General features: G+C 45.0%; 1 long non-coding RNA gene across 1 annotated transcript; it reads left to right on the forward strand.

Moving 5' to 3' along the window:
• The first annotated feature begins 6252 nt into the window (after positions 1–6252).
• Positions 6253–55313, forward strand: LOC144668650 (uncharacterized). Its single transcript, XR_013573526.1, has 3 exons — positions 6253–6294; positions 45522–45586; positions 54823–55313. It is a non-coding gene; the product is annotated as an uncharacterized LOC144668650 (long non-coding RNA).
• Positions 55314–144179: the final 88866 nt, after the last annotated feature.

The following is a 144179-nucleotide window of genomic DNA, read 5'->3' on the forward strand; positions in this document are numbered from 1 at the left end:
AATGAGGAGAGATTGGACCGACTCGGCTTGTATTCACTGGAGTTTGGAAGAATGTTGTCTGGAACAAGGGGTCACAATCTCAGGATATAGGGTAGGCCATTGAGGACCTAGGAGAGGAGAAACTTCTTCACTCAGAAGGTGATGAACCTGTGGAATTCTCTATCACAGAAGGCTGTGGATGCCAAGTCACAATATATTTAAGAAGGAAAAAGATAAATTTCTGGACCCTAAAGGTGTCAAGGGGTATGGGGAGAGAGTGGGAGTATGGCGATGAGATAGAGGATCAGCTTTGATCATGTTGAATGGTGAAGCAGGTTCGGGGTCCGAATGAACTACTCCTGCTCCTATTTTCTACGTTTCTATAAGAGTGTGAGAGAGAGAGAGAGAGTTGAGTGAGTGAGAGAGAGGGGGAAGAGTAAGCGTGTGTGATAGAGAATGAGAGAGAAGTGAGACTGTGTGTGGAGGGGGGGGGGAAGGAGAGAGGGAGAAAGTGTGTGTGTGGGGTGGGGGAGGGAGTGTGTGTGTGGAGAGGGAGAGAGGGAGCGAGAGTGTGCGCGCGTGCGTGTGCAGGGGGGTGAGGTGGAGAGAGGGACCGAATGTGCGCGCATGCACGTGTGCCTGGCTCACTCCCAGTCTCGTGATCCTCAGTGACCCTCACCCTCACACTCTCACCCAGAGACACACGCACACTCACCCTCTTACAATCTAACGGTCATTTTCATTAATTATTCTTTAAAAAAAAACATCAATTTATTGCTTTAACATTGCTCAGCAAGTTGTTTCTTTTCTTCATTTCACAGCTTTTAAAAAAAATTCATGTATCTTTCCGAAATCTGCTCATCAGCTCCTTGAGTGAGAAAAAAAATGGAGATGTTGCCTCCTTTGCAAAAAGGTCGAACAAGCCCGTCCTAGACTGCCTGATGATCACCCGTTCCCCCTCTGTCTGTACTCTCTCAACCAGTAGTGTGACCACCTTCCTAACATGCTATCCACATAGTTCTCAGCTTCACAGATGTGCCACACTGAGTCCAGGTGTCGCCTGAGCTCAAGTTTCTGCAGCTGGTGATGCTTCCTGTACATGTGGTCATCTAGGCCACAGGAAGCACCCAGGAGTACCCACGTGTTACAGGATGGGCACTCCAGGTGGCCCAGCTGCCCTGCCCTTACTTTACAGGCTATTTATTATAAACCTGAAGACTAGATCCATAGACCCTGCTGCTCCTAATAAGCTTTGATACTGCTAGTAAACCTTACTACTAATAAAAGCTTATAATTACTGCTAAATAATTACAATTACTAAGTAAAGTATTGGAAGGGGTCATCTACATTTCTATCAAGTGGCACTTACTTAGCAATACCCTACTCAGTGAAGCTCAGTTTGGGTTCTGCCAGGGTCCCTCAGCTCCTGACCTCATTACAGCCTTGGTTCAAAGATGGACAAAAGATGTGAACTCCAGAGTTGAGGTGAGAGTGACTGCCCTTGACATCAAGGCAGCATTTGACCGAGTGTGGCATCAAGGAGCCCTAGCAAAACTGGAGTCAATGGGAATTAGGGGGAAAACTCTGCTGATTGGAGTCATACCCCAGCACAAAGGAAGATGGCCGTGGTTGTTGGAGGTTACTCATCTCAGTTCCTGGCCATCACTGTTCCTCAGGGTAGCGTCCTAGGCCCAACCATCCTCAACTGCTTCATCAATGACCTCCCTTGCATCATAAGGTCAGAATTGGGGATGTTTGCTGATGATTGCACAATTTTCAGCACCATTTGTGACTCCTCAGACACTGAAGCAGCCCATGTCCAAATGCAGCAAGAGCTGGACAATATCCAGGCTTGGGCTGACAAGTGGCAAGTAACATTTGTGCCACACATGTGCCAGGCAATTGCCAGGTAATGACCATCCTGCAGTGAGTAACTCCCCAAAGCCTGTCCACCATCTACAAGGCACAAGTCAGGAATGTGATGGAATACTCCCCACTTGTCTGCAGCTCCCTCAACACTCACGAAGCTTGATAATATCCAGAACAAAGCAGCCCTCTTGATTGGCACCCCACCCACAAACATTCACTTACTCCACCACCGACACACAGTAACAGCAGTGTGTACCATCTACAAGATGCAGTGCTCACCAAGGCTCCTTAGACAGCACATTCCAAACTCATGACCACTACCATCTAGAAGGCCAAGGGCAGCAGGCAGATGGGAACACCACCGCCTGGAAGTTCCCCTCCAAGCCAGTCACCAACCGGACTTGGAAATATATCGCCGTTCCTTCACCGTCGCTGGGTCAAAATCCTGGAACTCCCTCCCTTACAGCGCTGTGGGTGTACCTACACCACAGGGACTGCAGCAGTTCAAGAAGACAGCTCACCACCACCTTCTCAAGGGCATTAGGGATGGGCAATAAATGCTGGTTTAGCCAGCGCTGCCCATATCCCATGAACAAATAAAAAAATTTACCTGAGTTTTTAAAGATGAATGAGGGAACCACTCACTTACCTGGTTCCCTGTGATATCGTATTTTGAATATTTCTCAGAATGCGGCTGGTGCACAGACTGAGTTCCCTGGCTCTTTTAAACTGCTCGTCCATTCTCCATGCTTTTTTAAACTCAAAGTTAAGCTAGCTACTTACATGAACAGCACCAAATCCCCTCACTCACCAAATTCCCAAACTCACACTCTGCACCCAGCTGCACTCAGTGACCAGTTCCCGTCTTTGTGCCCACTAACTTTGTGCACTTAGCAAGGTCATCTTTATTTATACCAGCTGAAATTCTAGAGATGAGACAGCACTGCTGCCTGGAGAACCTAGTTCAAACAGGCTACCAAATTAACTATCTACAGCTGCCTCTCCTGCAGGGAGCTTGTTTATCCCTGACTGACTGAAAGAAACTTAACTTTAACTGGTGATTGTATTTAAATTCTAAATGCAAACTAGACTAGATTTTAGAAAAAGATTAACCCTTAAAATTCCCTCTCTCACCAAATTCCCAAGCTCACACACTATGACTAGCTGCAGTTAGTGACCAGCTACTTTCTTTGTGCTTGCTTACTTTGTGCTTTACCCGTCCACCGACAGGTCAGTATCACATCGCTGTTTGTGGGAACCTGCTGTCTGCAAATTAACTGCTGCATTTCCTTTATTGCAACAATGGTCACAGTTCAAGAGTACTTCACTGGCGGTGAAATGCTTTGGGAGGTCATGAAAGGCATTATGAATTCTTTATCTTTGATTCATTCACACTGTGCTGTTTGTGATTAACTCTCACTTAGAATTTCAAGATCAATGGACGAATTGGTTACTGTCCTGAGCACTTCATTAATCAAAGTACACCTTCAATCATTGGCTATTAAGTAACAAGCAATCTCTCCAGATATGAAAAGTTAAGCGTTCTTTTACAGATCATGAAGTAACATTTAAAGTTGGATGCAGGTACAATGAGAGCACACTGATCACTACACAACTTTTTCCTTCTTTATTCTTTCATGGGATGAGGGCATCACTGGTAAGGCCAGAGAGAGGGAATTTTAAGGGTTAATTTTAATGGTTAATCTCGTTCTAAAATCTAGTCTAGTTTGCATTTAGAATTAACTAGGTCCACTCCTTATTGCCCTTGAACTAACCTTGCTCGGCCGTTTCAGAGTTAAGAGCAGTTAAGAGTCAACCACATTGCTGTGGGTCTGGAGTAGGTGAACCAGATGGGTCACCATTACGGAGACTAAGCTTTCAATTCCAGATTTATTAATTGAATTTAAATTCCACCAGCTGCCAAGGTGGGAATTGAACCCCTATCCCCAGAGAATTAGCCTGGGCCTCTGGATTACTAGTCAGGGACATTACCACTTCGCCAACATCTCCATTGACAAAATGACTACTTTCTGCTATATTGTAAATTGTGAAAGCCACAAAGAAACTGAATGCAACTTTAACCCGGGTCCCCTGAGCTGTCACTTACATTAGTATTCACAGCATGGAAATTACTGTGAACCTATTGTGGGCGAATTCAACTTCAAAGGGGTAGTGAATAAGGAACACAATTAGTTTGGATAATTTCTTTGAGAGATTCTATGAGGGATTCAATGAATGAAAGGGAGAGTCCCTCGATTGATCTGCAGTTGTAATGCTGGGTTAGCTGAACTCAGGTTGTCCACGCAGGTCGCAAACTATCTGATTTGGCCTCAGACAGTGACATGGAGTTGGTGGCCGGGATCAAAAACAAGTGACAATCCTCTACTGAAACTGACAGCAACTTCAGATGCCTGCACATGGGCAGAATAACATGGAAATCTACAATTTGCTGTCAGTGACTCTATGCTTCTCCAGAGGGTGCACAGTTGTGGACTCCCCCAGTCAACAATAAATGGGAAATCAACTGAATCGATGAGAACTTCCATTGTAAAACTAAAAATAGTTACATCTTGTTGAATGAGATGTAATTGGGGTTTAATGATGTTCTAACTTCTGAATTACTGTTAAACACCCTCACTGATGCTGAAAAGCTAATTTTATATTTGCAGAATGTCAAAGGTTAAAATACTTCACACTTTTTAAAAAGAGTTTGTTTGTATTGATGTGGAGTATGGATATTTTGGACCGAATGACCTGTTTCTGAGCTGCAAATAGTATATTAATATCTTAATCCAATCATAATTTATTTTACTATCTGAAAACTTAAATTAAAAGTGAAAGGTTTCAGCACTTTTAACTTTATGCTTTGCTGTCTGTGAGAATACTGCAATATGATTGGCTGCATATCTGGTTTACTACCATCACTGCTGCTGCACGTCTGGAGACCCCCTTGACTTGGCACCAGATTCAAACTGCTTTTGGTAAAAGGGGAAATCCACAGCACAGGGATCGCTAGGTCTGAGTGGGCAGCTTTCTTTGAGGTCAGTGGCGAGCACTGCTCCTGACCGCTTTGGTCCTTCCAACACTTAATCAGAGGCAATTTCTGCTCACCCAGTACTGATGGTGGTCAAGCAGTCTGAAGTGTGGAGGGGTTGAGCGAGGTGGAGGTGAGGTAGGGCTGGGTGCTGAGGGGCAACTCGTTGATGAGAAATAAAAGGTGCAAATAAACATTATCAGCTAGAACACTGCACAAACCTTAGTACACAGGGCAGAAAACTGAATGCAAGTGACGGACTGAAATAAATCGCTCTGTTATTTGATTATCACATTGCTGTCTGTGGGAGCTTTCTGTCCATAAATTGATTGCCTTGTTCCCACTGACCTCATGTGGGAGGTCCTGAGTTTTTGGAAAGTTCTCTTTTCCTCGCAGGAAGAGCAATGAACACATGAAAAGGGGCTGGGATCCTGGGATGACATTTCGGAATGGCTGGACAGCGGGGTTTTTTTATCTGGGACAGACCCCCAGGACTCCCATCATCAGTCAGTACAGGTCTGACTCTCGTACCCAGTCAAGGGGATCACATTATCCGACTCCAGCCGCTGAACAAAGCGATTTAATTCAATCAGTAGCTGGCGAGTGTCATCCCGAGTTTTCCATCCCACAATCGGGAGGAGGTTTCGCCAAAGAATGTGAACGTTTGCCCCTTATTAAAGTTTGACTGGAAAGCAAACAGGGGGCAGGTCCCTGTGCCCCTGATCATTGCCCTCTCCTCCCAAGAAGAAATCCGATGTTCTTTACAATGACCCAAATGCCATAGCAACCCCTGTAATAACCTCAACCCCAAAAATAACCAACCCTGAGCACCGCAGCCTCCCTGAGACCGGGACCCCCAGTCAGAGACCATTACATTCACATTCATCGCTGCCCCAATGAAGCTGCCGGACAAACAGAGGCGTAAAATTGTCCAAACAAACATTTCACTGGTTGTTAATTCCAAAACTGAAATTTTGAAACTGCAAAATAAAACACACTAACGTCACATGGAGAATTGCCTTCGGAAATCTCTAATCCTGGGGGGAGATGAAAAATGCAAAACATTTATTAATCCGGTTTAAAAAAAAAGCTGATTTAAATGTCACTTTAAAGGCGGATTTCTTCAAATTTAATCCTTGTTTCACGTTCCAAGATGTGAATAACCGTGAGTCTCCCCCCCACCCTCTTTAGAGTGGGGAGGGGGAAGGAAAAAAAACCCCCTAAATAAGGCAGAGAGTTAATAACTTACCATTTGACCAATGATCCCTGCAGACCAGCGGCTGGAGTGGGGCTGGAGTGAGAAGCTGCAGCGCTGCCCGGACCCTCCCCTCTCTCTCCAGCACAGCACAGTCACTCAACCCAGGACCTGCCCGAGGTGTCAGCTGGAAAGGCCAGTGACAAGGCAGCAACAGGTAAACCCAAAAAACAATTAACAATAATGATCAACCTCCAGTTTAAACAGCCCGATTAGAGATTTAAAGGCATTGGGGGCGGTGAGTTACACAAACTGTACCATCATTATTATTTGCATTGGTGACACTATAACTAGCTGCATTTCCACTAGTTTATTTGCACCATAAGTTTTCTAGCAGTATTTAAGGACACCTAAAGTCGGGTCCTTGCAGTGCTGGAGAGGGGCGGGGCTTTACTCAATGACTGAATCCTTATGTCAACAAGACTCTTGTAACGTGACATTCCCGATTGGAGTGGCCGAGTTTACCTTCAGTCGGATTGTTTTTCTGTCTCTGACGGTCGCTCATCAGTTGAGCGTGTTTTTTATTTTAAATAAATCACGTTTCATGTTGAATGTTGACCCTTATCCCGAGTCCCTGTTATTTTTATACATTGGGGTTTATATTGTAAGAAAAACCCTGGGTGATGCCGGGGAGCTCGGCAGCCGAGGCGAACCTTTAACTATTGAAAAGGAATATTGCGCATTAGCCTGAATATTAGCCTTTACCATGTCGGATTTATTTTAGGAATGTTATGGCACTGATTGTACATTCACATTGTTCTGCACTCTGCACAGAATATGTTTCAGAAGAAATGCACATTATAATGGGTCGTATGGCTCACGTTCCTGTAACAGTTACTAGATAGTTTTATGCGCAATTTACACAATCAATAATCATTAGGACAGAGCGGGCCAGATTAAATTATGTTCTTTGATATTATTTACTGGTTCGCAGTTTTGGAATTGTCATTTAGATTTACACATTTACAAAACTGTTACATAGACAGAATGAGAAACATAATATGAAATCCTGGGGAAGACTGTGATGTAAATACATGGAAATCTATATGTATGTCAGTATATGTAGGTGTATATCAGTAAATATAACCTTTCACCCCCATTGCTGAAACCTGTTTGTTTACTTATGTAGTTTCATAAATGGTTCGTTCAGTTTTTTTCCCGCTGACCAACTCCCCCCAAAATTTAGCAGCTGCTATGTGTACTTGTTGTCAATTGTTCCCAGATGTTGTTAGTAATCGCACTTTAAGCTTGGAAAAAGCAGAACTCTTTATCTTTAACTTGCCATGCTGCCTTGTACACAAGAAAGACCAGCTTGAACTGGTTCTGTTACACAGCACATCAGTCTCTAGCACAGCTGTGAAATGTGGCCTCCTGGAACACTTACACATAACAATTATTGGGAAGCAGTGGCATGGTGGTGTTGTCATTGGGCTGATAATCCAAGATAAGGCTCTGGGGACCCGGGTTTGAATCCCACTGTGGCAGATGGTGGGATTTAAATTCAATAAAAATCTGGAATTAAAAGTCTAATGATGACCATGAAGCCATTGCTGATTGTCGTAAAAACCCATCTGGTTCACTAATGTCCTTTAGGGAAGGAAATCTGCTGTCCTTACCCGGTCTGGCCTACATGTAACTCCAGATCCTACTGTGGTTAATTAGGGATGGGCAATAAATGCTGGCCTAGCCAGTGACGCCCAGATCCCGTGAATGAATGTAATAATACGACAATTTATAACAGCCGCTCAAGTTGACTGCCTGGTTTCCGTTGTGGTTGGTTTAGCAACAAAAGAGAAAGCTAGGAATGCCTCATTTGAATTTATCCTAACAACACTTGCAGATTTACACGGTATTAACTTTAGTCGAAAAGCACTTCATGTCTGTGTATTTACTGAATAATGGCACGTGACCATTATTCAGTGACTAAGGCAGCAAAACACAATCAAACAAACCATTAACTCGCTGTGTTTCTCAACTTGTTAAAAAAAATGCACAAAAAAGTTAAGAAGATTACACGTGGACCCCATTGGAGAACACCGGATCAACCACAGTGACTACTGTCCAGTTTTTGCAACAGCAGAAACAGAAAATGCTGGAAAAGCTCAGCGGTCTGGCGGCACCTGGGGAGAGAGAAACAGAGTTAACGTTTCGAGTCCGCACGACCCTTCTTCGCAGCATCTGCAGTATTTTGCTTTAATATTGGTTGACACATTGGTTTGAGGGAGAGTGCTCTAGAGTGTGTGGTTAAAAGTTCTGCACAGAAGGTAGAAGATGGGAGGGTAAAATTTACAGTGGCCCAGAGACCTAGATGCAGATGGAATGAATGATTTGTAGGTGAGGCTGAGAATTTTGCTGTTGGTGCCCAGTGTAGGAAGGTTTCTATACCAAAAGCAAACACCTGAAGATGCTGGAACCTGCTTAAACCTGAAAGTGTTGGAAACACTCTGGAAAAGAGAGTTAATCTTTCACCAAATTCCTTAGGACTCCAATCTGAGCACTGGAGAGATTTGGAGGCATGCACTGTCTGTGGGGTTGAATGAAGGCTTGTTCACTTTGCCTGTATCCGGTTGGGTCACTGTCACTTTTCTGCATTCGCCATCTGAGAGGTTGCATATTGGAGGGGTAGTTGTATTGAGTGAGACTCCAAGACAAGACTGCAGATAGATTGTGAATGGCTTGGCACAAGCTGACCTGCTTACATTTGCCACACGAGGGCAGTGTTGCCTGATTACTGATTGCTATTGCTTTAAGTCTTGTGAGTTGTTAGAAATTACACTTTAAACATGGTTAACAATGTTTTTTGGACACTTAATTGACTGATTTAGAGCAATGTCCCAATAATAAATAATTCCATGCTCTCCACTTAGTTCAATACTGTTATAAGCACCATCTACAAATCACAAGTCAGGAGTGGTCTGGATGAGTGCAGCTCCAACAACACTCAAGAAGCTCAACACCATCCACGAAAAAGCAGCCTACTTGATTGGCACTCCATCCACAATATTAAACATCCACTCCCCCCACAACTGGTGCACAGTGGCAGCGGTGTGTACCATCTACATTTAGAACTTTTAAAAATGAGATGTTGAAACAAATAAAACTCTTTGAGTGTTTGACAGGGTAGACACTGAGAAGCTGTTTCCCCTGGCTGGGGAATCGAGAACACAGCCTCGGGATAAAGAGTCAGCCATTTTGGACTGATGATGTCATGATAATGAGAGAAAAATGCCGAATTGTGTTCAGAAATATTGGACTTTAAAAAATAAGACCTGTGTTTACACGCCACTGGCTAGAAGGCTGCAGGGTGACTCCCTAAGACATAATGGAACCCCCATCCTGTTGGCAGACAAGGTACTTCTAAAGACATCCAGGCACTAATTGCTCCCCCTGGTAAAGACAATGGGACATAATGGGAGATGAGTATCACCTCATCAAGATTTGTCAATTTGCTTCCCACTTGGAATATACAAAGAAGGGGTTAAGAGTGAACTGCAAAGTGAGTCTGACTGTTGGTGGGTGTTCTGAGAGAGAGCAAGTGCTGGAAGTTTAACTCAGAAGTAACAGCCACACACATTCCCCCTGCAAATCACCATTTTGCAGGTATCCCGATCTCTCTCCCTCTCTACCAAATTCAACTCCACTGGAACCTCAAATCCGACTATTCATCTACTGGAGTCAACTCTACTGGAATCTCGAATTGCAATGGTTCAATCACCTTCTCCCCATGAGTCAAGCACTGTTCCTTCTTAACATATATATATAAATATTCACTTACTTCAAGCTAAATTCTTACTTTTAACCTGTATGGCCGTATATGCATGCGTTTTATCCTTTCTTGCCTTTAGTAGTTAATAAACTTACTCTTACCTTTAACTCAAGAAAGTCTGATCATATTGGCTCCTTCAGAACCAGAATGATTGGGTCTGGGAAAGGGATCCTTTTTAGATTAAATCTTGTTGTGACCAACAGAGGGCGAGGGGGGATGTGGGGGGTGGGGGGGATGTGGGGTGGGGGGGGGTGTGGGATGGGGGGGGTGTGGGGGGTGTGGGGGGTGGGGGTGGAGGGGGTGTGTGGGGTGTGGGGGAGGGGGTGTGGGGTGGAGGGGGTGTGTGGGGGGGTGTGGGGGAGGGGGTGTGGGGTGTGGGGGGTGAGGTGGGGGGGTTGTTGAATAAAGACAAGGAGCCAGTTCACCCCTCCTTACCCGGGCTATAACAATTTGGGGGTACCCCAGCCAGGCAGTGACAAGCTGAGGGGTCTCTCGCCTGGAGCAACAAGTTTAGGGGAACCTCACCTGAGGGTGGGTCATAACAACGAGGAGTAATTTCTTCACCCTGGAGAGCAGTGGATCCTCAGTTGTTGATTCAAAATTGAGACCGATAGATCTTTGGACACTGAAGGAATCAAGGGAAATGGGGTTTGGGATGGAAATGGGGTTTGGGAGGGAAAGTGGACTTGAGGCTGAGGATCATCTGTGATCTTATTGAATGGTGGAGCAGGATTGAGGGGCCGAATGGCCTACTCCTGCTCCTATTTCTTATTTTTCTAAGAGGTAGGGATGGGAGTGCTGAGGGAGGTACAGAGTTCCACAGTCTCAAGTTCCTTGTCTAGAATAGTTTGGAACAGGATTCAGTCTCTTTCTAATGAGGTCACCTTTCCTGTCCCACACAGGCTCTGGCTCGAGAGTTGGAGACCTCCGGACCTTCAGGGCTGCATGGCTCTGGTAGTAGAGAGCAATTCTAGGAGATGTTTGATTGTTTAGGGTGCCTCTCTGCAGGCACAGTCGACAGAATTCCTTTGGCTGTATCCCCACCTCTACATAAGGACCTTGCAGCAGCCAACACCAGCCCTAAGGTGATTGAGACACCTCTACATGTTTCACTGGCTCCTGGTGGGAGGGATTCCTCTGGGTCATTGGACAACTTGTGTGCCTTCATGTGCAGATATGTGGACCAATCAGAAGGCAGCAGCTGCTGGGGTTACAGCCTAGGGGCCAGACAGTGTGTAAGAAGCTGCCCCTCGACTTGAGCCCCTTTGTTGATGGCTCTTTCTGAAAGAGAGGGTGAGGAGGGTCACTGGTCTGCTTCGTCTGTTCTACAAGTTGCCTCCTGCTGGCGGATGCAGGAATTTTAGGGGCAGGTGGTGGGGAAGTGATAATGTCACTGGACCAGTGATCCAGAGGCCTGAGCTAACGTTCTGGGGACAAGGGTTCAAATCCCACCACGACAGCTGGTAAGCTTTAAATTCACTTAATCAATCTGGAATTGAAAGCTAGTCTCAGCAATGGTGAACATGACAACTATCATCGATTGTTGGAAAAACCCATGTCCTATAGGGACGAATGTCCTGAAGGAAATCTGCCATCCTTACACGTGACTCCAGGCCCACAACTGCCCTCTGGAATGGGCAAGCAGGCCACTCAGTTCAAGGGGAATTAGGGATGGGCAACAAATGCTGGCCTTGCCAGTGACGCCCACATCCCATGGAAGAATAAAAATAATTAGGAGGTAGATACAGACCATCCAGCTTAGTAGGTTTCAGGCAGCCAGTAACCGGCTGTGTTGAGGACTGGAGCCAACTTCTTGGCATGGGGGTGGGGGGAGGGCATTCCCAGACTGGGTATATTCAGCTGCTGAATAGCACAGGACAAGCACAGCGATAATGTTCTCAGTTCAGTTCCCTGTTTCGAGTTGACCACCTTCCTTAAGATAAAAGCAAAATACTGCGGATGCTGGAAATCTAGAACTAAAAACAAAAATACCTGGGAAAACTCAGCAGGTCTGACAGCGTCTGCGGGGAGGGATACAGTTACCGCTTCGAATCCGTGTGACTCTTCATCAGAACTAAAAAATATAGAAATGAGATGAAATATAAGCTGGTAGAGGGGGTGGGAGGGACAAGTAGACCTCGATAGCGGGCCAGCGATAGGTGTTTAAGATCCTTAAGATGTTGGGCTGAATCTCTTGCCACTTTGCTCCTATTTACTTACCTTGCTCCGGAGTTCCACATTCCTTACCGGCCTCAGAACCAGGCCTCCTCAGGAATGTGGACTGTACCAGTTCGGGAATCCTTCCCTCGGAGTGTAGGAGTGAGGGTGGGGGGTGGGGGGAACCAAGCTATGCCCCATTTTTACGGCACTAGCTGCCGTATTCCGGGAAGTTTAAATGTCCCAACCACTTCAACAAGCTACGGAGGGATGGTCATTGTGTCAGGTCAGTGAGTGAGGGGGTAGGGTGTCGGGTGAGTGAGGGGGTAGGGTGTCAGTGAGTGAGGGGGTAGGGTGTCAGTGAGTGAGGGGGTAGGGTGTCGGGTCAGTGAGTGAGGGGGTAGGGTGTCGGGTGAGTGAGTGAGGGGGTAGGGTGTCGGGTGAGTGAGTGAGGGGGTAGGGTCAGTGAGTGAGGGGGTAGGGTGTCGGGTCAGTGAGTGAGGGGGTAGGGTGTCGGGTGAGTGAGGGGGTAGGGTGTCAGTGAGTGAGGGGGTAGGGTGTCGGGTCAGTGAGTGAGGGGGTAGGGTGTCAGTGAGTGAGGGGGTAGGGTGTCGGGTGAGTGAGTGAGGGGGTAGGGTGTCAGTGAGTGAGGGGGTAGGGTGTCCGGTCAGTGAGAGAGGGGGTAGGGTGTCGGGACAGTGAGTGAGGGGGTAGGGTGTCAGTGAGTGAGGGGGTAGGGTGTCAGTGAGTGAGGGGGTAGGGTGTCGGGACAGTGAGTGAGGGGGTAGGGTGTCAGTGAGTGAGGGGGTAGGGTGTCGGGACAGTGAGTGAGGGGGTAGGGTGTCGGGACAGTGAGTGAGGGGGTAGGGTCAGTGAGTGAGGGGGTAGGGTCAGTGAGTGAGGGGGTAGGGTGTCGGGACAGTGAGTGAGGGGGTAGGGTGTCGGGTCAGTGAGTGAGGGGGTAGGGTGTCAGTGAGTGAGGGGGTAGGGTGTCGGGACAGTGAGTGAGGGGGTAGGGTGTCAGTGAGTGAGGGGGTAGGGTGTCGGGACAGTGAGTGAGGGGGTAGGGTCAGTGAGTGAGGGGGTAGGGTGTCGGGACAGTGAGTGAGGGGGTAGGGTGTCGGGTCAGTGAGTGAGGGGGTAGGGTGTCAGTGAGTGAGGGGGTAGGGTGTCGGGTCAGTGAGGGAGGGGATTGGGTGGGTCGGTGGGGATTAGGAGGGGGGTCAGTTACCCAGGGGTTGGAATTGGTTTTAATGTTTCTCCTGGGTACCTGTCCTGCTCAGTCAGTCAGAACCACCTGGAGCCTCTGACTCTCACTCGGAGTTTTGGTGGGGTCCAGACTCAGGGGAATCGCCCAGCGGAGGCAGTTCCCGTGCAGTCAGCGCACGGGGGGATTTCCGAGGGGCTCCCCCAGCACGTCTCCCGGGGTACGACCACCCGGAGATCGGAGGAAGACCCTCGGTCTACAGGTTGTTGCCATGAACCCGAGGGTGGGTCAGGAGTCGGTGCGATGGGTCCTGATCTCCGCAAAGTGCAGGTCAGGAAATGCACAAGAGGCAGAGACAGTGGGACCGCGATGGACAGTGTTTTACTGGGAGCATTTCACAGGGACATTGTCATCACTTCTACCCCCCCCACCCCGCCGTGCATCACAGAGTAACTGGGTCTGGAGACTGTGAACCATCTCCCTCTTCACTCAAACTCTTTCGAGTTATCAACAGTCACAGATTGCAACTCTTTCGAGTACAATCACAGTTCTTGGTTTCCGGGAGAGGGACATGAACCCACAACCCTCTGATTCAAAGGCGAGGGTGCTATGAACTGAGCCACAGCTGGGTCTGGAAGCTGTTGTGTGGTCTTAACTTTGAAATACAAACCGGTGATTAGAGTTACCTTGATAGTGAAAATGCAGAACACCTCGCATCCCATCACACTAATTTGCAAATGATGTTTTTTATTTTTTGGCATCTTAATTCCTCCTCCTGCTGCTCCCAGACAGAAACAGCCTTTTACACGAGCTCATCTTTTCGTGTTGGCTAATTTACGATCTCGCTCTTTTGGTAAAGTTGCTGTTGGCTGTTTTCAGGGAGGATCTTCTTGCTCAGAGCACCGTCTGAGTGAAAAGGTGGACGTGAAACTTCTCGGTGTTGGGCCAATAATTTGTAAAGTTGACTTATTCATACATTGTGGTTTTAGACCACAGACTTTAATTAACATACATGACAAAGTTAAAGAGTATAACTTAACACTGCATGCCACTGTTGTACTTACTTTGACCAGCAGATGGCAGGAGAGGCCTACATTGGTGCAAACTGACTTATTATAGAGACTTAAAGCAGAAAGATTGGATTTAATAGCATTAATATTTTAAGCATTAATTTGCATTTATTATGAATTCTCCTTTTTCAATTTCTTGGAAGCAAAACAGCAGTTTAGCAATAAGGTCTTAAGCACACACAATAACTTGCTTGAATGAATTTTCCATTGCCTTGTTTGGCTTAATTTAAATAGCTGTTGCTAATGTGGACATTGCATGTTATTTAACTGAGTTTTCAGTTTTTATTTTAGCAGACTGAGATGAATGCCCTGTTGCTTCAATGCACGGCACCTCAACCCAAAGCTAATGAAGTGCTGGGGAAAGGGTGTTCGCTGAATCTAATCCACAAACCTCCTGCTGCCCTCCTCTTAGCAATAACAGAGAGAGACTCAGAAAAGATTGTGGGTGAAAGGAGAGGTGACCAAGTTTGGGACTGGGTTTGAAAAGGACCTGAAACAGAGAGAGCTGTCATTTTGTACATCTTGCTGTTTCTGCCTGACAGTATTTGTGAAGCCTGTTCTGAAGACGAGGCAGGGAAATGGCGACTGACCAGTTGACCTACAGGGAACTGGCATGGATTCTTTAAAAAATTCATTTACGGGATGTGGGCTTCGCTGGCTAGGCCAGCATTTATTGCCCATCCCTAGTTGCCCTTGAGAAGGTGGTGGTGAGCTGCCTTCTTGAACCGCTGCAGTCCATGTGGTGTAGGTACTACCCACAGTGCTGTTAGGGAGGGAGTCCCAGGATTTTGACCCAGCGACAGTGAAGGAACGGTGATATATTTCCTAGTCAGGATGGTGAGTGGCTTGGAGGGGAACTTCCAGGTGGTGATGTTCCCATCTATCTGTTGCCCTTGTCCTTTTAGACGGTAGTGTTCATGGAATAGGAAGGTGCTGTCGAAGGAACCTTGGTGAATTCCTGCAGTGCATCTTGTAGATGGTACACACTGCTGCTACTGTGCGTCAGTGGCGGAGGGAGTGAATATTTGTCGATGGGGTGCCAATCAAGTGGCTGCTTTATCCTGGATGGTGTCCAGCTTCTTGAGTGTTGTTGGAGCCGCACTCATCCAGGCAAGTGGAGAGTATTCCATCACATTCCTGACTTGTGCCTTATAGATAGTGGACAGGCTTTGGGGAGTCAGGAGACAAGTTACTCACCGCAGGGTTCCCAGCCTCTGACCTGCTCTTGTAGCTACAGTATTTATATGGTTAGTCTAATTCAGTTTCTGGTAAATGGTAACTCCCAGGATGTTGATAGTGGGGGATTCAATGATGGTAATGCCATTGAATGTCAAGGGGCGATGGTTAGATTCTCTCTTGTTGAAGATGGTCATTGCCTGGCACTTGTGTGGTGTGAATGTTACTTGCCACTTGTCAGCCCAAGCCTGGATATTGCCAGGTCTTGCTGCATTTGGACATAGACTGCTTCAGTATCTGAGGAGTCACAAATGGTGTTGAATGTTGTACAATCATCAGCGAACATCCCCACTACTAACCTTATGATGGAAGGAAGATGGTTGATGAAGCAGCTGAAGATGGTTGGGCCGAGGACACTACCCTGAGGAACTTGTGAAGTGATGTCCTGGAGCTGAGATGACTGACCTCCAACAACTACAACCATCTTCCTTTGTGCTAGGTACTGGGCTGAATGGCCTCCTTGGGTCGTAATGAATCTGTAGAAGACAAAGCCATACATTAATAAACAGATTAACAGCTTTACTTAAGAGTGAACAAAAATATTTCACACAAACATGTTAAACACCCGTAACAACGATAAGATAGCATTTTTAAAAATGTTGTAAAATATGCAATGGGGTTATCCTGCCAGCCAAACATTTAACCCTGAGCTGCTGAAAGAGATATGGGACCGGTGGTCAAAGCCTTGGCAGAGAGGTAGGTTTTAGGAAGTGTCTTAAAGGAGGAGGCAGGGATGTTTAGGGAGGGGATTCCAGTGCTCGGGGCACAGGCAGCTGAAGGTTCAGCTGCCAATGGTGGGACGATGGAGATCGGGAGCGTGCGGTAGGCCAGACTCAGAGGGACACAGAGATGTTGGAGGGTCGTTGGGGATGGAGGAGGTTACGGAGATAGGGAAGGGGGTAGGATTCAAATGCTGCGCTGCATAATTTCAGGGCCTTTCTTTTCCTTCAATGTAACTTTGACCTCCTCCGTGCCTGTGATCCACTGTGAAGTTATTTCTGGTCTTTAATTTCTGAAACACTGCAGTTAATTCCAAGTCCTTTTCTTCAGAAAGATGTATCTCACAATATCAAAGAAAAATGACATTCAGAATGTAATTGAATAATATTTTATTGAAGAACTAATGAACAAGTGATCTTGGTGCAAATCCTTAGAGCCATTGATGATCAGAGTACAGAGGGAACCTGCTCATATCTCTCTGCAGTGGAACTTTGCTGAAACAACCCAAAACTGATTCTCTCTCCTCAAATTCCCATATATTTCTCTGTTCCAAATCTTTATCCACTTTCTTCCGCCAGTTCTCTGCCTCACCTGCTCCCCGTGACTAAACATTCCACGCTTCAGGAGCTCCCCGCGCGTCCAACCCCGGGCTATTAACTTGGGAAGAAACCTTGATCTGTCTGAGGGAGGGAACGGGCCCCAGTACAGGAGTGTCCAGGGATTTATACACGGGCCAAGTTAACAATGCTTAGCTGGGCCGAGTGTGCAGCAGTGTATCTTCCAGTAGGATTGTGTCCATTGATTCGTTTACCAAAGCTTCAGATCGAAATTGAAATAAATTGCATTTCCCTAGCGCCCGTCACAACCCCAGGATGCCCCCAAAGCGCAGCCACTGTGGTAATGTAGCGAACGTAGCAGTTAATGTGCGCTCTTCAAAGCACTGCCATTGAGGCCTGTTTGACAAAAATGGACACAACACCAAACAACAACAATTTGTATTTCTATTAACAACGAGATGAGTGGGTGGGTGGTCTTTGGGCTGGAGGCAGCTACAGTCATCGGCAAGGTTGGAGCGGTGAAGGAATATGCCCAGGAAGATTGGTGGGGGAATGGGAGCCGTTGTAGGACAGACAGTGCAGAGGCAAATGGGGAAGAGTGGGAGGCTGGTGAGGGGGAATTGGAATGGCCAAATCTGAAGGTGATGAGGGGTCACTTGAGGGTTTTAGGGAGTCGGGTGTGTGGTGAGATTGGGGTAATCCCATTTCTTGCCCTCTGCCTTTCCATTTTATATTCTTCCTTTTCAAATGCTTATTGAAATGCCCTCCCTTTTAGAAGTTGTTATGGTCAGTAGCATCTCAGTAGCAGATGCTGATAGCTTTTGGTCTCGCTCCTTAGGGTGAAAAACTCACCTCCACGCTACTGAATCACCAAGTATAAACCATCTGTGAAACCTGCCAAATTCCCCATTTCCCAGAATTACAGCAAACTCGGAGGAGCTGCTGGGTCATCAGCAAATAATGAACCAGTTCTCTCACCTTTTGATCCTGACAACAGTTCAGAGGCAGCCAAGTAGAGGTTGAGGTCCAAGTCAGCCATGGACAGTGTAGATGGGCTGAATGGTCTCCCACATATCCTTGAACCCATTCGTTGAGTTGGGAAATGTTGTCCTGGTTAATGACCGACCCTGCTGCATCATTTGAAAGGTTACCAGACTGGAAAGGGTTAGAAGAATTCGGGTTTTTTTTGGTGTAATATTTTTGTGGCTCTTGTGATTTAAAAAAAAAATTTCACCATGTGTAAGCTGTCAGGTGCAATTGTTTCTCTTCATTCCAGTTCTTGTCCTGGTTCAACTATATCTGGGGAGCCGCTCCTCTGAGTCGTATGGTAGTTTGAAGTCTAAATTACATTAAAAACTATAGCTGTCTCGGGCAATATTTCCACCGAGAATATTGATAACCAAGCAGTGATATGAGTCACTATGACACTGTGTTTTCTCCAGGAGTGTACAATGCAGAGGAATCTGTAGCTTAGCAACACACCAGCAATCACTAAAGGTGACTTTCCTTATTTTGAAATTCACTTGTGAACTTTCATTGATTTGTCATTGATATTTTTTGAGGTGGTTTTCTTAATAAACCTCACACCCCCAAGTACAGAAGATTACCTGAAGACTTCTACCGATGGACCACGTTCTGTCATCTCTCTCTGAAAGGCATCAAAGTGCTTCACATGGAATAAATGATGGGCCCAGTTAGCATCGTGGTTATGTCACCGGGCTAGTAATCCGGTGGACTGGAACTGACAATCGCAACAATGTGAGTTTGGGAATTGGAAGGTCACCTTGAAGAAAATATGGAAAAATGGAAGTTGACCTCAAGGAAAGTGGCTATGAAACTACTGGCTTGTGGTAATAAAACATCTGGTTCACCAATGTCCTTTCCGGAAGGAAGGAAATCTGCTGTCCTTATCTGGTCCAACCTACACGTGACTCCAGCCCCATGTTCATGTGTTTGACTCTTAACTCTCCCCTGAAGTGACTGAGCAAGACGCGAGGAGGGATGGGCAATAAACGCCGGACTTTCCTGCAACGCCCACAGAGCGAGAGTGAGTTGAAACGTTCCCTTTGAAGTGCAGTTACCTGGGCAAAGGGAACGGAGATTTTGTGCACAGCAAGATTCCACAAAAGCAATGAGACGGACGTGCGATCTGCTCCTGGGCTGAAGGAGGGATATTTGCTTTAGAAACTGGGAGAATGGATTTGCTGTACTAAGTTGTGCCCTGCGATATTTAATGTCCGTCTGCAAACAGACCGGGGAGGAGGGTGAGCGCTGAAGTCAGCCCGGGCACAGCGGGGAGAGCGGGCAATGAAAGCCCCCTTAAGGCAGAGAGCTCCCTCAGGGAGCTGAAGAATCCAAAAGCAATAAATAAAGATTTTCAAATGGCCATACACATTAGCAGAGCACATGGATGGTGAAAATTCTGTCCAAACATTTTAATTTTTAAACAAATTCAATATCGGAAACCCCATCCCGCCCGTGGATGAGGTTTCCTGAAAAATGCAAAGGCCGCCTGGTTGATTCGCCCGCCCGCCAACTGTAACGTTGGACACGCAGCGAAAAATCTCGGTTAATTTCTACTTTAACCGGCCGCTTAATTGTTGGCGGGCGGGCCTCCGACTCTCCTGTGTGCCCTGCCCACCGAAATACCGCACAAGTGCCCGATGTCATCAGGCGCTATTTCACCCTTGAGTGGGTCGGGCACATGCTCGTGTGGCCGAGTGAAAAATCCTGCCCAGTCTCTTGTGTAATTAAAATAAACCCTAAATATTGTACAAGGGAATACCGGGCAATAAGGAATTATTTGGGAAGCAATATTAGAACCATAGTCTACAGCAATAATGGCCCGTGACTTAGCAGCAGTGCCAGTGTTGTTTCAGAGAAATGTGAAGATCATCATTCACATGGGCTTCTATTCCCTCCAGTCTGCCCAGCAATATGTTAATCTTGGAACCAAAACATTGAAGAAACCAATTGTATTTCCCAAGCCAACTATTGCCTTGGCTTCTCTTTGTGGGATCGCCAGTGGTGGTGAACTGCAAACCCTCTGGAAAGCGGATTGATTAACTCACTACATGTAGGAGCCTCATAGCTCATTTGGGAAGAATTTCAACCTAGAGATGAAAGGACAGTCTGACACCCAATGGACTAAACTAGAAATAAATACATTCATTTTGTCCTTTTTAGCAGGCAGGTGGTAGATGAAATTTAATGCCGAGAGGTGTGAGGTGAACGAGGAGAGAGAATACCAGCTAAACCGGTATAAAGGCAGGTGTTTGTGCACAAAGCTTTAAAGAGGCCAGGACAAGTTAATAAAGCAGATGGAGTTTATAGATAGAGGCATCGAGTATAAAAGCCAAGAAATGATTCCGAACCAGTACAAACACTAGTTCAGCCTCAGCTAAGAGTATTGTGTCCAATTCTAGCACCACATTTCAGGAAGGTTTTGGAGAGGGTAGGGAAGAGATGATTTCAGGGATTACGATTACTTGGAGCAACTGGAGAAGCGGGAGCTGTTCACCTGAGAGCTGCAAAATCTAAGAGGAGCTTTGAGGCATTTAAAATTGTAAAGGGTTTAGATGGAGAAACTAAAGAAACTGTTTCCGATGACTGAAGGATTGATACCCAGAAGGCACAGACTTAAGGATTGGGAAAAGAACCCGTGGGTGACAGGAGGTGATTAGGATTTGGGATACGCTGCCTGAGAGTGTGATGGATACAAGTTAGGACCTTCAAAAGGGAACTGGATGAATGTCGAAGGGGAAATAATTGCAGCGAAATAGGGAACGAGCTGGGACTGGGATCAATTGGATTACTCTAAGACAGACTTGATGGGCTGAATAGCCTCTTTCTGTGTTGTACTGTTCCATGATCTGAACATTGGGGGTGGGGTAGGGATGTATGTTGGGGTAGGTGGGTGAGGTGGATAAGAGGTTAAGTGGGTAAGTGGGTAAGGTGTGTGAGTAGGTAGTTGTGTTGGGGTGGTAGTTGGGTCAGGGGGTAGTTGGTTGGTCGGGGGGGTGTAATTGGGTTGGGTTGAAGAGTAGAAGGGTGGTCAGGGGTGTAATTGGGTCGGAGAGTAGTCGGGTGGTCAGGGGTAATTGAGGTGGATTGGAGCATAGGCGGGGGTTGGCTGGAAGGTCAGGTCTGGTCAGGGGGCATAGTCGGGTCGTGTGGGTTGTCGGGTCGGGAAGGTAGTCAGGTCGTAAGGGTAGTTGGGGGCTGGGGGTTTGAGGGGACAATCAGGTGGTCAGGGAGGGTAGCTGGGGGTCGGGGGTAGTGGGGGGGGTGGTCAGTGGGAGTCAGGTGGTTGGGGGGCGTTGATTGGGGTTAGGGGGAGGGGTCAGTTGTGTAGTTATCCCGGTGTTAGACTAGGTTTTAATCTGACTAACATTTGCTGGGTAACTACCCAGGTAAGCTCAGTAGAACTGGACTTTCCTCAGCTGACAATGATTTCTTGTCCTGATTTAAACATCTCCTCTGTAACGGATGCCTAACTCATTTTTCTGTGTTCTTGTGACCAGTAAGTGGAAGATTGACGTTGGGTTCTGTTAATTATTTCTTGGGATTAATTACAGGGCAGTCATCACATCCTGGGCTGGGATTGTATCCGACTGGGGACCAGGAGCTGCAGAACATGAAGCCAACAAGACCCAAGTTATTCAGTGGCATTGTCGCTGTGCTAAAAGGGATAGATTTCAAACAGATCCAGCAACTCAAGACTAAGCATCCATGAGGCGCTGTGGGCCATCAGCAGCAGCAGAATTGTACTCGAACACAATCTGTAACCTCATGGCCCAGCATATCCCCCACTCTACCATTACCATCAAGCCAGGGGATCAACCCTGGTTCAATGAAGAGTGCAGGAGGGCATGCCAGGAGCAGCCAGGCATATCTTAAAATGAGGTGTCAACCTGGTGAAGCTACAACACAGGACTACTTACATGCCAAACAGCATAAACAACAAGTGATAGACAGAGCTAAGCGATCCCACAACCGATGGATCAGATCTAAGCTCTGCAGTCCTGCCATATCTAGCCTTGAATGGTGGTGGACAATTAAACAACTCACTGGAGGAGGAGGCTCCACAAATATCCCCATCCTCAATGATGGAGGGGCCCAGCACATCTGTGCGAAACATAAGGCTGAAGCATTTGCTACAATCTTCAGCCAGAAGTGCCAAGTGGATGATCCATCTCGGCCTCCTCCGGAGGTCCCCAGCATCACAGATGCCAGCCTCCAGCCAATTCAATTCACATTACCCGATATCAAGAAATGGCTGAAGGCACTGGATACTGCAAAGGCTATGGGCCCTGACAATATTTTGGCAATAGTACTGAAGACATGCTCCCTAGTTAAGCTGTTCCAGGACAACTACAACACTGGCACCTAACTGGCTATGTGGAAAATTGCCCAGGGACGTCCTGTACACAAAAAACAGAACAAATCCAACCCGAACAATTACTGCCCCATTAGTCTACACTTGACCATCAGTGCCATAATGGAATGGGCCATCAACAGTGCTATCAAGCAGCACTTGCTTAGCAATAACCTGCTCACTGGCGCCCAGTTTGGGTTCCGTCAGGGCCACTCAGCTCCTGACCTCATTACAGCCTTGGGTCAAACATGGACAAAAGAGCTGAACCCCTGAGGTGAGGTGAGAGTGACCGCCCTTGACATCAAGGCAGCAATTGACCGAGTGTGGCATCAAGGAGCCCTAGCAAAACTGGAGTCAATGGGAATCAGGGAGAAAACTCTCCACCGGCTGGAGTCATACCTAGCACAAATGAAGATGGTTGGGGTTGTTGGAAGTCAGTCATCTCAGCTCCAGGACATCACTGCATGAGTTCCTCAGGGTAGTGTCCAAGGCCCAACCATCTTCAGCTGATTCATCAATGACCTTCCTCCCATCATAAGGTCAGAAGTGGGGATGTTCGCTGATGATTGCACAATGTTCAGCACCATTCGTGACTCCTCAGATACTGAAGCAATCCATGTCCAAATGCAGCAAGACCTGGACAATATCCAGGCTTGGGCTGACAAGTGGCAAGTAATATTCGCTCCACGAAGTGTCAGGCAATGACCATCTCCAACAAGAGAGAATCTAAGCATCGCCCCTTGACGTACAATTACCATCACTGAATCCCCCACTATCAACATCCTGGGGGTTACCATTGACCAGAAACTGAACTGGACTAGCCATATAAATACTGTGCTACAAGAGCAGGTCAGAGGCTGGGAATAGTGCAACGAGTAACTCACCTCTTGACTTCTCAAAGCCTGTCCACCATCTACAAGGCACAAGCCAGGAGTGTGATGGAATACTCCCCACTTGCCTGGATGAATGTAGCTCCCACAACACTCAGGAAGCTGTACACCGTCCAGGACAAAGCAGCTGCTTGATTGGCACCACATTTAGAAACATTCACTCCTTCCGCCATCGACGCACAGTGGCAGCAGTGTGTACCATCTACAAGATGCACTGCAGGAATTCACCAAGGCTCCTTAGGCAGCACCTTCCAAACCCATGACTGCCACCACCTAGGAGGACAAGGGCAGCAGATAGATGGGAAGTTTCCCTCCGAGCCACACACTATCCTGACTTGGAACTATATCATCGTTCCTTCACTGTCACTGGGTTAAAATCCTGGAACTCCCTCCCTAACAGCACTGTGGGAGTACCTATACCACATGGACTGCAGCGGTTCAAGAAGGCAGCTCACCACCACCTTCTCAAGGGCAACTAGGGATGGGCATTAAATGCTGGCCCAGCCAGAGAAGCCCACATCCCATGAATGAATTTTAAAAAGTTTCACAGGTTGTTCATTGCAAGGCGATGGAGTATAAAAATAAGAAAGTCTTTCTATGACTGTGCAGAACCTTGGTGAGACCACACGTAGGGTACTGCCTACGGATTTGTCTCCTGACGTACTTGCCTCGAAAGCAGAAGGTTCGCTAGGTTGAGATTCCTGGAATTTGTCTTATGAGGAAATGTAGCAGCCAATTTGTGCACAGCAAGCTCCCACGAGCAGCAAGGTGATAATGACCAGATTGCCTGTTTTTGTGATGTTGATCAAGGGGTAAATATTGGCTAGGATGCTGGGGGGAGCTCCCCTGCTCCTCTTCGGAACAGTGCCATGGGATCATTTACATCCACCTGAGAGAGCAAATGGGCCTTGCCTTTATGCCTCACCCAAAGGATAGCAGCTCCGACAGTGCGGACAGTGGGACATGAACCCATAACCTTCTGACTTTGCAGTGAGGCTGTTACTCACTGAGCCACAGCTGGCATTGGAATCCCTATAGGAAGAGTTTTTATTGAGTGACTGCCTTTTGATGCATCCTCCCTGTGGTTGTGGTCTGTGTTTGATGCATGTTGACATCTACACTGAAGCATTTCTCATTCTGACATGATCTCTGCAGGTTTTTTGCGTGATTAATTAAACTTGATTGCTAGGAAGTAATGAAGTCAGTACATATTAAAGTAATTTAAATTGCACACTATCAAGCATCCTTAGAGTACACATGAATAGGTACTTCTAGTGAACTGTTATTTACTCCCGATGTTGGGAGAACCAGTGCTAATAATGGAAATCCTCTGACCTGTAATTTAAATAATTTCAGTAAATGGTTATGACTTCAGCATAGTGGGGTTATCAGGTGAGCTGGGTGGTCATTGTAACATCAGCCCTCGGGCAAGCTGCTTATTGTATTGCAATCTAGACTTCCTCCAAGGTCACTGTAGTGATTGTCACCTGCACTGTAAGAGCTACTTGATTCAATGATATTCCAGATGTAACAGTGTCCACTACATTTATGTGAAATAGGCTGTACTGCTGCAGTCACTGATTCCTGCTGAGAGACAAACGCTCTAAAGGGGACCTTTTTTATTGCAGCATGTTAAAAACTGCTCCAAAATTCGCAGGCAAGACCATCACTTATTGACTGTACCTAGTTGTCCTGTGGCGTTTGTGAGCTTTAGCAGCTGTAATTTCCTTTCGTAGCACTTTGACACAACTGATTGGGCTGCTCAGCCACTCAGAGGGCAACTAAGAGTCATAAGATCATAAGAAATAGGAGCAGGATTAAGCCATTCGGTCCCTCGAGTCATTCAGTAAGATCATGGCTGATCTTCCACCTCAACTCCACCTCCCTGCCCTGTCCCCATACCCCCTGATTACCATAGGGCGGAAATTTGCGCTGAGCGGGTGGGCACATGTCCCACCCGCTCGAGCATAAAATGACGGGCGATGATGTTGGGCGAGCGTCCCGATGTCATTGCGCACTCGCACGATATTTCGATCGGCAGGTGGGTGTGGGAGTGGGCAGCACGCCCGCCGACAATTACCAGGCCAATTAGGGCCATTTAAAGTTCTAATTGAATGAAATTTTTCACAAGCGAAAAGGCCAAGTGGCCTTTGGATCTTTTAGGAAACCTCATCCACGGGCCGGTTGAGGTTTTGAACTGCAATCAAAAGTTAAATAAAAATTTTTAAAAATTAATTCAAAACACGGCCCTGTTCATGTGACAGAGTCACATGAGGGGACATGTTTTTAACATTGCTAACTTTTTTATTTTTAATGTTATAAATCTTCAGCCTCTTGAGGCAGCTCTGTGCATCAGGGAGTTTTCAGTACTTACGCGCATACGCGATCTTCCGCGCTTGCCCTCCTCCCGCCCCCACTCCAGCAGTGCTGAGCGCTGAGCGCGCCTTTCTCGCTGGCTGGCCGTTCATTGGCCAACCAACGTGAAATCAATGTCGGGGCCTGATCACGGGCAGCGGGTGGCTTCACGATCGCTCCCGGACTCGCCCACTGCGCTGGCCCAACGAGGTAAAAATCCGGGCCCTAGAGTCCAAAACTCTATCAATCTCAGACTTGAATATAATCGATGAATGAGCGCCCACTGCTCTCTGGGGTAGAGCATTCCAAAGATTCACGACTCTCTAAGTGAAGAAATTTCTCCCCATCTCAGCCCCTTATCCTGGGACTGTTCCCCCCCCACCGTGGGGCCACAGTCCTAGACTCTCCAGTGGGGGAAACAACCTCTCGGGGTAGACACTGAGAGTGGACGTGACTGAGCCCTCTGAGAATCTTATGTTTCAATGAGATCACCTCTCATTCCTCCAAATGTCAGAGTCCCAGCCATAGAGGTGATATTGTGACTGAGAAAGCACAAAATATGAAATGGAAGAAAATACACCTAAACGAAGAAGATTGTAGAAAAGTAGAAAACTCATTGAGAAAAGTCTTAAGAAGTTCACACTGGGAATGTGTGTGTTGTTTAAGTTCCCTTCTTGGTGCAACATGAAGGGCCATGGTCTCCTGGACCTTGCTTAGTAAGAATTTCTGAAAGATTTCCCTGAAATTGGATAGCGGATTATTTTTTCTCACTTTCCTAACCGATGAGTTGGTACAAGAATTGGGTTTGGTGGAAGATGCAATAGACTTTATTGTTGAGTGGAGAGGGTCTGTGAGCAGTGATGGTCTTGATACTTTTTGTTCACCCATATCTTTCAAACATTCTTACTGGAAAATGAGTTCTGAATTCTCATGACCACGTGCTTATGGAGGAAGTGTGTCCCACTCAGGTTGTTAGCAGTAATGAGCAGAGGTCCTATGAGAACTTTAGCACCATTTTTACATAGGTAATAAGGGAAGCCAGAGAAAGACTAATTTGACCAATAGGCAATGAGTATACCCACTTAGTAGACTGGTACAGCACAGAAGGAGGCCATTGGCCCATTGTGCAAGTTCTGGCTCTTCGAAAGATCTTTCCAATCAGTCCCACTCCCCTGTTCTATCCCCATAGCTCTGCAAATGTTGCTTTTCAAGTACATGTCCAGTTCCCTTTTGAAAGAAACATGGGTTAAAGGTCACAAGAGTTAATGTGATTGGTCAGTTAGCTCACACGGAGGCTGGTGAATGCTTGCCCAGGGAGGCAGGGTTGCCAATCCTCCAGAATTGCTCTGGAGTCTCCAGCAGTGGCATCATGGTATTGTCACTGGACTAGTATTCCAAAGATCCAGGGGAATGCTCTGGCTGCCTGGGTTCGAATCCCACCACTGCAGATAGTGAAATTTGAATTCAATAAAAATGTGGAATTAGAAGTCTGATGATGACCACAATTGTCATTAAAAATCCCCATCTGGTTCACTAAATCTGCCGTCCTTACCTGGTATGGCCTACATGTGACTCCAGATCCACCCTCAAATGCCCTCTGAACAAGGGCAATTAGGGATAGGCAAAAAGTGCTGGTCTAGCCAGTGACACCCACGTCCAATAAATAAAAAAAAAATAAACTCCAGAGCTTGCCAGATGGGTCAAGATAAGACTTTACAAACTTGTATGTTCTTTCATGATAATGGGAAGTGGTGGACTTTGCCTTGACAAGAAAGTTCAATTATAAATTGTTGACTTTTCAATGAATATATTCGGCTGCCAGACATTGAATGACACTCCTGGGTGAGTGTGTCAGGCATGTTAGATTCAAGGCTGTTGTAATAACTGCCAATTTGATCATGTTTATAATACGTTTATGAAGGAAACATTCAGAATAAAATCATTGACGAAAACCTTTAATGCCCTGGCCTATGACTGGAATCCTGAGATTTAGTTCACTGCCCTCAAGTTCTCTGCTGTTATTTAAAATATATTGTTTGCTGATGTCCTGCTCGGTTTTATTTGGTCAGTCCTTGTTTTGCCAAAGCAGTATCTGTCAGTGTGGACAGTGACTGCTGGAGGACTCTGTATCATTGACACTTAATGACATTCAAAGAGACTCTGTTTCTAATTGACCTTCCCTCCGGAAAAAGAGCTGAGTTATGGCCCTTATCCCTGGAGCAGTCCAAATATTCCGACACCAATGAGCGCTCCTGACTTTAATGGAAAAGTGTGGCTCTTCCTATTGCACTGTCAGGTTGGTTATAAACTGCGAATGAGACTGTGTCACCCTGACTAAAAGTAGCAACCCAAAAGCCTCTTAGTCTGTTGCACCAGACGCTGTGATAATGTGAGATATTCTTTATTGGAGACCTGATCTGCTGAGGTTGTGTTTCAAGGCTGTTTTTAAAAAATAATCAAAGCAATGCAATTGACCTTTTTGCTCCTTTAGAATTGCAGAATGCTTTTTATTTTTCAAAGTGACGTTGTTGGCTTTCTGGGAATTCTCGAGTAGGTGTGGTTCCTGGAACAATTCCGAGCCACCAGGGGAAAATTCTCCACAGCCACCTCTCCAGTAAAATTCAAGGTGTAGCAACCCTGCTACAGCCCAGGCACAGCTCTGCATTCCCATTTTAACTCCGGTCTTAAATCCGTCTGTAATGTTAAATGAGCTGTTGTATTTTTTTTTTACAAGAGCCAATTAAAACTCTTCTTTTTTTGAATTTAGATTGAAAACTCCTAATATAGGGTTTGAACATCCAGTATTCTCATTCAGGGGCAAGAGAGAGTCCAACTGAATCAGGTTCCACATTCTATGAGGAGTGTTATAAACCTATTGCTTTGGACTTTGTCTTATTCCATGAAGACCAAAAGTTTCCATTAACATTTAAATTCACAAGGAGGGGAGTCCTGCATGTGAATACACTTTCTGTTTACTCATGATGCAAAGGATATGGCCTTTGAAGGCATCCCACCATCTCTCAATACTTCCTGCCATCAGACAGTCTTTCACAAAGTTATGTCCAAAGAAAGTGAAGGGGGAGAAGGGCCAGGAGAGACGTTGGCATCGGAGAGTTGTCAAAGTTGACGTGTGAAAGGGTGAGAAGGACAAAGCATGGATGAAATGAAGGATGAAATTGAGGACCAGGTGACCAGTGAGTCGATGTAGCTGAAGAGCAAAGTGAAGAGAATGATTATGGTGGCCTTCGGAGAAAGAAGAAAGAAAGAAACTTTCATTTATATTGTGCTTTTCATGGCCTTAGGACATCCAAAAGCTCTTCACAGCCAATGACATGCTAGTGAAGAGTGGTGAAGGAGGACATGCAGCAGCCAATTTGCGCACAGCAAGCTCCCACAAACAGCAATGTGATAATGACCAATTTTTAACTATATTGGTTGAGGATGTAAACTTTGGCCAGAATAATGGGAAGAACTCCCCATCTCATCTCTGAAATATTCATTGGATCTGCCACATCCACCTGAGTTTAACATCTCATCCAAAAGACAGCACCTCCAACAGTGCAGCACTCCCTCAGTACTGCACTGGAGTGTCAGCCTAGTTTGCTGCTCAATTCTCTGGATTGGGACTTAAACCCACAATCTTCTGACTCTGAGGGGAGAGGGCTATCTACTGAGCCATGGCACGATACTTGGGAGTGAGAGAGAGAGGGTGGCTCTGATGAAATCTCCAGAGCAGTGGTTAGAGGAATGTTGTAAATCACTGAGATATATGTCATCAAGGTAGATCCATTCAGAGAGCCGCCTTGTTTTAGTCAAATACATCACGCAGAGACATTGAATTCCATCTGTCACATATCCCCCATCCGATCAAAATCCCCTTTTTGACTGTCTTTGGTTCTTACAGAATGAACTATACCTCCTTTGTTGGCATCATCTACAAAGTTCAACAACACTTCAATAAAACCTCTAGAAATAATTCATACCCAGTGAACAGAGTGGTCCCAGAATGCAACCCTGTGCTTTACTATTACAAACTGGCAACAATTCCAAAAATCTGCCCTCGAATCCTGCTCCCTGCTTTCTTCCTTGTAACTCACTTAACCCAGTTTGTTTTCCACTTTCCAAATCCTTCAATTTTCTGCAATAATCTCCTCTGTGGTACCTTCTGAATTGGAATAAGAATATTAACAGCAAGTTCTTACAAATTCTAACCCTTTCACTTGGTACAATCCACCACCCATAATCCTGGAGCAGGAAACATCGAGACGATTCCGAACTGTGAGACTCAACTGAATAATCAGATAAAGCAGCTGTGCATCTTTTTAATAATTTAAGGATAAATATTTCAGGATAAATTTGCATGATTGTCTAGAAGTGGCTTGGAAATCAAAGCACTTAAATGCATGATTGCATTAGTCTGTCCTGTTGTATTACAAAATTTTGCTTTCAGATTGGCATTGTTGGTTACACTTGATTTTAAGATCGCTGTACTCAGTCATGTTTCACCTTGAAATACTGTATATGTTACATGTACCTTGGTTGCATCTATGCGAACAGTGTAGGTGACTCTGTGCCTTATAAATGTTTCTGGTCCATGTCCGCCCTTCTCTGCACATTGTATTTCCAGTAAGCAATGGAAATATTTTTTATTTAAACAAAGTTAGGAAGGGGTTTGAAAGAGAAGATGTGGAGAAGATGTTTCCACATGTGGGTGACACCAAACTAGGGGTCATAAATATAAGATAATCACTTTATAATTAAGGAATTAAGGAATTCAGAAGAAACATTTTTATCCAGGGAAAGGTTATAATGTGAAACTAGGTGCTACAGGGAATAGAAGATATCTGCACTCCTATAATTCTGGCCTCTTGTGCATCCCCAGTTATAATTGCTTCATTACTGGTGGCTATGCCTTCAGTTGCCTGGGCCCCAAGCTCTGGAAATCCCTTCCCAAACCTCTCCGCCTCTCTACCTCGCTTTCCTCTTTTAAGACGCCTCTTAAAACCTACCTGTTTGATCAAACTTTTAAAGACGTCTGGCCTAATATCTCCTTGGGTGGCTCGGTATCATACTTTGTTTTATAATGCTCCTGTGAAGTGCCTTGGGATGCTTCGTTACATTAAAGGTGCTATATAAATATAAGCTGTTGTTGAGATGACAAGCATAGATGCATTTAAGGGAAAGCTAGGTAAATGCATGATGGAGAAAATAATAGAAGGATATGGCGATTGGGTGAGATGAAGAGGGAATGGGGAGGAGGCTCATTTGGAGTGTAAACACCAGCAAGGAGCAGTTGGGCCGAATGGCCTGTTTCTGTGTTGTAAATTCGCTGTAAATTCAGTATAACTCCATGAACACAAGTTGTCATGTGGTGCCTGATGTAGAGTCTTCAGAGAGCTTGTCTGAAGGCTATTCCACTATAGAAATTCTCACAACTTAAATTTGAACCAGTCGATATCTGATATTCACACACTTGTAATGTTGTTGTCTCGCAGTTGGAAGTGAGAACAGTAATCAGCCTTCCCCCCTTGGACCATAGAGAATCCCTATTCCCAGCCAGCTGAGAACAGCTGACTCAACTTTGGCTGGCTCTGAACATTGTAAAGGTTGCCAACTCTGGGTGTATTCCTGGACGTTTCATCACTTGACCTCCCCCCTGGAGCTGCCCTGACCCCACACTGCCACCATTGGTCCACCTTCTAGCTAGGCTGCCTTCCTAAGACCAGTTGGAAAAGGAACACATTTTTTATCCAATTGGACTCATCTTGAGCTTGTTAGTGAAAATGCCTTTTCGTTTCTGCCCTCTAATACTTTTGTAACTAATACATGAAAAGAAACACATTTTAAAAAATTCCCCTAAGATTTATCTCCTGTCTATTCCTCACAACGGTATCCTGGAGATTAACCTTCAAATCCTGAAGACTCCAGGGCTAAAAAAAGCTTCCACGTGATTCTAGTGCCTTGTCTTCTCTGTCCCTTGAGTGTTGAAGTTAAAATGCAGGGTTAACTATCACCAAACTAGAGTTGCTGGAGCATGCACTTACTGTGGGAAGGTTCAAGCGATTCATAAACCCTCAAAAGTGATTACGCTTAAAACTAAAAAGACAAATAGTAGCATTTGTAACTAAAACCCCGACCGTTACACCCTATAAAAGTTAGTTCTTGTGTTTTGTGCTACTTTGGCCCCATTCCCTGTCCATCTTTAGTTACCCTGGGAAGCTAGTGGTGGGGTTCTTCTGAATATCTTGCTAGACTCTTTCAGAGGGTGTTTGGAGTTGACCACGTCTGAGGTCTCTATGGAAGATAACCTGGCCTGAGGCTCAAGTTTCTCCTGGAACCTGCCATATCACAGGTGTGGGTTGTGATTGGCTGCATCCCGTGTATTGGCGTTGGGTAGTGAGTGGCATCAATGTGACTATTGAACAACCTTGCTCTATCGGGCAGTTTCCAGCCATCTCCACTGGCAAAGACGGTGGGTTGACTTTGCAGGAAGTGATAGTGGAGTGGAAATCGCTTTTGCACTCCTTGCAGATTAACACAGGTTGTGAGGAGCTAAATCCAGCAGAGACATTACTTGTTGAAGAGTTGGAAACCCCATACTGCATATCAAGAGCTATAGAACGACGGCAACCTGTTGTACACACTGAACTGTAAAGATGGCTTTAATTGCTGAATGCATAACCATACCTGTGATGTCTGATAAGTTGGTGTGATAGTGTGCTGGCTACTTTTAACTCAGGCCTTCTGCACATTCCTTTAATACAGCGCGTGATTAGGATTGGGACTGCTCTGCTTGAAAGGGTGGTGGAGGCAAATTGAACTGAGGCTTTCAAAAGGGAATTGGATAATTACCTGGAGAGAGCATATTTTTAGAGCCATGGGGAACAGGGTTGTGGGGGCGGCCGAACTAGCTAAATTGTCCTCGCAGGGAGCCAGCACAGACTTGACTGGCTGAATGGCCTCCCTCTGAGCTGTACTTATTTTATGATTCTCTCTACGGATATGACATGCAAGATAAGGGGAGCGTCTGGTGCGCACAATACATGGAGATCCAGTTCAGAACACAGGGACGTTCATTGTTATGATCCTGAGTCTCTGTACTGATACAACAGTGGGAGGTAACTTCCATTTAAAAAATAGACACTTGATCTGCTTAAGGGAGCAACACTTAACATGAATGTTGAGGAAAAAGCTACATATTGATAACAAAAGGCCAAGTAAAGAACAATGATGATATTAGCATGCCTTGAGGGCCTGAGGTTTTGTTTATTTGGGGTTATAAATTGGGAATATTTTTAGTGCAACTGAACTTCTGAAGATGAAACGGGTGGAGCAGATTTCACATGGTATGTGGAAGGAGCCTTTTCGTATTCTGTGTTCCCTGATACTCCTGCTCCACCTGAGGGATTCCTGAGCATATATGGGATCTTGCTGTGCACAAAGTGCCCGTTGGGCTGGCCTTTGTGACAGCGGGCAGTGCATTCTTAGTAGTTGATTGGCATGTGAAGTGTTCGAGATGTTTCTGAGGTTTTAGAATGGAATTTTGGCCTGTATTGCTAGGGGGTTGGAGTTTAAAAATAGGGAAGTCTGTATAGGGTGTTGGTGAGGCTGCACCTGGAGTACAGTGGACAGTTTTGGTCCCCATGTTTAAGAAAGGATATACTGGCATGGAAGGCAGTTCAAAAGAGATTCATTAGGCTGATTCCTGGAATGAATGGGTTAACTAAACAGAGCTAAATAGGTTAGGCCTTTATTCATTAGAGTTTAGAAGAATGAGCGGTGATCTTATTGAAACATACAAGATTCTGAGGGGGCTTGACAGGGTAGATGTTGAGAAGGTGTTTCCACTGGTGGGGGAATCTCGAACTAGGGGACACAGTTACAGAATAAGGGGGCACTCATTTAAAACTGAGATGCGAAGGTATTTCTTCTCACAGAGGGTAGTGAATGTCTGGAATTCTCTACCCCAGAGAGTTGTGGAGGCTAGATCACTGAAAGTATTTAAAGAGGAGGTAGACAGATCTTTGAAATATCGGGGAGTTGAAGGTTATGAGGAGCTGGCACGAAAGAGGGGTTGAGGCCTGGGGCAGATCAACCATGATATTGTTGAATGGCGGGGCAGGCTTGAGGGGCTGAATGGCCTAACTCCTGCTTCTATTTCTTATGTTCTTATGTTCCTTTGACGGAAAGATTTACAAATACAGATTTCTATTGTTTACTCTTTCTCCATTACTGCCCCCTGTCCTGTGTCTGTACCTCAGTGCCAGTCATTATCATCAGCAAGTGAAAATAACAGAGGGCAAAACCACCATAATCTTCTTAGTCTTTAATGCCAAAGTGCCTCCAATGCACATTTAAAATGTTGACTTTACAGTGATTGCTCTTGGTTTCTTTTTGCATTGTTATAGATTTTAATGAAAATCTGAGATGTCCATTAATGCAAAAATTAAATATTTTCTGGCAAAGTACATCTTGACAGTTGGTGTTCTGCTCTTTTAATGAACAGCATGTTTGAATAATCCAGGACTGGGAGGAAAAATTATTATTATTTCTGTACATTGGGCATTTTTTTTTAAAGTGTTTGATGTACAGGAGTTTGGGTAGTGCCAGTGATGATGAATAATTTCTCTTGATCTGCAACAGATCTTATTTTGCTAATGCCTTACTGATAATGAAATTTAAAGTGTGCTGACCGAATAGAATTCTTAAACAGTGCCATTAGTCTCGAATGATCCAGCGATTTATTACAGTCTGAATGCGGGATACTTAGGAATCATTACTGGAAATTAACCGGTGTGACAATGCGGGGGCAGTCTGACATTACAGATGATACAAAATACAATGACCCAAATCTTCCATTCTCCGGATCGTCGGAGACTGGGCATACAACTGAGTGAGCGTCGGGACCCTGTGGGAGTCCTGACACATGGACCTCAGTGGGAATTGCCTGAAATGGGCAATTCCGATGGGCAATTCCCCTGGTCCCCGGGATCCTGCGTGCCCACCTCCGACTCTGGGTTAGAATTGGAGACTTTGGACAGTTCTGATGTATAGCTTACCTGAATATAGCCTAGGAAATTTTAGGCAGAGTAAAACTGAGTCTAAATCCTGGGTATCTACAGAACTGATACCCCCCAATCGCTCACACTGACTCCCTCCCCCGGACAGACACCCTGACCAGACCCTACTGCCCCCACCCCCCTCCAGCACACCCCAACCCACCAGCCATCTAACCTACCAATCACCTCACCCCACTTATCCATCTTACCCACCTCACCCACTTACCCACTTCACCCACATGCCCACCTCACCGACTTGCCCACCTCACCCACTTGCCCATTCATCCACTCGTCCATTCACTGCCATTAAAACTGGACCTTTAAACTTACATATGGCAGCTGGTGCTGTAAAAAAGGGGAGGCTTGGACAAAATGTTTCTACGTACCTGTGAGAGAAAAAACTAGAGATTATCAATAAACAACAGTCACTGATAAATCCATTGGGAATTCAGAGAAATTTCTTTTCCTAGAGATTTGTCAGAAAGTGAAACTCGCTTTCACAAATAGTCGATGCGAATAACATACATGTTTTTTAGGGGAAGCCAGATAAATCCTTGAGGGAGAAAGGAATAGGATGAGATGAAGTAGGGTTGGAAGAGGCTCGAGTGGAGTAGAAACACTGGCATGGAACGATCGGGTTGTCTGGCCTGTTGCTTTGCTGCAAAAGCTTTGCAAAACTCTTTGTGCCAAGAGTCGGGTTACAATCTCGCCATTGGAACTGACATTGACTTTTCTCATCCATGCCTACGTAACCTCGAGACTCAACTATTCTGATGCACTTCTGGCTTGCCTTCCACATTCTACGCTCTGTAAACTTGAGGTCATCCCAATCTCTGCTGCCCATGTCTTAACTTGCAGTATGTCCCATTCCCCTATCATCCCTGCTCTCGCTGACATACATTGGCTCCTGGTCAAACAACATCTTGATCTAAAAATTCTCATCCTTGTTTTCCAATCCATCCATGGCCTCGCCCCTCCCCAACTCTGTAATCTACTCCAGCCCCACCATCCTTTGAAATATCTCTGATCCTCTAATTCTGGTATCTTGAGCACTCCTGATTTCAATCGCTGCACCGTTGGTGGCAGTGCCTTCCGTTGCCTGGGCCCCAAGCTCTGGGATTCCTTCCCTCAACCCTTTCCACCTTGTTTTCCCTCTTTACGACATTTTTCTTCAAACCTACCTCTTTGATCAAGCTTTTGGTCCATCTGCCCTAACATTATCCACATGTGGCTCTGTGCTTCAATGCTGCGGTGAAGTGCCTTGGGATGTTTCATTATGTTAAAGGTGCTATATAAATATAAGTTGTTGTGCATGATGCTGGTCTGCAGATGGCTCTTCTCTCCTGTTATTGTCTGTCAGAGGCCTGGCATCCCTGCTTATGTCAGCGTACGATAAACAAGGCCGCAACCCCTGGTGCCCCATGTCCGAGAGCATACAACACTGGACCTAATTTCACTTGGTTTTTTTATTAAGATGGGTTGGATGTAAACTGAGCTGATTCACTTTTGCTTGTTTTACCTGAGACCAGTTTCACCCCGTTCCTTATTAAACATCCTAATTATTTTTGGAATCTAAAGCTGTTAATTTGCTGAAGGACAGGCTTACCTTTACGTAGCAATTTCCCTCACCTTCCAGCAATATCCAGGAACACTGTAATGAGCTGCATGCATGTAGGTAATAAGGAATAAACATCCAAAGTCATAAATCTAACCAAAAAATAAACATAGAAACGTAGCTCCAACCCACATCAATTCCTGTTAGCATCATTTGAAATTAAGTATAACACCTTGGGCAGTAAAGTAATCTGCTATGATGAGGCAGGATTCAGCAGTTCAATCCCCTCCTGAGGGTGAATTCCAAATCCTGTCCATGTTTCTGATAGGTGCTACTGAACTCTCACTTGCTCATAAATGTTGGATTTTTAAAAAATAAGGCTGACTTGGAATCTCACTTGTCTGAAGTACAGACTACAGATTGTGCAATGCCCTGGCCTCAATTTATACTTGACTGTTGCAAAAATGGTAACACCGAGTGAGAATCCTTGGACGGTGTGTAACAGGCAGCTCTTGCAAACTCTGTGGAAGTGGATGATAGAATCGTGAGGCAGAGTTCTGCATGAAATGACTCTCTATCCTGTCTCCCCTGGGCAGTTTTCAAGCATGATAAATGGGACTGAGCAATGAGCAGCATCTTTTGGTTATAAAGACACTTTCCATTTTCCTTCCATCTCTCTTAGAAGTCCTAACTCCCTGCTGAATTTCAGTTTGTCAGTCCTGAGTTCCCTTTGGTACCTTGTACCCTCAGTAATCCTAAACTGATTTACCACAATCTCCTGGAAAATTGGCATCAAGAGTCTGGGAGTAATGAAACGGAAGGATGTTGTTAGAATATAATTTCCTTTATTACCTTTATTACTCTTGTAGATTAAGTTCTATTAGCCCTACAGTTTTATCTTTCTCTTAAAAATCAAATTTGGTCATCATGGTGTGTTTACAGATAACTCAGGCAGTCTGTGTTGCTGTGGCAAAGGACATTTTTACATGTGTGTTGTAGTCTGGAGTTATGGATAGTGATGGGAGAGGCTCCAACATTCTTTCCATCTCATGGTTGACCAGGAATCTCTCCCGCTCTTACCGCCTGCTATTGGCGCGTGTTGGAAGGATTTGCAGGTTGATACAACCACGTTATGGACACAGCTTCCTTGGTCATCCCCATCCTGGGTTGGGACTCGAACTGGGAGCTTCTGGCTCAGAAGCAGGGGCGCTACCCCCTGTGTTACAAGACCTCCATAGGATCAGACCTACAAAGCAAAACACCATGTGAGTGTCTTTTGGCATGGAACCTTCCTAATACCTCGAACTGAGCTTACAAAGCACAATGGATGTGGCTGTAGTGTGCAGTTTCACACCAGATAAGAAAAATCAAAGGAAGTGGGGGAGGGTTTAGAGAGAAACCAGTCGAACGACCTTGAACAGCTTTAATGGTAAGGCCTGGGCCCAACCCCATCATCCCAAGCTTGCTTGGGGTGCAGAAACTAAATGAGTCATGCTGCCTGGAGGCATCTACAGTGAGGAGTTTGCTGAGGTTAATTAAAGTGAGTAACCTGCGAAGAAATAGAGAGTCCCCAGACTAGCCACTATTCCCAGAGGGAAGACAAGTAACTCTGTTCTACTTCTGAAAACTGCTGAAATACTAGAATGGATTAAAACTCGAATAAAGGACCGCTTGTTAACCAATTTGGTGCCACTGGCCTGATTCTTAAAATGCCCATATAAATGGATTAGATGCAGAGATAGTGGATGTGCCCGCTATAATTTTCCAAAGTTCCTTAGATTCAGGAATGGTCCCACTAGATTGGGAGTTGACAGATGTTACAAAGGTTTTCAAGAAAGGAGGGAGAGAGAAAACAGTGAACTACAGGCAGTTAGCCTAACATCAGTTGTTGGGAAAATGCCGGAATCTATTGTTAAGGAAGTCTTAACAATGCTAAAGGGAAACCCTGTTTGACAAATTTATTGCAACTTTTTGAGGATGTAACTAGTAGGGTAGATAAAGGGAAGCTGTAGATGTAGTATACCTGGATTTCCAAAAGGCGTTCAATAAGCTGCAGAAAAAAAGTTTAATAGGTAAGATAAGGGCTCATGGAGCTGCGGGTAATATATTAGCATGGATAGAGGATTGGTTAATGGATAGAAAATAGAGAGGCATAAACAGGGTATTTTTAAGTTGGCAGGCGGTGAATAGTGGAGTGTCGCAAGGATCAGTGCTGAGGCTTTAGTTATTTACAATCTATATTAATGGCTTAGATGAAGAGACAGAGCAATAAATCTAAGTTTGCTGATGATACCAAGCTAGGTGGAAAGGTAAGCTGTGGGGAGGACACAGAGGGGCTGCAACGAGATATAGACAGGATCGGTGAGTGGGCAACAAGATGGCAGATGGAGTATAATTTAGGGAAGTGTGAAGTTATTCACTTGGGCCGTAAAAATAAAAAAGCAGAATAGTTTTTCAAAGGTGTGAAACTTATACGTGTTGATGTTCAAAGTGCCTTGGGTGTGCTTATACAAGGAGCAAGTTAGCAAGCAGTTAGGAAGGCAAATAGCAAGTTGGTCTTTATTGCAAAGGGATTGAAGTACAGGATTAAACAAGACTTGCTACAGTTGTACAGGGTTATGATGAGACTCACATCTATGACACTGTGTGCAGTTTTGGCCTCCACATTTAAGAAAGGATATACTTTCATTGGAGGTGGTACAGTGAAGGTTCACTAAATTAGTGCCTGGGATGAGGGAGTTACCCTATGATGAGAAACTAAGTAAATTGGGATTATGTTCACTGGAGTTTAGAAGAATGAGAGGTGATCTCATTGAAACCTACAAAATTCTGAAGGGGCTTGATAGGGTGGACGCTAAGAGATTGTTTCCATTGGTCGGGGAATCTAAAACATGGGGGCACAGTCTCAGGATAAGGGGTCAATCATTTAGGACTGAGATGAGGAGAAATTTCTTCAATCAAAGGAATTTTGTACCCCAAAGGGTTGAGGATGCTCCATCATTGAATACATTTAAGGCTGTGATAGACAGATTTTTGGTCTCAGGGAATTAAGGGATATAGGGAGTGGGCAGGAAAATGGAGTTGAAGCCCAAGATCAGCCATGAACATATCGAATGGCGGAGCAGGCTCAATGGGCCATGTGGTCTACTCCTGCTCCAATTTCTAATGTTCTTATGTTCTTATTAGAAGTATCAATGGGTGGGTTGGATGGATAATATCATGAGGTTGGGGGTATGTAAAAAACTACCTTAAGGGAGAAGGGGCAGAACAGAAGCAAAAACAGAGTTTTAACAGATGGTCACCTGTTCTGCAAAGGATTGAGAGTAATATCCACTCTTTGCACTTACTCTTCTTTGTGTATGTAATCAGTTAGACTGGATGATTTAAATTACTGATTACCACCGCATTGGTTATCTTGTCAAACTGTTTACATCTCTGGTCATTATTCAAGTGTGATTCTTGGCATTGAGTGCCCTCTGAGATCTCTGTGCTTCTCCAATTCTTGTGCATCCCTGATCTTAACCATTCCACCATTGGCGGCCGTGCTTTCAGCTGCTTAGGCCCCAAGGTCTGGAAGTCTCTCCCTAAACCTCTCCACCCCTCTACTTCTTAAGACACTACTTAAGATCTAACTCTTTGGCCAAGCTTTTGGTTACCTGTCCGAATACCTCCTATGCGTCTTTTTGTCAAGTTTTGCTTGATAACACTCCTGTGAAGTACTCTGGGTCATAGCTGATCTTCTACAAATCCACTTTCCAGCCTATCTCCATATCTCCTTTATTCCCTTGGTGTTCAGCTACCTTTGCTGGCAGAGTGGACAAGTGGATGTGAGGGAGTTCAGGAATAATGCCACACTGGCACTATATAGCGCCTCATTGAATGGTGAAGTAGGCTTTAGTGGTCGCATGATCTCCTCCTATTTCTTATGTCTTTTTGATATTGTGCTCGGGAGTGACAAAAACAACGTGGTGATCACACTAGAATCTGGTGCCTTGTGAGAATGGCCCCATTACACGCATATCCTGCGGCAGAAACAATTGGCTTCTCAATTAAATAAGGCCCACAGTTAAGGGGGAGGTAGTAACATAGTGGCATTGTCTCTGGACGGGTTATCCAGGTTATCCTGGAATTAACTTCTAATGATGACCACAGAACCATTGTCGATTGTTGTAAAAAACCCATCTGGTTCACTAATGCCCTTTAGGGAAGGAAATCTGCCATCTTTACCTGGTCTGGCCTACAGCAATATGGTTGACTCTGAAATGGCCTAGCAAGCCTCTCAGTTCTCAACTGCAATTAGGGATGGACAATCAATATTGGCCTAGACAGCAAAGCCCCCATCCAATGAACAAATAAAAAGAAAATTGAAGAAGCCATCTACTTGGCAGAACTAACATATTAGCTTCATTAATTAAACTGGTCCTGCAGCTTAAGCACGATTATGAAGCATAACTGAAAGTAGATTTTAAAGTTTAGTTGGTGCTTATAGTTAGTGTATGTATAATAAGGGTGAGTATGTATGTATGACACAAGTTCAAGGTGAGGGGCAGGAGGTTTAGGGGGGATGTGAGGAAAAACCTTTTTACCCAGAGGGTGGTGACGGTCTGGAGTGCGAATCCTGGGAGGGTGGTGGAGGCGGGTTGCCTCACATCCTTTAAAAAGTACCTGGATGATCACTTGGCACGTCATAACATTCAAGGCTATGGGCCAAGTGCTGGTAAACTTACGTCACATCAACAATTTCCAGTTCCCTGGCCCCAACCGCTTCCTCTTCACCATGGATGTCCAATCCCTCTACACCTCCATCCCCCACCAGGATGGTCTGAGGGCCCTTAGCTTCTTCCTTGAACAGAGGCCCCAACAATCCCCATCCACCACTACTCTCCTCCGTCTGGCTGAACTTGTTCTCACACTGAACAATTTCTCCTTTAACTCCTCTCACTTCCTCCAAATAAAAGGTGTGGCTATGGGTACCCGCATGGGCCCCAGCTATGCCTGTCTCTTTATGGGGTATGTGGAACATTCCTTGTTCCAGTCCTACTCCGGCCCCCTCCCACAACTCTTTCTCCGGTACATCGATGATTACTTCGGTGCTGCTTCATGCTCTCGTCGGGACCTGGAAAAATTTATTAATTTTGCTTCCAATCTCCACCCCTCCATCATCTTCACATGGTCCATCTCTGACACTTCTCTTCCCTTCCTTGACCTCTCTGTCTCAATTTCTGATGATAGACTGTCCACCAATATCCATTACAAGCCTACCGACTCCCACAGCTACCTCGACTACAGCTCCTCACACCCCGCTTCCTGTAAAGACTCCATCCCATTCTCTCAGTTCCTTCGCCTCCGTCGCATCTGTTCTGATGACGCTACCTTCAAAAACAGCTCCTCTGACATGTCCTCCTTCTTCCTTAACCGAGGTTTTCCATCCACGGTCGTTGACAGGGCCCTCAACCGTGTCCGGCCCATATCCCGCGCATCCTCCCTCACGCCTTCTCCTCCTTCCCAGAAACATGATAGGGTCCCCCTTGTCCTCACTTATCACCCCACCAGCCTCCGCATTCAAAGGATCATCCTCCGCCATTTCCGCCAACTCCAGCATGATGCCACCACCAAACACATCTTCCCTTCACCCCCCTTGACAGCATTCCGTAGGGATCGTTCCCTCCGGGACACCCTGGTCCACTCCTCCATCACCCCCTACTCCTCAACCCCCACTTATGGCACCTCCCCATGCCCACGCAGAAGATGCAACACCTGCCCCTTCACTTCCTCTCTCCTCACCGTCCAAGGGCCCAAACACTCCTTTCAAGTGAAGCAGCATTTCACTTGCATTTCCCCTAACTTAGTCTACTGCATTCGTTGCTCCCAATGCGGTCTCCTCTACATTGGAGAGACCAAACGCAAACTGGGCGACCGTTTTGCGGAACACCTGCGGTCTGTCCGCAAGAAAGACCCAAACCTCCCTGTCGCTTGCCATTTTAACACTCCACCCTGTTCTCTTGCCCACATGTCTGTCCTTGGCTTGCTGCATTGTTCCAGTGAAGCCCAACGCAAACTGGAGGAACAGCACCTCATCTTCCGACTAGGCACTTTACAGCCCTCTGGGCTGAATATTGAATTCAACAACTTTAGATCTTAAACTCCCCCTCCCCCCATCCCCACCCCGTTTCTTTCCCCCCCCCACCCGCCTTTTTTTTCAATAATTTATATAGATTCTTCTTTCCCCACCTATTTCCATTATTTTTAAATCTAAAACTAAAACCTTTAGTCTTTCCACCCCACCCCCACTAGAGCTGTACTTTGAATATCCTGTCTTGCATTCTTAATTAGCACTTTTCTCAGACAAAGACCGCCACCTTCAACACCTCTTTGACCCTTTTGTCTCTGACATCTTTTGATTATCTGCTCACACCACACCCTCAATGTGTCTCTTCCCCCCCACCCACCTTAAACCAATTTATATTTCTCCCTTGTTGAAACTATGCTTCAGTTCTGCTGAAGGGCCATGAGGGCTCGAAACATTGACTGATTTCTTCTCCGCCGATGCTGCCAGACTTGCTGAGTTTTTCCAGGTAATTCTGTTTTTATTTTGTTTTGGATTTCCAGCATCCGCAGTAGCTTTTAGCTTTTTGTTTTTATGCTGGTAAATGGGATTAGGTAGGTAGGTCAGGTGTTTCTCACGTGTCGGTGCAGGCTCGATGGGCCGAAGGGCCTCTTCTGCATTCTGTGATTCTGAATGTTAAACCATATTGAATCTCAGCTGAATTAAGTTTTTAAAACATCCCTTTTTCAAACTACCTGCAGCATGACATTCCAAACTTGGTAACTGAGATTTTATAAGCTGTGGTATATTTTTGACTCTATTGCCACTTGGTGATAATTGTGAAAACATTGTAATATTTGGAGCTCCCGTCTTCATGCTCAAATGCCTTCATTGTCACACCCCCTCCCTATCTCTGTAACCTCCTCCAGCTCTACAACCCTCTGAGATCTCTGCACCCCTCCAATTCTGGTCAGTTGCACATCTGTGATTTTTCCTCAATCCACCATTGACAGCTGTGCCTTCAGCTGCCCATGCCTTAAGCTCTGAAATTCTCTCCCTAAACTTCTCCCCTTCTTTCTCCTCCTTTAAAAGGCTCCATAAAACTTACCTCTTCGACCAAGCTTTTGGTCACCTATCCTAGTATCTCCTTATGTAGCTCAATGTCAAATTTCATTTGATCCTGTGAAGTACTTTGGGGTGTCTTACTATGTTAAAGGTGCTATATAAATGGAAGTTGTTATTGATGGGGAAGCAATCCAACTGGAGCTGCTTACCAACACCATTGATTTCCAGATGTGCTGCTCATCTGTCTGAACACTGGTTTGATATTAATCCCCAAGGTGGATTATAACTTCCTGTTGCTGGCTCTCACCAGTGCCTGCCTGCCTCGGACTCTCTGGTTACCTTCGAAGGCTGAATGTAGTGACTCACAAGCATTCTGTTCTATTGAACCCTGAGCTGATCTTTCAACATCAGGTGCTCCAGCACCAAGAAAGGACTGCAGACAGCACCTCCAACAGTGCAGCACTCCCTCGGTAGCTGAGACTGTACCGAATGATCAATTCCTGGATGGTCCTTCAAGTTGATTGGTGAAGCTGAAGACTCTGGTCTCATTTGCGAGACAGAGATGTGGACATATAGGAGGATGTTCCGCATATCCTACACAGACAGAAAGACTAATGAGGAAGTGCTGGAGATGGCTGGAGAAAACAGGAAATTGATGCATAACATCAAAGAGAGAAAGATACAATACTTCAGTCACATCATTAGAGCAAATAGTGCACAGAGACAATCATTGGAGGGAGCAATGGAAAACACAGGAGAGGGAAACAGAGGAGAAAATGGATGAAAGATATTATGGGCTGGAGGCAGTTGACCATGTGAAATGTGTAAGAGCAACACAGGACAGCCAGAAGCGGAGATCCATGGCAGTCAACCTTCTGGGAAGAAGATGGCACCAACAAACAAACGAGGTGTGGTGAGGGGGCTGAATGGCCTTCCTCAAATTTTCTTCCTTGTTTTGCTAGGTAACATAGAATATACAGCACAGAAATAGGCTATTCATCGAGCATTTACTCGAGCCTCCTCCCAATCTTCCTCACCTAACCCTATCAGCATAATCCTCTATTCTCTTCTCCCTCAAATAGATTCAGGGAATGGTGATAGGAGAGAAGGAAGCCATGTTGGCTCTCTGCAACAGCTAGTCCCATTCCCTGGCCCACTCCTGTTAGCCCTGCAAATATCTTTTCCTTCAGGTGCTTATTGAATTCCCTTTTGAAAGCCATGATTGAATCTGCCTTCACCATGCACTCAGGCAGTGCACTCCAGATCCTAACCACTCGCTGCGTAAAACAGTTGTTCTCCATGTCATCTTTAGTTATTTTGCCAATCACTTTAAATCTGTGTCCTCTGATTATCAACCCAATGGGAACAGTTTTTCCCTATCTACTCTGCCTAGACCACTCAATATTTTGAACATCTCTATCAAATCTTCTCTCGATTTTCCCTACTCTGTAAGGAGAATGACCCCAACGCCTCCAGTCTATTCACATAACGGAAGTCCCTTATCCCCAGAACCATTCTTGTAAAATCTTCTCTGCGCCCTCTTTAAAGTGTGTTTCATGTGTTTCCTGAGGTGCAGTGCTCAGAGTTGGACAGAATACTCCAGTTGGTGCTGAACTAGTGTTCTATAAAGGTTCTGCATAACTTCCATGGTTTTGCACTCTATGCCTCTATTTATAAAGCTCAGGGTCCTATGTGCCTTATTAACAACTTTCTCAACCAGTCCTGTCACCTTTAACAATTTGGGCACATATACCCCCAGGAGTCTCCGTTTCAGCACCCCCTTTAGAATTGTATCTAGTTTCCCTTTAAATGCACCAAATTGTTCCCCTGGCTCTGTGGTAGCGAGTTTCAGTTCTCATTATTCTCTGGGCCAAGAAGGTTGTTTTGAATTCCCTATTGGATTTCTCGGTGGCTGTCTTATATTGATGACCTCTAGTTCTGCTCTTCCCCACAAGAGGAAACATTCTCTCTGTATCTACTCGATCAAAACCTTTCAGAATTTTAAAGACCTGTATTATGGCACCCTCAGCCTTCTCTTTTCAGGAGGAAAGAGCCCCAGCCTGTTTGTCCTTTAATGATCCTTGCTCAGGTTATTTTCAATGAATAAAACATCTTTTTACCATCAATAAAACAAAATAAAAAAATGCACATTATAAACCGTAAGCATAAACTATAAGCCTCTGAGAGGTAATTTAATTCTTTTTTTTAACCTAGATATGAAATTCCTTGCAACTGTGTGAAAATTTTACATAAAATACCTCTCTCCTGCTATTGGACTATTTAATGAACATGAAGATTTTAAAATGTATGTATTTCTTTTCAAGGACTGCCTGAAACAGATCTGTTCAGTCCAAGACTGTGCAAGTGCAGCTGGTTACTGAATATACAGGTGAGTAAATGGGTGGCTGTATTCTACACCATTGGATGTGAAACACAAAATGACGAGTGATGGAGGTTGGAAAGGGAAAATGCAGTCCGGTTAATTTGCCCTGTTCTTTTAAATACATGAATGACTCTCTCAGACAAAGAAGGAAAAAGACACAAGCTCGCATCCCATGACCTTGAGGCATCCCAACACGCTTTCTAACCAGTGACATACTTCTGAAGTTTCGTCACTGTTGATACGTAGGAAAGGGGGCAACCGATTTATGCACAGCAAGATCTCACAAATAGCAATAACCAGATCATTTTTTTTTAGTGATGTTTATTAAGGGATAACTATTGGCTAGGGTTCTGTGGAGAACTTCCCTGCTCTTCTTCGAAATAATGACGTGGGATCTTTTACCTCTGCCTGAGATTGCAGATAGGGCCTCTGTTAACATCTCATCCGAAAGAAGGCACCCCTGTCAATGCAGCATTCTCTCAGTACTGCACTGGGTGTGTCAGTTTAGATTTTGTGCTCAAATCTCTGGAGTTGGACTCAAACTGACAACCTTCTGACTCTAAGGCACGAGACTTACCAAGTAAACCGCAGCTGACACCTGCAAGGATTGGTTAAGGTCCATGGCTGTAAACCAGAGGATGATTATAATTTACTTCAGCTGGTCAGAAACCATCAGGCCCTATGAACAAATCCAATAGATGTCATTCATGAGAGGTAATTGCAAGAAATGACTTACATTTGGCCAACGCTTGCATTGCTTTTTAAATGACCAGTAGAAATTAAACAGAAAATTATTTGTAATATGCCTCTTTGAATGCCTGATGATGAATAAAATGTTGACATCCATCAAGGATCATTGATAAAATGGAAAATATCTGATATCCAGTGTCATACAGAGTAAATTTTGCCTTGAAATTAGAATTGAATTAGAATGAAATGGCGCTGTGGTGAAAATATTGCATTAAAGAAGGAAATTTGCAACTTTTAGATATAAACTGTAAATAATGCTAAAAGTTTGCAGTGAATGAAAACTGGAATCCAATCTCCAAGGCTTCCACAATTTAATTCTCATGGTTTATAACACCATTTGAATTCTTCTGTTGAATTGCAGTCTTGAAATTCACTGGGCAGTGTCAGCCTTACACTAAGGCTAACAGTTAAAAATGCACGGAACTGTAGAGCATTAATCAATTCATAATATCTTGATAATTTTAAAACAGTAATACATTCTGACTGTGGTAAATGAACATTATATTATTACTCAATGAATTTGTGGTAATCACTTCATAATTAGCTTCTTTTAATATGGAAGCTATTACACATTGACCCAATGAAGCATGTCACCTGCCAAGCCTCTGAAATGTTCAATGATTTAGCTGCCTATAAATTACTTATTGGTAAACTTTATTTTCTCTTGTAATCTTGGGAGCAAGTTGATTGGCAAACTGTTGAAACCCCAGGATCGAGTTTCATGGAGCAGGAAGCCGAGTATTCCCAGTCTCAGCTGGTACTGTCTGGAGATGCCCATGGAGCCCTGGTGAAGAATGACTCCAAAGGGGAGCAGAGGAAGAATCAGGTGGTGGATTGGTATTGACTGCTCTCGTTCGCAGCCAAGTGGTCAACTTGAACAGCATCAGGAGAAATCCGGGTTCAGAGCATTTGTTTGCCCTCTCAAGTTGTCAGTTGTGCTTTAGTCCTTGAAGCTTCAGTAAGCCCAATTTACAGCATTAGTGGCAGGAACTGACCAGCTTATTATGGCAAAACCGATCTCTACCATTGAGGAGGGCAAGAGGAACAATAGTGTGGAAATACCATTGTATCTAAATGCCATTGAAATACCATTGTATGCATTGTATTCAAGAAGGCAGCCCACCACCACCTTCTCAAGGGCAACTAGGGATGGGCAATAAATGTTGACCCAGCCAGTGAAGCCCACATCCCATGAAGGGATAAAAAAAAATCCAAGGCCCAACCATCATTGCTCCATCAATGACCTTCCCTCCATTAAGAGGTCCTGAGTGGGGTTGTTCGCTGATGATTGCACAATGTTCAGTACCATTCACAACTCCTCAGATACTGAAGCAGTCCGTGTCCAAATGCAGCAAGACCTGGACAATCCTTCCTACTTAGGCAGTCCCTCGGGATCGAGGATGACTTTCTTCCACTCTGAGGTTGTGAGTCCTGAAGTGACTAAAAAGTCCAATGCTGGGTCCGCACACCCTGCCACAGCAGGTAGAGTTTGATGAGGTGGGTGGGTGGGATGCTCAGATCTTGGTAAACTCCTTCCACAGTTTATGTTTGCTCTCCAACTGTGCCTGGTGGAGACGTTCAAAATGGCTGGCACCTTTGCGGATGCTTGTTCTCCAGTTTGAGCAGTCTTGAGCAAGAGATTCCCACGGGTCGGTGGGGGTGTTGCATTTTTTCAAAGAGGCTTTGAGGACATCCCCGAAACCTTTCCTCTGCCCTCCTGGTAACCGCTTGCCATGATGAAGCTCGGAGTAGAGAGCTTGTTTTGGGAGCCTTGTACCAGGCATGTGAACAATATGGCCCACCCAGTGTAGCTGATTAGCCATAACCAGTGCCTCGATACTGGGGATGTTGGCCTGAGAGGGACACTGATATTGGACTGCCTATCCTGCCATGAAATTTGCAGGATTTTGCGGAGGCAATGCTGGTGATATTGCGCCAGGGATTTAAGGTGTCTGCTGTACATTGTCCATGTCTCTGATGCATACAGGAGGGCAGGTTGCATTGCAGTCCTGTAGACCATGAGCTTGGTGCTGGGATACTAACTCCATCAACCTGGCCCAAAAACGGCAGCGGCAGCAGAAGTGTTGCCACAAAAAAATCAATGTCGATGGACTCAAGGACTCTATGAAGAAAGACCTGGACAATATTCAGGCTTAGGCTGATGAGTGGCAAGTGCCAGGCAATGACCTACTTCAGCAAGAGAATCTAACCATCTTCCCATGACATTCAATGGCATTAATATCACTGAATCCCCACTATCAATATCCTGGGGGTTGCCATTGACCAGAAACTGAACTGGACCAATCATATAAACATTGTGACTACAAGAGCAGATCAGAGGCTGGGGATTCTGTGGTGAATAACTCACCCCCTAACTCCCCAAACCCTGTCTACCATCTACAAGGCACAAGTCAGGAGTGTGATGGAATACTCCCGACTTGTCTGGATGAGTGCATCTCCAACACACTCAAGAAGCTTGACACCATCCAGAACAAAGCAGCTCGCTTGATTGGCACCACATCCACAAACATTCACTCCCTCCACCACTAACGCACAGTGGCAGCAGTGTGTACCATCTACAAGATGCACTGCAGCAACTCACCAAGGCTCCTTCGACAGCACCTTCCAAACCCCCAACTTCTGCCACCTAGAAGGACAAGAGCAGCAGATATGTGGGAACACCACCACATGGAAGTTCCCCTTCAAGCCACACACCATCCTGACTTGGAACTACATCGCCGTTCCTTCACTGTCGCTGGGTCAAAATCCTGGAACCCCTTCCCGAAAAGCACTGTGGGTGTACCTACACCACACGGACTGCAGCAGTTTAAGAAGGTGGCTCACTGCCACCTTCTCAAGGGCAATTAGGGATGGTCAATAAATGCTGGCCTTGCCAGTGATGTCCACATCCCGTAAATGAATAAAAAATATCTAAGTTACACACCATTTTGATAAAGTTCCCGGGATAAGTGGCCAATCATTTAGAACTAAGGTGCGGAGGAATTTCTGCACTCCAAGGTTTGTGAATCTTTGGAATTTACTATCCCAGAGGGTGTGTTCCATGATTGATTACATTTAAGGCTGGGATAATCAGACTTTTGGTCTCTCTGGGAATTATGGGATATGGGGAATGGGCGGGAAAGTGGAGTTGAAACCCAAGATCAGCCATGACCGTATTGGACGGCAGAGCAGGCTCGATGGGCTGCTTGGTCTACTCCTACTCCTCTTTCTTATGTTCCTATGTTGGCACTGGGTCAACTATCCTAGAATTCATCACTGTGGGAACACAATCACCTCAACAATTGCAGTTGTTCAAGGAGAAGGTCCCCAACGGCCAACTGACTCTGAGGCGAGACTGTAAGTAGCACGACCAAGAAGACATCTGGAAAATTGAGGAAAGTGAGCTTTGGAAAATTGGAAGCAAAGAGGTCAGATATCGAAACATTTTATCTTTCTTTTAAAAATTGTCTCAAAGTGTTTCTTATTCTAGTGTATTACCATTGTGGAGATGCTCTTTACAGGTGTGTGCACCTTTCCTGTAATGTTAGGGTGTGTTTAGTGTTAGAGTCTTGGAATCCCAAATGCTCCTGAGTTTCCAAAGGGGTATACATTGAAAAGTAGCCTCTTACTGTCGCAATCTCAAGTGGAGAGATTTACACCCCCTCCTTTTCATGAAAAAACAGACTCAAAAATGTTTTTAGAAAGATTGTAGCTGAAATTTATTTCCTCTTAATTGAAGCTCTCTTTGCAATCTATTTAATCTGAGTTCTATGCTTTCTCGAAATAAATTCCAAATGCGAGCCAGTCTTAAAAAAGAACATTTTGATCCGATGTGTATAGTTCAGTGACACTGTCACTGGCCTGAAATCAGCCTGCTTCATTTCAGACCCTGTGAGATGTCAATTTCTCATGCTTAGAAATTTTATGAGTCCAACAGAATTAAATGGGGTCAGGCCAAAGGCAGCTTTATTTAAGCCTTGAGACATTACTGAGATAACACACAGATTGTGGCAGATTTAAAAAATTGCATTTTTTTTTTTACTTTAGGCGGATAGAGTTTAAAAAAAGGTGAGCACAATATTTGATAGCAATAAACAGCAACTTATATTTTTGGAGCTCCTTTAATGTGATAAAACATCCCAAGGCACTTCACAGGAGCACTATAAAACAAAATTTGACACTGAGTCCCATAGGCCAGGATTTTCCCCCCGTTGGCGGGGGCGGGGGGGAAGTTGAAGAGCAGGCGTGCAGAGGTGCGCCCCCAATCAGGGGTGCGCCGCCATTTTAATTGGCCCTGCGCTGTGCGTTCCCTGTGCAGGCAGTGGGGTGGGGAGGGTGGGGGGGTGAATCCCTAAACCCAAGAGTGCACTCTTTCGCCCATTCGCACGAAAAAGCACTGAGGCAAAGTGCTGCCTCGGGGAGATCGGATCAACTGTAAAAAAATATTAGAAATGGAAAAAAAAATTCCCTGACATGTCCCCTCATGTGACACTCACGTGAGTTGGGACATGTCCATAACTTTTAAAAAACTTTAATTAAATTTTTAAAAACCTACATGAAACCTCATCCCGCCGGTGGATGTTTTTTCTAATTCCCGCCAGGGCTCCTGTCCTGCCCGCTAACCTTAAGGTTGGGCGGGCAGGTCCTTTAATTGTATAATTGATCCTGTCAATGGCCTCAGTTGGCCATTGACAGGTCAGCGGGCCCACAGCTGATTCTGCTGAGCCCTCACCTACCTGAAAATTTAAATGGGGCGCGGTGACATCGGGAATTCCGCCCGATGTCACCGCGCGTCACTTTACGCGTCGGCGACCTGTCCCCGCCCCCTGCTCGCCGATGGGAAAATCCGGGTCATGAGGAAATATTAACTGGTCAAATGACTAATAACTTAGATAAAGAGTTAGGTTTTAAGGAATATCTTAAAGAAGAACGTGAGGTAAAGAGGTGGAGAGGTTTAGGGAGGAAATTCCAGAGCTTGGGGCCCAGGCAGTTGAAGGCATGGCCAACAATGGTGGAGGGATTAAAATCGGAGATGCACAAGAGGCCAGAATTAGTGGAGATCAGAGATCTCGGAGAGTTTTGGGGTTGGAGGAGATTACGGAGATAGGGAGGGATGAGACCATGGAAGGATTTGAAAACAAGGATGAGAATTTTAAAAATCAAGACATTGCTTGATTCAGAGCCAGTGTAGATCAGTGAACACAGGAGTGACAGGGGAAGGGGACTTGCTTTGTGTTAGGATACGGGCGGAAGAGTTTTAGATTACCTCAAGTTTATGGAGAGTAGAATGTGGGAAACCTATCAGGAATGGGTTGGAATAGTCAAGTCTAAAGGCATGAAAGAATTTAAGCAGCAGATGAGCTGAGACGGGAGTGAAGTTGGGTGATGTTACAGAGATGAAAATGGATGGTCTTAGTGAAGGCATGAATTTGAGGTCAGAAGCTTGTCTTTTTCTAATTTATTCATTCACGGTCTGTGGGTGTCGCTGGCTAGGCCAGTACTTATTGCCCATCCCTAATTGCCCTTGAGAAGGTGGTGGTGAGCTGCCTTCTTGAACTGCTGCGTCCATGTGGTGTAGGTACACCCACAATGTTGTTAGGGAGGGTGTTTCAGGATTGTGACCCAGTGACAGTGAAGGAACGGCGATATATTTCCAAATCAGGATGGTGTGTGGCTTGGAATCAAACATGACACCAAGGTTGCTAACAGTCTGGCTTAGTTTCAGACTGTTGCCAGGGAGAGGGATGGAGTTGGTAGCTAGGGACTGGGGCTTGGAGCGAAGACCGAAAGCGAAGCTTCAAGTCTTCCCTATATTTAATTGGAGGAAATTTCTGCTCATCCAGTTCTGGATGTCGGATAAGCAGTCTGATAATTTAGCAACAATGGAAGAGTCGTGGGAGATGATGTAGAGCTGGTGTCATCGGTGTACATGTGAAAACAATGTGCCTTGGGATGATGTTGCTGAGGGGCAGCATGTAGATGAGATAGATGAGAAATAGTAGGGGACCAAGGGCCAATCCTTGGGGGACATCAGAGGTAACGATGTGGGAACAGCAAGAGACACCATTGCATGTGATTCTCTGGCTACGATTAGATAGATAGGAATGGAACCAGGCAAGAGCAGTCCCACCCACCTGGGCAACAGTTGAAAGGCATATTGGACATTGTATATATTAACTCAGGCCTCAAGTATAGCTAATAAATGAAATACAGCTCTCAACATAAATTGAACAATGGAAGTTTATTTAATTTTGGATTCGTTCTGTGTCACTTTTGGCATGTATCAGAAACTGAGAGTTTTTTTCATTGCAGCATCAGAATTTAGTCCCCCTCAAGTATCAGGAGGTACAAAATTCAACATTTTGTGTTTGAAAAAGTAATGTAACAAAGAAAGGTGCAGCTAGGCCTCTGGTAGCAGACAGAGAGCGAGAGAGAGAGAGATAGTTGCTGCATTTTACAAGCTGTAGAGATGAAAATCTTCATGCGGAGGGCCATATGGAATGGGTGCTATACCAGGTGGGACTGGTCCAGGCAGTCATTCAGAATCAGGGCTATGAATCAACCAAGTGACAGCTCCCAGCTGTGTTTAATCTGTCACGTATCGCAAGGTGTCCCGTTGCCCATGAATCGTGAACATAAACACGCACACATACACACAAAACTACTTCTGATAGGAACTGTGTAAAGACACGAGAAATGATTTATACCTTCCTCTGTTTGATCTCTCAATTAGCTTTGTAAATGAGCAAGTTTCTGAGGTTAATGAAGAATCAAATTCTTCTTCGCTTCTTCATACTGGGGACTGAGTTTATAATCCTTTCAGTTCTTCATCATTTTAGTTGATATAAGGGGAACTGATCGCTTTTGTCAGAAAGCATGATGTTGTATTTTGTCAGTCACTCTACCCCATGCTCTCTCCTAGCATGATTGACACCTGACAGGTGAACAGCTCTGTGTGTCTCTCTCTCTCTCTCCCTGACAATGCCAACTAAAAGAAAGACATGCATTTATACAACATCTTCCATGATGTCCGAAAGCGTTTTACAAGCAATGACATATTTTGAAGTGTGGCTTTGAAGTAACGTGGCAGCCAATTGCCACACAGCAAGACCTTGCAAACGGCAATGTGATAATGACCATCATGCTGATGGCACATAAAAGTGCAGAAATTAAGAACGTTGATTAATTCTCATATTCTTCTAGAGTCCCTTTTTGAAGAAGTAAAGCCAGTTTTTAATCTTGTGTTTTGATTAAGATCTGTAACTGGCAAGGGTTAAACTAGCACAAATAACTGCAATAATTTACCTAGGTCAAAAGGAGATGAGATGCACATCATAAATAACAATGGCACTGAATCGGGTGATAATCTAATAGTTCTCATGATGTTGGCACTCGTGGGTTTTTTGCGCTTTCCTCATACCTCAGATCAAAAGAAAAAATCTGCCGATGTTGTAAATCTGATACACAAAATGCTTGAAATAACTAGAAGCCCTGCTTGTATTTGCGAAGAGAAAAAGAAGAAGTAAAGACTCAGATTTCAGCCTGAGTAAAATCTGACCTAATACCTGACATTAGTGGGCTGGATGTTGCAGGATGAATAGAGCACGTTCATGATGCACGGAATTGTTAATGCACAAACTGGCCAACAGCAAGTTCAGGGGGATTGAGAGACATGCGGTGAGATATGAATCTTTAGAACTTGCTGCTCGATTTACATTTACTTCACATGAATGCGCTTCTCCTCCTCGTTATTTTTAAGAATTTTCTGGATTTGTGAAATAATTGTCCATTAAACTCACGCAGAAAGCCAGGGCTGGTAATTGAGTACCTTTTTAAAAATGTAATAATTGCTGAAGAGTGACATGTTGCTGAAGCTTCTTATCTTGCACTCATCAGGACAAATGCAAGAATGCCAAATTTCAAATGCTCACAACAATTCGTACTGCAGGAGAAAAAGATGCTGATAATTGATATAATTAATGGAATGACAATTGACCTCTCTGGCTCATAAATTGAACAATTTAAGCCATGGAGTCTCATTTATTCAGGTAGTGAAAAGTTGTTGAGAGATTCTAAAATGTAAAAATTTAAAAAAAATCTTTTGTTTTCCTTCTATTTTTCTCCCTCTTGATTCAGTCTTTTATTCCTTTTCTTTATTTCTCTTTACCCGATTTGACTCTGATTCGCCCCATTTTCTTCCTCTTTTTATTCCTCAATCCCTAATTCTCATTCATTAGACTGTTGGTTCTGACATTCAGTGAGGTCCTGAGTGCCCCATTGCTGCTATTAACTCACACTTCCAGCAAGTTATGTTGCAAAAATGCTTTGCGCTGAAGGTTGCAGGGAAGCCTTTAACTAACGAGACATACCATGTGATGCCCCATTCCAGCAAGGTCCAATACTGTAGCAAAAACAGAAGAAATTGTCATAATTCAGTCTCCCTTTGGACAATAAGTTGTGAAATTACATGGTATTCAAACAATGTTTTTCAGCCAAGCAATCCCAAGATGAAGATGGACATACTATGGTCCCTTCAGAAGGGGCTCAACAAATTTCTGAGCAACCAAGACATTTTGTTATATTTGTGTAAGAGTGTTTAATGTGTCACAGGCAACCAGAGATCTTGGACCTTCCATAGTTGCCTTATGGAATTGGAGAGAAATTTTCCAGAGTGTTTCCTGAAATTGTCTACTAGTTGCTTTCCTCCTCTAAGTGCCAGCCTTAATTGTAGAAGGTTGCACTGTCCAAGGAGCAGATCGACTGTTGATGGACTTGATGGGCTTCCATCACCTTCCTTTTAGTGTGGTGATAAGATCAGATTTAACATGGGTTGGATGTGGAAAGAAGCTCCCTTCAGATTGTCCCAGCAATGCAGCTGAACGTCAAAGAGCACGTCTCCAGTGTTGCAGTAGCACAGTTTTCAATTTCCATACTCATGCCAATCTCTAAGATCATTGACTTACATGAAAATACAGACGGATTTGGGCTATGGACCTGACCCTGCCAGAAACTGGGTTAGGGTTTACTTGTCTTGGTCTTGTTTGAACAATAAACAATTCCGTTTGGATACTGGGGATCCTTTGCATTGAGCTGGTAGAGAAAGAAAACTTAACCCATTTGTTCTAGGCTGCATTCAATCTCAGAGGCTATAGGCCATCACTCTATTCCATTTGACCAAGCATTTAGTCCATGGTTTAAGAGAGTGTTGTTACATAATTAAAACACCATTGCTTTGCATGTCTGGAAGATGAAATTGAGGAGTATATTTTTGAATAATTCAATAGGCACAATCAGAAATATGTGGGAATTCATTTAATTTGTGTTTCACGGATAAATTAATGTTGCTGAAAAAAGAGATTTTCTTTGTCTAAGCTTTTTGTCTTGCACTCATCAGGACAATTCGCAAGAAAATACCAATGTCGGGGGATACAAAAAATTATACTGCATGAGATGAGAGTGCTGATTGGTTGGCAAGTTGACTCTGATTGGTCGAGGCATTGCCATGGAGAATGCACCAGTTGATGGTGACTGACAGTTAACTGCCAAATTGTTTGAAATTTAAACCAGGTAGCTTGACCCAGATTGGTCAAGGCATTGCCCTGCGGAATGAACCAGCGAATGGCTGTCACTTATTTTGTTTCGCTGAACAGGCACAATGTGTGCACATGTTCTTTCTGTCTGCGAAGAACAGGTCCCTGTGTATGAATAAAACTAGCTTTCACTACATGCAAATGTGCCACATTGCGAGCTTGACTGACAATCTTAAATTGGTTGTCAGTGTAATTCTCAGCACACTGAGGATTATTTAGCAAATGTTGTCCAATCGTGGAATCACATCTAATGTTGGGAACTGTGTTTTGAGTTTTGTAAGCATGGGTAGGTTGGGTGTGGTCTGCACCTTGCCCCTTGCGAACAGTGGAAGTGACATAGTTCAGTAAATAAATTAATGACCTTATTTGTAATTATTTATTAAACATTATTAGCACAGCAGAAACGGGAGAATATACCATCAGTGAGTCTGACAACTGGCAGCCATTCCAAAAGTATTGACTTGAGAGGCAACAAAATTCCATCCGTGATTAAGTTATAATTCCCAATGTGTAATTTACCATGTATTGAACCATGAGCAGTTTAATTTAACGTGAGCAAAGCCTAAATTCATTCTGAGCACAGTAGTGTGGTGCAATATGCAGTTTTAACAGTACAGATGGGGGAGTTAATATGCGCACTGAACTGTGACTGATGAGCCAATTACTTTTCTCCTAGTCGAACACAGATGATCTCGACCATGCACGATATGTCTGAACCAGCTGAGCAGGTACTGGCCCAAGTTCTTCTTGTGAATGGCCCATAAACTGTTACTACCCATTAGCTCTTCCTGATTAACCAATAGGGAGTCTGATTTCATTCAGGAAAACTCGCACTGTACGCAACTTTATTTTTGTTAACCTCAGACTTGGACAGTTCCAAAGGAGAGGCCTCCCATCTTCCACCCTCCATAAACTTAAGCCTGTAAAACAACAGGAATTACACTTAAAAACGAATCCACTGGCTGTTTGGATGTTCTGAGGGAATGTAAGGTGCTTTATTGTTAAAAAGTTGTTTCTTTTATGCTTGGCAAATTTATAATCATCATTGATCCATCCATGCACAGAGCCAATGTCGAGGAAAGTGGAGGAGGTTTATCTTCATGTTGCTTTAACATTTTATTGAGAATGTAATGCTCAGTTCTTGGGTAGAAATACTGTTAACATGGCCAGCACTGTACCATAATCCATGTGAAGTCAAGGTGGGTATATGGAGTTCAGTCATGATCCCATATAGAGGAATAAAATTGAGTGGATAAATGGCCTCCTCCTGTTCCTAATAACTGTTGCCTCTGACTCAGAAGTTTGGGGTTCAAGACCCATTTGCCTTAGTGCTGAACTGAAATATCAGCCGAGGTTATATGCGTGAGACGTAATCTAGGCGGACACTCCAGTGCAGTACCGAGGGAGTGCTGCAGTGTTGGAGGTGCTGTTTTTCGGATGTGACGTTAAATTGAAGACCATGGGTGGAATTTTACGGCCCCGTCGCAGCAGGGGTGGGGGCCATAAGATGCGGCGAGGCATTCAAAAGCCCATTGACTTCAGTGGGACCATAAAATCCTGCAGGCGTAAAATTCTCCCCCATGTCTGCCTCCCTCAGGTGGTGCGCTATTCCAAAGACGGGCAGGGGAATTATCCCTGGTGTTCTGGTCAATATTTATCCCTCAATCGACATTACTAGGACAGCTAATCTGCTTATTAGCACATTGCTGTTTGTGGGAGCTTGCTGTGTGTAAATTGGTTGCAGCATTTCCTACACTAAAGCAGTGACTGCACTTCTAAAGTATCTCCTTGGCTGTAAAGTGTTTTGTGTAAGTTGCTATATAAATGAAAATCTTCCTTTCTTGAATAAGTTAAAATGTTATTTAACAGTTGGCAGATTTGACTGTTCCTCACCTGTATAGATTGATTTACCTGGATCTGGGGTATCTGGTGAACAATTCCCTCTGCTCTATTTGTTTGTTATCTCAAGTTGCAGTTGGAAGGTCTATCCTGGTAATCTCAGAGTCAGGATGGGGCAGCTGCCCTTGAATGGTATTTTTTTTTGGAGTCTGTATTCCCGATTCGTGGTTTGTCGTCACGTTGCAGAGACTTGGCCTGATTGTTCCCAGCTCTCTGCTGGCCACTTGAAAGTATTTTTCATCCTCTCAGATGTGAGTGCATCATTGACCATTGATCTCCAAAGTCATTGGAAAGAAAAATCGAGGAGATGTACAATGCACTGCCTCCCATTTCACATTATTGCAAGCACCAACACCTTCATTGTTTCCGTGTCTATGTTGCTAATTACTTCTGCACTGAAATTTTCAATTTAATTCATGACAGCTTAATAAAAAGGTGCAATATTTTTTCAGGTTGGCTTATGAAAAGAACTATAAATATTCCCCAATAATGAAAGTAATATTAAAGCACGTTATGGTAAAGGTGTTGCCGGAGATATTGAATCTCAGACGCTAACAATAAAATGATTCCGCCCAAGAATGTGGAGCTTTGCAAAAAAGTGAATGGAAAACCTGCCTGAAATGTATGGGCAAATACAACAACTTATTTATAATCCAACATTTTGGCTGCATGCATCTTCAACTGTTCCCCATGGGTAATTCAAGAAGTAGCGCAGGGTTAATATTTGCTTGTCTTTTTTGCGCTGATTCTAATATTAAGACAGGAATTGGTGCATAATTATTCCAGCGGTTCAAACATGAACAGTGGATGCAGTATTTTGTAACATTCCCAATAAGGCTGTGTGGGCAATCCCAGTAGAATTATGTAGCAATATATTAAAAATGTCTCGGTATGATAATAACCTTTCAAAAATGAATGCTGACACTGGGAAATATCAGAGATGAAAAGATATAATCTTATATCTTAGATATATAAAGCATCAAGAAGCGTTCCTGCAGAATGGCGACTGGAGTTGTACATAGTAAATAAGGGCAGAACCCGAAAGCAAGACTGAAAGTGTTATTGTCCACAAATCATGGAGGAAAACTGGTGAAGTTCATACAGGATTTTCTAGATCACAGATAATGTGGGTACATTAGTCTAGCAGCTTTGATGTGGGAATAGAAATCCAAGGAGTTCAGAGTTCAAATCCCACCAATTGGCACATTGGGAAATTGAATTCAGTGAGCCAAAATGGAAGCGGTCAGCTGGTCTGGTCCAGTATGCCTACATATTCCAATCTCATCCTTCAGTACGGTACTGAATTGTTACGTACTTTAATTGAATGCAGTAAATCATTAGATTAAATAATCATTTCCCAATGTAACAATTGGTGGGATTTGAACTCCAAACTTCTTGGATTACTCGTCCAGTATTTGTACCATTAAATAACCAAAAAAATCCTGTCAGGACTTTGGGTCTGTTATTCACCATTTTTCCGCTGCTATTTGTGCATAATATCTTCAGTCTGAGGGTTAACCACAGACATTTCCCAGCTTGTTTACTCCATGCAAGAGCCAGACTTTTTGATGCTGGAGCAAAGAGGGGCTGATACTCGGAGATTCCCGTTCACATTGGGTGCCACCAGCACTTGGAGCAGATATCTTCTGGGTGATAGGTGGAACCAGAGAACTTGAAGTAATCTGGGGGATTGTGAATGATGTGATGGGGCCTGTAGGCTTCATGTGATCAGAACAAAAAGACCATCACTGAGTATAGTAACAACTTCTTAACAAAAGTATTTAGTAGAATGGATCCCTGACCTCACAACAAACAGAATAATAGGGGGAAAAAATATTTATTAATTATTGGATGTATTCTCATGACTGTCCATTGATGAGCAGATCCTTTGCAATGAAAAGAGATGGAAAAGGAGAAGCCAAGGGTTTGAATTGATGCTTTTAAGGGGAAGCTAGAAAAGTACGTGAAGGAGAAAGGAATAGAAGGATATGCTGATAGGGTGAGATAAGCTAGGGTGTGGGGAACCTCGTGTGGACCAGCATGCTTCGGTCTGTTTCTGAGCTGTAAACACTATTTTAGATGACAACTTAAAACTGGGGATAAACCTACATATATTTCAGGTCCTTAGTGCCCATGACTTATAATGGAATACAGACACAGAAGGAAAGGCTCAAAGAATTCTTCTGACCATCCTTCTGTATTAATTGATGGTATAGCCTTTCCTACTGCCTATCAGGGGTCACGTGATTGTTCTTGGAGCCTCGAAGGACAATGAGTCGTGTGTAATCCGAGGACCTGGTTCAAGCATCTGAAAAGCTCGCTGTAATTAAGTTACCTGTTTCTAGTTGAAACCTGTCCAGAACGTCAAGTCATTACATTTGGCAATGAGAGTAAAATAGCTCAGACGTGCCACCTCACCTTGTGAAAAAAGCACATCAGATCTGAAGAAAGAAGGAAAGAATACTCACTGGTCATGCCACTCTTTGGCAGAATCGGCCCTTATGAGGTGACTATGGAAGAATGGAGCCAGCATGTAGAGCACCTGGGTCCTTATTTCATAGTGAACAAAATTACCGTGGAGGAGAAGCAGAAAGCAATCCTTTCAAGTGTATGTGGTAGCAAGACTTACAATCTCATCCCCAGCCTGAGGCCCCAAACGGGCCCAATTCTAAGTCCTTTAATGAATTGGTAAACCTGGTGAAAACCCATTACCAGCCTAAGCCACCCATAATAATGCAGAGGTTTAAGTTTCATTCCAGAGTAAGGGTCCCGGGAGAATCCATTGCAGCCTATGGCCGGGATTTTCCGGCCCCATCGCGGGTGGGACCCGCCGTGGGGTGAGGCGGTGCCCCAGCCAGAGGTCCACTTACTCTGCGGGACAGGAAGATCCCGGCGGCGGGCGGGTGCGGGAAATCCCGCCGAATATAGAGAAGTTGAAGCAGCTGACCGAACACTGCGACTCCAACGATACGCTGCGGGACCGATTAGTTTGTGGAGTTCACGATGACAGCATTCAGCACCGTTTACTCGCAGAAGTCAACGTCGATTTGGAGCACGCCCTGAAAATAGCACTAGCCATGGAAAGTGCGGCGAGAGACCCGCAGGCTTTACAGCACGTACAACATGGCGCTGTTCTTCGTGTGGGGCGGGAACCTACTGCCGGGCGTGGCGCAAAGACACGCAGCAAAGCGAGAGTTAATGTCTGCTGTTAGAGAAATGAAAAGGCCTAGTAGAAACATTTCAGCAGCGACTCCAAGGTTAACCTGTAATAAATGTGGGTGTGACCACGTACTGGACACTTGCCGATTCAAGGAGGCAGAATGCCATTACTGCCATAAGAAAGGTCACATGATCCAGTGGAGGGTGAAATCGAAACAGCCCATAGGGCAGCAAACTAATATGATTGAATTGAATAATACCACAGATGCTGAAGCTGCTGATACGGACATCTCCCTGTACAAAGTCACAGTGGTTAAAAACCAAACCTACCACTGTCACAATCCAAGTTAATGAGAAGCCACTAATAATGGAGGTAGATACGGGAGTCTCAATCACAGTGGTGGGAGAGTACACATTTAAATACCTAAATTAAGGTACCCAGGACAAGGGAGAGTCTTTTCCCAGGACTTCCACAAGTAGTAGTATACCTAGATGATGTTCTGATCACAGGGTCAACTGAAACTGAACAATTGGCCAACCTGGAAGAGGAGCTAAGAAGATTCTTGGAAGCTGGTGTATGATTAAAGAAAGAGAAATGTACATTTTAAACGCCAGAAGTGACTTACCCGGGTCACAGGGTGGATGCCATGGGTTTGCATCCAATAGAAGAGAAAGTTAGGGCAATCAAAGATGCGCCCTCTCCATCCAGTGTAACCGAACTCAAGTCTTTTCTGGGCATGAACAACTACTATAGCTGCTTCTTGCCAAACTTGTCAACAGTATTAGCACCAATACACTTGTTAAAAAAGAATCACCATTGGTTGTGAAGTTCACAACAGGAAGAAGCCTTTGTGAAAGTTGAGAAGCTGTTACATTCATCATGTTTGTTGGTACACTATGACCCATGGAAAGAATTGGTATTAACATCTGATGCATCTCCTTTAGAAGGATGAGGGGGGATCTGATTGAAACTTACAGAATAATAAGGCCTGGATAGAGTGGACGTGGGGAAGATGTTTCCATTAGTAGGAGAGACTAGGACCCGAGGGCACAGCCTCAGAGTAAAGGGAGGACCTTTTAGAACAGAGATGAGGGGAAACATCTTTAGCCAGAGAATGGTGAATCTATGGAATTCATTGCCACAGAAGGCTGTGGAGGCCAGGTCATTGAGTCTATTTAAGACCAAGATTGATAGGTTCTTGATTGGTAAGGGGATCAAAGGTTACGGGGAGAAGGCGGGAGAATGGGGTTGAGAAACTTATCAGCCATGATTGAATGGCGGAGCAGGCTCGATGGGCCAAATGGCCTAATTTCTGCTCCTATGTCTTATGATCTTATGGTCTTATGGTGTGGGAGCTGTGTTATCACATAGAATGGAAGATGGATCAGAAAGGCCAATTGGCTATGTCTCCAGAGCCCTCTCCACAGCTGAGAAGGGCTATTTTCCACTAGAAAAGGAACGTTTATCGGTGATATTCGGAGTGAAGAAATTCCACCAGTATCTGCATGGACAACATTTCACCATAGTGTCGGGCCATAGACCATTAATGGGTTTATTCAGTGAGGATAAAGCCATTCTGCCAATAGCACCAACAAGAATTCAACGTTAGGCTTTGATGTTATCTGTGTATGAGTATACCTTTATGCACCGTCCTGGCTTGTATATTGTGAATTCGGATGCGCTCAGTTGTCTCCCGTTACCAGATAGCATTGTATATACTCCAGCGCCACAAGAGGTTGTGCTTGTACTGAATTTCTTGGATTCTTTGCCTGTGTGTGCAAAGCAAATGAAGAATTGGATGAACAGAAATCCATTTTTGTCAAAAGTCAGAAACCTTGGGCTGAATTTTTCCATCGGCGAGAAGGGGGCGGGGCCTGCTCGCCGACGGCAAAATGACGCGGGATGATGTCGGGAGGAACCCCTGATGTCATCCCACCCCATTTAAATATTCAGGAAGGCGGGAGCACAGCGAGATTAGCTGTCCATCTGCCGACCTGTCAATGGCCAATTGACGCCATTGACAGGATAATTAAAACAATTAAAGGACCTGCCCATCCAACCTTAAGGTTGGCGGGTCGGCCAGGAGCCCTGGCGGGCTTCTGAAAAAACATGAAACCTCATCCACTGGTGGGATGAGGTTTCATGTAGGGTTTAAAAAAGTTTATTAAAGTTTGGGTGAAATTTATTAACATGTCCCATCTCGTGGTGACATTGTCACATGAGGGGGACATGTTAAGGATTTTTTTATTTTTCTATTTTTAAAGTTTGAAAAACTTTCAGCGATCTCCCTGAGGCAGCACTTAGCCTCAGGGAGATGTGCGCTCTTTCGTACGCGTGCATGAAAGTGCACACTCTCGCATTTGGGGAATCCACCCCCCCCCCCTGCCCGCACAGGGAGCACATAGCGCTTCCCGCTGGGCGTCACGCTGGGTGGGCCTTAATTGGCCCTCCTACTTAAAATGGTGGCGGGGTCCGCTTCTCCGGCGGGGATCGGCTCCCCGCCCGCCGGAGATTGGGTCAGGCCCGCCCGCCCAATAGGCAGAAAATTCTGCCCCTTGTATTGCAAGGGTGGTCAAATTCACCAGTGTCTGAAGAGATGAGACCGTTTCATGCCCAAAAGAAGAGTTGAGTTGTCAAGATAGAATTTTGTTGTGAGAATCAAGAGTCGTCATCCCTTCACAAGGAAGACAACCACTCTTGACAAGAGCTTCACAGTGCGCATCCAGGCATAGCGAAGATGAAAATGCTTGCACAAAGCTAGGTCTGGTGACCAGGCATTGACAATGACATTGAAAGCATGGTCAAGCACTGTCTCCACTGTCAGCAACAATAGGAGTTGCCCGTTTCAGCTCCACTGCATCCATGTGAGTGGTCTAGTCGTCCCTGGGTGAGGCTACATATTGCTCATGTGGAACCATTCTCAGGTACCATGTTTTTATTGACCGTAGATGTGCATTCTAAATGGATGGATGTGTATAATGTCAGATCACCGACATCGAACGAAACTATCGAAAAGCTGCATCGATGTTTTATTATACATGGCCGGTCGGAAGTCATTGTTTCAGATAACAGTACAGTCTTTACCAGTACAGAATTTCAGAGATTCATGAGTTTAAATGGAATCAGACATATTAAAATGGCACCATATCATCCCGCATCAAATGGTTTAGCTGAGAGAGCTGTGCAAACTTTCAAATCTGGAATGAAGAGATACTCTAGAAACTCGACTTTGCCGTTTTCTTCTCAATTACCGTATGACTACGGGTTCAACAACTTCTGAATTATTGATTAAACGTCGCTTACGTACAAGGTGAAGTTTGGTGTTTCCAAACTTAGAGGGGAAGATGGAGAAGAATCAGAGTTGTCAGAAATTGAATCACGACATTCACAGCAAAGCTCGAAGATTTACTGCAGGAGACACAGTTTTCATGTGGAATTTTGGAAGTGGACCTTGTTGGGTTCCTGGTATAATTGTTTGAGAAACTGGTCCCTTGTCCTTCCAGGTGGAAGTGGAAGACTGAATTGTTCAAAAACGTGTGGATCATCTTAGGAATAGAGAGACATTCCAACAACCAGCTATTCCCCATGTGATTAGCGTCGAACTATTAATCCCTGAGTTAACAGGTTGGCCTAGAATAGACATGCCTGATGTCTCTGTAGAGTTGCCAAACCCTGAACTGCCACTTTCTAATGATGTATCTGATGCTGCAGTTCCTGATCATGTCGATCCAGTGGAAGAACCTCAAGTGGTGGAGCTATGCCGCTCTAACCAAATAAGGAAGCCACCTCAGAGACTCAATCTTTAATCACCTGAGTTGTATATCTGTATATGCCGTGGGTCATTCAAATGTTCTCTTTAAATAGAAACTGTAAAAAAAAAACTGAAGGGGTGAGAAATGTAGTGATTGAAGGTATAGCCTTTCCTATGGCTTATCAGAGGTCACGTGATCTTTCTTGGACGATCTGACCAATGAGCTCTAAGTGTGGGTAATCTGGGGTGGAAAGGAAACGGTACGGAGTTTTCTTGTTGAGGACCTGGCTCAAACATGTAGTATCTGTAAAGCTCTCTGTAATAAAGTTATCTGTTTCTAGTTGAAACATGTCCGGTACGTCAAGTCATTACACCTTCACAAAGAGAGAATCGAATGAGTTTAAGGGGTCTTGGAGCCGCTGCTCCTCTGTGCATCATTCTGTTATTTTGTATAGAGATGGTTTAACTTTGTCTCTTTAATGTAAGGGTCAATTTATTTTGGGCTTTGGGACCCTGATTTCAGGACCAGATGGAGGCCCTGAGCCCACACTTGCCGGCAGTGTGCCCATTGATGGGATCTTCCCAGAGGCAGCCTCCTAATTGGCTGCCCCTTGTGCTCGCTATCCTATTAAGAATGGCAGGTGGGCTCTCGACGCTGGCGGCAGTGATCAGAAAGCCTCTGGAGCCTCAGCAGCTCCATCGGGAGATGTGGGCGCTGGTGAGGCAGGTCGGGAACCGTGAGGCCGTCACCACAGGGAGGTGCCCTCGCCGGGCTACAGAGCAGTGAATAAGTAAACAGGATCTGAGACAGTCGGCCCGTGGAGATGAGGGAAAAGCCCTGAGCTGGACCAGGCAGGGTCATCATTGGGGCATTGAATCTTCTGGCTCCATAGACATCGCCTCCATTGAGCTGGTGGCCTCCACAAGTGGCAGAGGGAACCTCTCTGTTGCTGGCAAGGCCACAGAATTAACTATGTTAATTGCCTGCCACCTCAACGGAGCCAGTTCCTCCTCTGTCCCCCGGAAACCCGCCCAGTGGTGGGAATGTATTGGGGAGCGTAATAAACTTGGAGAGTGAAGGACAGGTTTGTTGTCAGAAACAGTAAACTTTAGTAACAGACTTCAGAGGAGGCTACATGCTTGTTCCCAAGACCAAGGCTAAAAAAGCTCCACCCTTAATATTCCCCGTGCTTAGGGCTGATTGTTCTATACAGTCACATGATCCCCATAACAGGAAGAAATGGTTTAACTTACAATCATTACAGGGTGCCATCCCAGTGTAGCTCCCCTGCGTTCTCCCACCCACCCTCTCGTCTCCAACCCCATCTCCGTGAGGCCAGGAGGACTCAGCTCCTGGTGTTGCCTGGTGTGTCCTGTTTGCCTTCAATTTGACACGGTGTTGATCCCCCCAGCGCTCCGACACAATCTTGCTGCAAGTCTTAATTCATGTGAAGCTGAAGAAACCTGATCACACACAGCAAGACAAACCAAGGGCAGAGTTTTATGTCCCGCGGGCGGGCACCCGATCAGGCGTAAAACCACGTGAGATGCTGTCGGGCGAGCGTCCCGATGTCATTGTGCACTCACGCGATATTTCGCTTGGCAGGCGCATGCATAAGTTGGAAGTGCGCCCGCCAACAAACAAGAGGGCAATTAAGCCCATTAATGGCGCAATTGTCTCGTCTTTTTTGGGGCCCGTCCAACCTTATGGTTGGTGGACGGACAGATTGGCCAGACGGCTTTCACATTTTTCATCAAACCTCAACCAAGCGCGTCATGAAGTAAAGTAAGAATAAATATCTGTGGACAGCATTGTTATGAGGTATGTTTTCAGGTGCTTGGCTGCAGCTTTTTAAACCTTTGTTTGATCATTTTCACGTCTGCAGCCCCCTGAGGCAGCTGCCTACCTTCAGGGAGCTCTCTCGCGGTGCTCACCCATGCCCATGGTGACGTCATCGCCCGCCCTCCTCCCGCCTCCCACCCCAGCAGCGCTGAGCGATTCAGCACGTGTTTCATGCTGGCTGGCTGTTAGTTGGCCAGCCAGTGTGACATCATGGTTGGGGGCCGATCGCTGTCGGGGGTCCGTTTCCCCACTGGTCCTGGACCCGCCAATCGCATGCGCCTGCCAGAAGTAAAATTCAGGCCCAAGTGTTTGAAAAGACCAAAAATACCCATGGCTGAAGCCTTACCCAAGAAATAAACAATGTGCGTGCGCGTGCGTGTGTGTGTGTGTGTGTGTTTGTGCGTGTGCGCATGTGCATGTATTTGTGTGTGTATGCACATGTGCATGCGTGTGTGTATGTGTTTGCGTGTGTGTGTGTGTGCCTTGAGAAGGGGAGGAATCCTGATGAAGGACAAGTACAACCCGAAGGTTATCCTACCTTCAGGAAAGGGAATGCACTGACTGATGTGCTATTAATAGCAGGGATACGCTATTAGCAGCTCCCCGCATTAATTAATCATCTCCCAGTGACACATATTGACCATTAAACAGTTTTCATTAGCATCTAGTGGTTAGGTTGCATGGGTGAGTCCATCTATCTTCATTAGCCAATGCTCTGAGCGATATCATGGGCAGATGAGCTTGGTTGCACTGGTGATACCTTCACCGCTAAAGGTGTGTTTCTGATCATTCTATAAGTACAGAGTGACTTACGTGGGGGGTGGGGAAGAGGCTGGTAATTACCGTGAAGATCCGTCAACAATCTCCCTTCGAGAGAAAGCACCAACTGTATCTAAACTCAAACGGCACAACCACCAATGTCATTTCATCCAGTAACTGGCAAGGTGGAATCTTTGAATGCATATTATCTTCACTCTCCCCCCAGCTTTTATTTTTCACTTGGAATATTTCCTAACTTGTTTTTCTACCTCCTTGAAGCCTCCATTGTGACATCTAGCTCCCATTTGAAAAATGCTGCTTTAGCAAACATTAAGTAGTGAACATAAATTTAGATCGCTGATACAACTGTCTTCTCAAATAGAGGCAGCAGCTATCCTGCCTCAACAATCCAATGATTTGTGTGTGCGTGTGTGTATTGTGTGTGTGAGGACAGATTCCTCGTGGTCTGCCACTTTTCTGTTATTTCCCTTTCCTTTTCCAGCTTCACTGCTGTAAAGTAGGAAGCGCAGCAGCCAATTTGCACACAGCAAGCTCCCACAAACAGCAATGTGACAATGACCAGGTAATCGTGCAGGTTCGACAAGTGCAGGATAATTAAGGAAAGCCAGCATTGATTCATTAAGGCAAAATCATGTTTAACTAACTTGCTGGAGTGTTTTGAGGAGGTAACAGAGAAGGCTGATAAGGGCACAATGCTGTTGATGTGGTGTATATGGATTTTCAAAGGGCATTTGATACAGAGCCACACAACAGACTTGTGAGCAAAATTCTAGCTCGTGGAATAAAAGGGAAAGTGGACATTCAGATAAGAAATTGGCTGGTGACAGGAAACAAAGAGTAGTGGTTAAAGAATATTTTTCAGCTTGGAGGAAGGTTTGTGGAGGAGTTCCTCAGGGGTCAGTGTTGGACCCTTGCTCTTCCTCATATAAATTAATGACCTAGACTGTGGTCTGGGTATGATTTCAAAATACGAAAATTGGAAACGTGTCAACTGTGATGAGGATCGTCTTGAACTTCAGAGACATGTTGGTGCGTTGGGCAGACAAGTGACAGGTGAAGTTCAATGCAGAGAAGTGTGAGGTGATTCATTTTGGCAGGAAGAATATGGAAGGACTGTATAAAATAAAGGGAGAAACTCTAAAGAAGGTGCAGGAACAGAGGGGCCTCAGTGTATATGTACATATGTCATTGAAGATGGCAGGGCATGTTGAGAGAGCAGGTAATAAAGCATATAGTACCTTAGGCTTTATTAATAGGGGCATTGAGTACAAGAGTAAGGAGGTCATGTTGAACTTGTATAAGACACCAGTTAGGCCTCATCTGGAGTACTCCATCCAGTTCTGGGCACCATACTTGAGAAAGAATAGAGTCATAGAGTCATAGAGGTCTGCAGCACAGAAAAAGGCCCTTCGGCCCATCGTGTCTGCGCTGGTCAAACAAGTACCTAACGATTCTAATTCCATTTTCCAGCACTAGGCCCATAGCCTTGTATGCCATGGCATCGCAAATGCACGTCCAAATACTTCTTAAATGTCATGAAAGTTTCTGCCTCCACCACCCTTTCAGGCAGTGAGTTCCAGATTCCCATCACCCTCTGGGTGAAAACATTCTTCCTCACATGCCCTCTAAATCTCCTGCCCCTTACCTTAAGTCTATGCCCCCTGGTTATTGATCCCTCCGCCAAGGGGAAAAGTTCCTTCCTGTCTACCCTATCTATGCCCCTCATAATTTTATACACCTCAATCATGTCCCTCCTCAATCTCCTCTGCTCCTAGGAAAATAACCCCAGTCTATCCAATCTCTCCTCATAACTAAAACTCTCCAGCCCAGGCAACATCCTGGTAAATCTCTTCTGCACTCCGGCCAGTGCAATCACATCCTTCCTATAATGCGGATTCCAGAACTGCACGCAATACTTTAGCTGTGGCCTAACCAGCGTTTTATACAGTTCCAGCATAACCTCCCTGCTCTTATATTCTATGCCTTGGATAATAAAGGCAAGTATCCCATATGCCTTCTTAACCACCTTATCTACCTGTCCCGCTACCTTAAGGGACCAGTGGACATGCACACCAAGGTCCCTCAGATCCTCGGTACTTCCCAGGGTCCTACCATTCATCGTGTATTCCCGTGCCTTGTTTGTCCTGCCCACGTGCATCACCTCACACTTATTCAGATTAAATTCCATTTGCCACTGATCAGCCCATCTGATCAGCCCGTTTATATCCTCCTGTAATCTAAGACTATCCTCCTCACTATTTACCACCCCACCAATTTTCGTGTCATCCGCGAACTTACTGATCAACCCTCCTACATTCAAGTCTAAATCGTTTATATATACCACAAACAGCAAGGGACCCAACACCGATCCCTGTGGAACCCACTGGACACAGGCATCCAGTCACAAAAACCCCCCTAGACCATCACCCTCTGCTTCCTGCCACTCAGCCAATTCTGGGTCCAAATTGCCTGTGAAGGCATTGGAGAGAGTACATCGGAGATTCACACGAACGAGTCCAGGGATGAAGAATTGTAGCTATGAGGATAGATTGGAGAGGCTGGGACTGTTTTCTTTGGAGAAAAGAAGGCTGAGAGGAGACTTGATAGAAGCATTCAAGACCCTGTGGGGTATGGACAGGGTAAATAGTGAGAAACTGTTCCCACTCAAGAGAACATAAAGAACTAGAGGGCACAGATTCAAAATAATTGGCAAAAGGATTAAATGTGATGTGAGGAAAAATGTTTTCAGCCAGAGGGTGGTTGGAGTCTGGAATAAACTTCCTGAGTGGGTGGTGGAGGCAGGTTTGATCGAGGTATTGAAAAGGGAATTGGATTGCTACCTGAAAAGAGAGAATGTGCAAGGTTGCGGGGATAAGGCAGGGGATTGGGGCCAGGTAGAATGGTCTTTCAGAGAACCAGTGCAGACTCGATGGGGAGAATGGCCTCCTTCTGCACTGTAAAGATTCTAGTACTCTGTAATCTGTTTTACTGATAGTGGTTGAGGGATAAATACTGGGGACTCTGAGGAGGACTGCCCTGTTCTTCTTCAAAATAGCTTCTGTGGGATTTGTTATGACCATGGGACCTCAGTTTAAGATCTAATTGGAAAGTTGGCACCTCTGACTCAGCCTGCACTGCATTGCATGGGTCAGCGCCAATTATGTGGTCAAGTCTCTGGAAAGGGAGTTGAACGCACAACCTTCTGACTGAGGGCAAGAGAGTGCTAGAACTGAACACAGTTTATAGATGTCTGAAGTACACAGTTTGACTTTTGTTCATGTTGCCATTGTCTGAGAAAGAATCACACTCCCCTAGCTTTGCCTCCCCAATGCAAATTTGGTATCTCTTCCATTTTGTCATCTCCTCCCATTGACATTTGATTAATCTGTTTAAATACAGTAAGCCAACAGGAACCTAAAGGAATTTACCAGTGAAATTAATCAGTGAGCATGATTGAGTTGACATTTTTTTTCTTAATTAAACATTATATTGAAAAAAGATTAGATCAGCTTTGAATGGGGAGAAGCATTGAAGGTTACTCATTGAAATATGACAATAAAAAGATAAAGTTAAGGAGGAGAATGAGTTCCAAAAAGGAAAATGGAGATGGATGTCAAATTAAAATATATTTTTCAAACAGATCATTTTACATTTTTGCTATTAAAGGTTAATGTGCTTGGTGAAAAGCTGTGATAGTCCAAAGGGTTAAAGATTATAATATAAATTAGAATCCATGCTATTCCAAGCATTTTATAGGCAGAAGGAGACACTAAAGGCTGAAGGATTTAACGTTTTGCAAATGAGTTGAATGACAAGACTGGGTATTTTATTACATTCTTTATCAGTCATCTAGACATTTTTTGACTTATCTCTATTCATCAGTAAATAGCTGCACTTTGGTGAAATGTGTTTCCTTAAGCATATAGCAAAGATTATTGTACAAAGATGCCTATATTGTACCAGCACACATCAAACCTGAAGGAAACATAGTGTTCACACTCAGGGGGCAGAATATTCTGGGGGTGTGGATGGCTGACCCTCTCTATGCCAGCCTGCCCTGCAGCTATAACACACTAAATAGGGGGCGGTGTGGGATTTCCGATCCTCATAGGGGAGGAAGTCCCGCCCGCAGGACCGCCCAATCCGATTGGCCGGTAGCTCCATCAGCCCTGGCAACGGCAAGAGCGTGCCAGTGGGCACTGCCAGGACTACAGCAAGGAAGAGAAAGGTGGCCCATGGATCCTGGAGACAGGTGAATCCGGGGTCTTGAGCATGGAGGGTTTGGCCAGGTTAGGGAGGGGAGCGGGGGTCTGGGCTGGTGGGTTTAAGGCGGCAGGCTTGTAGGAAGAAAGGGAAGGTTCCATCTTGGGAGGGAAGCCCCCTGATCCACAAAGGGCAGCTCCCGAAGATAAACTACCCCTTCCTTCGCACCCTTTGAAATTTTTTTTAAAAAGTGGCCTGCACCATTGCCCACGCCAACTCTTTTATGGCGTGGGCAGCATATTATCAGGGTCAATTGGCTTGTTAACAAGTTCAATTGACCCTTGATTATTTACTTAAATATGGCAGATAGGCTGCCGCTTTTGGCACCTGTCCACCCCTTCCCCACCGCCATATTATGGGCGTGAACTCGAGGGTGAGTGGGAAGGTGGGGAGGTGGACTATTTTGCATGCCCCTCCTCCTTTATTCAGAAATTGGGAAACTACAGGCCAGTTAGCTTAACCTCTGTCATAGGGAAAATGTTAGAAGTTATCATTAAAGACGCTATAGCAAGGCACTTGGAAAAAATCAGGGTAATCAGGCAGAGTCATCATAGTTTTGTGAAAGGGAAATCATTTTTAACCAATTTATTGGAGTTCTTTGAAGGAGTAACATGTGCTGCGGGTAAAGGGGAACCGGTGGATGTACTGTATTTAGATTTCCAGAAGGCATTTGATGAGGTGCCACATCAAAGATTTTTGCGGAAAATAAAAGCTCATAGTTTAGGGAGTGACATATTGGATTGGATAAGAGATTGACTGGCTAACAAGAAGCAGAGAGCAGGCATAAATGGGTCATTTTCTGGTTGGCAAGATGTAATGATTGGTGTGCCCAGGGATCAGTGCTGGGGCCTCAACCTTTTACATTTATATACATGATTTGGATGAAGGGATGAAAGGTATTGCTGCTAAATTTGCTGATGACACAAAGAAAGGAAGGAAAGTAAGTTGTGAAGAGGGCATAAGGAGGCTACAAAGGGATATAGGTTGGTTAAGTGAGTGGGCAAAGATCTGGCAAATGGAGTATAATGTGGGCAAATGTGAAATGGTCCATTTTGGCAGGAAGAATAAAAAAGAAGCATATTATCTAAATATGTGTCCCAAAGGCTGGTGGATTGTATCAAACAACACGTCCCAGCCCCGTTCGCAACAGGCAAACCAACCCACGCTTGCAAATCTCAAAACACAGTGTCCAACATCAGATATGATTGGATAACATTTGCTAAATAACCCTCAGTGTGCTAAGAATTACACTGATAGCCAAGTTAAGATTGTCAGTTGGGCTCACAGTGTGCTGCATTAGTGTGTACTGGAAGCTACATATATTTATACACAGGGCCCTGTTCTTTGCAGACAGAAAGAACATGTACACACATTGCGCCAGTTTCAGCTAAACAAAATAAGTGATAACCATTCGCTGACTCATCCCTCAGGGCAATGGCCTGCCCAATCAGGGTCAAGCTGCCTGGTTTAAATTTCAAACAATGCTTGGCAGTTAACTGTCACTCACCATCACTAGTGAATGCTCCATGGCAACACCTCTACCAATCTGAGTCCACTTGCCAACCAAGACTTTCTTCTCATACAGGAGAAATTGTTATTTTCCCCTTATATTGGTATTCTTGCCAAGTGTCAAGATGAGTGCAAGACAAAAAGCTTTGACGTCTCTGTTTTCAGGAATATCATCTAAATGGAGAGAGATTGCAGAGCTCTGAAATGCAGAGGGATCTGGGTGTCCTAGAGCATCAATTATAAAAGGCTAATATGAAGGTACAGCAAGTAATTAGGAAAGTTCAAAAAATGTTATCATTTATTGTGAGGGGAATTGATTACAAAAGGAGGGAGGTTATGCTTCAGTTATACAGGGCACTGGCGAGAGTATATCTGGAGTACTGTGTACAGTATTGGTCTCCTTACTTCAGGAAGGATATAAATGCATTGGAAGCAGTTCAGAGAAAGTTGACTAAACTAATACCTGGAATGGGTGGGTTGCCTTTTGAGGAAGGGTTGTACAGGCTAGGCTTGTATCTGCTGGAGTTTAGAAGAGTAAGAGGAGACTTGATTGAAACCTTTAAGAACCTGAGGGCTCTTGACAGGGTGGATGTGGAGACGATGTCTTTTGTGGGAGAATCTAGTCCTCCGGGCCACTGTTTGAAAATAAGGGATCACCCATTTAGGACAGAGATGAGGAGAATTTTTTTCTCTCAGAGGGTTGTGAGTCTTTGGAACTCTCTTCCTCAAAAGGCAGTGGAAGCAGAATATTTGAATATTTTTAAGGCAGAGTTAGATAGAGTCTTGATAAGCAAGGGGGTGAAAGGTTACCTGGGGTGGGCGGGAATGTGGAGCTGAGTTTACAATCGGATCAGCCATGAACTTATTGAATGGCGGAGCAGGCTCAAAGGGCCGAGTGGCCTACTCCTGCTCCTAATTCGTATGTTCATATGAAAACACTCTCGGCAGGGGTGTGGAAAATGCAGCTCAGAGTTACAATTGCTGTTAAGGCAACAATTGTCAACCGTCTTGGCTGGTGTGCAACCAATGGTCAGCTGTGAGCTCCACAGCAGCAGATCACAGTTTTGAAAGTGCAAGTCATTGTAATATTAGTTCTGACTGATGAGTCTTTTGTGGTGCTGAGCACGGGGGAGCTGAGACCTGACGGGGCGAAATTCCTCAGAACCCAAAACCCTGTTTACACTCATAAGCGGATTTCTGTTGAAGTGATGGTGGTTGGAGTGGGAGAAGACCTGAGAAACTTCATCCCCCCTCTCAAGTCACAGAGTCACAGAGTCCTACAGCACAGAAAAAGGCCCTTCAGCCCATCGATTCTGTGCTGATCAAACAAGTACCTAACTACTCTGATCCCATTTTCCAGCACTAGGCCCAGAGCCTTGTATGCCATGGCATCGCAAGTGCACATCCAAACACTTTTTAAATGTTATGAGGGTTTCTGCCTCTACCACCCTTTCAGGCAGTGAGTTCCAGATTCCCACCACCCTCTGGGTAAAAAAATTCTTCCTCACATCCCCTCTAAACCTCCTGCCCCTTACCTTAAATCTATGCCCCCTGGTTATTGATCCCCCCACCAAGGGGAAAAGTTCCTTCCTGTCTACCCTATCTATGCCCCTCATAATTTTATACACCTCAATCATGTCCCCCCTCAATCTCCTCAGCTCCAGGGAAAATAACCCCAGTCTATCCAATCTCTCCTCATGACTAAAACTCTCCAGCCCAGGCAACATCCTGGTAAATCTCCTCTGCACTCTGTCCAGTGCAATCACATCTTTCCTATAATGCGGATTCCAGGGCTGCACACAATACTCTAGCTGTGGCCTAACCAGCATTTTATACAGTTCCAGCATAACCTCCCTGCTGTTATATTCTATGCCTCAAGTCATTGAATGTTGTGAAACCATTTCGTTCACAAATGTCCTTTAGGGAAGGAAATCTGCCGTCCTTACCTGGTCTGGCCTACATGTGACTCCTGACTCACATCAATGAGGTTGGCTCTCAACTAATGTTTCAAGGACAATTCAGAATGGACAATGAATGTTGGCCTTGTCAGTGACACCCACTTCCCATAAAAGAATAAAGAGAAAAAGTCTTTAGGTGTACGTTGAGTTGGAGGTAGGAAATACTTAGACCATGGAAAGCAGAGTCTGACACTGCTTTGATTTAAGAAAATTCTCATCCTTGTTTTCAAATCCTTCCATTGTCCTCATCCCTCCCCATCTTTGGAACCTTCTCCAGCCCTACAACCCTCTGAGGTATCTCCACTCCTCGAATTCTAGCCCTTGAGCACTCCCAATTCCCTTCACTCTACCATTGGCGGTCAGACCTTCACCTACCTGGGCTTAAGCTCTGGAATTTTTCCCTTAAACCTCTCTGACTCTCTATCTCTCCCCACTCCTTAAGTTGCTTGTTGAAATCTGCCTCGTGGATCGAGCTTTTGGCCACCTGTCCGAATATCCCCTTAAACAAAAACAGGAAATGCTGGAAATGCTCAGCAGGTCAGACAGCGTCTGTGGGGAGCAAAACAGAGTTAACATTTCAAGCCTGTGACCTTTCACCTTTCTGATAAAAAGTCACAGACCTGAAATGTCAACTCTGTTTCTCTCTCCACAGATGCTGCCTGACCTGCTGAGTGTTTCCAGCATTTCCTGTGTTTCTTTCAGGTTTCCAGTATCCGCAGTGTTTTACTTTTGTTTCTAATATTTCATTTTGTGGCTCTCTGACTGGATAACACTCGTGGGAAGCGCCCTATGTGAATGGTGCTATACAAATGCAAGTTGTTATTATTGCTGTATCCCTCACAGGAATCCTGCCTGTCTTTTTTTTTCCCTTTCGGCCTTGTGTGTTTTACACATAATCCATTTAAAAAGTTGTTTTGCTAAACTTCCTGTCGAAGTCCATCTATTTTGTTTGCTCTTTGCTCCCAGAATATCAGACGTATGTGAAATGGTATTGATTTACAATGAGAAGTAGGCAGTGATACGAACAGCAGTCCAGATTAATGCGAGACTGAGGCTTCATGTGCAGAACCACTCTCCTGTGTCACTGAATAGTTGGGGCGATGTCCTTGAACGTTGATGTACATTCTCCAAGTCTATTTCCACTAAAGACGTAGAGAGAAGGACTTCAGTTTTAACTCACCTACCCACGTCCATCATGAATAGAGGCAAGTGGGGCCTTAAACTAGTGACAGATTACATTGCTACCTGTTTGGCTATACTCCTGCTGGTTTAACTCATGGGTTTGTTACAGGTGATGGAGAGACTTAGACCCATTTCAGAGTTTGACCCTGTCATTTGGACCCCCCAGTTAATCCCCACACCACTGACTGCCCTGGGGAAAGCTGGCTTCGGAGGGATAGAGGACAGAAGAGGCCGAGCAAGGAAAGTATCCATTTTCCAGATTTCTTTGTGGGCTTTGCTGGAGGAGGAATTTAAGGAGCGTGCTCCTCCAGGCTCCACAAGTTACATTTGACCCCACCCCCCACCAGCGAACCTGGACCCTCACCCCGCTTACCTCTCGTCCAGCTCCCAACCTGACGGCTTTACCTTGGATGCCTGAGTAACTCCCCCATCCTGACCTCCAGAAATCCTACTCCCACCTGTCAGCCAGAAACTGAGCCTCCTCGCTGAGGTAATTCGGCTCCAGGATACAGATGATGCTGAGGCCTCAGGGTGTGTGGGATTGTCACTCGCCTCAGCATCCCATACCTCACTCGCATGTCAAAGTCAAGACTAAGCTGCAATTAACTCCTACACAGAATGACCCAGAACTTGCAGCGCAGAAAGAGGCCGCTCGGCCCATCCGCATGAGCCTCCTACTAGTTAACTTCACCTAACCTTTTCAGCAGCGAGAACATCAGTTGGCCTGTCGATTATTGTTTTGATATCAATGCTCATAGCCTGCACCCTGAAGTGTGAGATTTGTTTCCATTCACTGATGGGTCTGATGTTCTGTTAGTGGTGCTCACAGCGCAGATGTTGACTGCTGTTCCTTCTTTCTAGATGTTAAATGTGCCACAGTGAGTAAGGCTCTCACCTCTGAGTCAGGAGATGGTGGGTTCCAGTCTCTCTCTGGGTTATGACGCTCTGGGAGGTTTTGAGTTATGATGAATGTTATATAAACACGAGATCTCGCTCTCTTTAGAAGCGATTCCTTGGTGAAAAACTTTGAGACATTCTGAAGAGTTGAAAGACTTCATATCAATGCAAGTTCTTTCTTTTTTGTCTATAGTTGCTGAGTGAGGACATACCTACACAATACCCTTGCTCAAAATAATTGTCGTCTGCCAGAAAAATTCCAAACTTTGCTCTGTTGAAGAGCTCAATTTAAGTTTATATTTTTTTGCCGCTTCCAGTAATGCTGAGGTTTAATATTCTTGGGATGATCTGCCTCTGAAATAGTTTCACGTACACTGTGCTTTTTTTATGAATGATGCACTGGATTTGACCTCTCCTGATACCCTCACCATTGCCAGGAATTCTGCTTGGAAAGCGATGACTTCACTCTCTATGGAACAGTTGGCATAATCGTTATCCATAGTCATTTGTTCAATAAAATTTCATTTTGCCCCTGCTAACTTTATTTGGTAGAGCCCTGATTTATTGTAGTATTGTTCCATGTATGATAATACGTTGCGATTGTTAGAGGTCAATGCCTGAGTACACTGGGACAGGGTATGGGCTCTTATTTGCTTCAGGAACTTCAACAACCTTCAACAAGACCTCAAAGCACTGGAGAAGTACCCCCAACGGCGCATTCGCAGGACCCTCCAAATTTGGTGGCCAGAAACATGGCCCCACAGCAGCGTCCTCTCTCGAGCCAACTTGCCCAGCATCGAGGCACTAACCTCTCAAAACCAGCTCTGCCGGGAGGGGACATGTCATTCGTATGTACGCCTGACACCAGACTCCTGAAGCAACTGCTCTACTCGGAATTCAGCCAAGGCGGGAGACTGCCAGGAGGACAGCAGAACACTTTACGATGACGTCAAAGCATCCCTGAAGAGGTTAAACATCCCTGCCGACTCATGGGGGACCCTGGCTTGTGACCAACCAAAATGGGGAAGGTTCATTTGGGAAGGCACCGGACACATCGCGAGATGAAGTCAAGGTGCCTGAGAGAGCGCACAAACCTTCAAACAACCCACCCACCCGACCCTTCAAGCACCACTTGGCCTACACGTGGCAGAGTCTGCAGATTGGACTTATCAGCCATCTCAGATTCCATTGAACCGGAGTGGAAGCAAGTCATCCTCGATCCCGAGGAACTGTCTAAGAAGGAGGGGGAGGAGAGGAGGGGTACAGGCGTTCAGGGATTTGAGCTCTGGGTGGGGAACTGTGATACCTCCACCCCCATTGGAGGATTAACAGAAAAATTGCTTTTCTTTCCCCTGGTACCTTTGACCTGTACTCTTGGGATCAATTGGAAGAGCAAAGTTCACTCCTTTATTTGATACATTTCAAGGTTAGGGCGGCTTGCTAACCCAGGCATTGTGTGTTCAGATTCATACCATGACAAGTTAAGAAATTGCATTTCATAAATCTGATCATTTATGGACTGGCACCTGCTTCACAGGAATGATTATCAAACAAAACAGATCACTGAGCCAACAACAGGAGATATCAGGAGAGGTGTGCAAAACTTTGCTTGAGGAGGTAGGTTTTAATGAGCATCTTGAATGAGGACAGAAAGGCAGATAGGTTTAGTGAGGGAATCCTGAGCTTAGAGCCCAGGCAACTGGAGGCACTGCCGCTGTGGTGGAGAGAAGAAAACCTGGGATGCGGAGGAGGCCGGAATGAGCGGAGCACTGAGATCTCAGAGGCTTGTAGGGCTGGAAGAGGTTTTAGAAACGTGTGCGAGCGAGGCCACGGAGGGATCTGAAAACAAGGATGAGAATTTTAGATCCAGGAGCCAGTGTAAGTCAGAGAGCACGGTGGCGATAGGTGAATGGGACTTGGTGTGAGTTAGGATACTGACAGCAGAGCTTTAGATGAGCTTAAGTTTAGAGAAGGTGCAAGGTGGGAGGCCAGCCATGAGTGTATTGGAATAGGCAAGTCTAGAGTTAACAAAGACATGGATTTCTGAGGTATGGTGGGGGCAGAGGGTGGAGGTCAGGGACAGTATTAGGGAGGTAGGAGTAAGGGTTTTGATTACGGGGAGTATTAATTCCTATATGCTTTGGAGATTTGGGCAACCTGCTTGGTTATGAAGGGGTTACGGGCTCATAAGGGGTCATAAGAAATAGGAGCAGGAGTAGGCCATTCGGCCCATCAGGCCTGCTCTGCCATTTGGAAGCTCAGCTCCGCTCAACAAACCCTGCAGGAATTCAACACCAGGAGAGGGAAGATGAACATTAAGTTCAGATTTAACAATTTCACCCAGAAGATGGTGGTGAATGTGTGGAACAGACTGCCCAGGCAGACTGACAGTGCTGGCAAATTCAGGAAGGAGCTGGATAGATTTTTTGCTGGAAGATGTGAGAGAGGCAAAAAGAAAATTGTTCTTTTGTTAACCTGCTGCCCAACAATGGTTATACTCAGACCCGGCGATTGGAATTTGACACTTGTGTGACTCGAAACAGAATTAGAAATTCGCATTGTTGAGTTCAGTGAAAAATATTCTGCTCATTATCTCTGACCTCACTTACACAGTGTAACAGGTCCGACAATCATTTACATTCAGAAAGTCATAAGATTTGTGCTTTCAGCCTATTTAATCAAGTGTCTCCATGAATTATTACTGTAGTTTCCCCTCAAGCATTGCTTAAGAACCAAATGCTTTTCATGGTGTCTCCTGTAATGCGCCATTTTTGATGCAACAAATGTGCAGGTTGAAGCAGGCATTTATTGATTGCTTCAGAGGGAAAAAAACATTCAACGCACACATTCGAGCATTACAGATCACACTGTCAGATTGCAGCCACAGTGTAAGTGATTTATATCTGGATTAATTGGGAACATGATTAAAGTAACATTTCATATCCTCAGTGTAAATAACATTACAAGAAATCATTACGTGATTTAATTTCAGGAATCTATTTGTTCGGACTTATTGAAAATAACTGGGGCAAGATTTCACACTGTCATTAATCCTGCACTAGCTCCATGTTCCTTGTAAATAATAATGGTTGTTGTATGTTGGTAGTGATTGACTAAGGAACAGTTGAGGTGACATAGATACGTCTGAACAATAACTGGTTTATTGTAAGAACATAACTATTAACAGATATACAAGACCAGAGCTGTTAATCAGTCTAAGCTTTCTCCTCCTCGATTCCTAGTCATGTAACTCTCCCTTACATCATCGTGTGGGCAGTGCTGTTTCTCCAGCCCCACATATTGGCCAGAATTTTGAGGTTGGCAGGCGGGTGGGCGAAGAGAGTGGGCCCGGGAGCAGCTGAGAAATGGGCCACCGCCGGCAATCGGGTCCCGGCCGCGATTTCATGCTGGCCAACGAAGGGCTGCCCAACATGAAACGCGGCTCCTCACTGGTCGGGTAGGGTCGGGCGGGGGCGGGTACCTGTTGCCCGCTGGGTCCAATGGCGACCCGGCAGCCGGTTTAAAAACGGCCCAGGCAGCCCCTGGAAGGCTGACACCGGAAGGATGTCTGCTCTGCACCCTCAACATTCCAGTAATGGAGTCCGAGTGCGGCTGGACACAGCGGGAGGGAGGGCAAGTCAGGTGGGGCACTTGGCACCCTGTTATTCGGATGAGCGCCTCGTGGTCCTCCTGGAGGAGGTGGCTGCCGGGAGGGACTCCCTTGTCCCCAGAGGTGGGAGGAGGAGGCCACCGCATCTCACGAAGAGGGCGTGGGAGGAGGTTGCAGCGGTGGTTGGCAGCCATGATGTGGTGTGGCACACATGGGTGCAGGGCCGGAAGAGGTTCAATGACCTGCTGCGCTCAGGAAGGGTGAGTACGGTGTTGGCATGGGTCAGTGTGCAGAAGTGTTAAGGTGTGGCCTTCCCCCCATGGACCCCAGGGGTGTTAGAGTCCGAGTGCCAACTCTCAGTGATGCCGGAGCTGAGGGCCACGTCTCAGATGTGCCCTGCGAGGTGTTCCTCAGCTGGGGTTGGCCAGGCTGCAATGGCGCTAATAATGGGACTAATCAATGCTCCCCTGTCCTTTCAGGAGAAACCGAGCCATAACCAGGCAGAGAGGGCACTTACTGGCAGAGGCCTGCCCAATCTGCTGCTCCTGACCAGGTTTGAGTTGGACACCCTTGAGCGGGAGAGCCAGCACACTCCCCACACAATAGGTCATGGAAAGGCTGGGGTGTCAGACGAAGGTAAGAGTGCAGTGCACAGAGGTGAGACTCTCGGATTGTACAAACATTCTGATGGAGGGGGTGCAGAGGAGATTCACCAGGATGTTGCCTGGGATGAAACATTTAAGTTATGAAGAGAGGTTGGATAGACTTGGGTTGTTTTCATTGGAGCAGAGAAGACTGAGGGGCGACCTGATCGAGGTGTACAAGATTATGAGGGGCATGGACAGGGTGGATAGGGAGCAGCTGTTCCCCTTAGTTGATGGGTCAGTCACAAGGGGGCATAAGTTCAAGGTGAGGGGCAGGAGGTTTAGGGGGGGATGTGAGGAAAAACTTTTTTACCCAGAGGGTGCTGACGGTCTGGAATGCGCTGCCTGGGAGGGTGGTGGAGGCGGGTTGCCTCACATCCTTTAAAAAGTACCTGGATGAGCACTTGGCACATCATAACATTCAAGGCTATGGGCCAAGTGCTGGTAAATGTGATTAGGTAGGTAGGTCAGGTGTTTCTCACGTGTCAGTGCAGACTCGATGGGCAGAAGGGCCTCTTCTGCCCTGTGATTCTGTGATTCTAGTCTCTTCATTGATGGGAGCCTCAAACTTGGAGTCTCCATTGACCATTGAAAGATGATGGCATCATGATGCAGATCTCCATTGTCTCACCAGGGTGCCTGGCATGCACAGTGACAGTGTGATTATTTAAACTAATGGTGTGTCCTTGTTCTCCCTTAGATTCCTCGCACACACTCGCTGTCTGGACACCGAAGGGCCACCCCTGATGCTGGAGGATCACCGGGCTTCATTTGCACCTGCGTCGCAACCTCTCTCTGAACCAGGCACCTGTGTAGATACCAGCACCTTGGTGGGCATTCAATTGGCGACTAGAATGTTGGAGCACATTGGTGAGGGCACTTCACACTTGCTTGAGGTGCAGGTGGAGACAGAGAGTGCCCAAGACTCCGGCTGTTGGAGGATTGCTGGAGACCAGAACGATGCTGAGTCGAAGGCAGATGATGAGCCACTGGAGTAATCCATTAGGCGGCAGCTGCTGGATGTCCAGCGGGATGTGCGGGAGGATCTGGTGGAGATCTATGAGGGTCTGCGTGCCATGGTCTCTGTTGTGGAGGAGTCCATGCAGAGCATCGGTACTGCATTGACCCTCATGGCTGAGCACACTGCCCCCTCCATTGAGAGAATGGCGACTCTCATGGAGAGGCAGATCCAGGGACAGAATCAGGGGTTCCTGAGGTTGCGCTTGGACCTGCAGCCCTCACATAGGCAATGACCTCAGGTGGTCAGTCCCAGTGTGGGAGATGGATGAGGCACCCAGTATCCCAGCTAGGTGCCCATCCATCAATGGTGAGCAGAGAGGTCCAGAGTGACCTCACGTTGGCACATGAGCTGCTTGTCTCTGTGGGCTCCTCTCAGGGTGCTCTGGATGTTGGCAGCAGCTTCTCCACCCCTCTGCTAGTGACCGTGGCATCTGATGAGGCTGTGGTGACTGGGGAGATGCCAGCTGTGGCACTGGCCGCTCCCTCCCAGGCAGGGCCAGCACAGGCTCCACTGGCCAGAGGACGACTGCCAAGTTCATCAAGGCCAACAAGACGCCAGAGTTAGCAGCTGCCTCCAATGCCAGTGCCAGCGAGTGGGAGCACCAGAATGTAGCACTCGGAAACGTAAGTTAAAGGCACCATGAGCACAAGAGGGACAGGTCACGGGTGATTTTCTGTTCACTTAAGTTTGGTTTATATGTCTGCTGGTGTGGACATCAACACCAGTAACGGTAATGTCATTATGCTTTCAATGTGACAATAACATTAAATTTGTTTTGATTCTGATGGCTGAGTATGCCTCACCTTTTTTCTTTCTGGTGCAGGGTACGCCTGTATGTAATGCTGGACGTGAGTGGCTAGATACTTTAGCGCACAGGCATTGAGTGGACTTTGAATGCAAATGGACGGGTCATTTCAGACATCCCGGGATGGAGGGGGCAGCCCTGGCGTGAGGTGGAAGCAGATCTTTGGCAGCCGAGTTGAAGGAGCGTTGGATCAGGGCGTCCCTGGTGTCCCTGCCTCTCTGGAGGTTACCGAGGTCTGCCTCCACGCCCTCAGCATTCTCCTCACCGTGCTCATCTTCAGACTCACTACTGGATTCATCCTCTGTGGCCTGTGGAGCTGTGTCAATATCCTCTTCCTCCAGTGGGTCCCCCCTTTGCCAGTGCCAGATTGTGGAGAGTGCAGCATGTAACCACTGTCAGTGACACCTGCTCTGGGGGTATTGTAGTGCTCCCCCTGAACAGTCCAGGCATCAGAAACGCATCTTGAGAAGCCCTATGATCCTCTCTACCACTGCCCTTGTGGAGCCTTGACTTGCATTGTAACACTGTTCTGCCTCTGTTCTTGGGTGGCGGAGAGGGGTCATGAGCCACCTCTTCAATGGGATAGCCCTCGTCACCCAGCAGTCATACATCCAGTCCGGCTGGAGCACTGAAGAGCCTCGGCACCTGGGAGAGTCTCAGGATGTAAGCGTCATGGGAGCTGCCTGGGTACCTTGCACAGACTTGTAGAATCTGCATCCTGTGGTCACACACTATCTACACGTTCATGGAATGGAATCCCTTCCTGTTGACACAGGCACCCGGCTGACCCACTGGCGCCTTGATGGCCACATGTCGATTGCACCCTGGATGCGGGGGGACCCAGGAATTGCTGCAAAGCCTCTGGCTCGCTCAGCCTGACTGGCCTCCTCCATATGATAAAGAAGAAAGGACAGTACCTGCCTGAACAGAGCGTCTGTCACTAGCTTGACGCAACTGTGGGCAGCTGATTGGGAGACTCCACACAGAACCCCCACTGAGCCCTGGAAAGAGTTGGAGAAATAGAAGTTGAGGGCCACTGTGACCTTCAGAGCCACTGGCATGGGGTGTCCACCCCACACAGTTGGAGCTGATCTCAGGTCCAATCATCTGACAGATGGAGGTCATGGTCTCCCTTGAGAGGCAGGGCTTCCTTCAGACCTATTGACATATTGAGGTAGCTGCTTCACTGCCTGTAAACCCTGGCAGCAGGATAGTGGCGTCTTCTGCAGCTCCTTCCACCTTGGACTTCCTGCTGGCCCTGCACCCCTTGTGCCTGAGCCTCTCCTCCTACAGGTCGCTCCCCTGGAAGCTGCATCGGGATATGTTGCCTCCTCTCTCTTCTGCCCCTCTCTTCCTTCTCAGCGGAGGTACTACCAGTGGAGAACACAATCCCCATTACCAGGGTAATGGAAGGCTGTCTGAAACCTGGAAGGGTCCACATGGTCTGAATCCTCTGGGGGCCTTGCAGACAGCAATGAGCCCTGAAATGAAGCCTGGAAATGTTAATAATGAAGCCCTGAACAGAAATAAAGCTGCCAAGTTCAAATGAGCAACCAGCAGCAAATTATTTACCAAACTCCTCACTACTCACACTGGCAATGCCGCTGACCCTTTTTATCCTGCCTGTGGATGAGGTTTTTGAAACTGTCGGCTGGCTGCCTGCCTGTTTTGCCCGTGTGATGAGCGCGAATCACACAGGCAATGGAAAATCGACGTCAGTTGACTTTTTAATGGCCTTAATTGGCCTGTTCATTAATGGTGGGTGTGGCTCCGGCACCCGCGCATGCCCGCCTGCTGAGTGAAATGTTGCGCGAGTGTGCGATGACATCAGGACTCCCGTCTGACATCATCGTGCACTATTTCACGCGCGAGTGTGTCGGGTACTGCCCACTAACCCTTTCAGCCCTGAACACCCTAATACTACATCCCCCACCAAGTCTCCATCCAAGTATATTTACATTTTTATTTGCTTACTACCCATTCTCCCCCCAAGTTTTTGACTTCATAGGTTTAATCGGTCTGGAGGTTTCCTGACTCTCACTGACTGTGGGTATGTGAGGCTCAGAAGGTCAGTAACCTCCCCTTGAACTTCTTTGCTTCGACTTGGTTGGTCTTCACTCAGAGTTGCAGTACCTGGTGCATTGTCAGTTTGACTTTCAACATCTGGCTCTCCCAAATTATACTGGAAGGTTCTCTTTGAGGAATGAGGATAAGATTTCTCTGTTCCTTCTTATCGTACCTTCTGGAGTATTGTTGATAAGGATATGTTGATCATCATACCTTTGGATGATGATACCTTCTCTGCCTTGGCCTCTGATCCAAACCTCAGCTCCTTTGTTCAGTCTGGGCAGGTTTCAGGCACGGTACCTCCTGTTGTAAGCTTGTTGTTTTCTGTAGGACTGTATTTGGTCCTGAACCCTGTGATAGTCCCGGACTGCTAACCCTGGGATTAATTTCTTGGGCAGCACGGGAAGCTGAGTGAGAAACTTCCTGTCCATCAGCAGTTCAGGTGCTGCCACTCCACAATGCAGTGGAGAGGACCTTTATGTCAAAAATGCCATTGGAAAATCCCCATTCTTCTTCAAGAGGGTTTGAATTGTGCGGACTCCTCTTTCCACCTCACTGTTGGATTGGGGATACATCGGGGAACTGGTGAGGTGTAGGAATCCATCATTCTCAGCGAAATTGGTGAAGCAGTTATTAGCGAATTGTGGGCCATTGTCAGACAACACCTTGTCCAGAATGCCATGTGTTGCAAAGACTTCTTTCAATAACCTAATGACCAACTCTCAGCTTGTTGTGTGAAACCCTTCACCTCGATCCACCTGGAGAAGTAGGCGACAATGATGAAGAAGGATTTGCCATTGTGCATAAATAGATCCATTGCTAGACCTTGCCACGCTCTGAGAGGGAACTGAGCGGGGATAAGGGCCTCTCTTTGGACTTGTTTCAAACCGCAACGTATAAAATCCTGACAGGGATGGACAGACTGGATGCAGGGATGATGTTTCCTCTGGCTGGGGGGTCTAGAACAAGGTGTCAAAGTCTCAGGATACGGGGTAGGCCATTTAGGACTGGGATGAGGAGTATCGTCTTCACTCAGAGGGTGGTGAACCTGTGGAATTCTCTCCCGTGGAAGGCTGTGGAGGCCAATTCACTGAATATATTTAAGAAGGAAATCGATAGATTTCTAGACTCTAAAGGTGTTAAGGGGACTGGGGAGAGAGCAGAAGTATGGCTTTGATCTAGAGGATCAGCCATGATCATATTGAATGATGGAGCAGGCTCGAAGGGCCGAATGACCTCCTCCTGCTTCTATTTCCTATGTTTCTATGTTTAACTATTTGCGGATATACAAGTTTGCAGCTGTTACTCAGTCTAAGCCTTGAGCTTTCTCCTTCTAGACTCCTAGTCTTTCACTTTCCCTTACATTATCATGTGGGTGGAACTGTTTCTCCAGTCCCACATACTAACCCCTTCAGCCTTTGTCAGGGGATTAAGGCCTCACATTATATATTTTTATAACAAGAATATATAGATATCCTCATAGCTAATTTGTAAATTTTAAAAACTAGACAAAAACCTTTTAAAATGGTTGAAGCTATGTCTGCCTGTCTGCCTGTGACCCTTGAATAAAAGGAGATACCGTGGCAGTGTTGTAGAAACTTGCACCTAATTATCTCTGAAGAGACACTAACGAGCCTTTGTGGGCTGCAGAGACCAAATTGAAAGAGAACTCTACAAAGGTGATCTTCATTTCATAAGCCAGGCTTGGCCAAGTGGAATCTGCTAGAACAAAGGACCCCGCAACCTCCCTTTCAAGTCTTAATGGTTGGAACATTTGTCATCTTGAGAACCCATATGGGGATTATACATCCTTGGTCAAAGACACTGTAAAGATATGGGAGTCATGTGACATGAACAACTAGCTGGTGGAATCAGTAATATTGCCTTGCTGTACTGAAAACTCAGTCTGCCATTTTAACATCAACAAGCAACAGCACAGAAAAAAAGACCCTGTCCAGATTGACTACCTAGCCCCCATCTACACTGTTTCTACTGGAACTTCTGTACTATCACCTACAAGACTGATTCATCTCTGCATGCCTATCTCCTTGTGTGAAGTCAACTTTACTGGAAAAGTGAATTATACAGCATTGGTTTTCAACCTGCCATCTTCCATGAAGGAATACCTCATTGGACTTTGATTCTGGACTCTGAACCCACATGAAACAATAATTCCTCACTTGGTGGTCTTTGCCCTGTAAATCTTTCTTTTCTCTATCCTTCTTTTACTGTGTGAGTGCAAAGGAGGCAACATTGTGACTATCCTCCTGTATTTGAGTGTATGCAAATAAACTAACCCTTTGAGTTCATCCTATCTCGAGTTTGCTGTGGGGTTATTAATAGAAAATTGGATCACACCAAAACCAAGGGTTGGGGAAATACGCCACCACTTATATAGGGGGAAGGAAATCAAAATACCTTTCTGTTTACGGATGAATGGTGTGAGGGGAAATTAATGCTGTTTAAATTTACCTCCTTCCTGTCGGTAATAGCCCTGAACACCCTAATACTACAATGGTCAATACAGAGGAGAAAAGGCACTTGTGTTAACTGAAGTAATGTTGCAGTAAGCAGAATAAAGTTAAAACACTGGTGGCGACATTTGGGTATAAACAATTGGTTTAAGTCACTGCTGGCCTCTAGGACATCCCTGATTTTATTCATTCCACCACTGCCATATCTTCAGCTGCCTGGGCCCAAAGCTCTGCAATTCCCTCCCTAAAGCTCCGTGTTCTTATCTCCTGAATTAAGACACTCCTTCACACATACCTCTTTGATCAAACTTTCGGTCAACTGTCCTAATATCTCCTTACTGTGGCTCAGTGCAATATTTTGTTTGAGAATTGCTCCTGTGAGTCACCTTGGGATATTTTACTGCTTTAAAAGTGCTATATAAATGCAAGTTGCTGCTGCAGTTGTTGTTGAAAAGGGGGAACAGCTTTGCTATGTGTAGCCTCCGGCAAGCCCCAAAACTGAAACTGTGACGCAGTTTATGCATGGGCTGGCTTGTCCTGTCACCAGCACCTTACCATCTGTTCTGCCTAGCTATCTGTAATCATGAAACACTCTCTTTTCCAGTCTGTAATTAATCTACTATAAGATTGCTCCTTTACTTCCCTCCCCAACCATTTGCCCACCCACTGACTTCCCTCCAAACAGAGCTCTGAGTTTGACTTTCTTTCCAAACATGCAGTAAAATTAGTAGATGCCTTGAAATCATCGCTGACTATTTTATTAAATGGCTCAGATAGCCAAATAAATGAGTAAAGGAGAATTTGTTTGTAACCACTGTCAGATCCCAAGGTAAGGTTCTGGCAGTGTAATCACTCAAATCACTTTGAGCTAATCCATTATTTTAAGCTAGCCAGTGGTATGATTCACAAATGTGGCAAAAAGTTGATGATTGATGCTGCCAATAGTGAGGAGTTAGGGACTGCAATGTTATTAATTTAATTACATTGAATTATGATCAATAGAAAATAATCTGATAAAAATGTGCAGGAGGGAAGTGCTTACCTTCACCTCGCTCCATATTGGGAATTGGCACCTCTGATTGGACGCATTTCTGGAGGTCACATGACTTCCTGCCTAATCAAACAACCTGAATCCTCCACCTGCAATATTTTAGTCAGTAATAAATCGAAGCCAACTAATGAAACTCTTTTTAAAGCCCCTGTGATGTTTTTCCCTCACTGCAGGTTCCTGGATATTAGCCTTCAATTTGTGGAAACTCCAGGGGATTTCTGGAGGGTTGACAACCCTCCCCATCCCATCCCTCAGAAACATTTCAAAGTGCTTGACATTCAGTGGATGACACTGAAGTGCACTGATTCTGAGGTAGGAGGCTGTTTTGCAAACTGGGTCAAAATCCTGGAGCTTCCTCCCTAACAGCACTGTGGGTGCACCTACACCAGGTGGACTGCAGAGATTCAAGAAGGTATCTCACCACCACCTTCTCAAGGGCAATTAGGGATGAGCAACAACAAATGCTGGTTTGACCAGCGATGTCTACGCCCTGAGAATGAATTAAAAAAAAGACATGCTTCCAATGCTTTTTGTCTCACACTCATCAGGACAAATGCAAGAATGCCAAATTTCAAAGGATCACAATAATTTATACTGCAGCACCCTTTTCTTCTGTAGTATAAATTGTTGTGATCGTTTGAAATTTGATGAAGTTTTCCAGCCTTCTCTTCACAACGTTGGTGGGAACAACATGATGAAAGGTCACTGGCCCCAGTTCACCGGCCCAACTCCCAACCCAGAGCAATGTGAGAGTCAAAACATGAGAAAATAAACAGAAAAGAAAGACATGTTGCTGAAAAGAGAGACATGTGCCGAAGCTTTTCATCTTGCACTCATCAGGACAAAGGCAAGAATTGCTGCTAATTTCCAGGACTGTCATCATGTCAGAGTCATGTTTACTTTGTTACAACGATAAACTCAGTTCAAAAACCTCTCCCAATAACTTGAGTCTGTTCGGGACTTCAGCTCTGATGAGAATAGAGGAGGCTTCCTATTGGCTTTTCCTACCTTCCTATAGGGATAAGGATATCATAGACATGGGAAAAAGGGTGTCAGCCCTAAGTTCACTGACCTATATTGGCTCCCAGTCTGGCAACACATCAATTTTCGAATTCCTCCATGTCCTCCCTCCCGATCTCTGTAATCTCCTCCGGTCCTACAACCCTCTGACCTACTCCGATTCTGGCCTCTCGTGCATCCCCAATGTTAATCGCTCTGTTACTGGCAGCCATACCTTCAGCTGCCTGGACTCTAAGTTCTGGACTTCTCTGCATCTGTCCGTCTCACTACCTCTCCCAATTTTTAGACCACTCTTAAAGTCAGGTGGGATTGTATTCCTTACTTAAGAAGGGTGATAGAATTTAACATTTTTAACACTCCGACATTGAAACTGGGCTGTTAAGCTTAGGACCATTTCACATATTTGAAAAATCTGTGCTCAGTGAAGGAGACATTGGCCTGTTTACTTTGAATGAGTTAATGTCTTTGTTAAGGAAGCACACAGGGGAATTCCAAATGAATGTATTAAATGGTAGAACATTAATATTCAAACAGGTTAAATTCAGGAGTCTCAAAGTCAACAAGCTCACACTCAAATACCTATTGAGAATGAAGGGTGTTCCGGAAAGTTCTGGATGGCCAGGAGTAACATTCGGGGAAATGAATGTTATTTCTTCTCAACTTGCTTGTTACAATTCCTCAGGTTGATTCTTTACAAACATCAGACCAAATAGACAGCAAAGTGGGGAATATCTAAATGGAGCCCTACGCTTTAGCGAGAGGGAGATTTTCTGAAGCCTTGTCCATAGAAAAGAGAACTATTGTTATTTTTATCTACAAATGAAAATGTAAAGTGATGGAAGATTTATTATTGGTCTGAAAGCCTGGGTGAACAGAACCCATCGGACCATTCGTTCCCTGCATTTAGTGTCATCAATCTTTTCAAGCCCAGCAGGTGTGAATCCTGCCAAGATTCCTTTGCTCGTGCATCAGTTGCTGCTTCATTATCCCTCTGCTGGTGCTATTGGAGGAGGCATATCCTTGAACTGCCGAGATAACAGTGCAAGCCTGGAGGTGTGCGTGGTGAACAACAACTTACATTTATATAGCACCTTTAACATAGTAAAACATTCCAAAGTGCTTCACGGGTGCATTATCGAATAAAAAAAGGTGCGCCAGATTGTCCCAAGGATAGCTGAAGGGATGGAATTTGTAACTATTTATTTTGGTGAATGAAATCGCACACACAGCTGAAGCTGACCTATTCAATTTCGAGTAACTTGAGTCTGTTAAGACTTCAGCTCTGATGAGAATAGAGGAGGCTTCCTATTGGCTTTTCCTACCTTCCTATAGGGATAAGGATATCATAGACATGGGGAAAAGGGTGCCAGCCCTAAGCTCACTGATCTATATTGGCTCCCAGTCTGGCAATACATCAATTTTCGAATTCCTCCATGTCCTCCCTCCCGATCTCTGTAATCTCCTCCAGTCCTACAACCCTCTGACCTACTCCGATTCTGGCCTCTCGTGCATCCCCGATGTTAATCGCTCTGTTACTGGCAGCCATACCTTCAGCTGCCTGGACTCTAAGTTCTGGACTTCTCTACCTCTGTCCATCTCACTACCTCTCTCTCCCCATTTTTAGACCGTTCTTAAAACTTATCTCTTTGATCAAGCCTTTGGTCACCAGTTTTGACATCACTTTACCTGGCTCGATGTTAACATTTAGTCAATAACACTTCAGTGAAGCAACTTGGGATATTTTACTATGTTAAAAGGTGCTATACCAATGCAAATGTTTGCTGTTGTTGTAAATGAAGTTGAGGTACAGATCAGCCACAATCTAATAGAATGGTGAAACAGGGCTGAGTTGCCTAGTGTTCTGCCTCCAAGATAGAGTCAACACTAATATACTTTGAGTATTAACGCCTGAACTTTTAATGCAGTCAAATGAAATTATTTTTGTCTGTTTTATTAAGAAAGGCAGTAACCCAATGAGAATAAAAGAGCTGATGGACATAATACAAATCCTGATAGATCAGTGTGGGAACTGTAGGAATGCTCGGATTGTTCCCTGTGGCACTGTCAATCCGAGTATCTTCATCCGGAACACCTTTCCTGAAGACGGTGACTGACACCTAGTCAAAAAGAGAAAAAAAACTGTTAATACTGAGAGACTGAGAAATCCCGCGACACAGCTTCAAAGAAGAGCAAAAGAGTTCTTTGTGATGTCCTGACTAATGCTGAGTTCCACGAGCAAAAGACCTGGTCATTTATCTCATCGCTATTTTCGGGATCTTGCTGTGCACAAGTTGGCTGCTGTGTCTCCTACGTTTAAAACAGTGACTACACATCAGGTGGACTTCATTGGCTGGAAAGGGCTTTGGGATGTCTTGAGGCTGTGAAAGGTGCTACATAAATGCAAGTTCTTTCCACTGCAACCTACTCCCTACCTCATTGACACGGACGAACTTCAGACCATGGATTGAACCTGGGCCCTTCCCGACTTTGAATAACATCATTTGGCGAATTTATTCACTGGCTAGAGGGGGGAGCAGCTCGTATTTTAATTGTAATTCTTTAAGGATAAATTTCTTATTATCTTGTGTTTTTTTTAATTCTTTCAAGGGATATTGGCTTCGCTGGCTAGGCCAACATTTATTGCCCATCCCTAATTGTGCTTCAGAAGGTGGTGCTGAGTCACCTCCTTGAACTACTGCATCCCATGTGGTATAGGGACACCCACAGGGCCGTTACGGAGGATTGCTTCCTATACAGTGATCTAATTAAGAAAGAAAATGTTTACATTTATATAGCACCTCATCACATCCTCTGGATGTTCCAAAACACATTATAATAAATTAATTGCACCTGGAATGCAGTCACTGAATATATGGCAGAGCAAGATCCCACAATCAGCACATGGATGAATGACCAGATTTTGTTTTTGGTGTCATGGTTTGAGGGATGAAGGTTAGCCAAGTCACCTGGAAAATAGTGTCTCAATAGGATCATTTACAACAAATGGAACTGGCACACTGGGCCTCATTTAAACATCTCATCTGAAAGACAGCACCTCAGACAGTGCAGTACTTCCTCAGTACTGCATTAAAGTATCAGTCCGGATCATGTGCTTAATTTTGACAAAGGGGCTTTAACTGTTACGTTCCTCTATTTGAAGCAAACATATCGATCATATGGCAAGGGCTAGTAAAATAATAATGTGGGTTCTTTATTAGAAGATAAGACTGTACACATACAGTGTTAACTGAGGCTGAATAAACATGCCTGACTTCTACATCTGCTACTCTGTTTTGAGTACACAGCCATGGGACTACATGACATCCTGTCTCAGTGGTACTGATTGACAGCAGTTTAAGATATGCTCCTGCAGAGACACATCATATCACAACATCACTGATCTAATAGAATTATACAGCACAGAAGGGGGCCATTCAGCCCACATTCCTCTGCTGGGTCTTTGAAAGAGCGATCCAATTAGTTCCACTCCCTGGTTACTTCCCCACAGCACTGCAAGTTTATACTCTTGAGCCTGCTTCCAGCCCACCTTTTCAGACAGTGTATTCCACATCACGATAATTTACTGGATATAAAAAAAAATTCTGATTCTTTTGGCAATTATCCTAAATCTATATCTTCTGGTTGCTGCCACACACACATCAGTGTGAACGCTGTCTACAGTATAAATTGAAGTCCAGCGCTAGTGTATACATCAGTGTTTCTACCACAAAACAAACATTGCTCCTTTGGCCCAATATTTACATGACTTGTTGCTCATAATTAAATTCTCAAGGAAATAATATTCGCCTCCCCCCCTTTCTCTGTAATCTCTTCAGCCCTACAACCCTCTGAGATCTGTATGCTTCTCCAGTTCCAGCATTCCTGATTTTAATCACTTCAGCATTGATGGCCATGCTGAGGTCCTAAGCTTTGGAATTCATACCCTAAACCTCTCTGCCTCTCTTTCCTCCTTTAAGTTGCCCGTTAAAACTCACCTCTTTGACCCTGTTTTTGGTCACTTCCCCTTATATGGCTCAGTGCCAGGTCTTGGTTGTTGCAGTTCCTGTGAGGAATCTTGCGATGTTGTACTACCTTAAAGGCGCTATGTAAATGCAAGTCATTGCTGTTGTATGATCTTGCGCATGGTCCTGAATAATAATTCTCCATAAATTTACAATCACGTTTCCAGCTAGTGGGATAAGCCTATAGTTTCCCTTTCATGCCACTCTCCATTTTATTTTGGTTTGTTGTGTGTGAGGGGTCCCTTATCTTCCTGGCCTCGGTCCTGATGGGAAGTGTCCACGTGAGGCGTGTTTCCAGCTCCTTCTGTTTTCGTGTCAGAGGTGGGACCTTTACACATTTTGTGAAAGGGTTTGAATGGAAACGCTTGGTTTTTGCTTTGAAAGGATTGACCACGACTGGGCTCAGGGTGAACTGCTATCGCATACTTATATCATAAGGTAACAATAACTTAAGGCACGCTTCTAAATAAAAGCAATGGCCCAGGTCTTCTGGTCTCCAGCTCGTCAGAGACCGGACGCACCCCCCAACTTGCAACTTGGGACCTCGCAGAAGTCCGGATGCGATGATTCTGTGGGAATTGCCCGGAAAGTTTGAACTTCCAATCGGCAGTTCCCCTGCTCCCTGGGACCCTCTGAAAAAGTCTCCGACTAGAATCAGAGAGTTTGGATGGTTCCGATTTACTTACCTGGATAGTTACCCAGGGAATGCTAGACAGTAAAAAATCCTTGGGGTGGAGTTTTACAGGCCCCGTCTCGGTGGGGACAGGGCCGTAAAACTCACCGAACCATTCTAAACTCCATTGACTTCAGCGGGAGTGTAAAATCCCCCTGGCGTAAAATTAAGGCCCTAGTCTAACTCCTGGTAACTATACAAGAGACACCACCCCCTTGCCTGACTCCCTCCCCCCACCTGACCATCCCCCTGACTACACTGGCCTCCCTCCGGTGACCCGACTGAAACTCTGGCCCCCGACTCCCCCCTGACCTGACCCACCCTGACTAGCACCCACCACGCGATTTGCTACCCCTCATCCTCCCATCCCCATCCCATCACTGACCTGACTGGCCAGCCCCTGACCTGATGAGCCCCCACGACCAGACTCGACTGCCCCCGACCCACCCACCTACTCACCCATCCTACCCACCTACCACCCTACCCAGCTGCCACCCCACCCACCTACCCACTTACACACATCCATTTGCTAATAAATTCACTCATTCGCTAACACATTGGGAAGCTTGGGGACTTATACACATTTACCAGAATGCAGCAGCTAGTGCTGTAAGAAGTGGGCATGAATTCTGCATAGAATCTCCTTGTTGCTCTCTGCGGGGATTCTTGTGCTGAGGGAGTTCTGCAAGATCCTCCATCAGAAGTCAGATCTTTTTAACACGTGCAGCTAAGTTTTTTGTCTGATCAGAGCCGGACACAGGGCTTGCTGTTTTGGGCCAATGTATTTACTGCTGTGGGTACAATAAGATCCTGCGTTCCAGTCCCCTGCCTTTGAGTGAGACTACCATTAAAAGCAAGGTAACCTTAACCCGCCATAAGAACGATACAATACCCCTGCCTTGACCTGATACCACACCCAACTTGTGTTTTTTCTCAACATCCCAGTTACTACTGAAGGAAATGATTGGTTGACTTGCTAGCTCAGCTTAGAGCACTCTCACTGGGTCATCTGGCTATTGGTTGGGTTCCAACCCAGAGTCAGTCAAGACTGTGAGCTCAATCCAAGCTGACACTCAGGTGCAGCACTCAGCTGTGCTGTTGGAATTCCTGTCTTTTGGATGAGATGTGAATCTGACGCCCCATCTGCTCGGTCAGCTGGGGTTCCACGCGGCACCGTTCAAGGACAATTTCCTGCCCTCAGCCAATTCTACTGAAAGGCGCTTTAACTGTTCATTCAACAACAACTTGACCCGTGTAATGATTGTAAACGTAGAAAATGGACGCTGAGCCAAAAAGGAGACATCTGCAGCGGTGACCAAAAAGGGTGGTCAAAAAGATAACCTTTTAAAGAGGGTCATGTAGGGGGGAGGTTTGGTTAGCTCAGTTGGCTAGATAGCTTGAGTGTGATACAGAATAAAGCTAATGTCATGGGTTCAATCCCTGTACTGACTGTGGTAGTTCATGGAGGTTTGTTTCCTTGCCTTGCCCCCACTTGCAGAGTGTTGCCCCTCAAGACCTATATAACTAATTGTCTTTCTCTAATGGAGAGACATGTCTATGGTCCTTGGTGGACTCTGGCTGATTACCAATTCATTATTAAGCAGGGTCTTAAATGATGGAAGAATCATATAGTCTTGAAACATTAATTCTGTTTCTCTCTCCACAGATGTTGCCAGACCTGGTGGGCTTTTGCAGCATTTTCTGTTTTTATCTCAGATTTCCAACATCCACAGTATTTTGCTTTTGTCTTAAACGAGAGGAGGTGGGAGGCAGAGAGATTTAGGAAATTCTTGGCCTAGTCGGCTAAAGGGACAGTTGCCAATGGTGGAGCGGGGGGAGGAGGAGGAGGTGGGGGATGAAGGATATGAGGGCCCACAAGATGCTAATCTGAGGAACAGTGAATTCTGTAGGATTGGAGAAGGTTGGAGAGATAGTGGCAGGCATGATCGTAGAGGTATTGAGATGACAGGATGAGAATTTCAAATTTGAATGTTTGGGGAACTGGGTTCCAGAGAGGACAAGATGAGATGGGTGAACGGTCTTTGGTGTGGAATAGCATATGGGATGGAGCGTTTTGGATGAGCTGAAGTTTACAGGGGGTGGAAGGCTGTTTGGAATAGTTGGGTACGGAGAGGACAAAGGAATGGCCAAAACCTCAAGCCACCAGCGCCTGAGAAAGGCCAGAGACTGGTGCTTTAATCTTTGAAGAGTTACAATGAAGTTATCCAAAAAAATAATGAACTGCTTGCCGAGATAACAAGGAGAGTGAGTAATCAGACTGCAGTGTCCTTTAGCCGAGTTCACTAAATTCTTCAGGAAAGGACAGAAACAGATCAATCACCATTTATCTGTATCTGCACAACAAAAGATTTATTGAAAGGGCTCGCTGGACATGAAATGTGTTTGCAACAAAATAACTCAGACACCGATAATTGATAGGCCCAGGAACCAGTTGAAAACCTGATTATATTTATTTGATAAAGATTTTGTTTGCTTTTAATTTCTCTCAACACAGAGAAATGTGTTGGAAAACTTAATCTGTGTAGTTCATTAGAACAGCAAGGCATTGAGTCAAGGGATATATTCTGATCTGTACAAGGCAGTCCCTGTAATTACTAAGCTTTTCATTTGCAGTTGGGAGCTTCTTCATTAGTCTCCCTGACCACACATCATTAGATTAATTATCAATAACGTCCACTACCTGTGTGAAGACGTCGTTGAGAAAAGGAGCTGTTTGGCTGTGGAACAGAGGAGTTTGTTGTGACTCAGCAGGGGTGATGGTGGATGGTGGTAATGTCACTAGACCAGTAATTTATAGCCCCAGGCTATTGTTCTGGGGGCATAGGTTCAAATCCCATCATATTAGCTGGTGGAATTTAAATTCAATTAATTAAAAACAAAATCTAGTAATGGTGACCATGAAACTATCATTAATTGTCATAAAAACCAATCTTGCCCACTAATGTCCTTTAGGGAAGGAAATCTGCCATCCTCACCTGGTCTGGCCTACAAGTGACTCCAGACCCACAGCAACGTGGTTGACTTTTAATTGCTCAGAAGGGAATTTTGGGATGGGCAACAAACGCTGGCCTTTCAATGATGCCCACATCCCAATTTTAAAAAAAGTAACACCCTCATCCCTGAGTCAGGATGCTGACGATTGGAGTCCCACTCCAGATACTTGACACAAAATCTAGGCTGGGCACTCCCAACACAGTACTGAAAGGGCGCTGCACTAAACCAAGACCCTAGGTGGAAGACCCCACGACCGCTATTTGAAGAAGAGCAGGGGTGTTCTCTCTGGAGTCCTGACCAACATCTATTCCTCAAACAAGCAGCTGATCTGGTTATTATCCCATTCCGTCCTGTGGGAGCTTGCTGTGCACAGCTGGCCATTGCGTTTCCTGCATTATTACAACAACTATATTTCAAAAGTACTTTGGGACATCCTGAAGTTGTGAAAGGTGCTATAGAAATGCAAGGTTGCAGTGAAATAGTAATCCCAAACTTTATTCCAACGCATCATCAGAGAAAGTGGAATTCAGGGACCTTTAGCTTCAGTTTTTTTATATAACATTCACTTTAGGTATTTGGCCTTGACAATGAAGGACACATAATGTTGTTGCTGCAGTCTCCCTAACAGCTGCAATAGTTTCTAATGTACTGTGGAAACTTTACAATTTCACTGCAGGTAGGTTGCATTCCCACTGATTTACCTTATGTACAAGCACTTAAGCGGCAAGGATGTATCATTTTAAAATGACAGAGGCCACAGCGTCATTACCAGAATTTCTAGTCAGGTGCATTTAATCTGGCGTCAGCCTTGGTTCACTGGCTCCCAACACTAAATCAGAAGGTTATGGGTTATAAGTTTCATTTCAGAAACTGGAACACAAATTCTTGGTTGAGTTTTCAGTCCAGTGTGCTGTTGGAGATGTTGTCTTTGAGATGAGACATTAAATTGAGGCCCTCTCCGTCCTCTCAAATGGATGCAAAAGATCCCATGGTCACTATTTTTTCAAATGAGAGCAGGGGTTTCCTTCCTTGTGCCCAGGAGCCAATATTTATCCCTCAATCAACATCACACAAAAGGATTATCTGGTCATTATCACATTATTGTTTATGGGAGCTTGCTGTGTGCAAATTGGCTGTTGTGTTTCCTGCATCACAACAGCAACTACACTTCAAAAATAATTCATTGACGTCGAAGTGTTTTGGGAGGTCCTGAGGTTGCGAAAGGTGCTATATAAATGCAAGTCTTTGTTTTTGTCAAATGTTGAATTGCAAGATGCAAAGATGAACGTTTCCTGTATCACTTTCCCCATTATGTTTCGCAAAGAATTGTTTCCAAAATCAGACATTCACAGCAGAATGTGACCGAAGTTCTGAGTACAAAGCGTATATGTTACAGGCAGCAGTGGGCACAGGAATTTACACCAGTTCCATAAATTGCCAAACGCTCAGCGCCCCTGTGCTGATTTTACACAGATTGCCAAGGCATATTTACTGCAATAAATGGTTAAATTGCTCAAAAGCTTACACTGAGATGAATGAACTTTTACTCTGTGTCATAGAGACTAACGTGGCTTGACAACAGACCCTGGGGGAGGAAAATGAGGAAGAAGACCACGTACGTTTAAACCTAGTGGAGGGCTGGCAAAAAAATATGACTATTTCGAAAGGTCTGATTGCTGTGGTGTGTTAATATGCTCACATTTTTGATTTGCTGAAGGGTGAATTTGTGCTGGGGATTTGAGATTGTGGCGGTACAATATGCAAATGCACCGATTACTGTTCCCGAGAGAATGAGACTGTGTTGACCCTGGGGGAAAGCGACTCATTTATATGTCTCCTGCAACATGATGCAGCTCATTAATCAGAATTTCAGGTGCCTGAATGTGGTTTCAGGCAACATTTCATTTGATTGCAGAAAGTTTTTGCACGTTAAACTTCAAAGCTCGCGATGGAATTCGAGTGGGACACGGTACACATTCTCGTTGTCGAGACTCCTGAACCATTCAGGCAGTTGACCGCACTTGCCTCTTAGCCTGAAAATAACATTGAAAGAAGACAGTCCTGTCTTGGAAATGGCTTCACTTCAGATTTCCAATTGTCCTTTCAGTGGTTGGACATTTTTATGAGAGTCTGTGCAGTGTCTGGGTAAAACTACGTCAAATTTTATTGCTACAATTATTTTCCATCTGCAGGATTTATTCAAGTGCTTTACCAAAATGATAGTACACGGGGTGACCACAGCTTTCAGGGCATAAAGTAAGGGACAATTTTCCATGGGGGACCATACAAGTGGTGTGGGTGGGGTGGGGGTGGGGGGTTGGTGGAGGGTGGGTGTAGTGGGCAGTGGATGTGCTGCTGATTGAGACTGTGGGAGGTGGATGGTGGGGGTGTAGGGGGTGCTGTCGAGACTGAAGGGGTGGTTGTGTGGAGCTGGAGGGAATGGTGGGGGGAAGCTGAGGCTTTTTGAATGCATTATCTCTGTACATGGAGCCAGCCTTTGGCTTGTGGTCCCTGTTGTATTATCTCTTTTTAGACTAATACAAATGAAGCTCAAGGCAGGCGTAGAGGCTGAATACAGAACTTCAATGGAGTTTCTGTTCCATGTGCTACTCACTGTGCAGGCTAACGAAAATGGCTGCTACATGTGACATTGCATCACTTCCTGTGATGACATAACTATTTACATAAGTACAATTACTTAAATATCTGTTTATTTCATTCAATATATTATCTTCACAAACCAAACAATCACAACAGTCAGCACCCTGCCTCTGAGTCAATAGGTGCAGAGTTTGATGCCTGGTCCGCCCAGTCTCGGTGAGTGGCGATCGAGCTCACAATTCCCAGTTGACATCCAGCAGAATATCCCTGTCTGGTGGGGACCTCCGGGTTGTGGGAGCCCATAAAATCCTTTCCGCCTATGGCATTAATGCCCCCATCAGCTGGTGCAAAGATGGTTACGGCCACGGCTCATGTCACGGCTTGTCAGAATATTTAGCCTTTGAATCCTTCTGCTACTTCACACGGTTTTCCAACGGGTGCAGGGATATGAAACATAATGACATTGCCACCCAGTCCTGCCAAATTTCATTCAACCTTCACTTCTGTGCTCACTAAGGGTCCACCTTCATCTCTAATTTACAATTCTCCTCCATTTCAATCCCTCTGTGTTCTTGCCCCTCCCTCTGTAGCCTCCTACAACCCTTTGAGGTCTCTGCGCTTCTCCAATTCGGGCATCTTGTGCATCTTCTACCTCCTTTGCCGCACCGTTGGAGGATGTGCCTTTAGCCACGTGGAATTCCCTCCCTAAACCTCTCTGCCTCTCTCCCTCCTTTTGACACGCTCCTTAAAGCCTGACCCCTTTGACCAAGCTTTTGGTCACCGGACCTAACGCCTCCCTCTTTGGCTCAGTGTAATATTCTGCTTGACAATGATTCCCCCGGAATGCCATGGGGCATTTTTAAACCACGTTAAAGGTTGCAATACAGTTCAAGTTGTTGTTGTAGTTGTATGACATCATTTTACCAGTATCATGTGTTTGTAGTTAGGATTGTGGAATGAGCACATTTCGAGTGGTTTAACATCTCCGTTACCTCGGTGGATGGGGTATTTCTATCTGAATATTGCACCTAATAGTTTCTGGCTTTAAGCTTTGTGAACCTCGTGCAAAAGCTCAGATGTTCTGACTTTAATGGTGCGTTTGGAAGGTGTAAAGAATTGCTTTTCCTGCTTTGAACATTTACTTGAAACTTTTGTTTTTGGATCTATTATATATTCCGGATGAGCAAAAAGGTTGTCCAGCCAAAGTTATTTTCACTGCAATTTAACAAGGCCATTTAGTACACTGAGAACCTTCAGACTTCAACCGAAATCATGGAAATGTTAATTATCCTGTCTACAGGTTGAGGACTGAGTGTCATTTCCGCTTTCAGAAGGAAGCATTTTTATTGCATAAAAAGCTTTAAAATTTTACAGCTGCCCTCATAAATACTGAAGACAAGTTGGAGGACAATGTAACCAACAAGACTTTAGCCCTAATAATAATTCCTGGAAAACAGTAAAAATGTCAATGGGGTTATATTTGGTAAGTGACTGTGGATCAGAAATATCACTGAGTCAGACCGATTTTATGGAAAGTGGATTTGGAACGTCCTGTGCTTTAGCTTATGCAGTTCCCAATGATAACTTCCTTTTCTATCCCCATTGCTGCCCTCTGTGGGTTATGGGTTCAAGTCCCACTCCGGATACTTGCGCACATAAAAAGAAACAAAAAACTACTGCGGATGCTGGAAATCCAAAACAAAAACAGAATTACCTGGAGAAACTCAGCAGGTCTGGCAGCATCGGCGGAGAAGAAAAGAGTCGATGTTTTGAGTCTGTTGAAGGGTCATGTGGACTCAAAACGTCAACTCTTTTCTTCTCCACCGATGCTGCCAGACCTGCTGAGTTTCTCCAGGTAATTCTGTTTTTGACTTGCGCGCATAATCCTGGCTGACAGTCTCATTGCAGCACTGAGGGGGTGCTGCACTGTTGGAGGTGACGTCTTTTAGGTGAGATATCCCCTCAGCTGGACATGAAAGATCCCGTGGCACTACATTAAGGAAAATCAGGGGAGTTCTCCCGGTCTCCAGACCAATATTTTTCCCTCAATTAACACCACAGTAACAGATGATCTGGCGGCTTTTAGCTTTTTGTTTTTAGACTTATTTCATTGTTGGTTGTTTGACCGTTTCACTTTATAGTTTATGTAAAGATAGATTTATCATCTGTATCGGATTTAAAAATCAGTTACACATAAAACTCTTATTTATCCTGCACATTGTTGATTACGATCGGAATATAGTTTTCCTGACAGATAGTATGTGGGGAGGGTTGGAATGACGATGGAAGACGCTGCATTCACTGCAGACAGCCCAGTCATTAACCATGGCACACCACCAACTCATTCTTTGACCACCCCTTTCCTCATCCGTTTGCAATTATGCAAATTAGACCGCAGTGCAAACAGTGTCAACAGTTTGAAAGTGGTGCACAATTCCTCTGGCTCCTTCCTCATAGGAATGAAAGTTTGCCAAACACTATCTCATGAAAACAAATGGCCCTTTCAGAGGGTGACCTGCTGTGTGATTTCCTCTTTAGGAGTGATGATGATTGTGTCGCGTCCTTAGATGCAGTTCGCTTCAATGACTTGTGCTTCACAAGGTGTTACAATCAGCTATTCTTATAAACAATTTATTGGAAATAATTTTCATCACAAACATAACAAAATAAAGTTACACCGCCCTCCAGGGAAAAGGTAAAGGAAATCCAGCTTCTCTCTGAATTTAATAGTGTCTCTCTTGGCTCGATGCCTTTATGGCCGATATTATATTCAGCAGCTTGAATCATTACTCTTCACAACGGAGTATAATCCTTCAAAGGTGAAAGCATTAACCAGATTTTAGTGCAGGACTTGGAAGTACAGGTCAAAAAGTGTTGCCTACAAAAAGTGGAGAAGGCCTTCATTTTGTTTATGGGCCTCATTTTGTTCAAGTTAGTGAATGTGTAACACTCTGGACTCTGTTTGTATTGATGCAAATTTTGTTCCGTCTCTTACAATGTTTATACAGTCCTTCATATTCTGTGTCTTCAGAATGACACTGGGATTAGAGGGCTAACCTGAGGAGGACAGGTTGCACAAACATGGAATGCATGGCCTTGGCTTTAGAAGTTTGAGGGTTGTTCTGGTCGAGGTGTTCAAGATGTTGAAAGGATTCATTAGAGCAGACGCAGAGAGATTGTTTCATCTTGTGGGGGATTAAGTACGCACAGTGTGGGAACAGAGCAATCTTACAATTAGAGAATGGGCCAGCTGTTTCTAGTGGGACCTACAGATGCACCATCGCCTCCTACTGGCATAACAAAAAAATCTTAAAGAGAAATCTCCACTGTTTGGCAGTGGCCACCAGAGGTCCCTTGAAGGACAGCTGGTCAGGCCTCTCAAGAGGATGGGGTAGAGCGTAAAATAGGCAGCTGATTGGCTGTCTCCTATTGTTGCCTACCCTCCATGATCATTACTGGCTTGTCTGTGGCCAGTGACACTGCAAGTCACTGGGTGGAATTTTACGGCCCTTTTGTTGGGGTGGGGGTGGGAGGCAGGACCGTAAAATGTGGCGAACTGTTCAATAGTCCATTGACTCCAACGGGACGGTAAAACCCCACCAGTGTAAAATTCTGCCCATTATTTCATTAACTCAGAACTGACCATGATAACTTGAGCGACTTTATATTTATGATTTTAATTTGGACAGAATCCTTCATTAGTGCCCACCTTGTGGTTGGGAAGGGGAGATGAGCTCAGTCCCATTGACTGTTCTCAGTTCTGTGCAAAAGAGTGTTGGACTGGGGACTTCCACAAGGAACTTGCTTAAGTAACATTACAACGTCCATTACCCGGTAATTAAGGCCCCTAAAATTGACTGTAGGCAATGATGATCAGTTAGAGTTGCGTCTCGTTCAGTTGCACTGTCACCTCACTGCAGCAAGTTCGCTGTTAAGGGCACATCATGGTGCACTTTGTATTTGGTTTTAATGATGTACCAGGTGAAGGGGCAGGGCTGACCTTGGCTTTCACTGCCAGGTGATTAAAGTACAGGACGCAACTTAGGTCAAGCTCCCCAGTATCCAGAGTCTCGACAGTCGCCAACAGCACCACAATGTTTCCCGTTTCAGTTCGTTGTCCCTGAAAGTATTTGCTGTCTATTCCATTCATCAGTTACTCACCTCTCAGCTTTGCAGGTGTTCATTTTGTTCTGACTTGTAGTTCATAGAAATCTGATAGGCAATCCCATTTCTTTCATTAGAAGCTTAGAGTCGACAGATAGCTCATTAAATAGACATTCTCCTCACTTTTTCTTTCACAAAAGTGTAAAAACTTATGAAAAGTTGCTGAGTTTATAAGTCGTAATTAATATTCCCTTTTTAACCATCAATCCCTCCTTCCCTGTCCTTTGATTGGATATTACATTTAATTTGATTGCGTTTTCTGGTTCTGACCTGTTTCGCACAGACTGGATGACACAGAGCTGAATTATTCCAGGAGTTAAGGCCTCCGAGTTAGAATCACAGACTGTCACAGATCCATAGAACAGTATAGCACACAAGGAGGCCATTCGGTCCATCGAGTCTGCACTGGCACTTTCAAAGAGTAACTCAGCTAGTCCCCCCGCTGTTTTCTTATCATCCCTACAGTTATTTTCTCCGGCAAGCATTTGAATAGTTTCCTCTTGAAGTCTGTCCGGCAGTGAATTCCAAACCTTCGGGACCCATTGCGTGAAAAATTGGACCCTTCCCCAAACAGGGAACGATCTCGGTGAGGCACATGATACGAGAGCCTACTGGGGCCGGGTGATCATCCCGAATTTGTCCGTCAGCCTCATTTGGGTAGTACAGATGTCAGTCCCTGCCCCAGTCGCTGGGCTCTTTGGGGGAGGGGGCGGGGTGTGGGGGGTGGGGGAGTGCACAGCATCAAAGAGTTTGGGAATGCCGGTTTTGGGTTGGGGGGAGGGCAGGGTGCGGGAAGGCAGGCAACCAGGAGGGGCAAGTTGGGGGCGGGGCAGTGGGGCTGGCAGCAAGCTGGGGTGTATTGAAGACGTGGTGTGAGGATCACTCCCCACCCTCCTGGCTCCACATCCAGGTGAGGGGGAAGAAAATGTTTGAAACTCGCCTGTTGGGTGGTGGCCTCCAGTGGTCCCCTTAGGCTGCTCTTTGCTGCAGAGCGCTTGAAACAAACTGACCATAGCGCAGGCAATGAATTTCACACCACAGTCTGAATCAGGCCTGCTGATTGTACATGAACAATGGGCCTCATACCTGTTTCAGGTGGGCACAGCGACCCATATGGCATGTGGCGTACACTGGGCATGGAATGAGTGCTGGCATCCCATGGGGCACAGTAAGCTGGTGCGGTGCCCATGTTTTGCCCGAGGAATGGCTATTCTGCAATCAAAGGCCTGGACTGTTTTCAAAGCCTTTTGTCCCAGTGACATGTGTTATGATGAAATAAGACTCTGAATTCTGTTTTATAACTGGTTCTTTTGCCCTGTTAGGAAAACAGCCAGCAGTATATCCCAATGAAACAATTCACATGAATTAAGCTGGTTTGAAGTGTTGCTACAAAGGCAACCCCAACAATCATGCTGCACACAGTAAGATCCCAGAAACAGCAATGAGGTAAATCATCACTTTGTTGTTTTCCAGTGATTTCAGTCGGGCGCCGGGTGTTGACAAGGGCAGTAACGAGTTGTCGTTAACTTCCACATGAACAAACACACAGACGCCTCAGTTTGGTATCTCAGCAAAGAGATGGCACCTCCAACAATGCAGCACCCTCTGCGGTACCGAACAGGAGGATCAGCCCAGATCACATTAACAAGCTTCAGGTTGGGGATTGACCTACGCACTTCCAACTCAGTGATGAGGAAAGACTTGCAGTTGTGTGGTGCCGTTCACAATCTCATGATGTCGCTAAGTGTGACACAGCATTCCAAGTTTTTTCAAAGTGTAGTGTGGGGAGAAGTCCCTTAGTACTGTTCCTCCAACATTGCAGCACTCCCTCAGCATTTATCCTCCCTCAGTGCAGCACTCCCTCAGCATTTATCCTCCCTCAGTGCAGCACTCCCTCAGCATTTATCCTCCCTCAGTGCAGCACTCCCTCAGCATTTATCCTCCCTCAGTGCAGCACTCCCACAGCATTTACCCTTCGACAATTCAGCACTGCATCAGCATTTACCCTCTGACAATGCAGTGCTCCCTCATCATTTACCCTCACTCAGTGCAGCACTCGCACAGTATTTATACTTCGACAGTGCAGCACTCACTCAGCACTCAGCACTGTAACAACAGTGCCTACAACAATGCAGCACTCCCTCAGCACTCAGCACTGTAACAACAGTGCCTACAACAATGCAGCACTCCATCAGCACTCAGCACTGTAACAACAGTGCCTACAATAGTGCAACACTCCATCAGCACTCAGCACTGTAACAACAGTGCCTACAGCAATGCAGCACTCCATCAGCATTCAGCACTGTAACAACAGTGCCTACAACACTGCAGCACTCCATCAGCACTCAGCACTGTAACAACAGTGCCTACAGCAATGCAGCACTCCCTCAGCACTGTAACAACAGTGCCTACAGCAATGCAGCACTCCATCAGCACTCAGCACTGTAACAGCAGTGCCTACCGCAATGCAGCACTCCATCAGCACTCAGCACTGTAACAACAGTGCCTATAACAGTGCAGCACTTCATCAGCACTCAGCACTGTAACAACAGTGCCTATGACAATGCAGCACTCCCTCAGCACTGTAACAACAGTGCCTACAACAGTGCAGCACTCCCTCAGCACTCAGCACTGTATCAACAGTGCCTATGACAATGCAGCGCTCCCTCAGCACTCAGCACTGTAAACACAGCACCTACAACAGTGCAGCACTTCATCAGCACTCAGCACTGTAACAAGAGTGCCTATGACAATGCAGGGCTCCCTCAGCACTCAGCACTGTAACAACAGTGCCTACAACAATGCAGCGCTCCCTCAGCACTCAGCACTGTAACCACAGTACCTACAACAGTGCAGCACTCCATCAGCACTCAGCACTGTAACAACAGTGCCTACAACAGTGCAGCACTTCATCAGCACTCAGCACTGTAACCACAGTACCTACAACAGTGCAGCACTCCATCAGCACTCAGCACTGTAACAACAGTGCCTACAACAATGCAGCGCTCCCTCAGCACTCAGCACTGTAACAACAGTGCCTACAACAGTGCAGCAATCCCTCAGCACTGTAACAACAGTGCCTATGACAATGCAGTGCTCCCTCAGCACTCAGCACTGTAACCATAGTACCTACAACAGTGCAGCACTCCATCAGCACTCAGCACTGTAACAACAGTGCCTACAACAATGCAGCGCTCCCTCAGCACTCAGCACTGTAACAACAGTGCCTACAACAGTGCAGCAATCCCTCAGCACTGTAACAACAGTGCCTATGACAATGCAGCGCTCCCTCAGCACTCAGCACTGTAACCACAGTACCTACAACAGTGCAGCACTCCATCAGCACTCAGCACTGTAACAACAGTGCCTACAACAGTGCAGCACTTCATCAGCACTCAGCACTGTAACCACAGTACCTACAACAGTGCAGCACTCCATCAGCACTCAGCACTGTAACAGCAGTGCCTACCGCAATGCAGCACTCCATCAGCAGTCAGCACTGTAACAACAGTGCCTATGACAATGCAGCACTCCCTCAGCACTCAGCACTGTAACAACAGTGCCTACAACAGTGCAGCACTCCATCAGCACTCAGCACTGTATCAACAGTGCCTATGACAATGCAGCGCTCCCTTAGCACTGTAACAACAGTGCCTACAACAATGCAGCGCTCCCTCAGCACTCAGCACTGTAACCACAGTACCTACAACAGTGCAGCACTCCATCAGCACTCAGCACTGTAACAACAGTGCCTACAACAGTGCAGCACTTCATCAGCACTCAGCACTGTAACCACAGTACCTACAACAGTGCAGCACTCCATCAGCACTCAGCACTGTAACAACAGTGCCTACAACAATGCAGCGCTCCCTCAGCACTCAGCACTGTAACAACAGTGCCTACAACAGTGCAGCAATCCCTCAGCACTGTAACAACAGTGCCTACAACAATGCAGCACTCCCTCAGCACTGTAACCACAGTACCTACAACAGTGCAGCACTTCATCAGCACTCAGCACTGTAACAACAGTGCCTACAACAATGCAGCGCTCCCTCAGCACTCAGCACTGTAACAACAGTGCCTACAACAGTGCAGCAATCCCTCAGCACTGTAACAACAGTGCCTACAACAATGCAGCACTCCCTCAGCACTGTAACAACAGTACCTACAATAGTACAGCACTCCCTCAGCACTCAGCACTGTAACAACAGTGCCTATGACAATGCAGCACTCCCTCAGCACTGTAACAACAGTGTCTACAATAGTGCAGCACTCCCTCAGCACTCAGCACTGTAACAACAGTGCCTATGACAATGCAGCACTCCCTCAGCACTCAGCACTGTAACAACAGTGCCTACAACAGTGCAGCACTCCCTCAGCACTGTAACAACAGTGCCTACAACAATGCAGCACTCCCTCAGCACTGTAACAACAGTGCCTACAACAGTGCAGCACTCCCTCAGCACTCAGCACCGTAACAACAGTGCCTATGACAATGCAGCACTCCCTCAGCACTCAGCACTGTAACAACAGTGCCTACAGCAATGCAGCACTCCCTCAGCACCTCAGCACTGTAATGACAGTGCCTACAACAGTGCAGCACTCCCTCAGCACTGTAACAACAGTGCCTACAACTGAGCTAAGCTGACCTTTCTAACTGAACCAGCTTCCAAATTCAATTCTAATTCTGCTTAATGTCCGCAAAACAATTCCCTTATTAAGCTCACTGACGAATGATAATAATATTCGGCAATAAAATGGTAATGGTTTCTTGCGATCCACAATATATTTCAGCTGTACCATTAACTGTTGCTACCTGATTGAAGTGTCTGTGCGAGTCACACCCTGGTGCTTCCCTGAGTAAATCCCATTTAGAATAAAAATGTCATTTTCAAAGGATTAGGTAAGTTTTCTTGTGCGGTTGGGAGGTTTTCACAGAGTTACAGAAGCGCAGAATTATTTCGGTGTAGGAGGAGGCCATTCAGCCCATTGTGTCTGTACCAGCTCTCTGCGCATTTTAACTTGGTGCCAATCTCCTGCCATTTCCCCGTAACCCTGCACATTGTTTCTATTTAAATAATCATCCAATGCCCTCTTGAATGCGCCAATTGAACCTGCCTCCACCACACTTCCAGACAGTGCACTCCAAACCCTAACTACTCTCTGCGTGAAAAGCTTTTTTCTCACCTCACGTTCCTTCCTGCTCATCCTGCCTCACAAGGAAATTTAAAATTAAATTTAATTACTGACCTACCTCGCCGTCTTCTGGCCCAGGGTCCTCCTCTTGGTAGATTTGACCTGGAGGTGAAAACATTGTTACTCCCTCTCCGAATTGTATATTTGAACAGGACTCCCCCACTCCTCGCTCCCTTCATTCCTGGGGATTCCTGTGTGCTTGTTAAAAGAGCAGATTAACATTAGGGTATGATGAAAAGGCAACAGGATTAGAGGAGGTCAGTGGCTAACCGAATTTTAACTTCTCCCCGACCCAGTTTTAGCCAGACAGGAGAGTTAAAATTGGGCGTTAAGGGAAAATCTCTGATTGCTTATACTCAGATTGATATATCATTAAGGTGCCCACATTTCCGCTTGCAATGTGTCAACGGTGGCAACAGTGGATAACCCTCTCGTCCCTCAGTCAGAATATTGTGGTTTCCACTCCAGAGACTTGAGAAAATAATCCAAGCTGGTACTCCAGTGCAATGCTGAAGGAGTGCAGAACTGTTGGTGCGGCAGCGCTGAGGGAGTGCTGCACTGTCGGAGAGGCAGTGCTGAAGGGGTGCGGCACTGTCGAAGGGGGAATGCTGAGGGAGCGCTGCACTGTTAGAGGGGCAGTGCTGAGGGTGTGCTGCGCTGTTGGAGGGTAAATGCTGAGGGAGCACTGCACTGTCGGAGGGGCAGTGCTGAGGGAGCACTGCACTGTCAGAGGGGCAGTGCTGAGAGAGTTCTGCACTGTTAGAGGGGCAGTGCTGAGAGAGCGCTGCACGATCAAAGGGGCAGTGTTGAGTACAGTGCTGTCGGAGGGGCAGTGCTGAGGGAGTGCTGCACTGTCGGAGGGCAGTGCTGAGGGAGCGCTGCACGTGGAAGGGCAGTGCTGAGGGAGTGCTGCACGGTCAGAGGGGCAGTGCTGAGTGCTGTACTGTTGGAGGGGCAGTGCTGAGGGAGCGCTGCACGTGGAAGGGTAAGTGCTGAGGGAGCGCTGCACGTGGAAGGGTAAGTGCTGAGGGAGCGCTGCACGTGGAAGGGTAAGTGCTGAGGGAGCATGTTTGCTGCATGTTTGGAGGTCTGTTTTTTGGATGAGGCATTAAACTGAAGCCCTGTCTGCCCTGTCAGGTGGACTAATAGAATCCCATGGCCACTATTGCGAAGGAGAACTTGGGTTTTCTCCACAGTGTCATGGCCAACATTTGTTAAACAGATTATCTGGACACTTATCCCCTCTCTCAGGCAAATGTCTGAGGGTAAATCAGACTGTTCACAAGCTTGGTATCATATTTGACCTCAACATGAGCTTCCGATCACATATTCGTGCTGTTATTCGGACTGCCTATTTCCATTTCCACAGCATCACTTCACTCTACCCTGCCTCAGCTTATCAGCTACTGAACCCCTCATCCACACCTTCATTACCCCTAGACTTGACTATTCCAAAGCACACTTGGCTGGTCTCCTACATTCCACCCTCTGTAAACTTGAGATCATCCAAAACTCTGCTGCCCATATCCTAACTTGCACCAAGTCCTATTCCCCTATCACCCATGTGCTCGCTGTCCTACACTGGCTCTAAGTGAATCAACATCATCCTTTGTTTTCAAATCCCTCCATGGCCTCGCCCCTGCCTATCTCTGTAATCTCATACAGCCCCACAACCCTCCGAGATATATGTGCTCCTTTAATTCCGGCCTCTTGAGTGTCCCTGAGTTTACTCACTCACCTATTAGTGGTCGTGCCTTCAGTTGCCTCAGCCCTAGGCTCTGGAATTCCTTCCCAACACCTCTCCTCCTCTCTACTTCGCTTTCTCCTTTAAAACGTTCCTTAAAACCTACTTCCTTGACCAAATGTTTGGTCACCTGACCTAATATCGCATCATGTGTTTGACATCATACTTTGTTTTACAATGCTGCAATGAAGCACCTTGGGATGTTTCAGTACATTATAGACGCTATATAAATATACGTTGGTACCTTGTTGTTTGTGGGAGCTGGCAGTTTGCAAATCAGCAGCTGCGTTTCCTACGTTGCAACAATAGCTACACCTCCAAAGTACGTCAATGGATGAAAGTGCTTTGGGAAATGCTGGGTGCATGAAATGTGCTATGTAAACACATCTGTCTTCTTGTAATGGACTGAGCTCTTCATCTGTTTAATGAGAGCAGTACAGATGTATATTGCTGATGTTTTCTTGATCCAGTGATCAGTATGAGACACTGCAAGGAAGTATCCTAGAAAATGAAGGAAGTGCATGCGAAATCCCTTCAATTCCTAGCAGAATACAAACCCTCGACAACCTGCCACCTATTCCCTTTGGCTAAGCTGCCATTGTACCTTTTGCAACTGGCCCCATGTTCCGATGCTAAACTGGAGTTGGATGTGCACTGCAATTTTACCTGCAAGGACAGTCAATGACATTCCAAGCCTTTGAATCAATTTAAAACTTGCTGATGGAGGTGAATCGTTATGGTTATGGGTTGTTTATTAACATGGAGGAGGACGGCAGTAAACTAAAACGTTGCTGCCTGTTGGACCATATCAAGAGGCTAGTAAAACCGCAGCAGAATCTTATTTCACTGAACTGCCCCTCTGCACATATGTGAGGGAGTTGCTGTGCTCAAGAAAGCCTTGTTTAAGGGAGTAGAAATGTATTAGAAAAAAAAAGAGCAAAGTAATTGAGTGGGCTCAAAGACTCTGGAGAGGGAGATGAGGAGTTGATGTTTATCAGCTGGCTCTCAGAGGAGCGTAAGCTTTTAGTTGTAGTATTTGGAATGGAAGAATGGACACTCACATAATGCTCGATGACTTGTTTCCTTGTTTTTGACCTTCCTCCTTTGTGACAGCATGAAGAACAATCTCTGATCTGCAGTTAAAGTTACAGTATCCCTTTCTGCAAACTACTGTGTCATCTGTGGCTCCATGGCTAACACTCTCACCTCTGAGTCAGGCAGCTCTGGGTTCAAGTCCTTTCCCCAAAGACTTGAGCCCAGAATCTAAGCTTACACTCCAGTGCAGTACCGAGGAAGTGCTGCACTGTTGGAGGGACTGTCTTTCAGATGAGAAGTTAAACCGAGTCCCCACCTGTTCTCTCAGGTGGACATAACTCATGACCACTACCACCTAGAAGGACAAGGGCAGCAGATAGATGGGAAAACCACCACCTGCAAGTTCCCCTCCAAGTCACTCACCGTCCTGACTTGGAAATATATCACCGTTCCTTCACTGTCGCTGGGTCAAAATCCTGCAACTCCCTTCCTAACAGCACAGTGGGTGTACCTATACCACAGGGACTGCAGCGGTTCAAGAAGGCGGCTCACCACCACCTTCTCAAGGGCAATTAGGGATGGACAATAAATGCTGGCCTAGTCAGCGATGCCCACATCCTGTGAAAGTCTTTAAAAAAAAAATCCCATGGCGCTATTTCGAAGAACAGCAAAGGTGTTCTCTCTGGTGTTCTGGTCAATATTTATCTCTCAAACAACATCATAAAAACAGATTACTTGGTCATTATCACATTGCTATTCGTGGGAGCTTGCTGTGTGCAAATTGCTTGCTACATTTCCTACATTACAACAGAGACTACACCAAAGAAGTATTTAATTTGTTGTAATGTCCTTTGGGGTACCCTGAGGCTGTGAAATGCAACTCTGTTTTTCTTTTTAAACTTAGAACAAAGGGTCACTAGCAGCTCTGTGGAGTCAATGCACGCTGAAAGATCTTGTGTAGAACAATTTTTATAAAATAATGAGAATAATGTACTGTGAGAAACTGGATTACAAGACTCCAGCATTACATTTACCAAAGTCCTTAACTGAAATTCCGATTGTGCTGATCTGGAGTGAGGTCTTGAACTCACTACCTTCAGATTCAGGGGCAAAAGTGCAACCAACTGAGCCACAGTTGACAGGAATGTAAATGTTCACAGTCTGAGACTTGGCACCATTTGAACATGAGCAAGTTTGTTGGAATAATGATTTGCGACCTGCATTTGAGGACTAAACCAGACTTGTATTTGCCTGAGAATAGTTAAGCGGTGGTCTAATTGAGGTCATACAGCTGATTAAAGGATTTGATAGGGTGTAGAGAGGAAAACTATTTCCTCCAGCGGGACCAGTCCAGAACACGAGGATGTAACTTTAAAATTAGAGCTAGACTGTTTTGGGGCGATGTCAGGAAGCACTTCACACAATGGGTAATGGAAATCTGGAACTCTCTCCCCCAAAAAACTGTTGAGGCTGGGCGGGGCAGTGGGGTGGTGGGGCGGGGCAGTGGGTGGTCAAGTGAAAATTTCAAAACTGAGATTGATAAATTTTGGTTAGAAAGGGGCATTAAGGGATCTGGAGTTAAAGTGGGCGAATAGAGTTGACATACAGATCAACCATGATCTAATCGAATGGGACAACAAGCTTGACGGGCTGAATGGCCACTTCCTACCCCTACTGAGGCCACATCCAACTCCACCTTAACTAAAATTGCCATTGCTGTGGGATATTGCTTTTTCAATTAATTACCGGGACTCCAATTGCTGGCATCCCCTGAAATCTCCTTTGGTTTTACTCATCAGTAGCTTGGAGTGAGGTGTTGGCTGCATTTTATATCTAGCTGATCATGAGTATGTTGTAAATAAGATTGCATTTCAGAATAAATTCATGTGGAATTATGAGAATTTCGATTTGTGTTTTCATGCTCACATGGAATTAATTTGACCTCTCCAAAAGTCTAGAAATTGCAATTGCAACCAGTAATGAGTGGATGCTATTGCATTTGTCTGACAATCCATTGGCTGTTGTGTTAGCACTGGCATTAACCTGTTGGAAATGAACTGGGTAATGTCTGCGTTATACTAATAACGTCTGTGTTGTACAAATGGCTGAGTCTCGGTTCTGTTTCTTCCAGGCTTTAGTGTAGAGAGAGAGAAGGTTTTCACTCCATCATTATGGGCTAGGTTTGAACCAGGCCCTCGAGGTGAGAGGGTATCGTTTAAAGCCACTATATATTCCAATCCTTCACTCCCTTATCTTTCATTAGTTGCACTAATACGGTGTAGTCACAGGACAGAATCTGACACCATTATGTCAGAAAAAAATCTCCTGCAGTTAGTAGGGAGAACTCACAGGCATACAAATTAAGATGGAACCTGATTGTACCTGCATTATTACCACCTCATAGATTGAGTATTTGAAATGGCTGGACATGTGGAACTATGAATGGAAACCATGAGCCTTAATGCAGTCGCATGGTATAATTGAGGCAACAGCACCTTAGGGACCCCATAATAATTTAGTGTACATTCTTTTCCTACATGAATTTTCAAAATAATAGGCCAACTTGGATCAGAATGTGTGTAGGTCAGAAGAGGGTTACATTTCATTAGTCTGAAAGCATACCAGCTCCACAGCATGGAATGTAAAAGTTAAACATATATTTCTTACAAAGCATGATGGTGACCTGTAATTCCCTGCTTTTCGAACTACCAGATGTCTTTGTGTTTTGTCGGGGGAACTAATTGGGCTTCTGAAAATTGCGATCGGTAAGCCCTATCCTGTAATTGTGGGCTGTGTAGCTGATTCCAACCCACACATCAAGGACAAAGGTTTCCTCCTGCTCTGATACCCCTGTTCTGACAGGAAGAATCACATTGCAAGCAGCCATCCTTCCACACCTCAGTGTCACCATTAATTGGTATGTGTGCCGTCTCATTATAAGGTGCTAAGAGTTGGATGCCTGGTAGAAAGGCACCAAGTTTTGTATTGTACTATTTACAAGTGGCATAACAGACCACTGCTATGGGACATAGTGCTGGCTTTAGTCATCCTTCAATCTCATTTCTTTCCCTTTCAATTTTTGTAATTTCTCCCATTTCTTTATATTTCCTCTCCTTCCTTGTGACATGCACCCTTGTCTCAAACATGAATTGCTCCCAAATTGTTGCCAGTTTTGCTTAAACTGCTCAAAGATGCACCAGTTGATCTGTTGACTGATTTTTCTCTTGTTGCCAAGAGTTTGAGCGCTACTCAATTTCTCCCTGACAGCTTCAGCCCAAGAACACAAATTTGGCAAGAGGGGTATTATTGAGAGGAACAAAAATAACAAGGGAATTTCTGAATCTTAAGTCATTGAACTATAAAATGTAACTGAGAACCTCAACTTGATCTCGTGAGAAATAGTATCAAGCAACATTTGACACTGAACCACATAAGGTGATATTCAGACATGTTGACCAAAGGCTTGCTCAAAGGGACAGGTTTTAAAGAGCATCATAAAGAAGGAGAGAGGGTGGTGGTGAGGTGGAGAGGTTTAAGAAAGGAATTCCAGTGTTTAGGGCCAGGCAGCTGAAGGCATTCCGGCTAATGGTGGGGTGGTGGACATCAGGGAGAGAATTTTCTCTCCGTCGGGCGGGCCGGTTGGGAGCGGGCGCAAGGGGCGGCCATTTTATGTGGGTGGGCCAATGAAGGCCCGCCCAGCGTGAAACGCGGCTCCTGAGGACAGCGGGAGGGGACAGGCGGAAGCGGGGCCACAATGACTGCCGGGTCCAATGGCGACCCCGGCAGCCTCTTTAAATAGCGTTCCTGCGGCCTTGCAAAGGCTGTCAGCCATGTCCAGCAGTAGGCCCGTGGCAGCACAGCATGAGATTCTCGTTCCGAGGGACGGGAGCAGGAGGGCCCTCTACATGACCAAACATGCCTGGAAGGAGGTGGCAGAGATAGTGAGTTTCCACGATGTGGTGCAACCCACCTGGGTTCAGTGCCGCAAGCGATTCAACGACCTCTTGCGCTCAGGAAGGGTGAGTAACGTGTTGGCATGGGCCACTTAACACAGCAGTTAGACTTCCTCTTCCCACCACCACCCCTCCCTCACCCCTGCAACTCTGAATGTAGTTTCTACATTGACTCCTTCATGGCATGTTTCCTTCGCTGGGTGGGCCAGCATTTATTGCCCATCCATGCCTAGTTCATCCTGAGAGGGGAGTGCTGAGATGGGTTCCACACCTGCAGCACGTGGTAGACTGACACCCAGAGTACTGTTTTGGGGGCTACTCAAGGATCTGCACCTAGGCGCAGTGCTGGAACTGCAAAACATGTAAAAATCAGGCTGCTGACATACTGGGAGGGGAGTTTCCAGTTGGCGGGGCACCAATCCATCTGCTGCCCTTGGCCTTCCATGTGCCTGTGTGCCCTTGCTTTGCAAGGTTAAACCGTGTGAGTGGCAAATGTGATGGAGGCAGCATGTGGGCAAGTGGGGGGTTCAGCCCTGGCTTCTTGGTGTGAGTGTGCGGCTGCTCCAGGGTCATGATTCACTGGAGCCCTGCAATGTCCCACTCAGGTGGGGGTGGCAGGGATGCGATGGGAATCCAGGTACAGGGTGGACTAATCAATGCTCCTCTCTCCTTTTCAGCTGAAGGCCGCGCACAATAACGCAGAGCGGATGCGGACTGGCAGAGACCAGGCCCAGTGGTGATTATAACCAGATACGAGCAGGAGGCGATGGAGCTTGAGAGGCTGGGGTGCCAGGGGGAGGTAAGAGTGCCATGCATTGAGGTCACCATGTCAGTCCTTGCAACCATTCCACTGTTGACTGTTTAGTGAATTAAGCTTCCAACATGGGTTTCCCATTGGTTATGGAAGGAGGAGCGCATCCTGATCTGGGGACCAGGCATGCACATTGACATTGTCTTGACTTCAACTAATCAAATGTCCTTGTTCTTCCTTTCAGCATCACTGGAGCAAGGCCAGGACAAGGAGGAGGCAGAGGGGCTGCCACTAACACCTGAGGGCTTGGACGAATTACAAGCACCAGCGTCACACCATCTCTGCCAGGCAGCCACCAGCGCAGATACCAGCACCTCGGTGGGGATTAGATCATCGGCTGGTATCCCGGGGCACTGTGGTGAGGGCTGAAGGAGTTTATGGAGATAGGGAGGGGTGAGGACATGGAGGTATTAAACATGAGGATGAGAATTTTAAAATTGAGGTACTGGCAGACCGGGAGCCAATGCTGACCATGGAGAACAGGGACGATGGGTGAACAGGGATTGGTGCAAAAAGGGATACGGGAGGCAGAGTTTTGGATTAGCTGAAGTTTATGGAGGGTGGAAGTTGGGAGGCTGGCCAAGAGGTCTTTGGGAAAGACTGGAGGTCTAGTAAAGCATTGTTTATTTCATTTTTAAGCAGCGATTGTGTCAAGATTAGCTTCAGTAAAATGTCTCTTATGCTGCGGGGTGCAATGTCAGTTGAGTGCCCACAAGGCTCAACATGAGCTAACATAAGGTAATGCTGTGCCATCGTAGACAGAGGTTCTCCAGATTTCTCAACTGCAGCTGCATTATGTCCCACCTGACTGTGTAATAGTGGTTTCAAATCTTAATTAATGAGCCATATCAGTTGTAGAACAAGTCTGAGCTATGGGGGATACCAAAATGACTGACATAAGAACACAACTAATTGACTTCATAAAATTGAAAAGTTTTGCAAACACTTAATTTTTCTTCTTCACAGATTCTTATTTCAAGCTGAGTGTATGTTCTTGTTCAGTGTTGGTGATATAGCATCAGGAAGCTCTTGCTCTGTGTGTGTCTCACGGCTTCAGACGAGCACATCTGTGACGAAAGCCCGATAGTTCCCATTTGTTTACCAATTGCCCTTCAAAGGGTTACTCTAGGTAATGGATTTGACATGTCACTTTCCCCCTGGATTATTCATCCAGATCTTGAATGTGTGATGTTGCAAACTGCACTCAATTTTGCAATGGAGATTTTTGGCCTTGTACAAAAACAAAGCTAATAATTTTCTACAGCAGATGGGGGAAAGTTGGGAAATGAATGGATTGGCTGGAAGTGATTAAGAAGATCAAAGAGGTCTCAACTAAATGGAGGCTTTAAAGATTATTTTTCTATCTTCATTGACAATATAATCATTGGACGAAAGGACAGAATCAAATGGGTTAAAATACCAATTGATTTAATGTAAGCGTGCTAGATGTTTGTGCAAACCCATGGCCATGTGTTAGAGACATGTTGAATATGGCAAAGGTTTTCTGTAATACAAAAGCAAAGTACTGCAATGTTGGAAGTCTGAAATAAAGCAGAAAGTGCTGCAAGTTACCAACAGGCCAGGGAGTACCTATGGTGTCTCTCTTCACAGATAGACCTGCTGAGTCTTTCCAGCATTTTCAGTTTTTATTATCAAAGGTTTTCCGCGATTGCTATTTGAAATTATAAACCTGTTATTTTAGAATTAACTTGGAATTTTGGGAACAGTTCAAAGCAAAGAAAACCTCGCCAGGTTTTTTAGGGTGTTGGGGTATGGTGATCAGAGTAAATCTTTCCCAAGTTTGTTTCTCTGACATGACTACAAGGGGAAAAGACCTTGAACGGTGGTTGCGCTAGTACAGGTATCAGTGTACCACTGCCTAGCGTACACTTACAAATTTTCTTTCTGTGCAGTGAAGTTATGGCTCATGCTCCTTCATCAGAAGACTGTGGGCTAAGTCAGCCTGATTTAGTCTGACACTCCAGCGCAATACTGAAGGAAATGTTAAATTCCCCCTTTTGAGCCACATGTCACAAAGAAGAGGAGGGAAGTTTTCCCTGGCTTCCTGGGCCAATATTTATCTTTTAGCCAACACCACTACAACAGACTATCTGGCCATTATCACATTGCTGCTTCTAGGATCCTGGTGTGCAAAAACTGGCTGCCATGTTTCCTATAGCGACCACATTGCAGAAAAATATTTCATAGGCTGTAAAGCCCTTTGGATCATCTTGAGGTTGTGAAAGGTGCTGTATAAATGCAAGCCTTTCCTTCCTATTTAAATGCCACTGGTGAGTCATGGAGGCTAATGCTTTTATTAAAATAATGGACACAGGAACTTCATAGCAACATGTTTAGCTTCCACACTAATATTTGCACAATGTTATTTCAGGGGCAAACAGAATTGTTGAATTGGAGATGGGTCTACACTCTTGTAATATACCTTTAAGGGATGTCAGCGTGACATCACTAGAAGGGAAACATGTCATGTGATCCAGTCTTAATTTCACTTTTGCTTTGAGCTGAGCACACACACACAGCTCTAATGTCTTCAAGCTTTACGCCTATGTGTAACTGTTCTCATGTGCCTAGTCTTAATAAATGAACCCATGAGGGGTTTACCCAATCCCTTATGTGTGATTGGTGCTTTGTTGAGTCACATGTCACAAAGAAGATCTGAACATTTCAGATCCTTGCAACTCATCCCAAACCAGTCGATAAAGAGCAGTTTTCATGCAACAGGCAGATGGAAGGAGATTGATTGGCTGATTTTTTTACCTCAACCCTCCAAATCTTTCACTTCTTCACACTGTTCTCGAAGGGGAAAGTATGAATAACAAGAGCAGCGATGCCCTAATCCTCCACTTCTACCAGTGTCTCACCATTCAGAAACCATTTATCTTTTTCGAATTGGCAGCAATGACCTCCTCTTTTTCCCAAATCAAACTCCATCTGCCACAGTTTTGGCCATCTGTTTCCTTTTGGAAGCTGCTGCTTTCAACAATACAACTTACTGGATGCTTCATCCAAATCCGTAAGATCTGTGCTGAAAAGCTGAAGTCTCAGTACAGATCCCTGAGCAGGACCACTTGTCACATCCGGTCCAGGAGAGAACATTCCCTACAACATCAACAGAAAATGCAGGAACTCTTCAATAAGTCAGGCAGCATCTCTGGAGAAAGAAGCAGAGTTAATGTTTCAGATCGGTGATCTTTCATCGAGGCTTAAAAATGTTATAGTTATAACAGGGCTTAAATGAGTGCAGAGGCAGGGAAAAGGGTCCTCATCTCTGTCTCCTACCTTTAAAGCAACTACAAGCCCATGCCTCAAGGTTACCTCCAATTGCATCTGCTTTCATTGCTCTGAATAATCTCTTATCAATCTGTGCAGACTCCCCTAGCCACCCTGCTGATGGTCACCCCAAAACACTCAATAGGATCTTCCAGGTGAACAGATCTTATATTTCTTTTATTGGAGCAGGCATTGCTGGTAAGACCAGTATTTGTTGCCCATCCCAAATTGTCCTTGCACTGAGTAGCTTGCTAGGACATTTCTGACATGTTGCTGTGGGTTTGGAGTTACTTGGAGGTCTCTAGATTTCCTTCACTAAAGGTCACTAGTGAAGCAGACAGGTTATTACAATGATGATAGTTATCATGGTCACTATTACTGAGACTGACTTTCAATTCCACATTATTAATTGAATTTAAATTAACCAGGTGCTAAGGTGGGATTTGAACCCATGTCCCAGAACATTAGCCTGCACCTCTGGATTATAAATTCATTGACATTACCACTACACCATTGTCTCCCTGAACCCAATTTAAAACGGCTGTCCCTTAACCTCTACCCTCAGGAGAACACTCAGCTTCCAGCTATGTAATTCTGGCTTAGGACAGGGAGCAGATTAATTTGTATATATAACCCATCGGAGCAGCCATTCATCAGCCAGTACAGTAGGAGGGAGTTTATGATCTGAAAAAATAAGTATTGCTCCATAAATTTAGTTGGACTTCTGAGGATTTTTTTCAATAAAAGCTATACACATTACATATGCTGTTCAGACAATATCTGACAGAATTAATGACAGTGGAAGGATTTTTGAATGGTTGAAGCTGCATCCTTTTGAGGACTTTTGCTGCTGGCTCTGGTGTAGGAAAAGAAAAGGTTCAAAAAAAAGGCTAAAAAATTAAAGACTCAAGCCATTTGATATTAATCTTGCAATCATTTTTAAATATGTACGTCTTTATAAATGTGGTACCACATTTACTGAGATGGAGACTTTGACTTCATGCTCCTATTAGAAATTTAAGATCCCAGTGGGCATTATTGCTGTATAAACACCCAATGTGCTGTGTGGTCCTAATTCATGGTACGGACTCTAATTGGATTCATGCGTCATTAGAACAAGACCACTGCCTATTATTGGATGTCAGTCACTGCCTCTGAGTCGCACGGTTCTGGGTTCGTGTCCCACTTACGCTGCAGCATAAAAAGCTCAAGGCTTTCACACTCAGTGCAGTACTGATGGAGCGATGCAATGTTGGAGGTATCACTTTCGGATGAGACATTCAAATCGAGGTCCCATCTCCCTGCTCAGGTGGATATAAAAGATCCCGTGGCACTATTTTGAAGAAGAGAAGGGGAGTTACCCCTAGTGTCGAGACCAATATTTATCCCCCCTGATAAACATCACACAAAAAAAAAACAGATTGTCTGGTCATTATCGCATTGCAGTTTGTGGGATCTTTCTGTGTGCAAATCTGCAGCCGTGTTTCCTCTATTACAACAGCGACTATGCTTCAAAACTATTTCATTGGTTTGAGATGTCCAGTGACCATGAAAGGCACTCAGTCACTTAACTGGTTTCAGTTAAGCAGAAGAGTTGTTCCAGATTCTGAAGAGTTTTACCCAAGTAAATTTGGGAGTCCCATTTCCACTCATTGCTGAATCCATTTACCAAAAGATTGAAGGGAAAGGTTAGAATTTTTTAATATATATAGACAGTTGTTAGTGTAGTGATTGCTACTGTTTAAGGAGTCACGTGATTGTACTGACGAATCAGCCCTAAGCGTGGGTAATCTTAGAGGCAGAGTTTTCTAGTCGTGGTTTAAGCATGTAGCTTCTTCAGGAGCTCTGCAAATAAAGTTATCTGTTTCAAGTAAGAAACCTACCTGGTACACCAAATGTATTACAGTTAGGACATAGGTTGCCTGAACAGAAACTGTGGTTGAAATGGATCTAGGAAAACTTTTAATTTGGAAGTGATAACCATTTGATGAAGCAAATGGAGTTGAAAGAGTTCGAAGCTTGGCAAAGCAGGAAAATGGAAAACTCTTTTGAAGAGGCAACATGGGGCTGATGAGCTGAATGGCTTCCTTTTGAGCTCTGAAATTGTGTAATCTCGAGGCGAGAGTTTAACTTGGGGTGGAGGGGGTTGGCAGGGTCACTCCCAACTCCCCAGTTTGAGGTCCGGCCCTTTTTAACAGCTGACTGTCGTTCCTAGTGTCCAGGTCTAACTCCTGCTCAAACCTAGAGGGAATGAGCGGAGGACAACAGGCAGGAGTGAGAGGAGGTCACAGCTGAGGATTCACTGAAATGGTTCCCTCGGCACTATTTTGTTGGGGTGGTGAGGGTGTGGGGTCAGCAGGCGATTGCAGATGGGGAGGAGGGGTGGATGTGATGTTAAGGGAGGTTCTCAGCTTCCTTTGTCCTAGAGGAGCACTCCCTTTTACATTCTCCCCATTGCCTCCTCCGTCTCCTCCCTTCCCTCTTCAGTCTCCTCTCCACTTTCCTTTATTTTCCCTCATCCTCCACTCCCCTCTTCTCTCAGAATGTAGGAAGCCCCAAGGCTATTGATTTTTCCCAGAAGCATTCCAGGGGACAGATCCATATAATTACGATGAAGCTATGCTCTCCATAGCTTCGGGTAGTTCAAAGCTTCAAGGACAGGTGGATTCACCTTGACGTGAACCAGGCTGCGAAAAGTTCCAAACTGAAAGAAATTTGGAAGCACCTGAATAGATTCTAATTGGGTTTGTTGGCAGCAATTCTGGTTAGGGAAACGCTTTACAGTTCACACCCTCACAGTCAGGAATACTGCAATGCTGAGTTCTAATTAATTTTAATGCAAACTGCTGCAAGATTAATAACTTTTCTATGTTACAGTTAACCATTTTTTGGCACCATGCCTGATGTGCCTATTGGAATGCAGGGCATTGGAAAGTGACATCTTTTACAGCATGTTCATTGCCAATGAATAACAGCTCGATACTTCAGGAATGACCTTATGACCTGTGATGTTAGGTACATGAAAATCATCCTCGGTCTAGAGCCTTCCATAATGAGAAAATCCATCTTGTAATGTACCCTTGCAATGTGAATGAATGCTCCCCTGCCTTTGTTGTGTTTTACACTCTAATACATTGTTTATTCAAAGAGCTGCTCCTACAATCCTGACTCAACTATGAGTTTGCTATCAGTTTTCAGCTCATACGGGTATGGGGAGAGAAAGTGGATTTGAGGAAGAAGATCAGCCATGATCATGCTGAATAGTGGACCAAAGGATTACAAATGATTACTGTCATGCCCAGTAAAGGCATGTTATATTCATAACTTTAAACTTGCACTGTATTCAGCATTGAATTTTCTGGAGCTGCCTTTTTCTTTTTAAAATGGACATTAAAAGGCTGATAAGATGGCTGCCCAGGGTCAAGTGACTTTTACAATTCCTGCGCAGACTCAGAATGATATAAATCTCTAGAAAATTTCTAATTGAATGACCATGGGTGGGGAGCCCCTCATCCCTCCTTGAATGGACATACCAAGACAAAACCATTTGTGGAATTCACACTTCCTATTGTTTGTGGACTTACCCAAACTCAAAACCTATGGACTCCTAGACTTATTGTCTCTGAGCTTGGAGCTGTGGAGAGACCAATTTATCATATGTAGGTATGAATGGCTACCAACCATCCTCCTGATCACCTGATCAAAACTGACTTCAGATAACTAATCTTACTTACTCCAAGTACCAGGGAGAAACAAGTTAGTCTGCAAACAACAGAGCAAGAAACAGCAGCAGCAGCAAAGGCAGCAACATCTATGCCTTAAGACTGGAGACTGCGACATCATAAGGTCACCAAGCCTGTTTCTTTTTTTAAGTCCACCAGTACAGAAAAAATGACCCCCTAGTAATAAGACCACAAGCAACTAACTTTGTGACTTGCTGGAAATGCACCTCTTCAAGGGCATCCTGCAATGACTTTGATATGTGACTTTGATTATTGAGTATACTTCAGGAGTGGAAAAGAACCTCTTCTTTACCAGGCCTGCACTGAGATGAGCCAAACACATGATTTACAAACTATTGCCTTGTTTATAACTTGTAAAAATGCATTATCCTCTTTAACCGTGTTTTCCTCGTGTGTGTGTGTGTGTGTGTGTGCTGAGTGAGTGACGTAGTGTTAGATTTTCGGAGTGAACATGTGAATAAATAACCCTCTTTATTTAAACCCATGAAAAGCTTGCTGTTGGTTATTCAAATTGACCGTACATTCAGGGGTCAAGAAACACCCACATCTTCCTTTTTAAAAGGCACACTGATTGCAGACAGTACGAGAAGAGAACACGGGGTTTCAGTTCTCGCTCATGCGTCTGTAACAGAACTGGGGGCTTGTCCAAGATCTGAACCAATTGGAGTAAATGAGAAAACTCTGACTTTAAAAGAATAAATTAGAAGCAAAAGGGAAGACTTCAAAAGCTGAAATTAAGCCCAACCAGTCCATGCTGGCGTTTATGCTCCACTTGTGTCTCCTCCCATCCTTCCTCATCTAAATCTGTCATCGTAAACCTCTATTCCCTTCTCTCTCATATGCTTATGTAACTTCCCCATAAATGCATCCATTCTATTCGCTTCAACCACTTTGTGTGGTAGCGGGTTTCACATTCTTCAGAAGAAGTGTCACATTCAACTTGAAATGTTTCTCTCCCCACAGATACTGCCAGACCTGCTGAGTATTTCTGGCACTTTTTGTTTTTATTTTGCTGATGGTGTCTGTCAGATGCTGAATGTGGATACCTCCTATTGTCTTTGTACTGATCTGTTCACGTGAAGTGTGGTCCCCAACTGCACAAACAGGTTTGCTTTGAAGCAATGCATCATGATTATTTAATTTTGAAGGCAGCAAGGAAAGATGCAGAGTCACATATTGCTGGATAAAGACCAATTATAGGACCTGGCAAATACCGAGGCAGATTTTGCTAGAAACAAGGCAGCTGTTGTAACTATTAAAGGGACATTTTACGATGGAATCCAAATACTCAGGCATGTTTTATCTTGGAACAGCCCACTCCGAAAAGCCCATCGAGTTGTCCTGGAGATGACACCAAAGAGATCTTACAACGGTTTGTCTCCTTTAAGTTAAAATTGAAAAGAACTCTAGGGATTCAGTCGAGTCAGAGCAGAAGGACATTAGTGCATACACTGCTGTACAATGTTGATGGGTTTTGGCAAATATATCTGCTGTTGAGTTTTAGAGGGCCTGGAAGTGACAGTTAATGTAAACAGTTTAAAGCTGAGGGACAAATTGTTTCTAAAGCATACTCAATGCACTAAGAGGGCCACCCGGGCTCTGATCCATATCGCCCTTGGCTCCCTCTTCTCCATTGGTTGGGAGTACATTCATCATTAAACTGTTTAGGATTAGAAGCACACATTTCTATCACCAAATTACCAGAGACCAAACACATGCGTCAGTAATCTATTGCTATAACTGAAATGACAAGGACAGAATACTCGCTTGGGAAACTTGGATGGAGACTGCAGAGATTAGATATCGCCAACACAAATATGAGGAAGGACATTACAAACAAATGGCAAAAAATATATTGACATGACATTTTAATCCCTGATTTTTTACCCTATTTTGGAAAGATGCTTTCATAGAATGGTGTAAATTACCGTGTACAAGGAGGCCATTTGGCCCATTGCATCTGTGCTATTTCCATCTCTTTAACCAGAGCTATAACTTCCCTGCTCTATCGCCATGGCCAGCTCAAAAAGGAACAGCTATGCACTCTAAGGGCGTACTCATCACTACAGCTGAAGTATTGGTGTGAAATGCATTGCAACCTGAACCTGGAGTCAAAAGGAGTCGCTGGCGGGGAGGGAAACCTATTTCCAAACCACACTGAGGCTGTGTGACTGGATTTGGGCTCCGTGGGGGTACTTTAGACTTTTGAAGATAGCGAGTCTCTGCAGGATATTGGTTTCCACTGAAGCCAGTGACCTTGACTATTGGGCCAAGTGTAAATGGACTGATTCTTTGTCCCCACCTTTTTTTTCCTTTGGCCACTGATCAGTTTCACTCCTGCCTGAATTTAAATGAGAAACTTATCGAACTGAAAGCTGGAGGAGTGAAAATAAATGTTGAGGAATAACTATTGATCCTCCGGCATTGATTTAATTTTGCTTATGAACACTTTGGTAGTTTTACAGGAGGCACCTTTGGAATATGTGGCAGCGACAGGAATGAATCGTGCATTTTACTGTTTGTCAAGCGAGATTTACTGTAGATTTTGTAGCTTGTGTAGAATGGTGTGATAAAGTTTTTTTATTTGTTCATGGGATGTGGGTGTTGCAGGCAAGGCCAGCATTTATTGCCCTTGTTCAGAGGGCATTTAAGAGCCAATCACATTTCTGTGGGCCTGGAGTTGCATATATGCCAGACCAGATAAGGACACCAGATTCCCTTCCCTAAAGGACATTAGTGAACCAGATGGGTTTTTACAACAATCAACAATGGTTTTGTGGTCATCCAGGTTTTTATTAAATTCAAATTTCACCATCTGCCATGGTGGGATTTGAACCCAGGTCCCCAGAGAAGTTCTGATGGAGGGTCATATGGACTCTAGACGTTAACTGTGTTCCTCTCCGCAGATGCTGTCAGACCTGCTGAGTTTTTCCAGCTATTTTTGTTTTTGTTTCAGATCCCCAGCATCCGCGGTATTTTGCTTTCACCCCAGAGAATTACCCATGGTCTCTGGAGTACTCGTCAAGTGGCAATACCACCATGGATTGGCCTGCAGTCTCCAGGAGTTGAAGATCAATCTCCAGGTCACTGCTGTGTGCAACCCTGGAGAAAAATCATCTGGATATTTAAAAAGATAGTTTTTACAAAAAATTCTTTGAATATTTCTCTTTACCAGATATAAAAATATTGAAAATAGGGGAAAGAAAGGCCTTTTGGCTGACAGTCAAGGATCAGCCAATTGGGTGATGAGTGTTTTTGCCTTCCAATTGGTGTAGGAAGGCCGTATGTCACAAGGATGAATGTACTGGCTGACTAATGGCTGGAGCGTGGGGGCGAGTCATTTGATGAAACCTCCAATTAATCACAGTTGGCAATGTTACTCCATGTGGTGGTGAGTTCCCCATTTTCAGCACTCACTGAAATGAAGTTTCTTCTGCATTTCCCATTTCATTTATTGGAGACCATTTTATATTTATGGCCCCTAGCTTTGGTCTCCCACAATAAGTGGAAGCATTTTCTCCACATCTACCCGATCAAAAGCTTTCATGTTCTTGAAGACCTTGATAAGGTTGCCCCTCAGCCTTCTCTTTACTAGGGAACAGTGCCCCAGCCTGTTCCACGTTTCCTGGTAAGTATATTCCCTCAGTTCAGGGTCATCTTCTGAATCTTTCTTGCACTTTCTCCTTTTTATGATATCTGTGCACGGTACCCCAAGGGCAGAAATTTTCGCTGGGCAGGCGGGCGGGTGCCCGATCAGCTCGGGCGTGAAATGACGCGAGTTGACGTCGGCTGAGTGCGCTGACATCAATGCGCAGCCGCGCGATCGTTCGGTTGGTGGGCGTGCACTGGAGCCAGCAGCGCACCTGCCGACAATTAAAAGGTCTGTTAAGGCCAATGAATAATCAATTAAATTAAAGCTTTCGCTGTCCCCGTCCAACCTAACGGTGGATGGGCAGGCGAAAAGGCCAAGCGGCCTTTGCATTTTTTGGAAACCTCATCCACGGGCGGGATGAGGTTTCCAAAAACAAAATAAAAATGCAATAGAAGTTTTTACAATTGAATTAATAACATGTCCCTGTTATTATGTTTTAATAAAACATGTTTTATTACATTTTTATTTTCCTTATTACTTTTTTTATTATATCCCTTCAGCTCTGTGCCTTAGGGAGATTATGCAGCGCTCACTCGTGCGCATGTGCAAAGTTTGCACTCAACCCGCTCGCGCTCCTCCACCCAGCCCGCACAGGCAGAACTTAGCGCTGCCGCTCGCGTTTCACGCCTTAACCGGCTCGCCAGCGTGAAACCGCGGTGCGGTGCCGATCGTGGGTGGTGGTCGGCTTCCCAGCTGCCTCCACTGAGCCCGCCCGCCAAGGGCAGGGTTCTGCCCAAGCGCAGTACCAGACAGAAGCAAATTGGCAGCAATTTTCAGACGTGGATTTGCATCCACTGAGAAACTGGATTGGGATTAATCAGACATATTCTTCTGATGGCCCTTTCACAGCTGCTGGAGAGAGGAGACCCTCAGTCCATCTGTTCTGTCTGAGTGAAAACATGAGCGTCAGCGGCGAAAGGGATATTCACAGTACCCTCTGCCACTCAGTTCTCTGTAACCATTAAAAGAGGGAACATATTTCTCAATTAATTTAATTTAGAAAGGTGTGAATGACTATTTTGCCTCAAAACCCTCGGTCCCATTGCTTGCCTATATAGTCACGGTGACACATGCAGCAGATAAACTCTTTGCTCTTTCCAGGGAGAAAAATGGTGACCCCCAAAGAATTTGTTGTAAAGACGACGGCCCTTGATTCGTCTGGATGTAACTTTGTCACAAGTGGAATATGTTTACTGCATGAAGAGGGTCACGGACACGGACCCCATTAAAGCTGTGACAGCAGAAAGGCTGAAAAAATAAATTAATTTATGTCTCTTCAGTGCTGGGCAACTGAAATGACAAGACAGTCACATCATAAGAGGACATGCAGCAAGTCAGCGTAAATGCATTGGATTTGAACACGTTTGTCGTTCTGAAACCTTTTAATCAGAACGTCCTGATGAAAGTGAGAGAAAGACTTGCATTTACATAGCACCTTTCACAAAGCCCCAAAGTGCTTTACAGCCAATGAAGTACTTTAGAAGCGTAGTCACTGTTGTGATGTTGGAAACGCAACAGCCAATTTGTGCATAAGAAACTTCCACAAACAACAGTGAGATAATGACCTGGTTTTGATGGGTAATGTCAGTCAGGAATAACTCCTCTGCTCTTCTTTATAATGGCACCATGGAATCTTTAACATCCACCTGAGAGAGCAGACGTGGCCTTGGTTTAAAGCTTTATCTGAAACACAGCCCCTCTAACAGTGCAGAGGTGGATAGGTTCTTGGTAAGTGAGGGGGTGATAGGTTATCAGGGGTAGGCAGGATGCAGATTTCAGGTTATTCTCAGATCAGCCATAATTGGCAGAGCAGGCACAAGGGGCTGAATGGCCTACTCCTCTTGTCCGTATGTTCCCTCAGCATACACTGAGGTGTCAGTCTAGATTTTTGCATTCAAATGTCTGATGTGGGACTTAAACGCACAACCCTCTGATGCAGAAGTGAGAGCGCAACTAACAGAGCCACAGCTGACATGCTCAGTGTTGCTTATTATTTGGCTTCTGTTTGGATTTGGTGCTAAGTTTCTGCACACAATTATCTGAAGTGAGAACATTTGCAGGGTTATGGGGTAAAGGCAGAGTGCGACCAGCTGCAGAGCTCTAACAGAGAGCTGGCATGGATATGACTGGCTGAATGGTCACCTTCCGTGCTCTAACCATTCTATGATTAAATGGACACATATTTTTCAAGTATGATTGTAACCTGTATCTTTCTTTTTTGGGACTTCTTTATTGTGACTGGAGTTTTGCTGCGGTGTCGTGCTGTCCTTTGCCATTTTTTCTTTCCCTCTTGGTCAAGAGAATTTGGGGACTGGCAAATGAAAAATGTCTCTCATCAGCCTCTCGTGATCCAGTAAAGCAAATTCTACAAACCTGGGGTCTTGTGGGAAACCGTTAACTGCTGTAAGGGGATCAGGAAATCAGGGGGGCGCCCCCCCAGTTTCTAATGGATGGAAAGTGAGTAGTTAAAGCGATCGATCAATTTCCCGATATTCACCTTTGACGGCTGAGTCTCCCTACAGGTGTCACGAATCCACACAGATAGATCCATTAACTTTCCAGGATCTTGGGTAAGTACAGTCCTGGGTGAGCAGAGCACCAGGTGAGCACAACCTCAGGTGAGCACAGCCCAGGGAAACACAGCCCTAGGTGAATGCAGCCACAGGTGGGCAGAGCCCAGGTGAGTGGAGTCCCAGATGAGCACAGGCCCATGTCAGCACAGCCCAGGTGAATGCAGCCCCAGGTGAACATAGGCCCAGGTGAATGCAGCCCTAGGTGGGCACAACAGCAGGTGAGCGGAGCCCAGGTGACTAAAGCCCTAGGTGACCAAAGCCCCAGGTGAGCACAGGTCCAGGTGAGTGGAGCCCCAGGTGAGCACAGCCCCAGGTGAGTGGAGCCCCAGGTGAGCACAGACCCAGGTGAGCACAGACCCAGGTGAGCACAGCCCCAGGTGAGTACAGGTAGCAGCATCTAAAATGTGGGAATCTGAGGCTGCATTTTTCATGGGTATGGAAAAACCACATGAAATCAACAAACTTACTTTTCCAAAGTAAACTCAGCTGTAAGCAGAGTGATTTCTAAACTGTTTACGGATGAATAAATGGCTGTGGGGTGGCCCATCATTAAACAGATGCCCACAGGTTAGATAAAATGGGCTGAATGGCCTTCTCCTGTTCCTCACTTTCTCACTTTGCGTGCCAAAGCCTTGTTACAAAAATCAAAACCCAAACGACTGCTCAGGGTGCTCTTTTTGTCGCTGAGTGCCGTCTCCTAGAGTGTTGAAGTGGCAGGAATTGTGATTAGGTTTTAAGCTCTATTTTTGCCTTATTTACACTGGGGACCAGCCATCCACTCGCTGGCAGTAAACACATGGCCACAGAGTGTCATTTCGCTGACTTGGATGCACTTCAGTGCATTGGATATTCATCTCTGAATTACAAGTGAGTATATATTGTTTTAAAGTATTTCAAAATATGTTTATACCAGAAGGAAGGATATGGGCATTGACAGAGACATTAATGGCGTAATTGATATCTCTCCTGTGCGGTTGCTAAGAATCAGGCTCCTGCTACTGGATTGACCCTGGAGCAGGGGAACCAATTGCCTGCCACCTTTGGTAAATCATTAAATCTGATCAAGTTAAATTCAACTCAAGTCACCCCAATCTAGCCGTGCACCAGCACCACACACAAGGTTTAGTTTGCTCCTGACTCTCCACGTAGTTAAAGGAAAAGGAATAAAAGTGCACCAAAAGATTTAGCGAGCAAGTGACCTCCTTGATTAACTAACCCAGTGAGAGAGGTTTTGGTAAATGGAACCAAGCTCAGGGGTGACATCCTCTGTGACATTCGCTCAACATTGGAACAACACCTCCTTGAGGGAAGCAGGCAGAAGGGCAAGCCTGAGCTTAGCAATGGGTGACCTCTTGGATGAAACATTGGGAGGGAGTTATCCACCAGACCTACTAACATTGCGGCAGAATAGTCTTTGGCTATCACTGGGATTCCCTTTCCAATTGTTCCTTGACTTGAGATTCAAAGGCATTTAACAGTCACCAAAAGACTTTGAAGGACATTGGCCGACACAGCTGCCTCTCACTAATCAGTACAGAGTGTTCTTTTTGTGGGAATTTCTTGTGGAAAAATGACGTGGAACATGGGTGTAACCAATTAATAATTGGAGGGATGCAATGGTAGGGACAACTTATTCCATTTTGTTTTGGCAAAAGTTATATTGTCACGGTGATGTGCTTTGTGCACAAGTGGTATTAATCTTTAATTTCATTAGCTGATCAAACATATATTGAATTGCTTAACAATGACTTTTATAAAAGCAAGCAAAATTGTCTTAAGATGGCTGCCACAAGCCACCTGATGCCTGGTATTACCTGTTAACCAGTTTTCTGGAAGATTCCAAGGTGGAATACAATTAATACATGCCCAGACACCCTATGGAATTTCACACCTGCTGATGTCAAGAACTACTTCAAAAGGATTTATTGAAAATTATCCTGGACCTAATATTTGCCTCACATTTCTGTAAGGCTACCTCTCAAGCACAGACAGAAAGTCTACCCGTTCGGCAGCTATATGGAAAGATGTTTTTCCTATCTCAACAAGATGGATAATGAGTCAGCTACTGACTGTGACATTATCGCCCATGGGACAATAGCCACAATTGGTTCAGACATCAGCTAAGCAAATACCTTCTGGAATCATTATGGGCAGAGAGAAAGGCCATGTGACTAGAATAACCACTTAAAAAAATCTCTTTTAACACAGCACGCAAACTGCTAAAGCAGTAATCTGGAAAAGCTGCCAGTGAAGCAGAAACAAGGTCCCTTCTCTTCTCTCCCAAGTTCTGAACCCTATCTCTAAGCAGTTTAAAATCCGGCACAGAGATAGAGGATTTCCATCGAAAGAAACCTCGAGTGCAAACAATCATCGACTTCTGGAAAAGACGGGTTACGTTTTGAAAAGAAGTTGTCTCCAGAAATTACAGTTTCACTTGGGCTTCAACTCCTGGAATTTCAAGACCACAGTGGAGGAAAATCTCCCGCAGTCACAGACACCAGCAAAGGACTCATAAACAATGAACTCTCTTTTTTCCTTTTTGCATTGAACTTTAATTTGCTAAGAAAGTAACTATCTACTGCATAACTTGTAATTTTGTGTGTGTGTATGTGTGTCTGTCCATGTGTGTGTGTGTGTGTGTGTGTGTGTCTGTGTGTGTCTGTGTGTGTGTGTGTATGTCTGTGTCTGTGTGTCTGTCTGTGTGTCTGTGTGTGTATGTATCTGTGTGTGTGTGTTAAGGTTGGATGTGTATTTGCCTATTTAAATATTTTTATATCTTTATCTGGGTGAGTTTTTAACATAATAAAAACTAACCCCTTCTGTCTTAGACTCAAGAAATCTTGCCAGATTAATTTCTTTGCAATCAGTACCTGAATTTTTAAGCACTGACATTAAGTAAGTACCTTCAACTTTGCTAAATTCACAACAAGACCCTGTTATGGTCAGACCTGAAGTGGTAAAATAGGAGAATCATTTTTTTTTAACCCCTCCTCATGTGGTCCTAACAATGTCCCCACTTTGCCTTCCCCCCCGCAAACTCTTAAACTGACCCTGATGTCATCTTACTGTGTATGGCCACAACTTTGGGATATTGAATTTATTTGTAATGAAAGAGTATTTTTTCATCACTGAATCAAGGGCCAGGTTGATTGCTCTGGACGTTAGTCAGGATATAGGGTTTTGCACCAGCTGAAATTAAATAGTATCCGACTCTGACTTCAGGGGCCACTCGTGGAATAATACAGCAGAGAATTAGATCATTTAGCCCACATGCCTGTGCAGCCTCTGTAAGAGGGCTATTCAATTAATCCCTCTTCTTCCCCATAACCATGCAATGTTTTCTTTTTCAAGCATTTATTCACTTCCTTTTTGAAAGTTATTGGATCTGCAGACAGTGCATTCCAGATCACACCAACTCACTGCCTTGTGATTGAATCCATGGCTTTGAAACTTGTATTTTTTGAGACAAACCCTAATTGAACAGAGAAACTGAAAAGGGAAACTGAGAAAGGAAACTGACCCACCCAGTTTCTAAGGAAACTAGAACTGAAACTGAGATTGGAAACCAAAACTTCTGGGGGGGACAGAAACTGGGTGAAACCAGATAAAAGGACTTAGAGCCATTCGAGCTCAGTGGATGATCCCAGCGGTGCAGTACAGGCAGGTTAAAGATGGACGCTAGATCCAGAATCTGAGAATAGGCAAATATGCAGTTGCTGCGGCTGTTTCTGTTACATGAAGGTAACGCCGGGGAATCTACGCCATCCAGACCAAATTGAGGAGGTTATGCAAACGTGTGCCATTTTTGGTGAAGACTGTGCCCATGGAACTCAGGTTGGTTGTGTACTGCCCTCAGCTGCAAGTCAGGCTAAATCCTCGAAGATGAGGATCTGAAATTTTTCATGAGAAAGACAGAGCTTTGAAGGACTTGTGAAATGAAATGTGACTCTTCTCTTATCCAACATGGAAAACTAAAAGGTCCACCAAATATTTAATTGTACAAACAGCCCTCGTTTAAGAACCAGGGGTCAACTTTTACAGCGAACCCACAGGGAGAGACCACAGTACTGACAAGTACACAATCCAAACTGACACTCCGAGTGTCTGTACTGAGGGAGTGCTACACTGTCAGAGGTGTCACCTTTCAGGTGAGACATTAAAGCATGGCCCTGTTTAGCCCCACAGGTGAATGTAAAGATTCTCATGCCACTAGTCCCTAGTGTCCTGGCCAATATTTATCCCTCAATTAACATCACAAAAAAGATAATCTGGAGATGGCCTTGTTGCTGTTTGTGGGAGCTTGCTGTGCACAAATGGGCTGCCGTGTTCCCCACATTGCAACAGTGACTACGCGTCAAAAAGTACGCCAATGGCTGTAAAGTGCTTTGAGACATCTTGCGGTTGTAAAAGGCGCTATATAAATGACGTTCTTTCTTTTTGTCTTCCTGTCTCCTGTCTCTCTCCCTCTGCAGCCTGTTACATTAAGATACACAGCACAAGATTAGCTGAAGATAGGAACACCCATAGAGAATTCAATGAACTGTGATCCTGCTACAGTATTTGCTCTTACAAGGAAACCCTCTATTGGCTAAAACTTAGGCTCATGAAGCATCATGAAATATTGCGCCTGCATCAACTACGTTTTAATACATCGATTTACAAACGCTCCTGAAATGAGACAGATGGGCAGATGAGGGGGCAGGGAGCATTTGTTGAATCATTGGGATGATTTAGAACATGGAGACACTAATGTACTTTTTATTAGTGGTAAGTACCACAATGTAGGACCATCTTAAAACAGACTGGCCTTTAATGGGATGAGCAGTTGTAAAGGCATTGTCTAAACACCAAAGCAAAAGAAAACAGTTCCATAAGATTCTGACCGCTCGTAAGCCTGTGCGAACATTTCTGTAAGACTCCAAATTGACTACAGAATGAAAGATGCTCTCTTATTTGCTAAATAAACTCAAGGGAATTCCTTGATTAGTCACAGATCTTAAACAGACCAGGTCAGCAAGGAGATAGTTGACTTAATGTACTGTTTAAAATGCCTTGGTCTAATTTGGTACGGCTGCTGTCCTGGGATAAGAGGGAGGCATGCTGATGTCCTATTTAGCCTCGCAGTAATCACCTTTTCAAACCTTGGGGTTCTCAGCTGGAATTTAGTCAGCCTCATGTGGGGCATCAGGCACTCGCCACTGACCGGACTATCTGTGCCCACTTACAGGACAGTTCTTCTCCCACTAAGCACTAAATACCCATCAGAGAATCTCCCGTTCCCTGGAGCTGGTGATACTTCCCAAAGGCCTCAGCCTTGCAATTTAAGGATCTACCATCGAAACGTACTGAGTTCCTGTTCCTCTCAAATTTAGATGAAGGATTGCGATGTGACAGCAACAGGACTATCTTATAGACTCAGCTTCCCCGTGTCAATATGCAAGGGAAACATTGGGCTGTAAAATGCCAGTGAGTTTGTTGCGCTCCCACATCACCATCAGGACTCACTGCAAACTGAACAACCACCTGCCTGAGCTGTGTCTCTGTGATGCTTTCACTGTTTACACATGACTGATGATGTACTGGGGAGACCATGGAAAACAATACATTTCAGACATTTTGATCCATGGTTATCATCAAACATGAATAGCTTTGATTAAGTCTGCCTGTCACTTCGCTTTATCTCCCATTGAATTTGCTTCCCTCTCCATAAATTTTTGATTTTCAACTTTCTCTCTCAGTTCTTTGATATTTTTCCTTTCTTCGTCTCCAACTGATTTCCTCAGCTGGTGGAAGACTAAGCTCCCGAAGAGCCCTGAGACTGACTGACCCTAGGGGACAGGTACAAGCGATAGTTAAACAGGTTAATGTTATTGCAAGGAGGCTGGAATATTAAAGGGTGGGATTTATGCTACAGTTATACCACACCACAAGCTCTGGTTAGACCATATTTCAAGGGCTGTGTTCAGTTCTGGACATCACACTTCAGGAAGGATTTATTGACCTTGGAGAAATTTACCAGGAAGATGCTGGGGTTAAAAGGGTTAAATTGTGAGAACGGGTTGCGCAGACTAGGCTTGTATTTGCTTGGGTGTAGAAGATTAAGAGGTGATCCCACTTGTGCGTTTAAGATGATTAATGGATTTGAGAGGGTAGAAGAGAGAAATGATTTCATCTGATGGGAGAGAACAGATCAAGGGGGCAGAATCTTAAAATTAGAACTGGATCATTCAGGATTGATTTCAGCACTTGTTCATTCAAAAGGATAGTAGAAACCTGGGACTCTTACCCACCCCACAAAAATCTATTGAAGCTGGGGGTGAATTGAAAATTTCAAAAGTAAGAATGATGGATTTTTGTTATGTGAGGAGATTGAGGATTATGGAACTAAGTGTGTAGGTGCAGTTAAGTTACAGATCAACCATGATTTAATTGAATGGTGCAATAGGCTTGAGGGACTAAATTGTCTCCTCCTGTTATGTGTCCCACCTTCCCATATCTCTGATAAAACACCAGCCGAAAGGATTTAATATGAACGTGTTAAAATCTGCACAATAATGTCACTCTGCATGGTGCTTTTTGTAATCTCTGCCTGAACAATAGGCACGATTTTATTCCATTCATGTATCGTACATTCATTTAAACTGTCATTTGATTCAAGAATGATTCATATCTTTGGAAGGATGAGGCAATAATAAACAGCTAAATAATTTTATCAACTTGATTTGAATCCATTTGCTTTTAAGATGGGCTTGGTCATCATTTGGTCTGTTTTGCACTACCTGCACTGTGAATGAACACGGGGACGTGTTAGCCTGAATCTTTTAAACAGAAGACTTAAAATTAGAAAATGCTGGAAATACTCTGTAGGTCAGGCAGCATCTACGCAGACAGAAAGAGAGTAAACATTGCGAGTTGATGACCTTCGAGTAGAATAAATATTTTTATTGCTGCTGGGATGCCTCTGGTGGGGTGGGGGAGCAAGGTCAGGTGCTCTGAAAATGGCACATGTGGTTGGTGCCTGTCTTACGATGCTGGAATTTTTAAAGGGAGGGGCGGGTGGCAGGTGGGGGGGATAGCCAGCAACCCACTAGCCTCCAATTAACTTGCCATTAAGCTCATCGAAGAGCTTGTTGACAGGCAGAGAGTGACAGAATCAAATTTCCAAAGTTAAAGACGGGAGGAGTGAACTTGGGCATGATAGCACCAGGTTGTTGGGAGTGGGGAGCCCTGACTGACTGTTATTGCTGATGAAAAATCACATATAAAGTCATGTATAAATCGTCAAACTGAGGTGCACATGCAGTGGCCAGCAGCTTGAGTACTGGGGGAGCGAGCGTTCAGGCCTGTTTGTATTGGGAGGTTGTTGGCCCTCTGCTCTCTTGCCTGCTCCGTTCCTCCAGGCAACGGTTAGCCCCAGTTGTGGCCATCATTTTGCCTTTTAAAGTCAGCCTCCAGAACTAGCTCCCGCCTCCTACCCTAATTCAGCACTGAACTGGCCTCCGGGCCGATTAGGACCTTTTTCTTTGAAAATCGTGCGATTGCTGCTGACAAAGCACGGGGTCCGGACTTGGAAATGTCCCCGACCTTGGGTTCCAACCCCAGACTGAAAATTCAGGCCAACGTTCCAGGTCAATGACATTTCCACCGACGCTGCTGAGCTTTTCCCAACAGTTTCTGTTTTCATTTCAGATTTCCAACACCTGAAGTATTTTACTTTTGTATTAGCTTTTAGGTTGGAATAACTAATAACCCAATAATTACGGGTAACGGTAGCATAGAAGTAATGCTAATGCTTGGGGGACACAGTTCAAATCCCACCATGACAGCTGGGGGAGTTTAAATGCAATTAATTAATAAATCTAGTATAAAAATTTAGTCTCAGTAATGATGACTATGAAACTACCGGACTGTCCTTAAAAACCCATCCCATTTATGAATGTCCTTTGGGGAAGGAAGTCTGAAATCCATTCCTGATCTGGTCAACAAGTGGCTCCAGGCAAAGAGCAATGTGGTTGACCCTTAAATGCCCTCTGGAATGGTCAATCAGTGTATCAAACTGCTCCAGAAAAGTCAAGAAAAGATAAAACTGGACCTTGGCACTGATGCTGGACCTTACAAACTCTGCCTTCATTTCTAATGCTCTAACCCTAGAGGTAAAATAAATCTAAACCAAACCTCCAGACTGTTTGGCTGATATGTTTATTCTGAAAATTGCTGATTGATGCCCTTCCACCAGTCATTTAACTTGGGTTGGCTGCTCATTAATATTTAGTGCACATTTATACACAAGGCAATCTGGGTCAGCTCTGTGTCTGACAAACTCCCACTAGATGTCATTGCAGTACCGCTCACAATGTCCCAAAGTGCTGTCCCCTTATTCCGCAAAAGTTCTTACACTATTGGTGCACATTACAAAGTAACTTATGCATTGAGGCTGAAGATTATGACCCACTTTTTGTTTAGGATCGTAAAATTGTAAATATCCATCTTAATGTTATTAGATTTCCACTCAGTGTGTGGTTTTGTGGATCACATCATTAGATTAGCATTTAATGAATATTTTATATTTCCCTCAAACTCTATTAAACCGACTGGCAGGTGTTTATCACTTAAAAGCTAGTGGATGGGTGCAAAAAATGATTTAAAAGGCTAATGAAATGTTGCGCTTTGTCTCAAGAGGACTAGGATTCAAAATGGTAGAGGTTACATCGCAGTTATATAAAGCTCTAGGAAGACCCCATTTCAAGTACCCTTTCAGTTCTGGGCATCCTACACTTCACGATGGATATCCAGCCTTTGAAGAAGGTGCCTCATAGATTCACCAGAAAGATACTGGGGCTATAAGGGTTAAATTATGAGAGGTTGCTGAAACTAGGCTTGCATTCCCTTGAAGATTAAGAGGTGATCAAATTCAGATGTTTATAGTGGTTAAAAGATTTGATAGGATAGTTAGAGAGAGAGAGGGAGAGAGAGAGAAGTTATTTCCTCAGGTGAGGGGATTCAGGGATGATGTCAGGGAACACTCCTTCCACACAGAGGGTTGTGGAAATCTGGAACTCTCTTCCCTAAAAAAGCTTTTGAGGATAGGGATCTGTTGAACATTTCAAAAGTGTGATTGACAGATCTTTATTTGACAAGGGCATTAAAAGATATGGAACCAAGGAGGGTAAATGGAGTTAAGATGACCAGGATCTAATTGAATGGTGAAACAAAGCTTGAGAGGCTGAGTGGCCTCCTCCTGTTCCAATGTAACTGATTGATAAAAAATCTTTAATCTAATTCATGAATTGATCGATTGACAACTTGTTGGTGTGGAAATGTCTGTACCTGGGGTGATGGGGCCTATGCTGTCTCTCCGCTACCTGCATCGTGGGTTCCTCAGCTCACTTGGATTCAGTGGGTGGGGAAATGGCCGAGGTTGGTAATGGGAAGAAGCTGAGTTTAAGGATGTTTGGTTTCTTGGGATAATGGGGCGATGTTGTCATTTTGGTGCTGCTTCTGTAATTGGGGCCAGGGAACAGCAATATTCAACAGGCTGGCTCAGGACGTTTGCACTGCTGAGTCTGTTACTCTGAGAATGTGGCTGTATGATTCAGCGGTGGGGAAATAAAACAAACCAAATTTAGTGATGGAAACAAGGAGAGCTGGGGCATGACCATCGGTCCCTAACAAATAAAACTACAGAAGCACCAAGTGTAAGAGTTTCTGTCAAGAAAGAATCACAGGGAAGGCAAGCAAACCATATCTCAATTGGGATCAGTACGTTGCCAGTATTAGTATTGTCGATTTAGCATGTACTTTGAGGAATCTATTTGAATGTTGCTGAAGACAGACAAGTTGCCTAAGCTTTTTCCTTACACTCATCAGGACAATTGCCAAATTTCAAACCGTCATAAAAATTTACACTACTGGAGAAAAGGGTGCTGATGATTGGCAAGTCAGCTCTGAATGGCCAAGGTGTTGCCATGGAAAAAGCAACAGGTAATTCAATAGAGGTGCAAGGTATGAACATATTCTTTTTGTTTGGAGAGAATGGATCCCTGTGTATGAATGTATGTTACATCTAACAAACATACATGAGTCAAGTGGCGAGCTTGATTGATTATCTTACATTAGTTGTTAGTGTAGCAATTAGTGCACTCAGGATTGTTCAGCAAGTGCTACCTAATCGCAGAATCACACCTAACAGTAGATGTTTGGTTTTGGGTTTTGCAAGCACGAGCTAGTTGAGTACAGTACTCTGCCTATTGCGAACAACTGAAGGAACATGCAGCAAAAGCAGAAAATGTTGGAAAAACTCAGCAGGTCTGGCAGCATCTGTGGAGGGAGAAACAGAGTTAACACTTTGAGTCTGTTATGACTCTTCTTTGGAGGGAAATGGAAAGCAATGAAGGCAAACATGGCGAAAGGGACAAACGGAAATCCTGTCAGAGCGAAGAAGGGAACTTCTTCAAGGTCGGCATTCCTGGAAGAGAAGTGCAGTGAATTAAACACTAAAATAAAAGCAAAATGCTGCTAAGGAACATGCAGTTTGATTTGAACAGCCAATTGTTGGGATGTACAGCCTACCTGGCATCGCATCAGTGCTAAAATTCACACATGGCGTTTGAGTGCACTTCACGGTTTGAGTTGCATGGTGAAAATACTTGAAGCTTTCACTACAAACAAGGAACTGTGACAAACAGCGTGTCGATGATAACCTAGAATGAGCCCCATGCATCACATGACTTCAGTCTGAATCATGTGCAAGAAAGATGAAGGTGTGCTGATCTTATGGTGTCCTCAGACAAGAGACAATCCAGTGTGCCCCAGTCATGGGGATCTGATGAAGAATAACAAACATTAACTGAGTGCGTTTGAAGTCATCGCTCTCTCTTGCGATTCAAACTTTGTTTATATTTTATATCTGCAATTTACAAGAAGTGAACCATTCAGTTTCTTGTACCACACTCTGAGATACCCATCATTCTCCTAGCCATAAAACCTTTTGAAATTAAATTCCGGGCAAATTGAAGAACAATACTCCCAAATGAGCAGGGGTAAAGTAAAAAAAACTTGGAATTATTCAATAGTTTGAAGTAAGCAATGTAAATACTATCACAAATAGGAATCTGGTGCTAAATAAATCTTAATTACGAGATAGTCTGAAAGCAGTGATTTTGAATTCGGAGCAGATTAAATTATGAATTGAGAATTCCTTTGGTTACCCTATGTAATGACATCATGAGTGCATTTGTGATGATTTAGTTCTGTACAATCTTTCTAACAACTTCTCGAAAAAAAAACATTTACAGGTTTTGTTAAAAATACAGGAGTAGAAAAATACATTTGCAAACACATTTAGTCACAGCAGCCAAAGAAATTCATCAGTTTAAGAGGAATAATTTCATTGCACCACATCTTGATCTCTTAGTGATGGAAATTTGAACTTACACAGTCGACCTTGATGACCCACCTCACGTTTGCGGAATAACTTGAGATCTTCAGAGGAAGGAAATTAATGTGAGCCGTGGCTCAGTCTGTCGTCTCTGAGACGAAGGTTGTGGATTCGAGTCCTACTCTAAGACTTCAGCACAAAATGTAGACTGACACTGTAGTGCAGTACTGAGGGAGTGCTGCTGGAGGTGCCATCTTTCTGATGAGACAGTAAATCAAGGTCCCTCTGCCTTCCCAGGTGGATGTAGAAAGAGCAGAGGAATTCTTCCTTGTCCTGCTTCATGTATACCTCTCAATAAACATCATTTTAAAAAAATACACATGATCTGATCATTTATCTCACTGTTGTTTACGTGAGCTACTGTGTAGATTGTGGCATTTCTGACATTACTGTAGTGACTATATTTCAAAAGTACTTAATGGGCTCTACCACACTTTGGGATGTCCTGTGGTCATGAAAGGCGCTACAGAAATGCAAGTCCGTCTATCCGTCCGTCCATCCACCCATCTCAAATAGCCTTTAGTGAGTGATACTGGAGTGAGTATGTAGCACGCTCGATCCCTTCATGAAGTCAGCTTGGCAGAAGGTTGACTTCAATGTGCTTTACTGAAAGCATCAGAAACAATAACAGCTCGTGCTGGGCCAAACTCAGGGAATACTTTGGGAACATGTATTTCATTGAGGAGTTAACTTAAACAGCTTGAGGCTAACCTTGTGATCAGGACTGGCAGGCTCCCCAAATCTATGGATCTAAGAATGGCCTGCAGACACAACAACAACAACAACAACAACAACATCAACAACAACAGCTTGGATTTATATTGCTGTTTTAATATATAGAAAGCACTCCAAAGCATTGGACAAGTGGGTGGGATCTGGGGAATACATGGACTGAAGGAATGCACAGTGAGCCAAGGTGAGAGGGTTAGCAGCGGGAAGTCTAAAGCTAGGTTGAGAAGATGGGTTTTGCAATGTTTTTTACAGGTGGGGACAGGGGTTTGGGGAGGACGTTTGAGCCGCAATACCCTGGTGTCTGAGGCTGTACCATCATTTATGAAGTGAAGAGAGTGCCAATGCATGTGAAGTTCGAATTGGAGGTCTGGAGGACAAGGGGAGGCTGGAAGAAGTTGGAGAGAGAAAGACTGACGTGACACTGTGGAGGGGTTTGAAGATAGGGATACTGATCTTAAAGTTTAGTGTCCTGGTGAACAGGGAGCCAGGATGGGTCAGTAAAGACTGAGATCAAAGTGAACAAGACTTAGTACAGGACAGGATTGTGAGTTTCAAACAGGTTGGAGATTCTGGAAGGTGCAGGATAGAAGAGACGAGGAGAATGATGCTGAATCAACTCCAAGGTACAAACATTTAGGGAGGGAATTCCAGAGCTTAGGCCCCAGTCAGCTGAAGGCATGTCTGTCAATGGTGGAACAATGAAAATCAGGAATGCACCAAAGGCCACAATTAGATGAATGCAGTGATCGCAAAGGTTTGTCGGGCTGGAGGAGGTTACAGAGATCTGGAGGGACAAAGCCATGGAGGGATTGGAACTCAAGGATGAGAATTTTAAAATCGTGGTGATGCTGGACCGAGAGCCAATGGAGGAATTGGGAACAAAAACCAAACACACCCGTTGGTTGTGTCATTCATGAGGAGTCTGACCATTGTAAGGGGGACATATTGAGATGTGGAAGTGGGAAAGACTGAGATGGGTTTGCAGACCATTCATTGGGAGGAAGTGGGGTTACTGTTCACACATCAGCAAAGTTCCTGCTATTACAAAAACATAACTGGCTGAAACCTGTCTCAGTGTGTGGACAAGCAGCTGCTGTAGGTGATGCTGATTGTGGTTGATGTAAGCTGAATAAATACCTAACGAGAGCACAGAATAATGCATTAAATCACTTCCTATTCACTCCCATTACACAAAACTCCAGGTACCAACCCAACACTTAAATATATGATAGTAATCTGTGTTTTACATATTGCCCATTTATTTTTGATTTCCTTGCTCAGCACACTAAACATTGTCAGCCCAGCACATATCATTCGCACATCAGCAGATTCCTCTAAAGAAAAACATCACTTTTGTGCAATAGGGTGTTTTAATTTCAATTCAGATGCAGCATAAGGGATTAAATGGACTGAGGTGCATGTACAACAAATAGGTAATTTTTGTGTTCTCAATTATCTACACAATGATCCTCACCCTGATCGAGGCATACTTTATGTAAAGTAGATGTTTATTAATCAGAATACATTTCCAATTCATGCTGCAACATTGCAGTATCAAAGGCCCGATTATACATCAGCCTCATAGATCATTACTTGCATCAAGATGAAATGCAAATTAAAATGTTGGCAGTGTCTCAGTGGGTAGCACTCTTGTCTCTGAGTCAGAAGGTTGTGGGTTTAAAG

This window comes from Cetorhinus maximus, chromosome 27, assembly GCF_964194155.1.
Source record: "Cetorhinus maximus chromosome 27, sCetMax3.hap1.1, whole genome shotgun sequence".
NCBI lineage: Eukaryota > Metazoa > Chordata > Chondrichthyes > Lamniformes > Cetorhinidae > Cetorhinus > Cetorhinus maximus.